General features: G+C 48.5%; 2 protein-coding genes and 2 long non-coding RNA genes across 11 annotated transcripts; 3 read left to right on the forward strand and 1 right to left on the reverse strand.

Moving 5' to 3' along the window:
* Positions 1–4540: 4540 nt before the first annotated feature.
* Positions 4541–16453, forward strand: BCL2A1 (BCL2 related protein A1). Of its 2 annotated transcripts, XR_012019055.1 has the most exons (4): positions 4541–4656; positions 6505–7098; positions 15159–15240; positions 16166–16453. XR_012019055.1 is itself a non-coding variant. In XM_072802035.1 (2 exons), exons 1-2 carry the CDS (start codon positions 6682–6684, stop codon positions 16271–16273), a joined length of 525 nt encoding a protein of 174 aa, XP_072658136.1. In that variant the 5' UTR covers positions 6505–6681; the 3' UTR covers positions 16274–16453. The 2 variants fall into 2 exon arrangements, 1 of the variants encoding a protein (XP_072658136.1); XM_072802035.1 differs by lacking the exons at positions 4541–4656; positions 15159–15240.
* A 4010-nt stretch (positions 16454–20463) lies between these two features.
* Positions 20464–33428, forward strand: LOC140619146 (uncharacterized). The gene is made up of 5 exons (XR_012019081.1): positions 20464–20603; positions 22707–22998; positions 23531–23677; positions 25389–25573; positions 32893–33428. It is a non-coding gene; the product is annotated as an uncharacterized lncRNA (long non-coding RNA).
* Positions 25570–33945, reverse strand: LOC140619132 (uncharacterized). 4 transcript variants are annotated; one of them, XR_012019072.1, is made up of 4 exons: positions 33748–33945; positions 32929–33175; positions 27336–27622; positions 25570–26230 (listed from the first exon to the last, which is right to left on the reverse strand). It is a non-coding gene; the product is annotated as an uncharacterized lncRNA (long non-coding RNA). The 4 variants fall into 4 exon arrangements; XR_012019067.1 differs by having other exon boundaries at positions 33664–33945; XR_012019066.1 differs by lacking the exon at positions 33748–33945 and adding an exon at positions 33544–33641.
* Positions 33591–66002, forward strand: MTHFS (methenyltetrahydrofolate synthetase). Of its 4 annotated transcripts, none has more exons than XR_012019062.1 (4): positions 33591–33882; positions 38066–38327; positions 39212–40134; positions 65211–65338. XR_012019062.1 is itself a non-coding variant. In XM_072802077.1 (4 exons), the coding sequence occupies exons 3-4, from the start codon at positions 38120–38122 to the stop codon at positions 65438–65440; spliced, it is 438 nt and encodes a 145-aa protein (XP_072658178.1). In that variant the 5' UTR covers positions 34377–34952; positions 35163–35267; positions 38066–38119; the 3' UTR covers positions 65441–66002. The 4 variants fall into 4 exon arrangements, 3 of the variants coding, with proteins under 3 accessions (XP_072658157.1, XP_072658178.1, XP_072658163.1); XM_072802077.1 differs by lacking the exons at positions 33591–33882; positions 39212–40134 and adding exons at positions 34377–34952; positions 35163–35267 and having other exon boundaries at positions 65211–66002; XM_072802056.1 differs by lacking the exon at positions 39212–40134 and having other exon boundaries at positions 33638–33882; positions 65211–66002.
* The last annotated feature ends 76547 nt before the right edge of the window (positions 66003–142549 follow it).

The following is a 142549-nucleotide window of genomic DNA, read 5'->3' on the forward strand; positions in this document are numbered from 1 at the left end:
GAATACCCCATCTACTCAGCAGCACGCGTGCATCTCGAAACCACTAAGCTAAGCAAACCAAGGGAGGCTCCGAAGAGCATGCACGGCTGATTTCACGTTCATGAGATTGGAGGAAAAACGAATCCATTGTGACATCCAGCAGAGGGGTGGTGGCCTGTGGCCAGGAGGGCATGAAGGACCGAGTGGATGGGGGCACCAAGAGATGTTCTGCTCCAAACGCTTTGTAGGTTGATGGAACGTTCGGACACTTGTCTGAATGCACTGAGAGTGCACCTGATGCAGATGGATTTTAATTTTTGGAAATTATGTCTCCATAACGTCAGTACAGAGTCTCTGTTACCCCTGTGTCCTTGATGTCAGGTCTGTGGGGGAGTCCTGTCCAGCCCACCTTCCCAGAGTGCGGTGCTGCCCTCATCACACCCCTACTTAAACCTCCCTAGGGTCCCTCCTGTTTTTCAGGCCGTCTCTGCTCTCCAGCTGCTGTGACCAGTCTTCCCTCCATGAGGCTTTGGGTCTGCATTCGTCTTCGTCAGAAAGCATCTCTGTACCCCTGCGTGGGTGTGTTCAGCAGCTGTGGGTGGGGCCGGCGATGTTTCCCTTGTCCCCAGGAGCCAGCCTGAGTCTCCAGGCCGGCCTCCTCCCGGCCTCCTCCCTGTCGTGCTGTGCAGAGGCCCTTAGCATCCGGCAGCAGAGTGCCCAGTGGTTCGTGAGATCCGTTCCACCACGAGGACGATGCTAACGGCACTGGGCACTGGACACAGCACGGGGCCCACCTGGGGCAGGTGTGCAGTGAGCCCTGCGGAGCCGCCAGCCGGTTGTGCTTTGCTCCTCGGGGTGTCCTGAGTCCTCACTCTCCACGGAGAACCACGCTCGGGGGTGGGGGAGGGGAGAGGGGGCCCGTTTCACGTGTCACCGAACACACTTCTGGTTCCTCCATTTCTGTTCTAGATCTGCCATTCCGTTTAGGGCAGGGGAAAGTCCGAGGCCTCCTGCTAAGATCACTGGAAGGGCCCATTCAAATGGGCTTGTGTCTTGTACTTCCCCTGACATTTGGGGAAGAAAGAAGTGAACGTCGTACTTTTGTTTTGCTGAGTAAAACTTTGCAGAATGAATGTAGCTTCAGCCACGATAGCTGCCTGATTGTGAGGTTGGCTGTTTGTCAGGCACTCGGCGGTGCTGGCAGAGGTAGGACTGGCACCCGGGCAGCATCTGTGGTGTGTCCACATGCGCCAGGCACTACACGGGGTCTCTGGGGGAATCCAGGTGAGCGGGCCGCCCTTCTCCTGGGAGAGCCTGGCTCAGGTGCACAGGGCATGGGAGCTGCTGCAGGAGACGTGCCAGCAGACCTGTGCACGGCTTAGATGCTGGGTGGGGGCGGGGGGGGGGCACAAGCTCAGGGATGTTTCCTGGCTGGAGCATAGGGCCCTGAAGATGGGGATGTGGAGACACAGGCACGGAGTCGGGACCTCTCCCCAGGGTCAAGGCCAGGGCTGGAGTGCAGTGGAGTTGGGTTGACCAAGGAGGTCAAGCCAGAGCATGAGGTCCTTTTAGGAAGTTGGGCTCCTCATCTTAGGCCACAGGAAGCCCTTGGTGGACCCTGAGCTGGGGAGCAGAATGGGATCCAGGTAAGATATCCAGGGTATCTGGATAAGGTAAGATAGAGAGATGGTCGGGAGGGGCTGGTTGGAGTGCACACCTCCGCACACATGTATAAATGACAAACTAGCACAGTCTTCCAGGTTTGTCCTCAGGTCTCCTGTCTTCTGTGGGACCACTCATACTTCTGACCTCCCCTTGGTGCTCCCTGCTCTCATTCCTCCTCCACCCCGCACCTCCCCCAGGCCACCTTAGTTACAAATCCAACCCTACTCGCCACATGTGGCCACACCCCCTCCTACCCTCGCTTCTTCAGCACCCCCTTAGGCCTCACTGCCAAGTACAGCAGGAGACTTGGGGGAAATGCCACCTCCTTGTTTTGCTCATAGGATTTCCTGGAAATTAGCTTCCTCAGATGGAAACCAAACTCCCACCAGGAGCCTCATCACACTGGACGCCGGCTTCTCCTGACGAGGAGCAGACTTGCCTACATTCTCTCCTGATTGTTGAGGCAAGGCCCCTGTGGACCGAGGGGATGACAGTGGGACACGCAGGATCTGTCCTCTTGTGCACATCCCACTCACCGTTGTGTCCTGCTGGAGTCACTGTTCAAAGCCACTCCCCTCCGCAGACAATCTGCCCTGGCCATGGCTGTGGGAAGGGGGAAGCCAAGGCTGGGGGTTCCCCTGAGCCTCCTCCTCTGAAGCAGCAAAAATTCCAGCAGCTTCCTTCCCAAGTTCTTTCTTTGGAGAAAACAGAAGTTGACCTCAGCAGCTTTTCCCTGAGGTCACACATCTGGGACCCTTGTCCCGGAGCTGGGATTCGCCGGGCCACTCACAGTTAGGTAGACTCAGGTTTCTTCTCTCCACTCCTTGTTGCACTCTGCCGGTGCAGGAGAGGGAGGAAGGACACACGGTGGTCCCCACAGTCAGGAGGGAGGAGAGAGGACATCCTCTCCAGGTGATCCTGTCTCGGGGTGGGGGGGCGGGGGGGTTCTGACCCAGGGCATTCTCAGCCCCGCCATCACCTGCTGGGCACACAGGTGGGCAGATTGGCTCCCAGGCTCATCTCCGCCATACCAGTCCGCAGGTGCTCTGAGGACCCCACCGACTACATCGTACGAGTGTGCGTGTGAGCTTGCACATGCGTGGTCCACTGTGGCAGCCTTACGATATGGCTACAGGTTCTTTGACACCCTTCTCATCAGTAAAAGTAGTCTGTGCTTCTTCTTCTTGAACTGCTATGGGCTTGTGGCTACCTCTACCAGCACGGGATGATAGAAATGGTGCCCTCAGAGCTCACAATGGTTAGGAAGGGCCATTCATATCCTGCCTTTGTCGCTGGGACACTTGCTCTTGGGACCTGGAGCCACCACGTGAGAAGTATGAACTGAGCTGGGGACCCCACAGAAAATGGTCCTGAGACTGCAGCCCAGGCATCATGGAGCAGAGACCGGTGCCCGCTCCCGAGCCCTGCCCACATTCCACATATATGGGCGAGTATGTCGTTCAGCCCACCAAGATCTGGGGGCTGCTTTGGTGCAAAGCAGTAGATAAGTGGAATGTATGTGGATACACGTGATGACTCATGTAAACACAAGGAGTAGGTGTGAGGTTGTCCACGCACAGTAAGTTGGACTTCATCAAAATTAAAGACATTAGTACATTAAAGGGCACCATCAAGAGAATGAAAAAACAAGCTATAGAATGGGAGGAATATTAACAAATCATGTCTTCATTAGATATTTATCTGGAATTGAATCCAGGATATATAAAAAACTCTTACAACTCAGCAATAAAAAAGGATAATTTGATTTTAAATCGGCAGAAGACTAAAATATAGACATGTCTCCACATAATGCAGCCTAATGCACTTTACAGGTGGAAGGGGCGGGTCATTATTCAGATGACTCACTCTCCCCTGGTCATTATTCTCAAACATGTGTTCTTCCCTCAGCCCTACCCAGACTCCACACTTCTTCAGTAGAAGCTTCTGGACAGATGTGTATAGAGAAAACCTGGGTCAGGCCCCGGGTGTTGGCTCAGTGTGGACAGATTTAAGGAATCATCTGTCATTTCCTACCATCCATCTGCCCCGAGGCCCACAGTAGATGAGCATGATACAGGTGCATTTCCAGAACCTTGGCATTGTGATGTGTCCACACACCTGCCTCTGTGGCCTCAGGACAGGCTCTAGGAGGGACCCCCCATACTGGGAGGGGTGCTGCAGAGACCACCTCTAATTATTCCCCCTCCAGCTCCTCGGCTGCCTCTAACATGGCTTGGCTTCTCCTGGATGGAATATTCTCCAGGGGCAGACATTTCTATCCCGAGCACCTGACAGTCCATGTATGGTTTCCAGACTCTATCCCCCACCCCCATTCTGGATGACACCCTCAGTGTGTGCTGGGAGTAGAGACCTAATTTCTTTCAGAATTCCCCCTGTGGACAGAGCTCAGGAGATAGGAAAATGTGCTGACACTGGCCTCTGGTGAATGTAGACCCGGGCTGTGGTGGCACAAGACAGGACACCTTCCTTTGTGTTCACAGCCAGGCCGTGGGTAGCTGCGTATTCCCGTCCCACATCCCCCTTCAGTCACTGCACTTTCCATAAAAAGGAAATCATTCTTTTTGGTAAAGACTTTATCTTTCTCTCTGCCAGCTATTCTTGAGAAATGATTCTTTGGATACTCTTAAATGAAGTAAATTAGCAGCTACACTATTTTAGAGTTTTTACGGCAACACCTTTGTGAATCCAGAAGGTCAGGACGATAGAGCCCTAAGTGGGGTTGGCCCAAGTTGTGAGAGAAGTGCATCTCCTTTACTCAACAGATCATTGAGCTGCCTTCCCAGCTGCAGGCTTGAGCAGAGCGAAAGAGAAAGTGTGAACCTGACCCCGGAAAGCCTGCAGCTCTGAGACCATGTGCTTATACTGCTTGTGCAGGAATGTGCATCACTGCTGGGGAGAAATAAAATGTCCCATCTCTTTGGTGGTTCTTATGATGCCCAACGATGTTCTGGGGAGAGAAGGCTGCCTGCTGTTGGCTTCATGTTCCTGTGGGTGAGTGGACATAGCACGGGTGGGCACGGGAGGACTGTCCCCAGGGACGTCATGGAGAAAAGGCTCTAGTGCATGTCTGCAGGCTTCTTGGTTCTGTTCAGACCCCATCAGTTCAGGACTCCAGGACCAGGGGGTTGGGTGTTCCAGAGACCCACTGGGGAAATGCCAGAGCCCCAGCCGGGTGAGGCAGGGGGCGAGGCTGAGAGCTCTGAGGACCCCAGTGAGCAGCGGAGGGGAGGCTGAGGGAAGCGCCTTAACCCATAGTCCAGCATCAGAAAGTGTCCCCAGTGCTGCTGGCAAGTCACTGAAACCAAGTTGTGCTCCAGAGGAGGCTGACCCATGGGCTGGTGTCTGTGCAGTCCCTGCCTTGCTCAGTCGTGGACAGGGGGTGGCTTGTGAGAGTGTGGCCTCGCTGGCGGTGGGGGGATTTGGGGTGCAGCCATGGGGCCTCTTTGACTGCATTCCTGAAGCAGGAGGCCTGACAAGTGTGCCTTCACGGCCACCTCAAGCCCTGGGACCCTCCCCTGCCTGTTAGTCCTGGCTTGTGGGTTTAGACACATACCTGGTACATGAGTGATTGTTCTGTGGTCGTTCTGGACACTGGATGTGACATCACCATCACTCCATATGTGGCTGGAGAGTGTCCAGCTCTCTCCTGCTGGCAAGGCTGGCTCTGCAGAGTGGCCGTGGCCATGGCTAGGGACCTGGGCCTCCCTGCACCCCTGTCATTTACCCACCCTTTCCCAATGCTCCTCTCTGCTGCCAGTCCTGCACTGTGTCCATGTCTGGCAGTGGCTCAGGCTTGAACAAAGACTTGTCCTTACATCACACTGTGCTCACCAAGTGACACCCTGACCAGGGAGGTGGCCACTCACGAGGCCTGGAGTAGAGGCAGCCCCAGACCTGTTCCAGGCACCCACTCACCCTCCCTCAGGCCCTGAGCTGTCTTCATGGTCTCCTCACACATGTGGGGCACTCAACAAGTGGGGGCTGAGGGGACCTGAGCGTGAGTCTAGGGCCCTTCCCAGGGCCACTGTGTCTGATTCAGTCGTGGGACAGACTCAAGACCATGAACAAGGGGCTTGTTTTCTGCATGTCAGATGTTCTGGAGTCTGTGGGATATGGAGGCTGGAGGCTGCACTGTTCCCGCCCCCCCCCCCCCCCCCCCCCCCAGCTCAAGGACACAGTGGCTAGATGCTTCCCTGCAGATGCTCAGGTTCAGATCTTCCCCAGGTGGCCGCCTCTGACACTTCTCTGCAGTGACCTTCCAGACTTAAAGGTGGCCATTTCGACATGCACAACTCAGTGGAGCCCTGTCAAACCATGTCCCCGGCACAGCCACAGGCTCTCCCAACCCCTCTCCCCGTCACCGGCTGCAATGGGCTCTGGGAGTGTGGGTTCACCTCCCCACCCAGGAGGAGCGGCAGCATGTGGGACCACTCTGGCCTCTACCCTGGCCTCCAGGCCTGGGGCCCCTGTCCGTAGAGGCCTGGGGCTGTGCCTCGTGCCCTCTGTGGCAGAGGGACCGTTTGTGACTTGGGCAGCCAGAGACCTGCTGCGAACGCTGATGTGTGAGGGTTTGAGAACCTGCTTCCAGGTCTTCAGGGCAGGACTGCAGGTTGGATGGCAATTCTCCACGCGGCATCTTGGGGACCTGCCAGTTTGCACAAAGGCTGCCTTGCTGCCTCCTCACCTCCCCGGGTGTGGACGGGGGCGAGGGGCCCTGGTTTCTCTCCGCCCTGGCTTCAGACCTTAAGTCCCTGAATGAATCACCAACACTTTAAGGAAGTAGCCTCTCATTGAACCGGTTTCCTCTTACACGTTTTCAACTTTCTCTTTCGCACACAGCCCACGCCCGAGAGTGACGAGGAGGAAGGAGCCGGCCCAGTGGTGCACACAGAAATTCCACCAGCTTCCACGTGCCGCCCTGAGTCACATCCCGAGCCCCGCCAGCCCCGGCCTCACAGGGCCTCAGGCAGCTCACGGGGGACCAGGCTCCCATCCCGGCGGGCGGGCGGGCCAAGGATGACGGACTGCGAGTTTGGCTACACGCTGGCGCTGGCCCAGGACTACGTGAGGCACGTCCTGCAGATCCCGCAGCCCGGCCCGGCCCCCAGCAGAGCGTCCAGGGTGCTCCAGGACGTGGCCTTCTCCGTCCAGGGGCAGGTGGAAAAGAACCTGAAGCCGTGCTTGGACAGTTTTGACGTGGTGTCCGTCGACACGGCCAGAACCATATTCAATCAGGTGATGGAGAAGGAATTTGAAGACGGCGTCATTAACTGGGGAAGGATCGTGACCGTTTTTGCCTTTGAAGGAATTCTCACCAAGAAACTCCTCGAGCAGCGAATTTCCTCGGATGTGGATGCCGAGAAGGTTTCCTACTTCGTGGCAGAGTTCATCACGAGAAACATGAGAGACTGGATAAGACAAAACGGAGGCTGGGTACGTACGATGGGCACCTTCTTCGCCATCCTTACCTGTGACGTGGGCATTGAAGGCTTCTCCCTAGTTTTTAAAAATCTACCATTTTCTTTGGGTGGCTTATTTTAAAAGTTTCACATTTTCAAAATGAGAAGGAACTTGGGACTCTATAATTGGAAGGTAACAGGAGCTTGCAGTTTTTATTCCTGGTGTGTGAGCTACGGGGGTAGGACCTGGGGAGCCCCACGTGAGCAGTCCGCATCTGCAGCGAGGTCTTCTGGGGGCGCAGTTCTGGCCAGGCTGTCAGGACCACGCAGCATTATGAGAGCTGCTGTGAGATGCTGTTGTACTGGGTAGCTGTTATGTTGCAAAACACAGGTATATTTTTGCAAGTTCATCATTTACAAATTGATTTTTTCCCGTAGCTTTCTAATAGAACAGATTCTGGCTGTTAAAGCCTACTGATAAAAAAAAAAATATATATCACATGCTGTACCTCTAGCAAGAATCTTTATTTGAGAGTTTTCAAACAACAATTCACTTTATTATCAAAGCCTCCAAAAGCCCAGACTGGGAGGCAGAGAGGGCAGTGTCAAAAGTCACTGATAAGAGGCTTTTCGTAGCTGGATAGTAGCACCTGTCTTTAAACCTGAAATACTTAACACTGACTTTTTCAGCACTCGTGTCTCATGGATCCTCTTTCCATCCCCCAAATCTAGCCCTCTCCTCCTCGTAGAGAGGGGTTCCCCACTGTTATAAGTTATGTTGCATGCAAATCTTGCCTCTTGGTTACATCCAGAGAAAATACACAAAGTTCTTTTTTGGGGCACCTGGGTGGCTCAGTGGGTGAAGCAGCTGACTCTTGATTTCGGCTCAGGCTGTGATCTCAGGGTTGTGGGATGGAGCCCCACGTCCGGATTCTCTCCCTCTTCCTCTGCCCCTCCCCCCCGTCTCTCTTTCTCTTTCTCTTTCCCTCTCTTATTTTTCTTTTAAAGATTTTATTTATTTATTCATGAGAGACACACACAGAGAGGGAGGCAGAGACACAGGCAGAGGGAGAAGCAGGCTCCTTGCAGGGACTCCAATGTGGGACTCGATCCCAGGACTCTGGAATCATGCTCTGGGCTGAAGGCAGATGCTCAACCGCTGAGCCACCCAGCTGTCCCTCTCTTAAAAAGAGAAGAAAAAAGAAAAAGAAAATAAACATAGTATTTTTTTTGTAGAATTTTTTTATGTATATAAATAGTACACGGTACTTATTCTGTTGCTTTTTTTTTTATCCGAGGGTCTTTAAAATATGATTTTATTTTTTATTTTTAAAATGTTATTTAGGGATCCCTGGGTGGCGCAGCGGTTTGGCGCCTGCCTTTGGCCCAGGGCGCGATCCGGGAGACCCTGGATCAAATCCCACGTCGGGCTCCCGGTGCATGGAGCCTGCTTCTCCCTCTGCCTGTGTCTCTGCCAATCTCTCTCTCTCTCTCTCTGTGACTATCATAAATAAAATAAAAAAAATTATTTAAAAAATATTATTTAAAAATAATTATTAAAGATAAAATAATTATTTTAAAGAGTCCTAGATAAAAAAAAGAGTCCTGTGTATGTGCTGTTGAGGGTCTGGCCATCTCTGGCAGGTGGAAAGCTCTATTATGTTCAGTTTGCCACCACAGACAGTACCTCACCAAGCACCCCCATTCATGCACCCCTTTCGTGGGTCATCGCCTTCCAGAGAGGCCTGAATGCCCGCTGACCTGCCCTGCGTTAGGAAAATACATCAAAGTTGTTCTCTCACTTCAGTGCCTGCTCCCTTGGTCGCCAGCGAGACTGAGATCCTTTCCAGACGCTCACTGACCACACCTAACTCTTACTCAGGGAGTTGTTTGCTACATTCTTTGCCCATTTTCCTACTTTTTGTCTTTTCCTCATCGATTTATAGCAATTCTTTCTTGTATGTTTTTATTTTCAAATCTTTTTATATATGAAAAAAATATTTTTATGTATTATTTTTATATATGTGGCAGACAATTCTAATATGTTGTCGTTTAAAACTATAGCTGTCTTCAGTTATTATAAATGTTTTATTTTTATTTTTTGAAGATTTTATTTTTAAAGATTTTACTTATTTATTCATGAGAGACATAGATAGAGAGGCAGAGACACAGAGGGAAAAGCAACCTCCATGCAGGGAGCCTGATATGGGACTGGATCCCAGGACCCGGGATCATGCCCTGAGCCAAAGGCAGATGCTCAACTACCAAGCCACCCAGGTGTCCCAAAGATTTTATTTTTAAGTAAACTCCATACCTAACTTGGGGCTTGAACTCATGACCCTGAACTGAGGTCAAGAGTCGCAGGCTCCTCCCACTGAGCCACCCCGGTGCCCCTGGTTATTGTAAATGTTCTAAAACTTGATGCAGTTGCATTTTATGTGACGTCCCTTGCATCACCCCTTCTTGTGTTCTCCTGACCTGATATACCTGGGGCTGGGTGAAGCCTGAGGGTGGTGGGTCCCGCTCCCATCTGGTTGGCTGTGGGAAGTTCTACTAGCGGTGGGTGGAGGTTCCACTGAAGAAGACACTCGTCTAGGGCAGGGGCCCCCATGTGAGCCTGCAGATTACTGTGCCCAGTGCCTCACGTGGCACCTGGAACACATACACAGTGATAAATGTGACTTAAAAATGTAACACCTCAATGATATATTCTGTGAGGTCATGGACCTCATCTTCAGTGGGGGTGTGGGATGATCTCTGAGAATTTCTAGAAGTGGACCTGCCTTTTGGGGGTAGCCCAGGTGTGAGTGTGAGTGTGGCAGGATGGAGCCGTCTTCAGTAGACACACACGTGTGCCCGTGTGCACGCTCAGTCTTCACAGGGTCCCCCAGTTTGGGTGGACTTGGAGCACCTTTCACACCTATGCTTAGATGTGGGATGTGGCGGAGGCAGTCTTGACCCGAAACGTAGTGATCTGAGTCAGCACACGCTATCACGGCCACATGAATCCATCTTCCCAGAGATGCTGACACATCTGCTCAGGTGCGTGAACTTAACACATGAAGGGTTCATCTCAGGGCACGGGCCACAATCACACACCTGCTCTCTTGGAGTCTAAACATACAGATCGGTGAAAACCGGTCAAAGATGACAGATCCAGAAGCACAGGGTCCACTGTCTTGTCTGCTGTCACCCAGATTTGTGGTCACTGGCTCCAAATTTTGAAATGCTTGTGTATAATGAAAGGTGAGAAGAGCATTTAGCACCGACTGAAGAATATCCACAGTTTAATTCAGTTTCAAGCATGAGAACTCTTGGGTCAAGAAGGCGGAGAATGAGGCAGCACAGATATCACAAGTACCGGCTGAGAATCAGAGGGATCTGAGCGGGATGCTGGCTGCCGGCTCCTGGTGCGGGGGTCCTGATGGGTTAGCCAACTTCTCTGAGCCTCAATGCCTCGTCTGTAAATTGGGGGGAATGGGGCCACCTGCACCCAGGACCTGTCTAAGGGTGAATCAGTCACCACTGTAGGTAAAGCACCTAGAACAGCTTCCCAGATGTATGCAACACAAATTTAGGATTACGGTTTTTCGTAGCAGTTGTACTGCTGACTTCCTGGTTCACCACACCTAGTCTTCCTAAGTTATACACCCAACAATTATGTGGTTGTCACCACCGAAACCAGAGGCCCTGCTGGGAAGAAAGACCAGTGCACCACTCATGCTCTTTCTCACGCTGATCAGTTTGAGTTCCTTTCTTTCCCTCCCTTCTGGTCCCCTCCCTCTGCCCTTTCCCCCTCCCCCTCCCCCCTCCTCCCTCCCTCTCTCTTCCTTCCCTCTCTACCCTCCCTTCCCCTCCCTCTCCCTTATTCCCCCCTTCCTCCTTACTCCCCTGTACCCCCTTCCTCCCTCCTTCTCTCTCTCTCTACCCCCCTCCCCCTTCCCTACACTCCATAACCCCACCCTCCCCCATACCCCCCTCTCTCTTCCCTTCCCTTTACCCCCTCCTCTCTCCCCCCTCCTCTGCCCCATACCCTCTCCCTCCGTCCTTACCTCCCTTCTCTCCTTCTGTTGGCTGTTTCTCATCTCCGCTTCCTCCTTCACATGCACTGTTCACTCCTCTGGCCCCTCTGCCCCTGGGAAGTGCTGAGAGTGGACGAGCTCCCTACCTGAGAGGAGCTCTTATCAGAGAGGAGCCTGTGGCCTCACCCCCACCTCCCTGTCCTGTGGAGCGGGGTGGCTCTTGCTCTTGTCTGCTCCCACAAAGCACTCTCCTGGGCCTGTGCTGGTGGAGCAGCACTTGGCACAGCCCAAGACCGGGATGAATCACGTCTGCTCAGTGCTCCATCGTCCTCCCCATGCTTGGCAGAGGCCTTTTACACAGAGGGCAGCCCACAAATACTGGCCAATGGAACGACTGCATGAAAACATCGAAATTGAGACTTAAATTTTGGTTTTGCTAATCACCAGAGTTGTGATCCTGAGGGAGTCATGAAGCAACCCAAGACTCAGAACCTTCTATAATGAATATAATGTCGCATAGATTATATATGTAGCATATAAGGAAGACAAGAACGCCAGCCTTAGCAGGGAAGTTAAAAGATGAAAGATATTTCTGTCTTTGTCTTAGTAAAATGTCAAATATGATGCGACTATGAAGGTTATAAGGGAAATTTCAAGAGGTTTAAATGCGTAATTCTGAAAACTACCCAAATGCCAAAAGAAAGCCCCTTTGAAAGCAGGGATGTATGGGCAGCGCGGGTGCTTTCCAAATGAGAGTTAGGTCGTTTTGGCTGGTATTGGTGTTTGATGACCCCTGGTGTGTTGGAGCCACACAAAAAGATGCTGGAGACCCAGTGTCCTGTTGGCAGAGGCATTTTCTATGGGCGTAAAGAGATAGTCGTGAGGTGATGGAATTTCTAGGAGTCTCTCACAGCCTTGGATTAGATTTGGGGGCCAGATTCTTCCTATACTTCTCTTGAATTTTAGCTTGAGATTTATGATCATTTCATGCAAAGTGAGGTGAGACAGAGCTCAAGCCTCCCCGTGGGTCTTTCCAGAATACTCTCTGACCTTGGGTCACCCTAAACTCCTCGCTCCCACACCCGATGTCAGGTTCATCAGCAAGTCCTGTTGGTGGCACCTTTGAAACCATATCCCCAGGACATCTAGGCCCCGTCTCCCCCCATGGGTCTGTAGCCTGTCCCGTTTCTCTGCTTCCATCCTTACCCTGCCATGGGCTGCTCCCCACGCAGCAGCCAGTGAGCAGCGTGGATCCCACCATGTCCTGGTCTGGTCAGAACCCTGCTAAGCACCCCTTAACCCTGGGGGCAAGCATAAAATACAAAGTCCTGACTGCTGTACTCAAGTCCGTATTGGATCTCATTTTCTACGAGTCCCTCCTGTGCTCTCATAGCTGCATCCTCCCTGGATAAGCTAAGTACACTTCCCACCACCCCACCCCATCCCCTCGCCTTGCTCTTTCCAAAGCCAGAGGCTTGCATAGGCCCAGTGGAGCCTCTCAGGGTTGCGTGCCAAAGCTGCCCTCCTTGGGGGACTCTTCCTTAGCCATCCTGTCTCTGACGGCACCACCACCACTCTATCCCTGTGCCCTGCTTGATGTCTTGGCAACCGCTTCAGGACTACTTGTCTGTTCTGTCTTTCTCAGTGACAAGCCCAGTGAGGCCAGGAGTCCTGCATGTTTAGTTCACCAGTGTGTTTCCAGTCCTTACAACACTACCTGCATGTGGCCGATGCTCAATAAATATTTGTCAAATGAATAAATGAGTGAATAATCTCTAGAGAAGTGTGAGAATAGCACCACGGTATTTCCCTAGATCTAAACAATACTGAGGGTCTGATTTTCTTTGAGTTATTGATGCAGGATATTATTGTATGCTTCGGGCTTCCTTGAAGCCAAGGTAACCGTATTTAATAAAAGCTATTCACAGAAAGAACCAGATCTGGGCACTCCCTGCATATTACTGCATTTCTGACAGGATATTGAATCCTTAGTTCTGTATCTCTTCTCATATAATTTCTTTTCTTTGATAGAATGAGAGAGCATGAGCTGCGTGGGAAGGGGCAGAGGAAGTGCGAGAGAGACAATCTTGAGTAGGATCCACACTCAGTGTAGGGAGCCCGATGAGTGGCTTTATCTCATGACTCTGAGATCATGACCTGAGCCCAAACTAAGAGTCAGATGCTCAACCTACTGAGCCACTCAGGTGCCCCCATGTAATGGTTTTAAGATACAAATAGTTATCATTGAAAATATATGTTTGAAAGTAGAAAAATCACTCCCCTGCCTTAATGTGTCCCTGCGCACACATCATATGTAATTACGATGAAGGTGCACAAAGAGTTTCTCATGTGATATCACAAATGTTTTCAGCACTGCCTCATAGGCCCCATGTCAACATTCCTAATGTCTGCAGAATATCCCACCAACTTTATGCATCTTAATTACTTGACTGATTCCCAATCGTTAGACATTTGGGTTGCCTTTCTTCTTAGAAATAACACTTCCAGACTGGCCCCATGATCCATCTCTAACAAGAGATGGACTGGTTCATAGGTGTGAGGATTGTCGCGCTGCTCACGCATACTGGACTATCTACTGCTTCCTGAAAGGGCCTTAGCAATGGAATGATGTCCTAGCAGCTCCACCAGCATGGGGCAGGACCATTCAGGATACTCTGGGGGGCTCCATAGACTCAAAATAACAAGGTCAATGTAGTAGGTCTAAAAAAGCATTAAGATTGTGTTAAAACATGGATTTCTTTAACGGCTAGTAATGTTGAATTTTTCCTATACACTTGTTTGTGATTATATTTCTCTTTTCAACAGCCTTTGTCTGTTCCACTCTTTTTTTTTTAAGATTTTATTTATTTATTCACGAGAGACCCATAGAGAGAGGTAGAGACACAGGCAGAGGGAGAAGCAGGCTCCCTGTGGGAAGCCCGATGCGAGACTCAATCCCAGACCCTGGAATCACGCCCTGAGTCAAAGGCAGATGCTCAACCACTGAGTCACCCAGGCATCCCTGTCTGTTTAACTCTTAAGGGCTTGATGATGACTCTCTTACATCTGAATGAAGTATTTCATATAAATGTACATATTCTCCTAGTTGGTTCTTTTTATACTATTATTCTGTTAAAATGCACATAACATAAACCCTACAGCTCAGCCACATGAAAGTGCACACATGAGCAGTGTTCAATACAGTTGTGCCATTGTGCATTATCACCAGCATCCACCCCCAGGATTCTGTGCCCCCAAACACTTGCTCCTCATCCCCTGCACCCCAGATCACACAAACCACCATCCTACCTTGTCTTGATGATGCTGACTATTCTGAATATTTAATATAAATGGGATTATGCAGTATTTGTCTTCTTGTGATGGGCTTAGTTCAATGAGCGTCACATCCTCGAGGCTTGTCCACAATGTGGCAGGTGTCAGAGTGTCTTTCCTTTCAGGCTGACCAGTATTCCACTGTATGCATATGCCATTTTTGGGTAATCTGTTCATCAATGGATGGATGCTTGCATTGCTTTCATGTTTTAGCTACTGTGAATTCTTGCCTTTTAATTTTAGCTTCATATAGTTAAAAAAAAAGCTCTAATCTTCATATAGCTGAATTTGTCAGTTTTTCCCTTTGTTGAGAAGCTGAATGTATGGAAGATGACATGTTAACTGCCCAATCGTAATAGACTGTGATCACTGTTGTAATAAAAGAAGTCATCTGACAGTGCCTCATTACTATGGGGTTCCTGAAATCCTGGAAAGGGAAGCAGCTAGGTACACACATACCTAGAATGAGAAACATGTGCATGTAAGTCTGGAGGGAGGAGGGAGGACAGAGAGGGAGCAGACTGTTCCCTCTGTTAGGCCATGACATCATGTGTCTCAGAGTATGACTACAACCTGACTCGTACGTGGGCAGAAGCTGGCATTCCTGGGCAACCCTTCACATGGACGATCCCCCTGACTCGTGTCAGTGTGCCCTGGCCATGCTCAGGCAGGTGCTGGCAGGGCGCTGGGCCACAAGTCTCTTCTAGCTATCCAGAGATGTGCTTGGTTTACTTTTTAGAGCCACCTGCACTAGGACCTGCTTGAAGGCATTGTCACCTCAGAATCTGGAGCCTGCTGGAGGCAGATCAAACATTTACTAGGTGAACATTTACAAAAATTATTCTAACAATGTCCTAATCCTTTGGGTGGTTGTTTGGAAGCTCATGGAATGGAAAGAACAGTGTTTGCATCCCCTTCCAGGCCCAGGTGCTAAAAAGCTAGGTAAGAGGCCACTGGCTCTCTCCGGGGCCTTGGCATAATGGGCCTATATCACCATTAGGCTGGGGGATCTCAGAGGTACTCTGCAGTAAGGATGCTCTATGATTATAGTCATAAATTACAGTGTACAGTTCACACTCTATTGTTTTAAAACAATGACCAAAAAGAGAATGAATCATAGTAGAAACAACCACCTCCTCATAGGCTCAGAGGCACTGTTTAATTTAGCTTTATCATGAGCCTCACGACCCTGCATGATTCTGTTTACAAACATCAATGAGTATTTCAATGCCAGACAATTGAAAAAGAGCCAGAAAAGGAGGTTTCTGTCCTCTAGAGCTGTGATGTCCAGCACAGTAGTTGGTGGGCACCGGCACCTGCTCAGCACTTGAAATGTGGCGAGTCTGATTTCAGTTGGGCCAGTCAGTGCAGCACATACCTTGGATTGCAAGGATTGGGTACAGAAGAGGTAAAATATCGCAATAATTTTCATGTTGATTATATATTGAAATCATAATATTTTAGATAAATATATTTTTAAAATTAATTTTACCTATTTCCCCTTACTTTTCAAGAATGTGGCTACTGGAAACCTAATGGTCCATCTGTGGCTTACACTGTGTTTCTGTGGGACGGTGCTGCCCCGCAGCCATGGTGTGGATGGATGGACGGACAGTCGGATGGGCGGAGACCAGTGCAGGCACAGATGGGACCAACTGCCAGCAGCAGTGGGGTGGGACTGTTTGCTTTTTGTCCCACAAAACTGTCTCCCCTGATTTTTAAAATGTGAAATTTGTTCTCTAACAGGAAAACGGCTTTGTGAAGAAGTTCGAACCCAAGTCTGGATGGCTGACTTTTCTGGAAGTTCTGGGAACAGTGTGTGAAATGTGGTCACACCTAAAGCAATACTACTGACTGGCCCAGAGGGACTCTCCTGATTGTGAAACCTGCCAACTTCTCTTGACTGTTTTGCAAAAAGTGTTGCCAGCACTTATTTCTATTTCCAAACAAGTGACCGTGCTGCTGTAACTCCATAGTCAGTGTCATGGGATTTTTTTTCCCTGTTTAAACAAATAAATCATATTTGTCTCTGTATGTAATTTGTGTGCTTCCTGGGAGCTGAGCGAAAGGGTGCAGCTCAGACGGGGGACAGGTGTGGAAGTGGAAGGACGCCTTCTCTGCCCTGTGGCTGAGCTTCCTGAGGGTGCGCCCATCCCCCAGAAGTCCGTTTCCATGTCACTCAAGGACACGGCATGGGAGTGAGGTCCTGACTCCCGTGGCCCCCATGACCCTGGAAGGTTAGGGGTTTCTACTGATGCCCGCCCCACGAACCCCGCTCCCCGGCCCACTGTGGGGAGTTGACAAAAGGACAGCGACAGACACCCAGGGATACTATGGGGTAGTCAGAACAAAGACACATATGCCAGTGACTCAGCATTGAGCCATAGTTAAACTTTCCCCTTTAAAAAGTTCATAAATTAGGGGGCTCCTGGGTGGCTCCCTTGGTTGTGTATCTCGCTCTTGGTTTCAGCTCATGATATCGGGGTGATGGGATTGAGACCTGGGTCGGGCTCTGTGCTCAGTGAGGAGTCAGCTTGAGGATTCTCTTGCCCTCTCTCCCTCCCCCTGATCTCAAATAAATACATTTTTAAAAGAGATTTTATTTACTTATTCATGAGAGACACACAGAGAGAAGCAGAGACACAGGCAGAGGGAGAAGCAGGCTCCATGTGGGGAGCCGGATGCAGGACTGGATCCCAGGACCCCAGGATCACGCCCTGAGCCAAAGGTAGACGCTCAACCACTGAGCCACCCAGGCACCCCTAAATAAATTTTTTTAATAGTTCATAAATAGAAAATTGTGTCTTCTGTTACATCCTGAGTTCCAATTTCAGATCAGTAGAATTAACTGCAAGACAGGAGTTAACACCATACATACTCTTTTCCAGACCTTCCCATACTTCCCCACCCTGGAGACACGGTCTCTGCCCCCTGAGGCTTGTGTCACCTTCCTGAGGAAGTAGTTGATCTAAAGAAACTGAGCCCCTTGCTCTCAGACTCTGCATTCTCACAGGGGATTTCAGCTGATTCAAGCTTCACTTCCTCTGTGATTCTTTTTTTAAAAAGTTGCTCTGAAGAAACCTCTTCAGGAATCAGTCTTCCTGAGGCAGTGTCTACGCAGCACAGATCTCCCATGCATGCGCCCTGTGGCCTTCTAGTGCTCCTCACAGAGCAGACCTCGGACAACCAGACAACCAACGGGTTCTGTATCTTATTGTATTTTATTCCACCAGGACAAGTGTGCTCCTAATGCCCACCTCCCTTCGGTGACCACGTGTGGCCTCCGTAGTTAAATGTCCCCCGTGATTCTTGACAGTGTGGATTAGGACTCGGGGGCAAGTCGGTAGGGAAACGTCTTTTGCAGAAGTAACTTTGGCTGATTTATCAAATCATGTCTGAGAGCCGACCACCTGGGGCACCGGGGGCTTGAGTCTGAAACAGGGGACACTCCTACCCCATTGTTCTAGCTCAGTGCTTCCCTGCTAAAGTGTGATGTCCTGCTTCCTGTTCCCACAGATCAGAACTAAGTGTCCAGCACAAAGAGTCATGAATGGACAGAACAGGAAGTGCATGTATGGGTGCTGCTACCTGGAATACGTTTGCATAAGAAACCACAAACCTTGGCTTTTTTTTTTTTTTTTTTTAAGAGAGAGCTAGAGAGTGTGAGTGAGGCGGGGGCAGAGAGATGGGGAGGGAGAGAGAGTCTACAGCAGCTCCCAGCTGAGCACGGAGCCCTACTTCGGGCTCGACCTCTCTCACAACCCTGGGATCATGACCTGAGCTGACATCAAGAGTCAGACTCAGACACTGAACCTACTGAACTATCCAGGCCCCCCCAACCCCCCCCAAACCCTGGCTTCTATGCCACAATGATCTTGTTAACAGAGTAACTCCCAGGAAACCAGTGACACTTCTGGCTTGGTTTGTGACCTGGTCTTTCAAACTGCAGCTCCCATGTGTTTTATTACAGAAAAAGAGGAGGGTTTATGATCCCCAATGCTTAGCTCAAGCCACACACAGAGATGAAGTGAAACAGATCATAGACCTACATGTAAGTTAAAACTATAAAAATCCCACAAGAAACATAGGAGAAAATCTTCACAACTTTGGAGTAGAGATTCTTAGCTATAGCATAAAAACCTGTACCAGAAAAGAAAAAAAAAAACCCTAAAAATTATACTCTTATAAAAACAATTTAGAATTATATCTCAATAAAGTTGTTAAACTCAAAAAAGCCAGTCATGGAATGGCAGGTAACATATGCCACAGTGATATCTGACAAAGGACTTGCATCCAGAATGTATGTAACACTCACAATCCAGTAGCACCACAACCCTCAGCCAAATTGAAAAATGGGCAGAAGTTTGGAACATATGCTTCATGAGAGCAGATGGGAAATTTTCACAGAAGAGATGCTGGACGCCACCAATCACCAGGAAAATGCACATGTGCACCAGCATGAGACCAGCGTATGGCCCTCTTGAAAGGTCTGACGGCACCGAGCTTTGGGGACGACGTGGAGAGCCTAGAACTCTCTCGTGCATGACTGGTGACCGTGTAAAATGGTATGTCTGTGGAAAAGTGTGACAGTTTCTTGTAAAGTGACACACACACTGACCCTAGGGCTTCTAGGTATCCACTCAAAAGAAATAAAACACATCCATGCTCTTCACAGAAGCTTTATTCATAATGGCAGGAAGGCCCAGAAACAACCCAAATGTTTAACAAATTGTAGCCCAACCACAAGACGACTATTACTCAGCAATAATCAGGGGATGGCTTACGAAATCGGATGGACAAACCTCACGCACGCTGAGTGAAGGAGCTGGTGAGCAATGAGTACAGAGTGTGCTGGGTCTTTCCCAGCCAGGGAAGACAAATCTACTGGTTGGTGCAGAAAACCAATGAGTGGTGCCTGGGGTGGGGGCTGGGGCACTGTGGGACAGATCTTTCTGGGCTGTTGACAGTGTTCTGCATCTGCACTGTGGTGGATAAAATCGTTGGAATTCATAGTGGTGCTCACTTGAAACAGGTGCATTTTATTATAGATAACATCTCCACGTAGTGGATTTTTAGAAAGCTCTTGTTTTTGAAGAAAAAAATGATAGATACTCATTATAAACCATGCAAATTAAGGAAAAGTATAAAAGGAAAGAAATAACATCACCCCAAATACTAAGTTATTTTTATTTATTTATTTTTAAAGATTTTATTTATTTATTCATGAGAGAGACACAGAGAGGAGCAGAGACACAGGCAGAGGGAGAAGCAGGCTCCTCACGGGGAACCTGATACAAGACTCGATCCCAGGACTCTGGAATCATGCCCTGAGCCGAAGGCAGATGCTCAACCATTGAGCCACCCAGGTGTCCTCCAAATATTAATTTAAAGTAGAATGTTATTGGGGAGCTTAGGTGGCTCAGTTGGTGAGGTGTGGGGATTCTTGGTTTGGTCTCAGGTCCTGGACAGCTGGGCTCTGTGCTCAGCACAGAGTCAGCTTGTCCCTCTACCTCTACCCCTCCCACCCAGCTCACACACACACATACTCTCTCTCTTTCTAAAATAAATAAATAACTCTTAAAAAAAAATAAAGTGGAGGGGTGTCTGGATGACTCAGTGGTTGAGCATCCACCTTGGGCTCAGGTCATGATTCCAGGGTCCCAGCATCAAGCACCACGTTGGGCTCCCTGATGATCAGGGAGCCAGCTTCTCCCTCTCCCTCCCCACAGCTCATGGGTGCGTGATCTTTCTCTCAGATAAATAAATAAAATTATTTTTAAAAAAAGGATGTGTCGCCCATGAGGCTGGAATGAGGCTGAACATCATATTGGCTGAAACTGCATGGCAGGGTAATGGCTGCTTACTGGTTATTCCCCACACACTAGAAACCCCAGCTAAGTCATCACCTTTAATTTTCATGTACTCTTCTGAAGTAGGTATTATCCCCATCTTAGAAACAGGCTTAGAAGCAGGAAGAAACTTGCCCATGCTCATGGGGTTGGGTAGGTGGGTCACGTTGGCCATGAAGCCACTGGGCACTCACTGCCCTGAGCCTCCTCTCCTTACCACTTCCTCCTGATCCCATGGGCCTCCCAGATTGCCATCCCATTCACACTGGGACTGTGTGTGGGCCAGCTGGCTGGAACTGGTTTCCCCACCAAGGGCATGCATCCTCAACAGCCAGGTGGGTGTCCTCATCTCCCTCGTCTCCACCCTTCACCCATTTATGTGTGTCCTTCTTATAGAACTGCCCTAACTTAAACTGATCATCACTGTCATGGATTTGGGAACTTTCTGCAGAGGGTGCAAAGCTGCTGACAGGGAGATATTGCTTTGAGTACCTCCATGGAGCATGAACATAAACCCTGTCTTTACAGTTAGTTGGTGGCCGTGTGTGGCTATTTGTGCTGGAAGATGCTATTTGGGACACAGCATCAGGGTGGACATGGCTGGATCATTTTTCCATGGTGTTGGTGGGTTTTCTCTGGTTCGTCTGTTTTCGAAATGAAGGCAGGACTTTCGAGACAGCTGACTGAGCCTAGGGCTATGTTTTGCTGCTTTAACGGAGTAGACCTAACTGGCTCCCCGAGAACCAAACCCACACCCAGTGTTTGCTGAAACTGTTCTGAAGCTCCAGGCTGATGACTCTGCTGTTTGAGCAATCGAAAAATGTATATACAGAAAGTGTGTATTACAGACACTTGCAACACAAGTACTCTGACACAATCTAATTCCCACTGACTTAGCTCCTAGTGCCCCGAGAACTCCCACATCCCTACCCACCACAGTCAGCTGCCTACTTGCACTTGTATTGGTATATTTTCTCCCCTCCTATTACGATTGCAGGGCCAGGTGTTAGGAGGCCAAGCCCTATACTTGTGGGTGACACCTTGCTCCTGACTCTGCAGGAACCTCTCTTCAGCCTCCCTTATCATAAAACCAAATAGAACCAGACACACAATCTCTCGGTGACTACCCCACTCCTCTGCTCTCATTCTCAGAAAACCTCCTCATAAGAGAGTCCGTATTTGGTCTCCAGACTCTCTCCTCTTTCATTATCTCTTGGACCCTAATGCCCCCTCTACCGATGTCAAGGATGGATTCCCAGTCTTCAGGTTTCCTGGCATGATGATGTTGGACATAGCAGACGACTCTCTCTATGTGCTGTTAGCTGACTTCAGGGACGCCGGTCTCTCCATTCTCCCATCTCATAGGCCACTCTTCTCATTTCCTGTGATGGGTTTTCCTCATCTCCTCAAGCCAGCTGCCCAGTCCTGAATCCGGGGCACCGCTGGCTGGTCCTTGGCTTCCCTCACTCCCACACCTACACTGAACTTCAGGTGTCTCCTTCAGCGAGGTGGCTTTACAGGGCCACCACATGCTGGCCCCACACCACAGCCCAGACTTCTCCCTTGAACTCCAGACTCAGATCAGGTGTTCAACTACTCATTTGACATCTTTCTACTTGGATGTTTAACAAGTGTATCAAATGCCATCATGTAAAATCTGAGCACCTGACTGTCTCCACTCCCTGAACCTGCCTCCTTCGCCATCTTGGTTAACGGCACCTCCCCCTCTCCATCTGCTAGGGGAAAACCTTTAGATTCGTTGACTCCTTTACTCTCAAACCCCAAGTGCAATCCATCAGGAAATACTATTTGTTTCCATCATCAACACACACCCAGTAGTCAGCAACCTGTTATTATCCTCATCACCACTACCTGGTGCAAGCCATCTCAAATCTCTTGATGGATTTTGCAGTGGCTGCTAACTGGTCGTCTTGCTTCTGTCCTTGCCTGTCCACAGCATATGCCTGACATGCAGCTAGAGGGATCCTTTAAAATGTAAGAGGACTTGAATGAGTATGTCACAGGGATGAAAGCTATGGCTTGGAAAATATAGTCTGTGGTATTGTGACAGCACTGTGTGGCGACGGGTGGGAGCTACACCTGTGGGGAGCACAGCAGAACATATAGGGAAGTTCAATCACTATGTCATGCATCTGAAACTATGTAACACTGTGTGGCAGCTATACTTCAATAAAAAGGGAAAAAAGTAAGATGACATATGGTACCTCTCTACTCAAAACTCTCCAGTACTTTTCACCTCCCTCCAAATAAAAGCCAAAAGCTTCTAACATCCTTACAAGGATTCTCATTCTGCTGTTTCTATAATGAGACTTTCCCTGCCCTGTGAAGAGCCCGAGCTCATCCCTGCTGTGTCAGGCACATGGTGAGCCCTTGGGTGAGTCTTATGTGTTCCTTCCAGCCTCCCCATTTCTTTCCAGCTGGGGATACTGTATGGCTTCTGAGGATAACAGTCCTGGGGAGACTCGGATGGTGATGACTCTATCGTGAGGCCCACCCCCAAGCCCACAGAGCTGTCTGGGAACTCGGACATCAGAGCAACATCACCTCTGGTGTCACGTGGGCATGCCAGGATAGGGCTACTGCTTCCAGAAGCATAGTCCTTGGTGGAGGTGTGGTGTACAGCTGCTGCATTGTTGCCATGTTCTCAAAGACTTGGAGTAAACAAGGAAGACTGTCGTCCCCAAGAGAGGCAAAGCATTACTTAACCAGGTAAGTCTCTTGTTACAGGGTTCTACTCAGCTTACAGAGCCATCCAGAGTAGCCATGGACACCCAGGGAAACAATGCCTCCAAAGTTCAGCAGAGACATTTGACCATTAGCAGGACCCCTGAGCTCTGGGAGTCCCCGGACGGCTCCGCTTACCTACTTATCTGTGTCCTTGCCTTCAATCTTATTGATGGTCAACCAGATGTCAAACCATGAACTAGGTTTCTGGGAGTCATCCTCAAACCTTCCTGTCCTCTATTCCTGTTCTTCAACCATAAATTAACCCAATCCTGGCAACTTTACTTCTTAAATATCTCTTATTCCATCCATATCTCCTCTTCTAGCTCCTTAACCCCTACACTAAACCAAGCTACTGTTACTTCTACCCAGACTACTTCTGGAAGGGATGTGTACCCTGACCCATCGCCAGCCCCCATGGTGTATATTCAGTACAGCTAGCATCCTTGTCTGAAAATGTAAATCCAATGTCACCCCTTTGCTTAAATTCATTCAGTGTTTTTTTCATTCTTCTTAGGAACTCAAATTCTCCCACAAAACTCTGTGTCATTCTCCCTCCCTACTTGAGTGTGGGTTGGACCTAGAGACTTGCTTCCAAAGAAGAGTGTGGAAAGGGGAAACAAAGCTGTGATGGAGAAGCCTGGCGGATACTACTTTTACCCAGGTGATCACAGTTAACAGATGTTGATAGCATGTGTGTGATGAAAAGGCATTTAATCTCTGTGTTATTCTTCTGCAAACCCATAATGCCCAAATCGAGGGACATTTCACAAAATACCTGACTAATACTCCTCAAAACCATCAAGGTCATCAAATAAATAAGGAAACTCTGAGAAACGAGCAGTCTAGATGAGTCTGTGAAGACACAGCAACTAAAAACAACAGGACGTCCAGGATGGGACCCTGGCACAGGACAAGTGTGTCAGTGGGAGAACTAGAAAAATCCCTGTAAAGTCTGAAGTTGAGTTAGCAGCAATGTACCAACTCCTAACTCTGGGAAACGAACTAGGGGTGGTGGAAGGGGAGGAGGGCAGGGGGTGGGGGTGAGTGGGTGACGGGCACTGAGGGGGACACTTGACAGGATGAGCACTGGGTGTTATTCTGTATGTTGGTAAATTGAACACCAATAAAAAATTAATTTATTAAAAAAAAAGAAAAAAAATTGTACCAACGCTGGCTTCTTAGCTTGGTCGTGTGCACCACAGTAACACCAGGTGCCAGTGCTGTGGGCTGGGGGAGGAGCATACAGAAAATGCATATTTCCTATGGAAACTTTATGTAAATTTAGGGTTTAAAAACGTTAATTAAGACGCAAAGAGATGAATCAAATCCACCCCACGTTGTCTGGACCCAGCCCTTCAGCCTTATCTCCTGCCTTTCTGCTGATGAGCATTTCCAGCTATTTTTGATTCCTCCGGAGCATCACACTGTTGTTCCCTTTAGGCCCTTTGCACATACAGCTGTTTTTACATAGAAGACTCTCTCACCTCCCTTCTCTGTTCTCACCCACCCTAACGCCTGGTTAGTGCTTACTCAACCGTGGGGTTTCAGCTGAGATGCCACTTCCTCGTGATGGGGGTGCTGAGGCGGAGGTGTAGTCATCAGACACCTCCAGGCCTGTGTAGACGGTAGGAATGCTCTGTGCAGGCTGACTATATTGAGGGTTTACATGATAGCTCTATTTCCTCCTGCAAGCTGGCACTTGCTTTATTTTTTATTTTATTTTTAAAGATTGTATTTATTTATTTATTCATGAGAGACACACACCCACAGAGGCAGAGACAGAGGCAGAGAGAGAAGCAGGCTCCTTGCGGGGACCCTGATGTGGGACTCGATCCCGGGACTCCAGGATCACAACCTGGGCTGAAGGCAGTCGCTCAACCGCTGAGCCACCCAGGCGTCCCTGGCACTTGGTTTATTAACACCAATCTGTGGTAGTGCTGCCTGAACTTTAATATGAATACAAATCCCTTGGGGGACCTATTAAGATAAAAATACAGATTCTGGGGAGGGCCTGAGACCCTGGCTACCTTACAAGGTGCCAGATGGTGCTGATGGGTCACGGACCAAGGTCAAAGTCAAAGATATTGGTAAGTGGATCACATTTTGGCATGCTAATGAAAATTAAGGCTTGGGCGGAAACATGTAAGAAAGACACCCTGCATATAAATGAATTCAGTGCTTGTTTCACTTTTGAGGATGGAAACTCTGCTCATTTCTGCTGCTCCCTCTTCAAACCTGCGCGTCCCCACCCACATGCTCAATTTCCACACCATTTGTTGAACGGAAGGTGTGCCATCAGCACAGTGTCATGGACGGACGTGAGTCAGTGGGATTCCCTGGTGACATTATTACTTTTCTTTTTACATTTCTAGAATGGGTGCCTACCACTTAGAGCGGAGGGAGCCACCCTTTCCTGAGTGTTACCTCGCTTGTCAAATTATGCTTCCATGTGGTTCAGTACTCCAGCTACCGTTTGACCAGTGAAGAATGATGAAGTTTTGGAATATAAGTGAGGTTTGAAGCCAACAACCAAGAAAGAATCCTTGAGACCTCTTTGGTACAAAATGGTTGTTTTATTAAAACACAGGGACAGGACCCATGGGCAGGAAGAGCAGCTGCCCTGGGCTCATGAGGGCTGGCTGATTCTATACCTGCAGAGTTGGGGGAGGTAAGGAAAAGGGAGATTTTGAAAGAATTTTCATATGCTAAGAAGGACATGTGAGATACCGGAGGCCTTGCCATTGTCAAGGTAAAGATTGCTTTTCCCTGGACTAAGGTATTAAGACTTTTGGAAGTGTCCTGAGGAATGACACACATATCCCGTCCTGGGTGTGGGTTGTTTGCGGGTTATCAGCTGGGTTTTGTCCTCAGCTAGCCCTACTCCTCTGTTAAAGAATATGAGGGGTCTCCTGACCTGGACTTCCTCCGCATCTTGGGATTTTATTAGCTTCAGCCAACTGCTCTCCCACTGAGTTTGCTCATGACCCAGCCTTTACTCGCTGACTTAACAGATATCCACCCAGCACCCACGCCATATGCGGTCCAGTGCTGAGCACGAGGATACAGGCATCTGTCCCACGTGGTCCCAGGCTGAGAGCACACGGCTGGTCACAAGAGCAGGCGGTTGAGATTTGGTTTTGGAGATCCTGATTTCTTTCACGTACTAGCCTTCCACATTCGTGAGCTTGGGCAATCTCTAGGCCTGTTTCCTGTTCTGTGAAGATAACACAGTAATAATATCTATGTCACAATTTCTGTGTTGAGAACTTAGCATGGCATGTGGCAGAGCAAGCTCAAGAAATGCTAGCCCTTGTCAATGGCATTGCTCCAGCTCAGAGGGCAACGCTCCCCTCACACTCCCCTTGCCCATCCCATCGTAAGCAGTCCTATGTTAACAGAGTAAGCAGTCCTATGTTAACAGAGCCCTGCAGTAAGGACCACGGGATAGTCTGTCAGGGAGACAGGTGGGAGGGTTTACGTCAGCCATCCAAGAGCATACAACCAAGAAAACCCTTCCTGGACATTTCCCAAAATTCCTCTTCCTGGCTGTTGCTTCCAGGGACCTTTTCCCCCTTTTCTTCCCTCAAACACAATGGAACTGATTGTGTTAGCTCTGCCACCGCCTTCCTATGTGACTCATCCGCCTCCATCCCCCCTCCTCCCCCTTTGGGAAGTAACTGAAACTCCTCTGACCATTTTAGGCACAACAGGTCAGGGACCAGCTTTCTATCATTTTGGCTTTTGGTCTATCACCCAAGTGCCTTATCAAGGGATTTTTTCAATCAATCAATCAATCAATCAATCAAGTCAGTCATATAGATGGTGCCTTCCTAGGAAGCACTTTAGGATGGCTCTGCAATCAGCCTGCCCAGGGGTCCGGGGAAGCATAGCGCACTGGGCTAGGGAGTGGCGAGCAACCAGGCAGCCCAGGTAGTTGAGAGGAGCGGCGCCAACGACAGGTTTTCACTAGAGGAATTTTGGGGAGACAGTGATAGAGGGAGGATGCTGAGTCTGGCAGTGCTGGGACCAGGCTGTAGGAGAGCTTGATTGCTGGGAGATGAGTTAGGGGCCTGATGTAACAGGTGGTCGGTCTATGTTTATTCATGTACACTTGGGTCAACTTAAACTCCTGTTTTCTCACAGGATCATCTCTCCCATTTCATGTTTCTACAGACTTTATTTACTTAACAGTTTTTTACCTTTTCTTCTGAACTAATTCTAATCTTACAGAAAAGGTTGCAAAAATAGACTTTCCGTACATGCTTCATCTAACTTCCAATAACGTCAGCATCTCACATAATCATAGTGCAGACAGATACCTGAAGAAACTGAGGTCGATACTCCGCCGTGAACTAATGTCCAAGCCTTCTCTAAATCCACCAGTTTTCCCTCTAATGTCCTTCCTCTGGCCATCAAGGATAGTGAAGTGTATTTAACTGTCCTGTTGTGTCTCCTTAGTCTCCAATTCCTGAGTTTCTTGGTCTCTCATTGTCTTTCATGACCTTGAGAATTCTGAAGAATGCTGGTCAGGTGTTTGTAGATGGTCTCTCAATTTGGGTTTGATGTATTGTTCACGATTGAGGTTTTCATGCTATCCTTGATTTCTCTGGCAGGAAGGAATACCACACAAACGAATTTGTGTCCGTTTCCATGCATCATATTAGGGGGCATGTGTGTCTTATCACATGTGAAGACCTATTGTCTTGTGGGGAGACACTTTGAGACCATAAAAACATTCTTTTTGTTCCTTATTCTTTTGCCCGCTGATTTTAGCACCCATCCACGGTCCCTGCCTGCACTGATTATAAGTGCAATATTTGCTTAATGGTGATTCTCGATTTCCATCATTCCTTCCACATTTACTAACTAGAATTATAGGATAAGGAGTTATACCTACTTGTTTTTGTCATTTATTTATTATTACTCATTTATCAATCACTATGGACTTACTGATATTTATTTCATGGGTTATAGAGTAAAATTATTATTTTGCTGCTCAATTTGTCCTAGCTTCAGCCACTAGGAACTCATCTGGGTCCTGGCGCCCCTTTTGCCATGCTCCCTCCCACTGTGATCACCTCCTTAACTTGTTGCACCACAGGATTTCCCAGGCCCATCTTGCTCCTGCCTCAACTCTGGAAACCTATTTTTTTTTTTTTTTTTGTGGGAGAATGACATTTGGAAACCAACATCTGGATGCCAGATATCACTGCTATGGAGGGTCCTTGTTTCTAGATCCTCTGATGAACAGAACTAGGAAACCTAAGTGTATGTAATCTAACACACATACCTCTACTTATTTCTGTATGTATCCATTTGTATATGTATTTAAAATCACAAATTCATATCAATACTTCCAATTCCAAGCCAACACAGTGAGGTCATTCCCACCTGTACTCCTTCCTTATCTGTAACTAATTTTTCCTGACAAGGAGAGGCTGGGATTCTCAGTGTATTCACTTATTTGCTCAATTCTAGAACACAGATAAAAGTAGTTTCACAATTACTAATTTATAACCCTACTAAAAAATATCTTCACTAGAGCATCATATTAGTGTAATGCTACTTCAGCCTTTAATATTACCGTAGTACACAGTCAAAATGCTGGTTTCCAAAGTAACTTAAGTTTTTTTTCTCCACCATTCATGGTGATTGTCAATCATGTAGTTGTGTCCCTGCTTGCTGTGTTATGGTTTCCCTCCACACCCTGGCTATATGTACTTGTGCACCTGTGTATGCAGTTGTCTGCATGGTTCTGAGGGTTAGAGCTACCCAGACAGGTGTCATCAAAGAAACATCATTTTCCTCTCGTCATATGGCTACCCCCTTCCCACTCTCTTACCCTGTCCTCACAGATTCCCTACAGGGACTCAAGGATCATTTCGTTTATTGCATTTTTTTTTAAAGAAATGAGCAGATACATGTATATTTTATTTTTTACTCTTCTTAATTTTATAGAGATGTGGTGGACAATAAATTCACCTTTTAAAAATGTATTAATTTGTAGTTTTTAGTACATTTACAGTGTTTTGCAGCTATCACTTCTAACTTTAGAATGTTTTCATTACCCCAAAAAGAAACCCTGTACTCTATGCCCCTTCCTTCCAGCCCCAGGCAACCACTCATCTACTTGCTGTCTCTATGAATTTGTCTGTTCTGGATATTTCAAATAATGGGATCTTACAATATGTGGCCTTCATGTCTGGCCGGTCACTGAGACCTATCCGCGCTGTATCATCTCATATTCCCACAAGTATGAGAATTCATTTCTTCACACCCTCACCAACTCATCTTCTGTATTTTATTTTTTTAAAGATTTTATTTCTTAATTTGAGAGAGAGAGAGAGAGAGAGGGAGAGGGGGGGAGAGAGAGAGAGAGAGAGAGAATGAGCAGTGGGGAGGGACAGAGGGAGAGAGGGAGAAGCAGGATCTCTGCTGAGTAGGGAGCCTGATGTGAGCCTCGATCCCAGGATCCTGGGATCATGACCTGAGCTGAAGGCAGATGCTTTGACTGAGCCCCGCAGGTACCCCTGTATTTTTAAAAATATTTTATTAATGAGAGGCACAGAGGGAGAGGCAGAGACATAGGCAGAGGGAGAAGCAGGCTCCCTGTGGGGAGCATGATTTGGGACTCCATCCTGGGACCCCAGGATCACGCCCTGAGTCAAAGGCAGATGCTCAACTGCTGAGCCACCCAGGCGTCCCTGTATTTTTTATTATAGCCACGTTAGTGTGTGTGAAGTGGTATTCCTTCATGGTTTTGGTTTGCATTTCTCTAATGACTAATGATGCTGAAATCTCTTCATGTGGTTATTAGCCATTTGTGTATCTTATGTGGAGACATGTCTATATTTAAGTCTTCTGCCATTTAAAATTAGATTATCCTTTTTTATTGCTGAGTTGTTAGAGTTCTTTATATATTCTGGATTCCAAATTCAGATAAATAAATATCTGATGAAGACATATGATTTGTTGATATTCCTCCCATTCTATAGCTTGTCTTTTCATTTTCTTGATGGTGCCCTTTAATGTACTAATGTTTTTAATTCTTTTATTTTTTTAAGATTTTATTTATTTATTCATGAGAGACAGAGAGAGAGAGGCAGAGACACAGGTGGAGGGAGAAGCATAATGTTTTAAATTCTGATAAAATCCAACTCACTTTTGTTACTTGTGTGTTTGGTGTACAGCTAAGAAATCATTGCCTGATCCAAGGTAATAAGGATTTATGCCTGTTTTCTTCTTAGAGTTTTGTTTCAGCACTTGTGTTTAGCCCTTTGATCTATTTTGAGTTACATTTTGAATATGGTGTTAGTTAAGGGTTCAACTTCCTTGTTTGCATATCCCAGGACTGTTTGTTAGAAAAGACTGTTCTTTCCCTATAGAATCATGTTGGCACTTTTTTTTTCAGGAAAATCAATTGACCATGAATGTGAAGGCTTATTTCTGAGCTCTCAATTCTATGCCAAGTACCCATATTTTTATCCTTATGCCAGGACCACACTGTCTTATTGCAGCTCTGTAGTAACTTGTTAGGTTTGGTAGTGTGAGTTTTCCAACTTTGTTCTCTTTTATCAAGACTGTTTTGGTTATTCTGCATTCCTTGCATTTCCATGAGAATTTTAGGATCAGTTTATTGATTTTTGCAAAAAAGCCAAATTTGATAGGTATTATGTTGATTCTACAGAATCAGTTCAGTTCAGGGAGTAGTGCTATCTTAACAATATCAAGTCCTCCAATCCATGAACATGGGACATCCTTTACCTTATACAGATCTTCTTTCTTTCAACAATGCCGTGTAGTTTTTGGAACTCTAACACTTGTTAAATTTATTAAGTACTTTTTTGGATGCTATTGCAAATGAAATTATTTTTTAAATTTGAGACTATTTACTTTATTATAAAAATCTGTGTTAGGGTTCTCTAGAGAAAGTGAATCAACAGGAGATCCATATGTACAGGCTTATTACATATACCTTATATATTATATGTACCTACTATCATATATACTCAATAATATACACATATCAGATATACATGTAAATCTCATTTATAATATATATTTCCTGATATATATCACAAATATATATATAAAATGAAATACCAGTCATGAACTGTGTGGGTCTGCTTACACAGGTCTTTTTTTTATTTTTTAAAAAGACTTTTTTTTTTAAAGATTTTATTTATTTATTCATGAGAGACACACAGAGAAAGAGGCAGAGACACAGGCAGAGGGAGAAGCAGGCTTCATGCAGGGAGCCTGACATGGGACTTGACCCTGGGTCTCCAGGATCAGGCCCTGGGCCAAAGGCGGCACTAAACTGCTGAGCCACCCAGGCTGCCCCAGATCTTTTTTTTTTTTTTTTTTTTTTTTAATAAGGAATCCAGTACTGTATTTGCTCTTATGAGTTTACTAAAATCCTTTTTTTTTCTCTAGCTTACTTTATTGGAAGAATTTAGTCTATACTAACACCTGGGTGGTTCAGTAGTTGAGCGTCTGCCTTCGGCTCAGGTCGTGATCCCAGGGTCCTGGGACTGAGTTCTGCATTGGGCTCCTGCAGGGATCCTGCCTCTCCCTCTGCCTATGTCTGTCTGTCTGTCTGTCTCTCTCTCTCTCATGAATAAAGTCTTAAAAAAAGTCTATAACACATATACAAAATAGCTGTTCATCAACTGTGTGTGTTATCTGTAAAGCTTCTGTTAATGGTAGGCTATTAGTAGCCAACTGTGTGTGTTATCTGTAAACCTTCTGTTAATGGTAGGCTATTAGTTAAATTTTTGGAGAGCTGTGTGGGGGTCAATGTCCCTACTCCCCATGTTGTCTGAGGGCCAGCTGTATATGTTGCACAACAGAGCCAATAGGAGGTGTCTGTTGATAACAAGACTTATGTAAAGAGCTGACTCATATGATTATGGAGGTCAGCAAAATCTTCAGAGCCATGGTCCCAATTTGAATCCAAAGGCCAAGAACTGCTGTAGAACCAGAACCAGAAATATGTTCCATATGTAGAGTGCTGGGCTGGAAGAGGTATATTTGTATACTGGTCTTGTATCCTGCAACTTTGTTGAGTCCCAGCTTATTAATTCTGGAATTTTTTTATTTTTTAAATTTTTTATGGATTTCCCCAGGATGTCCTACATGTAAGATCATGTCATCTGAAGAGATAGTTTTACTTCTTTCTTTCCAGTCTGGATGCCTGTAACCCCATTTTTTAATAGTTTCTTTATTAAAAGGAATTAGCCCTTTGTGGTTTATGTTGCAAGTATCTTGTCTCGGTTTGTCAGTTGTCATTACTTATGCATATGGCTTTTTATACTATGCAAAAATTACAAAAAGCTTTCACTACGTGAAAAAGACAGCTCTTTTAGTCTAATATATCAAGCTTTTTTCTTACCACCTTGCCTTATACTGCGGTTAAAGGGGAACTGCTGTCTCTCCCACTACTGCCTAGTCTCTGCTTTTACACTAGATCCTTAATCCATTTGGAGGTTTTTATGTATGGTGTTAGATATGCACATTTTATTTAAAAAAATGGCTGTCCAGCTCTCCTTGGACCATTTATTAAAAGATGATGCTGGCCCCAGTGATTTGAAATATCATCTCTGTCGTATACTAAATTTCCATAAGGCTTCTGGTCTATTTCTGTGCTTTCTGTGCTATTTAATGCTGTACTGTGTGTTCAAGTGGCAGTGCCAAGGTGTTCTAATACTAGAGGCTTGATAGTTTGTTTCAAGGTTTGGAAGGGCCAGTTCCCGGGGGGGGGGGGCTCTCATTTTCAGTGTTTTTCTATTCTTGAATGCTTGCTTTCCAATAGGAACTTCGGTAAAATCGACGTTAAACTTACAAATTTTCTCCAAACTTCTAATTGTTTTACAGCTCATTCTCTATCTGTGAAATAATGAGCCCTCTCACCTTTGTGTCACTGATGTAAACTGAGTTTAAGAGCCTTTCTCCACATGGAGTTACTCCTTGGAACTATGGTTTCCCCTCCTCCTGGTCCAGGTAAGCTCCGGCAAGCGCGGGAAGCCCGGAGCGTCCACCTCGGAGGCCCTGGAGGCACAGAGCTTGCACAGGAGGCGCACGCAGCCCGCCCTGCACGGCGAGCACACGGCGGGCCCCGAACTGGTCACAGGGCCGGGTGGCCTGCGTCCCGGGTTCTCTGCCGGTGAACAGGAAAGCTCTGTCGGTCCCTTGCTAATAAGCCAGCTCCGTCCTGCCCACGGAAGAGAAGAGTGGGGAAGCGTTTTTGCCAAAACCCCACATCATTTCCCCTTTGACCAGCAGGTCTGCGTCGGCCTGCCTCGGGCTCGCGCAGGCCCAGGCTACGGCTACGGCCCCGGCCCCCCAGGCCCCGAGTCCGGACCGGCCACAGCCGCTCGGAGCGGGGCAGGCGGTCACTAGGTCCCTGCCCGGAAGGGGAGGGAACGCCCCTGGGCCCGCACCAGGCTGGAGCCTCCCTACCTCGCACCGCCCCGGGGCCTCCCCCGGACCCTCCCCCTGGAGCCCCGCCCCAGGGCCCTCCCCTACCTCGGACCCTTGCCCCTGCCCCTGGGGCGCCGCCTCCCCGGCCCTCCCCTTGCCCGAGGCCGCCCTCCCCCCACCCCGTCTCCCTCCGACTCTCCCCCAGTCCCCGCCCCGACCGCGGACCCTCCCCCGACGCCCGCATCGCGGTCCCGCAGGAGGCGAGCCGGGGGCGGGGCGGGGCGGCCGCGAGCCGGAGGCGGGACGGACACGGGCGCCCGAGAGATGGCGGCGGTGGCGGCAGTGAGCAGCGCCAAGCGGAGCCTGAGGGCAGAGCTGAAGCAGCGTCTGCGGGCGATGAGCGCCGAGGAGCGGCTGCGCCAGTCCCGCCTCTTGGCCCAGAAGGTGCGACACCGAGGGGACCCCGCGCTCGGGGACGGCTGGCGACTCTAGGCTGGCAGACTGCGCAGGCGCAGCTCCCGGGCGCGCACGGCGTCCACGGGCGCGCGCACGTCCTTCCGGGGGCGGCCCCGGGGGCGCGCACGTCCCCCCGTCGGGCTCCAGGGCGCGCGCACGTCCCTCCATCGGTGCCCCGGGGGCGCGCACGTCCCTCCATCGGTGCCCCGGGGGCGCGCACGTCCCTCCGTCGGGGGCCCGCGGCTAAGGAGGGCGAGGGTGGCGGGGAAGGCCAGCCGGCGGGGGGCGAGCAGGGTGGGGGCAGGAAGCTCCGGCCGGCTGAGCCGAGGCCCCCGTGAGTTCCCGGGAGCGTGTGGACGCGCTGCCAGAGTCCAGCGGCCTCGGGGACACGAGCCGAGAGCGCGGCCGGGAGGGTGGGACGCCCGAGGGCGGGGCGGGGCGGGGCGAGCCGTCCGGCGGCTTCCCCCGGGCGCCGGGGCCCTGGGTGCGGAGCCTGCGGAGTTCGCTGGAGGCGCTTCAGGGAGCTGAGCCCGCAGAACCCCTTCCTCGCTTTTCCCTGCTCCGTCGTCCCCCCACTTCCCAAGCGCAGGGTCCCCAGGGGTCCCAGCGGCCCGGAGAGCCTCCGTCTCGCCCCACGCAGGGGTGCAGGGCTGCGGTGTGCATTTGCACCGAGTTCCTGGAGCAGCCGCCAGAGGCATGGCCGGGGGCCTCGGGGGTGTAGACGGTACCGGAGCCTGGCCCGGCCCGCAGGTGCTCGGATCCTGGCGGGTTCTCTCCCGCCCTGGGAGCGCCCGTCCCGGTCCACACTGGCTGTGTGCGGGTTGCAGGGACGAAACAGATTTGGCGGTTGCTCTGAAGTAGAGTCTGCAGGAGGAAATGGGCTTGAGAATAAGGAATCGCAGTGCCCAGGTGTACGATGAACACCAAAGCTCCAGAAACCTCCAGTGGAAGATGTTCGAGATGCAGTTTGTAGTCGAAGACGGGATTTGTCAGGTGGAGGCAGGATGGCGTGGGTGAGCCCCTGCAGCCGTGTCCTGGCGAGAGGTGGAAGGACACCGGTGAGCAGGCCCTTTGGAGCCACACAGATCTGCGTTTTAGCGGTGTATGGTGGTGGCCCGGGCTCCTAATCTTTCCCAGTGTCTGATTCCTTATCCATTAAAAGGATCACGTCATCCTTGTAGGCCTACTGTGAGGGTTTAAACACGTGTGTAGATGGATGCATTCAGTGCTTCACCTTGTTTTTTTTTGTTTTTTTTGTTTTTTTACAGATTAAAAAAAAATTTATTTACTCGTGAGAGAGAAAGAGAGAGGCTCCCTGCAGGGAGCCCTATGCAGGACTCAGGACCCCGGGGGGATCATGACCTGAGTCCAAGGTAGATGCTCAACCACTGAGCCACCCAGGTGCCCCTACAGATTTTTTTAAAAGTAATCTCTACACACAAGGTGCGGCTTGAATTCACAACCGCGAGATCAAGAGTTGCATGCTTCACTGACTGAGCCAGTCAGGCGCCCCTACACGTGTTTTTGATATATCTTTTAGGAAAAGCATTTTGGAAAGTAGGAGTCGGTGCAGCGAAAATCAGCAAGACCTGCCAACTGGTTGGATAAAGCTCAGAGAACACAGGAGGGGAGTCCTGTGTGATTTCAGAATTCAGAGCTGGCGATTTAATGTCAATAGGCAGGAGGCCCATAGAAGTCAGAGCAGAAAAAAAAAACAAACAGGAAAAAAAAAAAAAAAAAGAGCAGATTTTGGAATTGCCCAGGGAAAACCAAGATGAAGTCAGTTTGTCCACCTATAGAAGATTAGATTTCATAAATTCCAGGTCGGAATTATAGACAGAACCAGTGACAACACGTTGGCAACTCAGAGCTGGCGGCACATGAGAGAGAAAAGTTGAGAAACAGACCCATGACCCTCAGTAATAAGTACAATTTACCTCCTGCAAATACATCGAAGAAATGTTTCACAACCCGGTGTTTCACAATTCATACTTTATACAGTGAACTTTGAATGTGATTTAATCTGTTCTTATTTCGAATTCTGCATTTGTCACCTACCTCTATATTTTTCAAGGAGTTTCTGATTGCCTTTATTTTTCCTTTTTGGCAGAACAAGACTTTATCTTCTCAGTAGATTCTTCTTCATTTTGTCTATTAAAATAAACCCGTTTTCTTCTTGAGAGCACTCTAGCCCCCCTTTCCCTCTGCCCCAGCCCGGGGCACAACCACTGCCTGGGTTCCCTCCCACCCTGCTTCTAAGCTGGGGCTGCTGCTCAAACCCAGTGTCTTTTTTTTTTTTTTTTTAAAGATTTTATTTATTTATTCATGATAGTCACAGAGAGAGAGAGAGAGAGAGAGAGGCAGAGACATAGGCAGAGGGAGAAGCAGGCTCCTCGCAGGGAGCCCGATGCGGGATTCAATCCCGGGTCTCCAGGATCGCGCCCTGGGCCAAAGGCAGGTGCCAAACCGCTGCACCACCCAGGGATCCCAAACCCAGTGTCTTCTAGGTTAGATTTCTTTCTTTCCATCTTTAATTAGAGTATTTTCTCAAGTAATTATTTTTGTGGGTTTTTTAAAATTATTATTATTATTTTTTAGAAATGTCTATAGGGGAAAACTTTTTAAGACTATATACCTTAGAAAATATCTTTACCCTCATATTTGATTGATAGTTTGAATTTTAAGTTTCAAAATATTTTTCCTTGTTCTGCTCAGCACCCATAACCACCATTCAGGTTGAAGACTGCTATTTTTATCTGTTTTATATTTGGTTATTTCTTTTTTCTTTGTCCCTTTCTGCTTTTCCTGGAAGTCAACTAGGGAAAATCCTGTATTGCCTTTCTGTATTTCGTAAGATTTTTTTTTTTTTTTTACTTCCTCCATTTCTTTGTTTATTTCTCCTATTTTAAGACTTTTTCCTGAATTTTTAAATTTTGGTATTCTTAATTTTAATTTTCAAGTGTTACTTCTTAGTTCTCTGATTGCTTTCTTTCCATAGCAGTCTGTTGTTATTTTATTGATGCAACTATCTTCTTGAACTTGTCTGAGAAAAATAATGAGAATTTCAAAATTCCCTGTTCTCTGAATTATCTCCATTACCTCCTGGATCATCTCTCTCACCCCTTTAGTCCTTCTCTTTTATGTTTTGGCTTTCTGAAATGTTTGCTGAAACTTTATTGTGGGGACTGTTTGTGAATGTAGGTGTGACAGCTCCTGGGGATCTCCTTGCCCTTTGCAGGCACATTGGGAGGAATGGGCTACAGCCACGTCTGCCGAGGGCTGCCTGTGCTGCAGTTTGTCTGGAAGTACAGCCCTGTCTTCTCTCCGTCTCGCAGAAATTCTTCAAGTCTCTCGTTCCCAGCGCTCTAATGGTTTTCCTTTTTTGTGCTTCATTACTGTCCCATAAATGAGATTTTAGGAAGCCAGAAAGATAAATGTGTGCGCACAGCCTTACGCTGAATTTTAACCGATGTCTGTTGCTGTTTGTTCAGCTCTGGTTGTTTTATATTCTCTTTAAAGAGAACACGGCAGATCCTTTACTTTCTCAGCAGATACTTGGGTGCCAGAAGCTCCTGGTCTGCCCAGGATTTGAGTGTCGCATTTTTCTTTGTTTTGCATTATGTCAGGCCTCCTACCAGTGTTCTGAGTTCCCAGGGAGATGGAGTTAACCTCCTTGGCACCTGTCCTGCATCCTCTATCCACTGAATTTCTATGCGCTCCTTCCTGTGAGGGATACCTTGACTTTCTGTACCTGTTTCTTTCTGCTAGTCCTGGTTATGAGCCAGTTGCAGCATCTTTGTCTTTTTAGCTCAGAAGAACAGAAAAGGAAGGGGAGACGACAGATGAGGGTGGCTGGGGTGGGCAGCAGCTGGGGGGCAGGCCTGGGGTTCTCATGGGTTTTCCCACCTGCTGGAGCAGGTATGTGAGACCAAGATGGCAGGGGGTCAAGGAGGTAGATGCCGAGTTTGGAACAAAGCCCTGGCTTCAGGATGCAGCCCTGCCTGGCCCCCTGGCACTCTGCTGTCTGTTGTTTTGTGTTTGAATCATTCAAGAAGCCCCAGCAGGCTGAGAGACCAGGGAGAAAGTGTGACAACAGTGAAGGGGGGGAGCCACTGGTGTTTAAGAGCATAACCTGGGGGCAGCCACGTGACTGCCGTCATTTCCCATGCAGGTGATTGCCCATAGTCAGTATCAAAAGTCCAAGAGGATCTCCATCTTTCTGAGCATGCACGATGAGATCGAGACAGAAGAGATCATAAGGGACATCTTCCAGCAAGGCAAGACCTGCTTTATCCCACGCTACCAGTTCAGGAGCAATCACATGGACATGGTGAAGCTGGCGTCACCCGAGGAAATCTCCTCACTTCCTAAAACGTCCTGGAACATCCACCAGCCTGGAGAGGATGAGGTTCGGGAGGAAGCTTTGTCCACAGGTGAGCGCTGATGGTGTTAGAACTGATCCCCTTGGGTGCCATCAGACAATGACCCAATGGTAACAGGTTGTCAGGCCCCTGACCCACCGGTTACGTTCAGATTGTGGAGGTCACTTTCTTAAGGGGATGAACTGTATGGGGCTTCCATTCCAAGGTACCCCTATTACCCTGCTTAGGATGAGCAGCCCTTGGTAAGCTGTGAGAGTAAGGTATTGAGATGTGGTCACCTTTGTGCAGATTCAGGCCCTTACCTGTCGGTCTAATTAGACATTTTCCCTGAGTAATTTTATCATTTCCCTTGATTTCCCTTGTGCTCTGTATATTAATGAGTACATTATTATTGCTAATAAGCTTTCCTGCCTCCAGATCAGCTGATGCCTTCTGGACATCTCCTGGATGTCCCGTGGGTGTCACCTGCTCCAGGCTGAATTCTGTTGCCCTCAGTCCCTCCTGGTGTGGGTCCCTCCTGGCATGTGATACCGGCAGCCATGCAGCAGACGGTGCCAGGAATGTCAGGGTCCTCCTCGACTCCCTGCCCCCCCCCACACCCCTTGTGTGGCCCATTGCCAAGTCCTTCTGATTTTACAACTGAATGGGTACTGAGTGTGTCCACTGCTGGGACTGTAGCCTGAGCCACCAGGGTGGTCCTGATGGCCTCCTCGCTGCTCCTCCTCACTGCTCTTCTTCAGTACGTCTTGCATCCTCTCCTGCTTGTTGGTCCATTCTCCATGCAGTACATGAAATGAGATTTCCAAAACACCCATCTGATGGTTTCTTTCCCGTTTCAAGTGTCTCTGGGGCCTCCTGTTGCCCTGGGGGGGTGGGGAGATGTGAACACTCCTTACAAGGCTTTTCCTGACTTGGTTCTGTGTGTCTGTTTTCAGGTATTTCCACTCCCCCACTGTGTAACCTGAGTTCCAGCTGCTCTGAGTGTGTTTCCCAGCTCTGCTTTGCTTCCTTTACCACTGGACCTTTGCACACACTCTTCCCTGGACAGCAGCCACTGGGGAGTTTAATTGTTAACGAGCAGTCAAAGAGCTGAAAGCAAAACAAGCCAGGAGCACTATTTTGTCAAATGATGACTCAGACCTGCCTTAAAGATGTATGTTTGACTAAGACTTAAGTAGTGGCAAGGAACCGCAGAGCAGCTTTGTGCGATCGTCTCTCAATTTCTGCTTCCTTCCAAGCTAACTCTGTAGCCTACAAAATTGACATAATGGGGCAGGAGAGGATAAGGTCATGGGGCTCATAGTGAGGGGGGTTGTCATCTGCTTTGTGACCTTTGTTTCCCCTCTATGATCCAGTCCTGCACTCTGCTAGAAGTTAGGCAAAGGTATACACAGATCTACCTCCCTCCTGTCCCACATTTGGTAGATTGGAGGAACGCCAGTATTGGACTAGAGGAACGTCCAACATTGTTGGACCATGGCATGTCTTCAGGGGCAGAGATTGCAAGCGTTTGAAGACAGTGAGACAGGAAGGGGTGTGACACATCTTGGGGAGTCGCCCAGGCTTGTAAGATGAGACTGAGGCCTTGTTCAGACTTAATGTAGCTGCTTCTCCAGACTTGCAGGCCTAGGGCTGGGACCCAGGACCATCCAGTTCTGTCTGAGTCTGAGAGCTGCTCCTCCAGTGCTTGCATCACCTTGGAATGTCCTGCGGAAATTCCTGTCACCAGTTCTTCAGGGACACAGCCCGTGGTCTTTGTACCAGCTCGGCCCACTGTGGAGTGTATTCCTTAGGTTCAGCTAAAGCGTGTCCATTTATGCCTTTGTTCTACTTGTATTTGAGGACAGCAGTGGGAAGAGTAAGGAAGAGACACGATCTTTCCCCTTAATCTAGTTGTGCTTCCTAGTTACGATAAGCTCTGTCCAAGTAAATGAGGATGGTTTTAGCACATGATTTGTCTCTAGAAGCTATTTGGTAAATAGTAACTATTCTTTTTTGTGTGTGGGGGGGAGACAGTGCACAAGCAGAGGGGAGGGGCAGAGGGAGAGGAAGAGGGAGAAGCAGGCTCCCTGCTGAGCAGGGAGACCGACATGAGGCTTGATCCCACCACCCTGAGATCATGACCTGAGCCAAAAACCAGGAGTCAGACACTCAACCACCAGAGCCCCCAGGCACCCCTTTTCTGAAACTCCACAGAATATAGGAAACTATTTGCTCGGATCACTGTGTTAGGGCTGTTTTGTTTCTTCCTGGAGGCTCTCTGGGAACTCATACCTTTGTGTGGGCACCTGAGACATAACTTGAATGAATGATCCTAATGAAGGCTGTCTCGTCCTCAACCAGAACATTTTAAAGTAATTGAATGGGATGTTGTCCATAACAAGTGTCACGTCCTTCTCGGTTGCTTGTGATCGCTGCTTCTGGGAGGGTGAGGGTTGGTTCACTCAAAGTAATTCCCATTAAATTGACCTCATTTGTTTCTTTAATAGGATTGCATGGCCTCAGAAAGAAAATAATGAGGGTGGGTGTGAAATTCATCCAGGTATTTGACAGAGTCATGATATCCTTGAGGATAAGCTGAATACATTTAGATTGGGTCATAAGACTTCATCCAGAAAATATTTATGGAGCACCTGGTCAGCGTGGGGTGTGATGGGGGCAGGGCGGGAGGCAGGCCTGGTCCCCGTCGCCGCGAAGCTGATGACCCGTGCGTGGTCCCTGCTGACATGGATTTGTGATTTGAGAGGGCTCTCTCCTCTCTGCTGTCCCGTTCAGTGCTTTGCTGCCATTTCGATGTCCCACTGACCCCAGATTTCAGTATGTCTGGCTTCACCCTTCTTATTCTCTGTGTCTTTCCCCTTCCTATGGGTAGACAGTTTGCGAGACTGTGATTATCATATAATATCACATATCACATATTATATATCATGTGTTTCCACCACCCATCCAGTTTTCAGATATCGCCAGATTTTTCCTTGTAATGTTTTTATCACCTGCCTCTAATCCCAGTTATGGGGGGAATCTTTTGTCTACAGTTTTGATTCTTCAGATTAGTTCCATTGGAATAAACTCCAGATCGGTTTCTTGGACATAATGACTTTCCTGAAATTCATTTTGTGGCAGGTCCGCCACCCTGTTTGGGCCTCTCCCTGGGCAGACCCCAGCTCCCACTAGGTGATTTTTGCCAGCCGGAGGGACACTGAATACAGTTTACGTATGGAGGTCACTCTCTGGTCCTCCTGTCCTTCCCTGTAGACTCTCACTTCTCTCTGGTGCTGTCCTTCTTCTTCAGCCATAGGGGTCAGCTGGACTACCATGTCTGGAGCCCAGAACACAGATGGGAATCACATAGGCCTGGGCCTGAGTTCTAATTTTGCTCCTTTCTACTGTATGGCTAGAAAGGTCACATGTAGCCTTGAAACCTCAGACGTCTTGAGACCCTGGGGATGGATGTCACGGCTACCTTGTAGTGCAATGGGGAAGCTGGCAGGGGACCATGGTGGTGGCCTGCTCCGTGTGGGCATCTGTCTGGCTACTTTGTATTGTGTACTGCTGTGTACCTGTCTCCCGAGAGTGTGCTGTGTGCCCCACGGTGACCCTGTGCCCGCTGTCTCTCCGGGCTGGGGTGTCTCATGGAAGTGTCTGTTAGTCCAGTGCTTGAGAGTGTTGCCTTTGACTCAGGCCGACCTGAGTTTGAATCTAGGCTTTACTGTTTGGACAAGTTACGTAACATCTTAAAGTACGAATTTCTTTCATGTGAAAATTGCAGATAATGGCAGTGCCTGTGTTGAGAGGATGGAGTGGAATGTGTGTGAAGTGCCTAGCATGCTCCTTTGTGTAGTTGGGGCTCAATGTGTGGCAGTTGGCCATTTGTGAGCTCAGCTGCCTTTTCTTTTTCTTTCTTTTTTTTTTTTCCAGCTGCCTTTTCTAAACCTTCCTTGGCTGCACCCAAAACCTCACTCCCCTCCTGCTCTAATGCCCACTCACCTGGCATCTAACATATACCTTGTATTATTTCTCCTTGGGGATACATTTCTTTTATTGCTGTTAGACTTTTTTGTAAAGATTTATTTATTTATTTGAGAGAGAGAGAGAGTGTGCGCATGCGTACGCATGCAAACAGGGGGAGGTGCAGAGGGAGAAGGAGAAGCAGACTTCCTGCTGAGCATGGAGCCCAACATGGGTCTCGATCCCACAACCTCAAGATCAAGACCTGAGCCAAAATCAAGAGTCAGATGCTTAAAGTGACCAAGCCACCTAGGTGCCTCTTATTGCTGATAGATCCTATGATATTGTGACTTACAATAAGAAATATACCTATTTGGTCTTTGGCTCTGGTTTCTGGCACGGAGGCTTCTAAAACCCCTGTAATTTCCTTAGTGATAAGAGTGATAAACATGTCTCGATTTTAATAAAAACATCTTTCAATGCCACCCGGGTTTGTGTCAATGAGATGACAGTTGGAAGGCACTGAAGGGTGGGGGCTGTTAGTGGGAGGAGCGAGTTGTGTCAGCAAGGTCTGGGATTCCCAGTTTAGGGATGCCAGTGATCAGTTATGTAATCCATTCTGTCTATGCAGCGAAGCCTCAGCATGACCTGACAAGGACCGGTTAGCTCCCTGCTTGGGGAACACCTGGCCCTGGTCACAGAAGCTCCGCCCCCTCCCCACACCTGCCCTCTGTGCCCCTTCCATCTGGATATTCCCGAGTGACCACTTTCATGATCATCCAGTACTCTAGTGAGGGAAATGTCTCTCTAAGGTCGGTGAGCAACTCACAGGCCCAGGGAGGGGCCATGGGTCAGAGGCACAGATGACCACTAGGACTTGTGATTGGTGTCTGAGAGGGGACAGTCTTGGGGGACCGAGTCCTCCCCCTGTGGATTCTGATGCTGTCTCCAGGTGGGCAGTGTCAGAATCGATTTAACTGTAGGACGTTGGCCGGTGTCAGTGAGTTGCTTGGTGGAAAGAACACACACCAGAGACTGGGATTCTGGAAGACCAGCCCTCCTGATTCCTCGTGCTCTGAAGGCATCATGTGGTGCTCATTGTAGACTTGAGTCGAAGTTTGTAGAGGTGGGGCCAGTACTGAGATTATCATGAATCTCGAGAACACTTATGTAAATTGACAGATGAGCAGTGTTTTATATCCCTTCAAGGAAAGTCAGGTTTTAAAAATAATTAGAAGACATACACAGGGGCACTTAGACAAGTTTGTCAGAAATAGCTGTTGTATAAGACACTAGGAGTTTTTATTTGGTGTTTGTGACTGAGGGGTTCACATCAGTCTTGGGCTGCAGGGACCTTGGAACTGGTCTTGTCCTGGTGCTGGTTTGGGGATGCTGCAGAGCTAAGGTCGACGTGGAGTGTGACAGCCACCTGTCTGCTCTTGGTGCTGCACCTGGTCGGGCGCTGAGTCTGCACGCCGACCTCGGGTCTGTGGGTCTCGGCTTATGTAAAAGATGGTGGTACCTGGCAGGTGTACCAGGGAGTCTGCACGTACCAGGCTCTCAGTGCTCTCTGTGTCAGGGAGGGGGAGAGAGGAGCCGTGGATGGACTGCTGCTGGGCCAGGTGAGTGGGTGTGTGGCTTGTGCTCTGGAAACCCGTGTCCACGTCATAATTCAGAACTGGATTGTGTCTCTCAGATCACAGGGCCGAGTGAACCCTGGAAAGGCATCTGGGATTATCCAGCAGCACCGTGAGGACTCCCAACACGAGTCTCTGGAGGCAACTGGCACAATGTGAATTTTTTTGTGTGTTTAATTTTCCTAAGCCAAGAAATAAGTAGTTCTAACATCTTTCGTGGTTTGATGTTCTGGTGGGATGTATGGCAACAGCTTGTGCTCTTACTGGAAGTGGTGTTTCTAGACCTTTAATGTGTCTCTTCTTCTTCACAGAAATCCCCTTCACTCATTTTACATGGACTTTCACAATAAGTTGTCAGGACTAAACATCAAGTAGCTGTAGTTGGGAGGGCATCCCCTGTGGTGGTGTGGGGGTTTGGGGTGACCTGTGTGTGGGCTAACAGCTGCCCCCAGAGGTCGGCTCCGCAGGATGGGGAGGAAGCCCCACAGTCTTCATGCATCTTCATGGTGTTCACATAGGTGGCCGGGACTGCCTGAGGGCACATGGGCAGTTGATGAGGTTGGTCATCTGTTCTCCTGCTTCCCCTCCAGTTCCTGTGGGAGGGCCAGTTCTCTTCCCAGTGCCTCACTCTTGAAGATGCTGGACCAACAGGCGGGCTTTCTCTGCTTCGGCTACATTCTGCATGAGCGACCTTCATGGAGTGGGCACCCTGGGGACTGGGTTCCTGGGCACACTGTCCTGCTTTCCCATGGAGGAACCTGTGCTCAGTCACTGTATCTGAAAGCACACTGGTCTTCAAGTTCAGATACCTTTTTTTTTTTCCTTAAAGATTTTGTTTACTCATGAGAGAGACAGGCAGAGGGAGAAGGAGGCTCCCTGTGGAGAGCCCAATGTGGGACTTGATCCCAGGACCCCAGGATCACACCCTGAGTCAAAGGCAGACACTCGGGATCCCTGGGTGGCTCAGCGGTTTAGCACCTGCCTTTGGCCCAGGGCGCGATCCTGGAGACCCGGGTTCGAATCCCACGTCGGGCTCCTGGTGCATGGAGCCTGCTTCTCCCTCTGCCTGTGTCTCTGCCTCTCTCTCTCTCTCTCTCTCTCTCTCTCTCTCTCTGTGACTATCATAAATAAATAAAAATTAAAAAAAAAAAAAGGCAGACGCTCAACCACTGAGCCACCCAAGTGCCCCAGACACTTTTTTCCAGTCACTGTCAGGTAAACACACAGGAAGAACCTCCAAGGCATTTGTTTGAGTGACAGGTGTGTGCTCTGTAGGCTTCTGGGTTCTGTCCCAGGACTGTCTGCTTTATCTTTTGCAGGACAACTTCAGAGCATATTCTCGGTTCACAGCGTGGTGCTGTTCCCTTGTTAACTCCCAGCCCGTTCAGATTAAAAGATCATTTTATAGAGGTCATGGCCTGTTCTTGCCTTGACACATGATTGGGTTTAGCACTCTACGCTCTTGTGATGATGCATCTGGCATCCTGGCCCCCGCCTTGGCGTCACTTCCACGACTGGCCCAGGTCACTTGCAGCTCCTCATCCCATATCTTCAGGGGCTCAAACTCTTTCTCTTATTCAGTTTTTATTTTCTGGCCTTTAATAAAAACATTAGAGTGTTTATCAGGCTTATGGCTGTTTCTGTAGACGTTCAGCTCAGAGTAGATGCAGACTTTTTCATAGGGATTTGAATTAGGAAAAAGGAAATTGTTTTTAGTTTAGCCTTGCGATCCTTCAAGGGAAGCCTGCGTGCAAACAGGTGCCACTGTGGGTCCATGTGCCTGCAGACAGCGCCTTATCTTGCCGAGGTGCTTTCCTCGTCTGTCCGTCTGTCGCCCCCAGGGGTTAATGGACAGTCGCAGGCACACACCCAGGTACTCCGTCACCTCCCTCTGGGTCACCTGTCCTGCGGGCAGGAGCCAACACTGTCTGTTTCTGTGAGTGCCGTCAGCAGCGAATGCAGCCTGTCTATATTCTTCATGATAATGTCTCAGAAGGTAACAACATTGGATGTTCCTTTATGATACGTTATGATGTGTTCTTTCTTGAAAAAGGGCTTAGAGAATTTCTCCCTTGAGACACAAGGGTAAGAGGTACATGAAATGAAATCTCCCCTTTGCCTGTCATGACCATATGTGCCAGGCTGCCGTTCTGCAGACACAGGGACTCAAGCTCTCATCTCGACTGTATTCCTCTTGTGCCTGAAACAGAAGTCCACCTTCTGTAGTGGGATAGTAGAAAGAGGACAGAGGTGTGTCTGTCACTGTGCTTCCTCATTTTGAGGTCTCTTTGCTGTCATCCTGACGTGCCCCTGGTCTCTGTCAGCCCTTTGGGATCTTAATTGTCCATTTTTAAGGCTAAGCTGAAATGCTTCTCCTCCCAAATATAGTGACTTGGCTGCTGAATGGCTCCACATATGGTGCTGTCAATATCAGATAAATGGTACCTGTATGCACTTACTGTAAATACAACATAAGCGTGGCTTCAAAAACCATATGCTGTAAATCTGTCTGTCACCCCGAAAGTTTACTCCCACTCTCCTTATTATTAACTATTATCATTATGAGAATAATGCTGGCAACTGTCCCAGCTGACAGGCCATGCTGCTAGCTACAGGTGCACTGCCGTGTGGCCCGCTCCACCTCCAGAGTGTCGCCCACCTGGCTTTGCTGCATCTTTCCTCCTGCTCCCATTTAATTAACTTCTATTTTTTATCTTTTTTGATTATCACATCCCTACTCTCCTGTGGTTTCTTTTCTTTCTGACTCTTCTTCATTTATTTTCATTCTTTCCTGTTTGTTAATAAAAAACATTTAAACCTTCTAATTCTTTCTTCTGAGCGTAGCTTTAATGACATTCCATGGATTTTGACATGTCATGTACTTGGCCCCATTATCTTCTGTTTTATAACAATAGTACTGGATGCTTCACTGGCTCAGGAGGCAGCTAACGTAATTTTAAAAATTTCTAAACTGTTTTGACCACTTTGGAATTTCATTGCTCTGTATTAAGGGAGTATTGACACATAGAATTTATCATTTTCAAGTTGATTAGTGCTTTTTTTCTGGGTTACACGTTTTGCTTACTGCACTTGAGTTGAGAACTGCATTTGGCTCTAAGAAACAAACCCTGTGGGATGGGCTTTACACAAGGAAAGGAGTTACTTTTATTTTCATGCCATGAGGACTTTAGCAGCAGTGGTGGTTGGTATCGGCCCCCTCAGGATAAGGATGCCAGGTGTGCATTGGTCTTCCTGGCCTTCTTCCTGTGGTTACAGAACAGCTGCACAGATCCAGCCATCACGTCTGTATTGGGCTCGAAGATGGAGGAATGAAGCAAGGGGCATTGGTTGAGTCTGCTTTAAGGAGCTTCTCTGAAAACCCATACATCTCATGGACTTAAACTCTGATGACTCCTGTCCATAAAGGAGGAGTAGGAATATACTTAAAAAAAAAAAAAAAAAAAAAGTCCTTTTTTAAGAAGTCATGGTTCTGGTAATAGGGAAGTACAGGCAGGGTGGGTACCAGGTCGGTAGCACTTGCTGCCCATGAGTGTTGCGTAGGCTTGGAAAGTCCTGTCTGGGTGTGGGGACGGGGCGGGGTCTGTAGCAATACGTGCACACACAGATTGCCACACTTGTGAAGTGTGTTTCTGTGTGAAGGTAGGAGCCCAAGAGGGTTACCGTTCTGTCCTAGTGCAGTGAAGGTTTTGTTCATTTCTTTAATTGTTAACATGCTCTGTGTCTGTGTTTCTTAGCACTAGAGAGTTATCATCTGTTATGGTCAATTGTGCATTTTTTAAATGGAGGGAAACCAACCCTCTTTTTCCATGAAAAGGCTAATGTCCTGAATTTTTCCTTATTACCGATTTTGCTCCGTGCGTTTGAGTGTGCGTTTGGTTCCCCCTTACCGTGATCTTCAGCGCCCTGGTCTGTGGGCTGTGTCCCCTGTGAACAGCACGTGGCTGGGTTTCTGGATTGCTCTTGACTGGGAGTCGTTTCTTCCTTCCGGAGGGGAGTCGGCCTGCCCTCTGTTTCATGCTAACTGGTGCACTTGGCCTTCCTTCTGGTTACTTCTGCCATCTTGGATTCTATTTTGGGGGGAAAATGTGTTTTTCCACTTGCGTTCCTTTGTGTCCTTCCCCTCTAGAGCTTGGAGCTGCCCCCTTATGCCTGTTGGTTACTGTGAAACACCTCTCGAACCTTAGATTCTCATGAGCTTTATCCAGAGGACGTCTGTTAACTTTACTGCTTGTAAGAGATAAGAAAGTGAATGTGTTTATTCTTCCCAGCATTTATCAAAACAAACTGGGATTTTAAAATCATTAATAACTCGAAGATGTGTATCTATTCCTTAAAGTGTAATGTTTTTGACGTTTGGTTATTTTCTTAGTACGTTAATAAAGGACAATCTTTTAAACTCAACTCTAAATTCTCCTGGGTCCATGGTTCGCTACTTCTGCTTTTAAAGCATCCCTTCCTCATTCTTGATTTCTATATTTTTATTGTTTTTCTGGTCAGATGGAGTATGCCTTTACATGAATTTTTCCAGTGTGGTATTTTCACAAGGCTTTTATTCTTGAAGCTGGCCCTCTGTGTACACTGGTGAATTCTTGCACCCAGATAGAATTCTTGGGTCGCCCTGGTTTTTCCACTCATCATTCTAGACCAGGGAGCTGCACACATTTTCTGGCCGGTGCCGTGTAGTAAATGTGAGAGGCTTGCAAAAGTCTTGCCATGGGGTTTGTGGACTCCTGAGTGAGGTTGTGGTTCCATGACTCAGGAGGAAGGGCAGAGTGGATGCAGGAGGGGAAGGGGTGTTTGGATGGACAGCCCCAGGCCGGCTGTGACCTGGCGGGTGGTTTCGGGCTGACTCCGTGTCGGGGACTCACAGGCCTGGTGAAGAATCATGCATGTGCTACATTTGGGGTTGAACCTCATTCCGGAAGTTTTGGGGAAATCCCGAAATACTTTAATTGGGGGAGTGATGTGGACAGTCTGTGTTTTGCAAAGATCATTCTGCCAGCTGTAAGGGGGGTGGGCTGGGGAGACAAAGACCAAGGAGACTGGGAACCTGAGGGAGTAGGAGGGAAGAGAACTGACTGTCCCTGGAAGGATAGAGAGGACACACGAGTTCTGATCACAGCGTAGTTGCAGGCCCTGGTGACTGAGCACTCCAGGCCGCGGGGGCACAGCCTGGCTCTGCCTTCAGGGTATGGTCCTATTAACTGAGCCGGGGGTCAGGAGGTCTGGGGGCAGGGGCTGAACCCTGTTGAAGTGGCTCTGGGGCCTCCAGGAGATGCTGTAGGTAGCTAGTGGGATGCATAGGTCAGGAGGTTAGGAAATAGTTACTGATGCAGGAGTCACTTCAGCATGTCTCCACTGCACCATGGTAAAACCCGAGGCTATAAACGGGAGCCAACGGTAGATGAGGCTGTGACAAACATGGGCCAGACGTAGTCGTTTCCCTCTCTAGATGAGGTTTTCTCAGATTGCGTGTTTTTGATGTTATTTCTTAGGTTACTATAGTTTGTGAAAGTGGAGAGAAAAACATAGATATACATTTGGAAAGGGTTAGCTGCAAGGAGAAGAGAGAACCCTGAAGTCCATGGAAATGGGCGTTAGCAATGTGCTAGGCGTCAGAGGCCACAGATAGAGTCTTTTTTCACATGCCTGCTTTTGCCACCGAAAAGGCAAGAGGGAAGGGTTCTGGAGTAAGGAGCCGTGTCTCTGGGCGAGACAATCTTTCGTTAGGACTGATGCGATGGATGGACGCGGCTAGTGAGATGCACAAGAACCGCCCTGCCACTTACCCGGATGCTTGCGGTTCCTCTGTCCCCGAGTCATCGTTAGCTGTGCGTTAGCTGCACATTCAGTTGGCAAAAAAGTACAAGGAAAAGCCACCCCTGGGCAAGACTGGCATCTCTTGTGTACCCTGTAGGCTTGACAAGTAAAATTAAAAAATGCTGAAGGCAAGGATGATTTTATATATGTTACTTGTTTGTTTTTTGCTGGTGGGAAGGTGGCTTATGTGCGTGCATGCCACCAATCCTGACGTAAGGATATGGTCTTGGAGTGAAAGAAGACCTGGAATGTATGGAGACTGATTCTCAGCAGGTGTCCTGGTCTATCCATGCTAACCATACCCTGTTTCCATGTGGTTTGTTGTGTACGAGACAGATGAGAAAGGACAACCCCAAGTGGTAGAGCAACGGTTCCTTCATACCTTCGTGAGTAATTACACGCTCAGGGTAAATCATCCCAGTGGTTTTTTTTTTTTTTTTTTTTTTTTTTTGTGATGGTCACAGAGAGAGAGAGAATGAGGCAGAGACACAGGCAGATGGAGAAGCAGGCTCCATGCACCGGGAGCCCGACGTGGGATTCGATCCCGGGTCTCCAGGATCGCGCCCTGGGCCAAAGGCAGGCGCCAAACCGCTGCGCCACCCAGGGATCCCATCCCAGTGGTTTTGTAAGGGAGATGCAGAGGAGTCAAAGTCTACCCTCCGTCAACCCCACCCCCCAGACCCGAGCACCAGGAACATATTTGGGTACCCTTCTCTCTCCGTACATGTGCATTCTTTTTAAAAACTGTATGCACATCGGATGATGCTCTATATTCTGTTTTATGTTTTGGTTTTTCACTTGTTAGTAAACCTTAGAATTACTTGCATACCTACACATGGTGATCTGCCTTAGTGTTTTAAATGGTTATGTAGCATTGAGGTACTCTAATTCTTTTAACCAATCCTCCATTAGTGGACATTTAGATTGCTTCCATTTTTAAAAATATTACCAACAACAGCAGAAAGAGCACCCTGATATATTTTAGCATACCTACACAAATAACTCCAGATGGTCAGCTCTCAGCAGTGCCATGGGGACAGAGTCTAAATTTTTTTTTTAATTTTTTATTTATTTATGATAGGCACACAGTGAGAGAGAGAGAGAGAGAGAGAGAGAGAGAGAGAGGCAGAGCACAGGCAGTGGGAGAAGCAGGCTCCATGCACCGGGAGCCCGACGTGGGATTCGATCCCGGGTCTCCAGGATCGCGCCCTGGGCCAAAGGCAGGCGCTAAACCGCTGCGCCACCCAGGGATCCCCAGAGTCTAAATTTTTATAGATGTTTTGATATTGCTTTCAGAATAGGCTGTGCAACTTTGCACAGCCACCACCATCCTGGAAGAGGATTGTTTCCCTTCACTGGATGGATGGACAAGTGAAGGCAATAATGAATGTCCATGCACTCATGGTCAGTCCCCTGTGGTATGGCAGTCACAGGCGATGCCCTAAAAAGGCCGCACGGGAGGCGGGGACCTGTGGCCACTGGAGTTCAGTTTACTGAGGAAGAGAGGGTGAGCAGTGATTAAGTGGGGCGGGGCGGGGGGGTTGGCCTCCGAGGGAGCTGGGTTTAGTCTCTTGTTCTGTCGCAGACTGGTTGAGTGGACTTTGAGAGTCCTCTCATCCCTCTGAATCAAGGCTCCTCGTTTGGAGATGCAGATAATGGTGCTTGCTCTACTGACATGATGTGAATAAGAAAATTTGGATAAGGTGTGTACAGTGCCCGTGATGTAGTAAGCACTTGGTGGCAGCAGTGATACCCATCGCACGTGGGACGGTGGTTTCAGGCCTGGCGACAGTGACCTCCATGGGGAGCATTGTAGGGGCCCAGGGCGGAGGAGGGCACTCTTTGTCTGACATGTCTGGGGAGACGTAGCTGAGCCAGGTCTTCAAGTGTGAGTCATGGCTCACCATGAGATGGTGTTGCAGGAAATACAGCAGTAAGATTCCCAGGACAGGTGCGTGACAGGTGCGTGACCAGCAGGAAATCCACTCTAGTAGAAATTGGTTAGCAGTCTCAGAAGAAACCCATTGGGGCATCTAATGACCCATGCTGCTTGAATTCTCAGCCTTCGAAAGGGACTTGGTGTTGTTGACTCATCATTGTTTCTGGTTTTGTGCTGAAGAATGAATGAAAAGAGGAATTCCCCAATCTTGTTTTATTTTATTTTTTTTAAGATTTCATTTATTCATAAGAGACACACACACACACAGAGGCAGAGACACACAGGCAGAGGGAGAAGCAGGCTCCATGCAGGGAGCCCAACGTGGAACTTGATCCCAGGTCTCCAAGATCACGCTCTGGGCTGAAGGCAGATGCTTAACCGCTGAGCCACCCAGGCTGCCCCCAATCTTGTTTTAATCTCCTTCTTCCTTCTTTAAAGAATTGCAGTGATTAACATGCGTGCCTTATGGAAAATGTGAAAATACATAATGGCTATATGTTTTTTAATCTGCCTTTCATAAAGTACTGTTCGTTGCCCTATTTATTTTGGGGAATAAATATATATATATTTTTCATCATTTTCTTTCCAGTTGGTAACAGTTCTTTATTAAATTTAGCCATTAGTCTACCATACATACTGTAAATATTCTTTTCATTTTCTTTTTAATTTTGTGTATATATCTGTTTTGAGGAATATAAATGTATTAAAATCTTATTAGTGAAATCAGTCTTTTCCTTTATGATTTTCTGCCTTTGGCTTCATTTTTAGGGAAATTTTCTTCATTCTGGAGAATATATAAATTTATGTTTTATCCTAGTACTTTATTTTTTTCAATGTTAAAATATGAATTCCTTTTGAATATGTGTTGAGGTATAGGAAAGGAACCTAAGTTCTTATTTAAAAAAATAGCCATGTGTCACAACAGCATTTAATAAATAATCTACTCTCTTTCCTCTACTTTGAAGTGCCACTGTTTTCATGGCCTGCATTCTTGCCTATTTTTGGGTCTGTTCCTGGGCATGTTGGTCTTCTCCACGGTTCTCTGCCTTCCTGGCGCTGGCTCATGATGTGTGCAGCCGTGTGTGCTCCCCCGGTGCACTGTGATGCCTCGGAGAGGGGGTCTGGGTCTCTGCAGTACCTAGTTTAAAAAACTTAGCCGACTGTTCTGAACCATTGATTTTTGAGATTCACTTTAAAATTATCTTGGCAGTGTCCCTTTAAAATTATCTTCTGTTACACGTTATGAGAAATCCAAATCTTGTAGGATTTTGGTTGGAATTGTGTTAGATTTTTTTATTAGTTTGTGGGAAATAAACTTCTTTATGACATCGAGCTGTCTGTAGGAGCATGGCCTCTTCCGTTGTCCCAGGCTCCTTCTCTGATCCTCTGTTGATGTGTTTGCTCTGCATCATATTGTTTCTTCACATTGCCTGTTAAGTGCATTCCTAGGTGGTTAATAGTCATTGTTACCGTGAACAGAACATTTTTCCATTGTATCATCACGTTCTTTTGTAGGAAAACAGGAACATGGTTTCAGATTTCCAGATGGAAACAGAAGTCCTTTTTTCTTTTTTTTTTTAGATTTTATTTATTTATTCATGAGAGACACAGAAGGCAGAGAGACACAGGCAGAGGGAGAAGCTGGCTCCTCGCAGGGGGCCTGATGCAGGACTTGATCCCAAAACCTCGGGATCATGCCCCAAGCCAAAGGCAGATGCTCAACCACTGAGCCACCTAGGTGTCCTCAGAAGTCCTTGAAATCATGCTAAAGTTATTTTCTTCAACATTTTCTTAAGTCCTAGGAAATCAAGTCCTAGGAAATCAAGTCAATTTCATAAGAAGCCTGCATCGCTGATGACATGTTTTCAAAGTGAAGTGTGCAATGCTGGGTTTCTAAAGGCTGCTAGATTTCAGGGCGCTGAGCGGTTCCCCAGTTTATAGGAGATATCAGCGAGGGTCTGCGGTGGTGGCTTTATCTGCAGAATCCCGTGTTTCACCTCCTCATTTGGTGAACTGGCACAATGGGGGCACAACAGGGGACTTTGGAGACCCTCTGAGTCGGTGTGTCTGTCCTGCAGCCAACGGAGCAGAAACAGGCTGGAAATGACCAGTCCAAGGGCACACAGGCACGTTGGGGGGAGGCCAAAACCCAGATTCTTCTTGTCCCCAATTGACGGTAAAAATCAGCCACCAAAGTCACAGAGGAGAGGAGAGGTTCAGGCCCAACAGAGAAGTTATGCAACAGAGAAGCATGCAGTTCAATTTGGGGAGATATATATTTAGAGATTCTTAACAAATAGGATGTTAGGTTCTTGAGTTTTAATAGTTGGGTGAAACAAACTGAAACCAGCTAACTTTTGTTACCCTAATGTAGAATTACTGGATGTGATCTATTATCGTCCCATCCTTCCTCCTGACTGGGTAACACTTGTGTGTGGCCACTAGAATAACTCCGCACAGCCTCACTTGCCACGTCAGCAGGAGTGCCTGTGAACCATTCTGTTGCACCTGTGTCAGAACCTACCATCAAGGAGTCTGTGATCTTTTCCAGGAAAGACAATGAGCAATAGAAAAGTGTTTTGTGTTACACGTTATGAGAAATCAGGGCAAGGAAGCTAGATATACATTTACGGGCAGCATTAGACCACGTTAGGAAGTGGGCAAGATACGCGTTTCAGAGAAATCCCCTTCCTGTAGCCCGCGGCTCCACCTTCTCTAGGTCTGCTTGCAGAGAGTGTAGGGGGTGTTTAATCTGTAGGGCGGAGGCGGTACTGCTTCCTTGACACCAATGCCCCCTGGGCTTGGTGGGGTGTGGGCGAGAGCTCCTTGTGTTGGTCGGAAGGTGAAGGAGGTCAGAGAAGCTTGAGTCTTAGAGGAATGGTAGGAATCACCAGGGCGCAGACGCTTGGCAGGCAGGACGTGTGGGGAAGTCTGGAAAGCATGTTTGTCAAGGCAGGTAGTGAATAGGTTATATAGATCCCCCTCTCCTGAGGGAGTGTGTCCCACGTCCCTTGGGGACCCCTGCCTACACCCCCTCTCAGCACCCCAAATATATGATGTTCATTCATATATGTACATACATAGGATGAAGTCTAGTTAATACATGAGGCATAGAGATGAACAACAGGAACCCACAATGAAATACACAATTATAACAATATACTGTAATAAAAGTTACATGGATGTGTGGTGTCTCTCGCTCTCAGGATACCTGTGATTCTGTACTCAGCCCTCCGGCGACGGGAGAGTATGCAGAGCCTATGTGAGGAGCGGTGAGGGGAGGGCGCAGTTGCTGTGAGCGCTAGGCTGCTGCCACCATCTGGTACTGCATCTTGGGGGAAAATCACCTGCTCATGGCCTATGGTTGACCATGCAAGTGAAGGGGCAATCACTCTATTATCTTTAGAACTTAAGGTCAATCAGAGGAAGGCAAGATTGAGAGTAGATTGGGGCTGATTTGGTTTTAGATTCTTTGAGTTGGAGGTCCCAGCAGGAGATAATTTTTTCTAAACATTTTTGATACTTTTAATTTTGAAATAATTTATAAAAATAGTAGCGAGAGGTCCTGTGTTCTCTTCACCCAGCCTCCCTCCATGGTAACATCTCACAAAACTGCAGTAGAGTAGCAGCACCAGGGCATGGAGTCTTGCAGTAGCCTTCCAGCCTGACTCAGTGTCAGCCGTCTACATGTGTACTTCCCGATGTGCAGGATGCGTATGCGCATCTCAGTGCGCTTGTGCAATTGGACAGATTTATGTAACTACCACACAAATGCAGGACTTTCACTGCTATAAAGTCCTTTGTGCCACCCCTTCTAAAGATTTAAGAAGCTTTAGAGGAAATCCAGTTTTCTTGCTGGTTAAGTGGGGATATGTCGCTGATGTCCAGGGTCAGGGATAGGTTTGTGGCCTAGAGACCTGGCTGCCCAGGGTGCTCCCAGAAGACCTTCTTAGGTGTTGTTGATAGCACATGGGAAAGGCTGGCTGGGTTTTTATTTTGTGTGTGTTTGTTTTTGTTTTTAATGAGAGAGAGAAAATGAGCAGGTGAAGCAGCAAAGGGAGAGGGAGAAGCAGGCTTCCACTGAACAGGGAGCCCGATGCGGGACTTGATCCCAGAACCCCAGGATCATGACCTGAGCCAAAGGCAGATGCTCAGCTACTGAGCCACCCAGGTGCCCTAAATAAAGCCCTATTAAAAAAAAGAGAGACTTGGTGCAAAAGCAGGTGACAGGCCAGATTTGACCCTAGGCCAACCCCTGTACTTGGGTGGGGGGAACCCCCCGCTTCTTCCTCTTTGGTCCTTAGCACCTTGCTTGCTGTCCTTCACACAGGAGGCAGTTTTGTTGTTGTTTAGGGTGATGGTAATGATGATTTAAAAAATGCAAATCCAATTATCACTTCCGACTTTTAATAATTTAGTAAGACTTGGGCTTATTTTCTATATACCATGCTAACTAGCTTTGTGATATAATAAAAGATAGATCTAAGAAAAGAGCTAACATGTTGGCAGTACATCTTTGAACGGAGACTCAACATTTTTCTGAGTGTTCATAAAAATATTTTTCTAAAGGAAAATAGCTTTGCTCTGATTATAAGGATAGGATATACTTGAGCAGAGCAGAGAAATATAAAGAAATAACAAACAAGCTGAATTCCCCAAACCTGGAGGTAAGCACAATTGCAGGCATGTGTAAAGCTTTGCTGAACCGTCAGCGTGGCCCCTTCCCGACCCCTCCAGTGTCCGTCACCTGCATGGTGCTGGGGAGGGTCCCCCTGCATGCACCCCATAACAGGTGCCCTGGCTCCTGGCTCTTCAGCCAGCAGGAGGCACCCATGGAGACCAAAGGGTGCGGGAGGGTGAGGTGGATGTTTGCTCCCTCCTGCTCCCCTCTCACCCCAGTGCATCTTCTACTAAGAGCCTCTGCCCTGACAGCAGCCCCTCCCCCTGCAGCTCCCAGGGCCCAGGCTCCTGTACTCTTGTTCCCACCCCTCAGCCTTCAGGCCTGGAGCTGCCCTAGCTTCCCTTGCAGCACTGCCTGTGTGTTTGAGGGCGCAGGGGGTATACGCTGCCTACCCCCCTCTCAGCCCTCCCTGCCCCCTGCCCTCTCCCTTACTCTGCTCTCACTTTCCTAGTTGGACTGTGCTGTGTGTCCCTCCCTGTGGCCCTAACCTGATGATACAGGGTGGTGTCCATGGACCCCCCCTACCCCCACCCCCCGACACCCAGCTGAGGCCACTAAGGAGCACGTTCCTTGTCTGTTTTACCTCCCCAGGTGAGGAACAAAGGGCTTCCACCCACTGCAGGTGCTGGGAAATCAGAGCTCACATGCCAGCCCTGGCATCTACTGGCTGTGTGGCTTTGGGCAGGTCACATGCTCTCTTGAGCCTTGGTTTTCCCATCCGAGAAACAGGGAGAGTAACACCCCCCTCTTTGGGGCTCTTGGGGAGACTCCATGAGATTCTGCCCATTGAGGGCGCAGCACAGCGTCTGGCACATGGGAGATTTTTAAATGATGAAAGGGGTGCTTACAGAGTGACCCCACCTTCCCTGGTGTGCAGCAGATTCCCCTCCAGGTGGCTTTGGTGACAGGAAAGGCCCTGTGGAACAGGGAAAATGTCCCCGCAAAGCCGGGTTCAGGGACAGCGTGTGTCACAGTCCCCCTGGCTTCCTGCTTGGTACCGCCAGTACATTTCTAGCTGTGACAGCAGGTGGCTGTAGAGAGTCATAGCTGTCCTTGCAGGGGCCTTGTGCCACTAGGAGATCTGTGCAATCACCCCATCGTAGTCTTACTGTACAAGTTTTTGCATTAACTTGAGAAGAAATGACTTTCAGAGTCATTGTAAAGAGAACAGGTGTTATTTGTACCCAGAGTTTAGGAATGGCAGTGCTTACTGAGCACATGCTAGAGTCTTCACATGCTGTTTGTAGGTGGTAGTATTGTTTCCATCTCACAGAGAAGACACTGAGTTTTAGGAGGAGGTAAGTAATTTGATGAACATTTTTCTTCACCAGTAAGTGATAGTTAAGGGGCTCATGCACTGGCATCCTCTCTAGAAGTACGCTCACCTGCAGCATCATACCACTGCCAAGGCCCTTGTCCTACAAATGCTAGAATGTCGATACTTCAAAAGGGTTTTAAAGAAATTTAGGGGGGCGCCTGGGTGATTCAGTTGGTTAAGTGTCTGACTTTTGATTTTGGCCCAGGTTGTGATCTCAGGATTGTGAGCTCAAGCCCCATGTGTTGGGCTCCATGGTCAGCTGAGAGTCTGCTCGAGATTCTCTCTTCCTCTCCCTCTCTCTCTGCTCTTCCTTCTGCTCACAAGCTCTCTATGAGTAAATAAATACCTTAAAATAAAAAAGATGATTATTACTACAGTGTATTTGATTGTACATGGAGATCCCCAAATGGCCCAGCTGCATTGTGACCAAACACAGCAGAATGAATGAAGGTACATTTACAATGTAATAAAAAACCCAAACAGCTCTCTGCCTTAGGTGGTTTAGTTGCTTACTCCTTAAGAGCAGTATGCAACTGCAGGGAAATAAATGTTTGAAAATCCCGGTGGTTATATACAATGAGAAGCAGAGAATATTTGATGCTGTGAGCGCATAAACACTTTATCCCCTTGCATGCTCTGTACAGTGAAACCATGAAGAGGGAGTCAGGTGTGGGGGGGGTGGTTCCTGCTTCCATCTGTCCTTTCAGAGGCAACTATGGTGAGCTTCAAGCATCAGGTATTGATCTCTGGGAGTTCTGCTGCAAGAGCTGTCATGGATTATTGGTTTTGTATTTTATTTTAGGATTTCAGCTCGTTTGTGTTCCGGAGGCATGTTTCTAATCAGCTGTGGGGCCTGAGGAGTATCATGCAGCAGTTGGTTGACACTTGGTATTAAGAGTGTAGGGACTCTCCACTTCCTAATATGCTTGTCCATCATAGGTTTCAGGTCAAGGCAATTTTGACTGATGTCTCCTAGCTACTAAGTGCCGGCACTGAGGTGCAGGCCCCACAGTGTGTTGAGAATCCTGTACACTCGGCCTCTCCGCTCTGCTACCTGTAAGGTACAGGTGCTTCTGGTGCTTTCTCCGTCCCTTTGCCTGGTTCCATGTGCATCTCTTAGCATCAGGAGCCGTGTGTGTTGAATCTTCATCAGCCCGGGCGGCAAGGCCTCAGCTTTCTCTCCGAGAAGCTGATTGCCCTTCTGGAGGGATTTGACATGCTGCTCTCTTCTTCCTGAAACTCTTTCCTTATCTTCCAGGACAGGGTCAGTGCCCTGCAGCCCGCGGACCACACCTGGCCTGCCACCTGTGTCTGTGATAAAACTTCCTCAGAGCACAGCCATGCCTGTTTGTGGGCAGAGTACATGGTTGTGACACAGACCCCGTGGCCTGCAAAGCCTGAATTCCGTGTTCTCTGGCCCGTTACAGGAAGTTTCCTCGCCCTGTTCTACCACCTTGTCTTCCCCTGCCCTCCTTCTACACCCAGAGCTGAGAGGACGAGTGATAGCCTGTTCTAAGGGGAGGCTGGAAAAGCTCTGGCTGAAAAATCACTGAGTACTGAGGCATCTCCAGCCCTTTCCCTGCTGCCTGACTCAAGAAAGAGTGTGACATTTCTTAGTTAAAAGAGGGAAGCTCTTAGAGGGAAGCTCTTATCCTCAGCATAGCCTGGGTCTGGGCTGAGGCAGTCACAGGCACAACCTCGTCTAATTGTTGTGCCCAGCCTGCAGCGGTGGACACAGGTTCCAGCTGCATCGCCAGCTCAGGAGACGGAAGCCTGAAGCGTAGGAGCACAACCAGCCAAGAGCTGTGGGACCAGGGCCCAGGCCTCCACGGTGGGCTGCCTCCAGAGGGCACTGGTGCTTCAGAGCCAGCACGAACCCTAAGGCAGCCCATGTCTGAGTAGATGTACCATGGAGCTGGGCGACCGTCCTGAATCTTGGCCTGTAGTTCTGGAGTGCAGAATCACATTTGAAATCTAGCAAAACCGGGAGAGAGACACCCTCCAAGCCGTGACCCTGCAGAGGAGTCCTGTGACTCCCAGAGAGTACTTACTGAGCAGTGGGGTGCAGTCCAGGGGCCATGGGGGTGCTCTGAGGACTGCACAGGAGTGAACACATCAGGTGGGGTCTCCCCGTGTGTTGTACTGTGTCCCTGTCCTTTCTCACCGAGCATCTGGTGAAAGTAGAGCCATGCCAGCGGCTCATAGAGAATCTGGGCACAGACTGAGCGTTTTCACCTGTTCTCCTTGGTGAGTTTTGACTTTGCAGTGCGTGAGGGTAGGTCTGGGGTCCACCCTGTTAGCAGGTCGGCCCAGGGTAGGAGCAGCACATGCCAGGGGCACTTGTAAGCCTGTGTGTGACCATCAAGCCCAATCAGTGCCGTGCCTCTGGGGGACGGAAAGCCTCCAGTACTGTGTTGTGAAAGTGTGAGGAGACCAGGGAGTGCGTGGGGGAGGGGGAGGCATGCGTGTGACCGGTGGGGAGGACACAGCAGGACCTTCTAGTGACAGCAAGTAGATTTCCTTCCATAGCAAGGAAACTGTGTTTCGGGAAAACACTTGGATTCATCAGGTGGATACAGGCCAGATGGGGATTCCAAGGACCTGAGCTGGGACTGCAGGTGACCCTGTGGTTGAAGGGTGTGGCGATGCCCATCCTGTGGGCTGGGGGGTCCAGCAGCAACACCCCACACAGGATGTCTGGACCTGCTCTTACCACATCCTGTCACCCGAGAACACCAGAGCCATTCTCCTTGCTCACTCATAGAGCTCACGTTGAACAACCGGGCGAGGTAACACTTACACCATCTCATCCCATGATGTTGCCTCCTTGATCGAAACCCAGACTTTGGAGTTGCTACATCAGGGGTTGCCATGCTCAGGTTGGCCCGTTCTGTAGAGGATAGACGTGTCTCTCAGGCCTCCTTTGGCCTAGAAGTCTTATTCAGACTTCATGCATGAAGGGTACCTTGGACAGCGTTGTGGCGGTCTCGGAGATTCTGGGGCGGGGTGGGGTGGGGTGGGCGGGCAGAGACATGTCCTGTGAGGGACTAGAAATGGGTATTTTCTTGTCTGTCTCCTTCCTTCCTTCTCTTCCTCTGGCGGCCTGGAGGTGTGTCCTCTGAAATTCTACCATCTATTTTTTGTGTATTGACTGGTAGAAATCCCAGTTTCCTCCTGGCTTTCCTTTAGTATCTTTGCCTTTTTTTATGGAAAAAAATGTGGTAGATATAACATGAGATCCACCCTGTTAACAAAATGTAGGTGTGCGGTGCATGCTGCCCGTGGGTGTGGTGTTGGACAGCAGACCTTTGCTGTATCTCCTCATCCTGCCCTGCTGACGCTGGTGCCCACAGCAGCCCCCATCTCTCCTCCCAGCCTCCCGCAGCCACTGCAGTACGTTCTGCTCCTGGGGGTTTGGCTGCTTCAGGTGCCTCCTGTGAGTGACTCATGCAGCATTTGTTCTCCTGCACCTGATTTTTTTCCCTTCACCTGATGTACTCAGAGCTCCTCTAGGCTGTTGCAGGTGACTGACCGGAGTCCCTTCTTTCTCATGGCCGAGTCGTATTCCAGTGGATGTGCCACATTGTGTTTATCCATTCATCCATCAGTGGACATCGAGGTGTTTCTTCCTCTGAACTACTGTGAGTAGGGCTGCTCTGAACATGGGTGTACAAATACCTCTTCAAGATGGCAGATTTCAGGGGTGTTTTGGCTAAATACCCCGGAAATGGGACTACTAGTTGTTCTACTTTTAATTTTTTTAAGGAACTTTATACTGTCTTTCATAGTGGCTGTACCTTTTTATATTCCCAGCATCAACATACAAGGGTTCCAGTCTCTCCGTAGGCCTCACCAACATTTATTACTTATTTATTACTTACTTATTTATTACTTACGTATTTATTATTATTGTTTTTTTAATGGACATCCTAACAGGTGTGAGGTGGTATCTCATTGAGGTGTTGATTTGCATTTCCTGGATGATGAGTGATGCTGAACATCCTTTTATGTGCCTCTTGGCTCCTACACTGAATCGGGGAGACAGGAAATCTGAACAGGCCAATTACTAGTAACAAAGTTGGATTGGTAATCAGGAAACTCCCAACAGGGGGGCCTGCCTGGTGGCTTAATCAGTTGAGCGTCTGACTCATGATCTCAGCTCAGGTCTTGAGCTCAAGGTTGGGCTCCACTCTAGGCATGGAACCTACTTCAAAAACAAAACAACAACAACAAAAAACAACCAAAAACCAAAGCCAAAAAACTCCCAAAGCAGTCCAGGGCCAGATGGCTTACAAGGGAACACTACCAAACATTTAAAGAAGAGTTAATCCTTAGTCTCCTCAAACTATTCCAAAAAAAAAGGTTTCCAAATTCATTCCATGAGGGCAACATTTACCCTCACAACAAAACCAGATAAGGACACTACAAGCAGAAAATTACAGGCCAGTGCCCCTGATGAACACAGAGCAAAAATCCTCAGCAAAGTGCTAGCAAACCACATTTAACAACATGTTTAAAGGGTCACTCACCACAGTCAAGTGGGATATATCCCAGGGAGGCAAGGATGGCTCAATATTCACACATCTGTCACCACGGCACACACGTTCACAAAATGCAGAATAAAAGTCATGATCATTATAATAGTTGCAGAAAAAGCATTTGACAAAATTCAACATCTGTTTATGATGAAAGCTCTCAATGAAGTGGGTCCAGAGGGAACATAAGTCTGCATAGTAAAGGCATATAGGAGAGACCCACAGCCAACATCACAGTTGAAGGGGAAGACCAGAGCTTGCCCCAAAGTCAGGAACAAGACAGGATGTCCATGTTCACCACTTTTATTCAGCATAGTCCTGAGTTTTTTAGCCACTACAGTTAGAGAAGAAAAAGAAAAAGCATCCAGATTGGTATGGAAGAAGTAAAACTTCCTCTATTTGCAGACGACCTGATACTGTATATAGATAGTCCTACAGACTCCCACCAGAAAGCTGCTAGAATCGATAATGGATTTCAGTAAGGTCACAGGATACAAGGAATCCGCAGGAATCCTATGCCTGTTGGCCGTTGCTGGTCTTCTCTGGAGAATTGTCAGTTCAGGTTGTTGAATCTGGTGTTGTCATTTTGCTATTGAGCAGTGGGGATCACTTGGCCTGTACCTTCCATATCTTCATGCCCTGCCTGACCTGGCTGCCTTGCATGTTCTCTGATCCTCAGCGGGGTCCTTACACCCTGACTGTTCCCTCCTTGTCACTCTGCTCCTGCCACCTTTTCCTTACTCTCTGAAACGTACTCAAACCCAGTTTTGGCACCTCCATGCAAGCCTTGGTCCCACCAGGTTCCAACAAGCCCTTCCCTGACCAGCCAGCCAGGCGGGCTCTCCCTCTGTTGAAGCCTTCTAGAGCTTTCTGTCCTGTTGCTTTGGGGGCAGTTGGCAGAGCATGCCATGCATTGGAATAGGTGTTACACATGTGCTTGCTTTATTTTAGCTGAGCCCCATTCCCTAGAGGGGGAGGAAGCATGCCCCCGGAGGACTTTACAGAAAGTGCCCTGATGGACTCTAAAGAGGCAGGAGCCTCAGAAAAAAACGTGTGTGCGTATGCTGTACAGATGACAGAGCTGAGCTTCCAGCCCACGTCTGCTCGGCAACAAAAAGGACCCGGAGCCAGCAAAGTCTCTATGCACAAGCCGCTGTTAATCCCATGAGAGAAAAAGGAGCAGGACAGGGTCAGGGAGGGGAAAGGTCAGTGACCAGGGTTTGGGTTGGAAGAGACCAGCAGGTTTCACAGAAGGTCAGGACTGTGGTCTGAGGCGGGCTCTGCTGGGTTCTGGCAGGCACGGGTCAGCAGGTGTGTCCCGGGTTCAGCTTGCACTTCTGCAGGGACTCAGAGCAGCTATTGATGGCGGGGGGCCGGCCTAGCTGGCAGTATGAACACCGCTACCCTGAACACCCCGTTCCCAGCCCTGGTATGTCCTTGGCAGCAGTGCTGTGTGAGAGCTTCATCCATGCTAAGCTTCGGGTCCCCCAGAAGCCCCCAGGTGGCTTTCCAGAGGCCAAGGACCGGCAGAGGAAGGCTGCTGGGCACAGCCCTGAGTTGGACATGTGGTGTGGCTCATGATTAGTGCTGGTCTGTCATGCTCCCTGCTAGAGCCTAGAAGGGCTGTTCTGTGGGCCTCACAAAATCCATGCAGGTTCTCCACCTTGTGATCTTTGCCGCCTTCTTCATGAGGCTCCCCACACCTTCCACTGCCGTCAGATCTCTGCAGCCTCCAAGACCCTGCCTCATGCCCTGAGCCTTAGCAACCTGCTCTGTCTTGATGATGCCACAGAGCATCATCTGATGGTCCCTGTGTCCCTGGGAGGGTTCCAGCCAGAGGACAGCTAGGGGGCCCCGTGTGTACCTCTGGAATATCCCTGGCTGGCTCAGCCTGCTCTCATGTGAATCCAGGGAAGCTGGCAACCTGGCAGGCCTTGGCTCTCCAGTGGGAGGGGAAATGAAGTGGGTACCTTGGTGCTGGTAGCAGCTAACCTGCTTTGCTCACTGCCTCTCAGAACAGCTCTGTCCTTCCTGGCTTCTTTCTGACCCTTTCTCCCTCCTCCGTTTGTCATTATGCTGGGACATTGGCTCTCTAACCCGGCAGATAGGTAGGATCTCCTGGATTCTTTTTTTTTTTTTAAGATTTTATTTATTTATTTATTTATTTATTTATTTATTTATTTATTTATTCATTCATTCATTCATTCATTCATTCATTCATTCATGAGAGACACACATACAGAGAGAGAGAGAGGCAGAGACAGAGGTAGAGGGAGAAGCAAGCTCCCTGCAGGGAGCCCGATGTAGGACTCGATCCCGGATCGCGGGATCACGCCCTGAGCCAAAGGCAGACGCGCAACCACTGAGCCACCTGGGTGCCCCAGATCACCTGGATTCTTGAAAGAAAGATTAAAAGTTCCTAGTCTCTGTCCTTGGAGATTCTGTTTAGGTGTGGACGGGCTCTGGGAACCTGATGATTTTATACATATAGATGACCCTTGAACTACCTGGGGGATAGAGGTGCCAACCCTATATGCAGTCGAAAATCCATGTGCAACCTTTGATTCCTGCAGACCTAACCTGCTGATGGGCTCCTGGTGACCAGAAGCCTTGCCAATGATGTGAACAGTTGATGCTCACGTATTCTGTATGCTATTTGTGTCACGTACTGTGTTCTTAGAATAAAATAAGCTCTAGGAAGAGAAACATTAGGAAAGTCTCAGGAAGAGGGGGGTACGTGTATGGCACTGTTCTGTAGTGAAAACATTTCTGTATAATGACTTCCACAGGACAGACCCATGTTGTTCAAGGTACACACAGAACATCGGGAGGGTTGGATGATGGGCATGCGGGGTGCTGGGTGTTACGTCCTTCTCTGTTTGGCTCTGTACGTGTTGGATTTTCTAGAGTGCTCACACATTTCTTTAGCAATCAGAGAGGGGATCGATGTCATTCCAGAGTGGAACCCAGACTCCCGAGGGGTCGTCTCTTTCAGGGACCATTCACCCTCTTCACTGTGTCCTTGTCTCCCACAGGCGGATTGGATCTCATCTTCATGCCGGGTCTCGGCTTTGACAAGCACGGCAACCGCTTGGGCCGGGGCAGAGGCTACTACGATGCATACCTGAGGCGCTGTTTGCAGCAGCAGGACGTGCCGCCCTACACCATGGCCTTGGCCTTCCGAGAGCAGATCTGCCCCCAGGTCCCTGTGGACGAGAATGACATGAAGGTTGATGAAGTCCTATACGAAGAGTCCTCGACATAAAGCCTGATGCCTGCAGCTGACATCAGGGTTTTGCCCCAGAGAAAAGCTAGTCTGTCCCTTCTCCCTGGTCGGGACATCAGCGTGAATATGGACTGCTGGCTGCTTGCGTACCTGCAAAACACCTGATGTTAAATCACCCTCCAAAATCAGCGGTAGATTGTGAATGAACATGGGGGTGGGGACCACATGACCTGCAGCCATCTCTCTGGTCACCGTGACAGGCGTGTTCCTCCAGCACATGCCCCTTGTTTGTGAGGGGCTGTGGTCTGCCCTGAGTGTGAGAGCAAGGTGAACCCAGCTGCTTGGACATGGTCTCGGCAAGTCCCGTCGTGGGCCTGGTCAGCTTTTGGCAGACGGCTGAGGATCTGTCCATGTGTTTGTGTACAGGGTTCCCCCAGAATATTCTAGGGCTTCATCATGACTTTATCTGCTCACCCTGAGATTCTGTGTCCGATGCTTTGTAGGTTTGGATGGTTAGTGGACTGGACCCTCAGATGATTTAAATGCTCTGCTTCTGTCTCTGCTGTGCCGTGTGTCAGTCAATTATGAGTTGACGATCTGATATTCTGTCTGTTAGTGATTCTTTGTTTGCTTGTGGTGTCTGCTTTGGAAATGAAATGTGCCGTGGGCTGCACGCTGGCAGATGGCATCACAGCGAGGGAGTGGTGATTTTGTGCGGCAGGTTTGCTCGTGACCAGAAGCCCATGAGATTTCCTGAACACGGTGCTCCCCCCCACCCCCCGCCCCGCACTGCCTGCACCCGGTCCTGTGGCATTTGCCATCCGAGTGCTGCTGACATCCATCCCTTACCAGGTCCCATCCCATCCTGTCCGTCTGTCCTTGTGTCCAGGCTCTGGCGTCTCTGGGCCAAGTGAGCAGGCGACTCTCATCTGGCCTCTGCTGCCTGCAGTCTGGCGCTTTGCACTCTGTTCCCCAAATGATCTAAGTGACCTTCTGGAGCGTGAATCCGACGGGGCAGCAGCCCTGCTTGGAGGCTTTCAGGGGGCATTGGGGGCCTCCCGGGGAGTGGGGAGTGGCTGGATGCTTCTCCTGTAGGAGGTCCTTCCCCCTCGCTGATGGAGATCTCCCCCCTGAGCAGCATGGGTGTCTCTTGCCCCTTGCGCCTTGTGGGCATGCCTATGCCGCCAGCCATGGTGCCCTTTTTCCTCTCTAGCTGAAGCTCCCATCTCTCCTTTAAGACTCAGCTTAGGGTTACCTCTTCCGTGAGGTTCTCCTAGAGGCTCCTGGGCAGAGTTAGTGTCATTGCACTTATACAAACAGCCCTGGTCCACATCCTCCTGTCCTCCTGCCGTATGCATCCACTGTGAGCTCCAAAGAGGAGGGATGATGCTAGCATTTCTCATTCTTAACAAACACCTGCACATATGGCCGGTGTCTGAGGATCTGTGTGAATGAGTTCATTGAACATGCAGAAGTGTTCCATTTAAGGCATGGATCCATGTTCTCTGGATAATAGCATATGATTTGGTGTTCTGTGTGTAAAAGTAAAAAATATTTTAAAATGTGTGATTCTGAGATTCAGGAAGGCCAGAGGGGTACAGGCCTCCCACCTGGCAACAGTGAACACGGTGATTAGGAATGAGCAGTGACCCATTGTGCAGAGGGTATCGGGAAGGAAAAAATCCCTGACGATGCAGGTAATGTCCATCAGGGCATCGGCAGAGGCTGAATACAAGGCCTCCAGGCCCAGAAGCGAGCCAGCATGGTCTGGGGCCTGGACAAGGGGACAGTCCAGGTAGTAGGTCTGAACAGAGACGGTTCTTTGAACTGGGGAGTTGGGAGATAGAGCAGAGCCCCAAAGTCTCTCTTCGATTCCTGCCCTGCCCTAGCACTGAGTGTAATTTGACAAGGTAAACCGTGGAGTCTAGTCCACCCAGCAGATGGTAACCAAGAATGTTTAGTCACCATTCCCACTAACATGGGAGCAATGTGTGTTTCCAGGTGTGGACGGCTCCATGCAGAAGCCGAGGTCCTGGTCACGGTTCTCCGTTTTTTTCTTCCAGAGATCATTGAAATTCAGTTTGTCACACTGCATTTTAATCATGTGCTTGCACGCTCATCTCCTCCTCACGGGCACATGCGCTGCCAGGTGTGGGGCTCACTGAAAGCCCCCAGCACAAAATAAATAGTAAATTCTCGTGTGCAGGCTGCCCTGGCTGTGTTGTGCCCTCACTGCTGTTTTTGCTGGCCGCTATCTGCTGCCCTTTCAGCTTTGTCTCTGGACTGGGTCATTCTAGAGCACAGTGTCACTGTGGCTGCGTGGCCCTCCCCCTCGGTCCATGCTCGGCCTTGTGCACACCCCGCTTCACGCATCTCACAGTCATTGTCCCTCCTGGCCTCCTGCCCTCAGAGGGGTGAGCTCTCATGCCTGGGAGCCCCTTCCCCAAATGTAGGTTTCTATGCCTAAAAATAAACAACAAATTCTTTTCTGGATAACATTTTATGCACAAGTGAAAGAAGAGGAGACGGTTAAGACGGTCTGTTACCTGTAATCTGGATGTACTTAATTTCTAAAAGGGAAAGCAGTGATGGAAAGTTTTTGGAAATGTACTGTTTTTGAAAACCTTATTTTAATTCCCTTGGAATGATTGAAACGTCTGGTTCTAATTTCACTTTATTCCAGTGTTGGTTTTTAAGGGCTTTTATAGCTGAAAATGATACCTTCCAGAGATAAGCAGATCCAAAGGGAAGCACGACTGCACTTGTTAAAATTTCTGATGCTGTTTAGTAATTTTGCAGAGGTCTTTTTTTTTTTTTAATTGAAATCAGTCTAGTAAATACCCATGTTCTTCTCCTTTTTTTTTTTTTTAAATAAATTTACTTTTTTATTGGTGTTCAATTTGCCAACATATAGAATAACACCCAGTGCTCATCCCGTCAAGTGCCCACCTCAGTGCCCATCACCCAGGCACCCCCACCCCCCGCCCACCTCCCCTTCCACCACCCCTAGTTTGTTTCCCAGAGTTAGGAGTCTTTCATGTTCTGTCTCCCTTTCTGATATTTCCCACTCATTTTTCCTCCTTTCCCCTTTATTCCCTTTCACCATTTTTTATATTCCCCAAATGAATGAGACCATATAATGTTTGTCCTTCTCCGATTGACTTATTTCACTCAGCATAATACCCTCCAGTTCCATCCACGTCAAAGCAAATGGTGGATACCCATGTTCTTGATGTGGATCATTCCTGCCTATTAATCAGAAGACGCTGCACATTTATTTTGTTAGTAGATGGGTTCAAAACCTATTGGAAGTCTTGAAAGGTTTTAAACCAAGCTAGAAAAATTTTGCTTCCAGGTTTTTCGGTTGCACAGATGTGGAAGTGTTTATAGGTGCCATGCATCGTCTGTGACAGCAGGGTGATCACATAATGATGAGAATTTTCCAAATCACCATTTCTACTGTGCGCTGTGTGTATCACAAGACATTCCGTCCTGTCTCATCGATGGAGCATGCCTTCTACCCACAAGATTCAGATAAGGTGTATTTATTCCGTGGCGGCACATGCCTGGGGAGTGGGCCACAGAAAGGTCAGAAAATGTGGAACAGTCACCTTTGTATAAGAAATACACGCAAACTCATCTTGAAGCTTCCTGGCTCTTTTAGAGAAGTATTTTACCCTGAAATAGAAAAATGTAGGTGAACCAAAATACTTTTCATGAGTCTCTCCTACCATACAGTATTGTAAATACTCTGTTCATTTCAAGAGCTCAATGTGATGGAATCATGATACCGTCCATCACATGGTGCATTTCTTATCTGTGAACTACGGGGTGATGCTGTGGCTGAGCCTTTCATGGTGGTCCACCCTGCCCTCTGTCACAAACAGGTGCCAGCCAGAGGAATCCCATCCCAGCTAGGCATACGTCATTTGTCCTAAAACACTGTTAATGTGTTGACAGATTTTGAGGCACCTGTCCTCATGACTTTAATGCCTTTAATATCTCAACTTTTCATTCATGCTTCTTGTGACGATTCTCTAAGCTGGGATGTGCCAGAAACTTCTGTCCCCTTACCCAACTGTCCACCTTGAGAAATGTATCCCTGAACTTACTTCTTTGGGTTGTGTTTTTTCCCCTGTTACCCAGTAAAAGATGTTTTTTTTCAGGGTTTTATCCTGTCAACTGTTTGATGAGTATGTCACCCATAGTCCTGCGGCAGGAAGAACAAGTATTTTGTAGATGGTGTGTACCTGTTTGTGTTTTGCTCTTAAAAGACTTATAAACATTTATGATTATGTTTAGTGAACATTGTTGAAAATGTGTTGGAGTTAGTATTTTATAATGGTAACTTACTGGAAACATTGTGGAGGCTTGCCATCTTCTGGGTCTGTAGCCTCTGCTAACCATGGTGGCTTCACAGTTTTCATTAAATAGGAAGAGGCTCATTGTTAACTGTGATGAGCACATATTCCTACTACGGAGTATCTTCATGAAAGTTTCTGATTTGGAAGCTCGCTTCTTGGCAGATGTTACTGTTTTTCCTTGTTGTAAGGCTGGTGAGTAGCTTTTATTGGGAGTAGAAGTATCAGCTCCTGTTGCTCATTCCCGCTTGCCTCCTATGAATCATCTTCAGTCTGCTGTTTCTTTGCAAGAGTCTTTTAAAGCCACTTAGGCCATTGAAGAGGGTTGGCTCAATGAGAGCTATGTAGTAGGTAAATCCACATGCCCGGGAATAGAGGAGTTGCAGTACACTCGCTACACTGAAAAAGCAGCATGGGACTTCTGATGGTAGGTGCAGCGAGGGTCGATCTGTATTTGAACTTTCAGCTAAAGTTAACTTATTGTCTTGTCAAGATAAAAAAGTAAATACAAATAGAGATTCTAGTTTCTTCTTCCTAAACCCCAGCAGTCCCCTGGCCTGCTCCTGGGGTGTGTTCTTCGTGTGGAGACCACTGCTGTAAGGCCTGGGCACCTGGCCAGGTGGGCTAGAGGGCTGGCTTTGCTGGTCCTGCACAAGGAGGTCCTGCCTAAGCTCCTCCTGACCCTGGGCTTGCGTCTTGTCTTCAGCTCACGTTAGTCTGTGACCCCTTCATCCTGTCTTCGTCTGGGTGCTCTGCTTGGGCTGTTCTCTTGCAATATTTGTGTTGAAGCACTAACTTGAGTTGGGCCTTTAAAAACAGCCACCTGGGTGGCTCAGTGGTTCAGCATCTGCCTTTGGCTCAGGTCGTGATCCTGGGGTCCTGGGATCAAGTCCTGTATCACTGCCCCCCCCCTTCCCTGTGGGGAGCCTGCTTCTCCCTCTGCCCATGTCTCTGCCTCTCTCTGTATCTTTCATGAATAAATAAATACAATCTTTAAAAATAAAAATAAAAAAATACACAGCATGTTACGGAACACTGTCACCTAGGAAACAATAGACCCCTCCTGGCTCTTCCCCTTCAGTCTTCCCCACCCACCTACTGGGATCTGCCCTGTGGGTGTAGTGAGGGATTTCTGGGACTGGATAAAAGACCAGAAACATTTTCTCAATCTCACACTTCTCTTTGCATTTTCTCCCTCTTCCCACCACCAGTGGTAGCTCTTCCGTCTTCATATTTGTGGTTTGTTGTGACAATAGATCACGTGAACACCAATGGACAAGATACCTGCAGGAGAATCCACTGTTTCATGGTTTTGATTATTATGTGTCCTGCGAATATCTTCTTTATACTTTGAATCTTAAACATGGTACATTTACAGACTGTGCTTTCATAGCAGACAGTTGTCTCAATCAATGGTGAGTCAGATCCCAAAGAGTTCACTCTGCTATAAATGGCCAACATTTATTTGGTTTATCACTGAAAATAATCTCTTCAGGACTGAAATGGAAGGAGTGTTTATTTCCTCCTCAGTTTAGAGATAAAGGATACTGTGTTATTCTGGAGATCTGGGTTGGGATACTTGTGGACGTTGATAGCATGGAAGAGACACCTTGTTGTAAGTCCTAAATTTTTCCTGTGTCTCAACTCTAGGGATGTGATAAGATAGCAGGTGTTACTCCCTGAAATGATGCTGAATACAAGAAGCAGTGGACAGTGGAGATTAGTGTGGTCACCTCCTCCAGCCTGTCCACCACACTGCCCCACATTGTTGTCATGAACCATTACTTGTGTCACTTGCCTTCTTAGCAGCGTTGGTGGTTTTGCTGTTGCTCAGCAAGTAAAGTGCAAATCCTTGACATGCACGCAGGACCCTATCCATCTCGGCCCCGACTTCCCTTCATCTCTGTCATCACAGTCACACACACACACACACACACACACACACGCCTCTTGCCCCTCAGATCAGTAATGCTCGTTATGTCAGGACCTGGTATTTCAGGTAAGAGCTAGATTATACAACTGGATGTTAGAGTTAGTCTGTCACAAGGGAAGTGTGTTAGCAGTGGATGGTTCAGTGATGGGAGATTTCAGGCACCAGGATGTCCCAGAAAGTATCAGCCTATGGACAGATTGCTTGAGAATTTGGTTAAAATGCAGGTTTCTGATTCGGTAGGTCCTGAGCACACCTGAAATTCTGCATTTCTTACCACCTTCCCGGTGATGCCACTGCGGCTGCAGGTGAGCTGGGCGCTTTGAGAAGCAAGGGTCTGAGCTGTGCTATCCACCGTGGTAGCCCACGGTCACATATGCTTCTAAAATTTAAATCGATTCAAAGTAAATGAAATTTAAATTCATTTCCATAATCATATTAGCCACATTTCATGTGCCTACCGTACTGAGTAGTGCAGAGGTTAAACATGTCCACCATCACGGTTCCATTGGAGAGCATGGCTCACCTGCTTAATCACCTGCTAGATTAGGCCATCAGAATCCCTAGGGGCAGGAAACTGGAAGTTTGCATTTAAAACGAGCACTGTGTGTGTGTGTGTGTGGCAGGAGGGGGGGGTCTTATGCATGCTAGAGCTATAGGAACAGATTCTACAGAAATCTGGACTCTGAAATCCAGAGAGAACTAGAACGTGGGAATAGGCAGATCTATCACAGGCAGATAGGAAGGAGGCAGCTCAGCTTAATTGGGAATGTCCTGGCCAGCCACCAAAACCCTATGCAGCTGTCTGCAGGGACCGAAGGTTCACCTGGTGGGGCTGACCTGCGACATCAGAGCTGCATTGGGTTGCTCAACCCAGCGATATTGTCACGTGTGCAGCTGGGCGCAGGTTAGGACAGTCTCTGGTCCCCTCTGCCTTCTGGTCTACCAGGTGCTAGCATCTGCTGAGGACCTGGGGCTGCATTGTTTCAGGGATGACTCCAGCTGGCGAGCACAATCAGGACTTCATCGCTGTCTCCTCCTCTCCTTCTTCCTCTTCCTCCCCTTCCTCTCCCTTCTTCCCCTCCTGCCTCCTCCTCTTCCCCCTACTACTCCCCCTTTCCCTCCTTCTCCTCCACCCATCCTCTTTGTTCCTGGCCTCCTCCTCCTCCTCCTCTTTCTCACAGAACCCTGGAAGGATGGGGGCATCCACACCTCAAGGGGCAGCTGTGAGCAGCACAGGGTGAGGGGCAGTGGATAATTTCTCTCTCAATCTTGGGGCAGATGGCTCCACGGTGGGTTCTGCGTGGCTCCCCAGGGGTATCCAGGCTGGCAGCACCGAACCTCTGCCCGTGGTGTGATGGGCTGCTGTGACCGTGGGTGAGTGACTGAGCTTCCTCATGTCTCTGTAAGGCCATTGCCTCTCAGGTGTGTGGTGTGAGGTTGAAGGAGACCGTGGATAAATGGGTGAGCGCTCACCAGAGCACCTGGCACCCACAAAGCCGGACAGACCCACTTGGAATTGGAGGAAGTCTGTGAAAGCCTCATATGCATGATCAGGAATTCTCAGTCCCTTCCTGCCATCCTTCCTCTAGTCATGAGTCTCTGCAGGCCCTTGAGGTGCCCGTCCACTCTCCAGCACACTGGGGTCCCGTGGCTGCTGGGTCCTAAGAGCTGCTTCCCAAACTTCCCCCGCTGCAGAATGCACAGCTGTGAGCTCACTGTGAGCTCAGCTATGTGCCCTGAAGCTGTCATCTGAGGGGCGGGGACAGGCTGGTTTGTGAACCTCTATAGGATCACCTCTGTGGCTGGTTGGAAATGCTGATTCACAGGCCTTGCCCAAGTTGACCAAATCAGTCTCCAGTGGAGAGGCCCTAGGACCTGCATTTGCAAAAAGCACACATCCCTGCCCCCTGGACTCATGTTCTGGCCCAATTCTCAGAGATTCTGATGTCATTGGTCATTAACAAATAATACAAGTAAATAATAAATAAAATTTAATGTTTAACTTTATTTTAAAAAGATTTTAATGTTTGTTTTTGGTTCTTAGCAGTTTTGCTACATGTTCTTAGATCTGGTATTCTCTGTATGTTTCTTGTTGGGGATGCACTTCTTGCATTTTTGGTTTGATGTCTTCTGTCAGTTTTGGAAAATTGTGATGTAATACAAATCAATTGTGTCCTGCTTGCCCTTTCTCCTCCATGGCCCAGCATACCCTGTCCTGTCCTGTGCACTCCCCTGCCTCCAGGATTTCCCATTTGTTGTTTCTTCTTCTCTCTGGTCTTCCAGCCTGGGTGTTCCCTACTGACCTATCTTCACAGTCACCGATCCTTCCTTCAGCTGCACCTGATTTGCAACCAAACCTACCCACAGAGTTCTTGGTTCTAGTTATTAGATACTTCAGTTCTAGAGTTTGTATTTGATCTTTTAAAATACATTCTCTTTGCTAAAATTCTCCATCTAGCTTTTCATTGTCTCAGACATCTCAGTCAGTTTTTCTGAAGGCATCTGATAATTCGAAAAGGGGGGTGTCCCTGGGTCTATTTCTATGTCTGTTTTTTTCTCTTGGTTCTGAGCCTTCCGCATCTCCTGTTGTGTGGTTTGCTTATTGAATGTCAGGTACAATATGTGAAAACCCAGAGGTGACTCGAGGGTTTGGATGATGCCATCTTTTTCCTGAAAGGATGCACTTTCGCTTTTGGAAATGAGGGAGGGGAAGAACATCATAACGAGTCTGGGATTGAGCAGATTGGAAGCCAGGCTTTGGTCTTTGTGCAAACTGGTATGTTTCTGCTAGGCTTTGGATCCTGTCTAAAAGCTTGGGTTGCACGCCAGGCTCCCCCTGCCCACCCTGAGCCCGGCTTTGCTCTCTCAGGGGTCAGACTATAATGGCTGTGCTTGGCCTCACCACCTCTTGGCTGCTGGCTCTGTTTTTGTCCCTCTTTCCCTTGGCTCCTTCGCTGACCAGCTCCGACAAAGTACAGCTTCTCAGCTTTTAGGCATTTTCTCAGAATCAGCAGATGCTTCAAGGTGAATAGCTGTGCCGAATTATCAGGTTCACCTTTGTGATTTCCTTCTGAGATCTCTCTCTCAGCTGCCTTAAGAACTCCCACATTTTATTGCTCTAGGATATTTTTAAACAGATTTTTTTTGAAACTCAACATTTTTTCATAGTTTCTGTTTGTTCTTCAGAGAAGAGCTGATCTGTGTACATTATTGGCCATAGGCAGAAGTGGAACTCCTTGGTATTTTTTTTTATCTCGTTTTAATTTTAAATTAACAAAATTTTAATGTGAGAAATGCTAGACAAAAGTCAGGTCTTTTTAAAAAATATTTTATTTATTTATTCATTCATGAGAGACAGAGAGAGGCTGAGACACAGGCAGAGGGAGAAGCAGGCTCCCTGTGGGGAGCCTGATGTACGACTCGACCCGAGAATCATGCCCTGAGCTGAAGGCACATGCTCAACCACTGAGCCACCCAGGCATCCCCCAAAATCAGGTCTTTGCCCAGTCGTAAGAAGCACCTGAGGCCCTTGTTTAAAAATGCTGATTTCCTGGTCCTACCCTAGGCATATTGAGTTTGAATCCAGGAGAAACACCTGATGATTTGTAGTTCTAACAAGTGCATCCAACAAAGGTGTCCTTGAGAAAAGTTGAACAGGTGGCTTGTGAGTTTCCTAAGCAGGAATGTTGTACTCTGGTGGCCTAAGCATTCCTGTTCCCCTGGGAGCCCACCTACCCGGTGAACCTTCACAATTGGTGGGAGGGAGCCCGGTTGTGCTGATAGGCTTCCTGCATCCAAAATTACTGTGTATCCTGCACCTCCAAGAGCTGGAGCTTCCTTTGCTGAATTATTTCCAATTTCTTCCTGAGACAGTTTAATCAGAGATGAAAAATGATTGGCCTTTGGCCAGCATTTCAGTCTGAGAGGAAGTGATGTGCCTCTGAGAGGTACAGTGATTGCAGTGGCTTTGGTGCAGAAGGCAGAGTGATGTAGCCACAAGAGACCCAGATTCCAGGCATTGGGGTGTGTCTCGGGCACATGGGTCCAGGAGTTGTAGAGGTCCCTCCCCACCTCCCGCCCTCCCTCCGTGAGTGTAAGCTCTGTTTGCCTCTGTGACATCCTCCAGATGACTGGCCACAGGCCTGCAGTGTGGCTCTGAACCTCTCTGCAGACACCCTCTCTAGCCCTTGCTGGCACCTCCGCTGTCCCATGTATTCCCCACCTTCATGCTGAGTCCCCTGAATCTTTCCTGCATGAACCTCATTCCCTCCCTCCCTCCCTCCCTCCCTCCCTCCCTCCCTCCCCTCCCCTCCCGTCCCCTCCCTCCCTCCCTCCCTCCCTCCCTCCCTCCCTCCCTCCCTCCCTCCTTCCTTCCTTCCTTCCTTCCTTCCTTCCTTCCTTCCTTCCTTCCTTCCTTCCTTCCTTCCTTCCTTCCTTCCTTCCTTCTCCCTGTTCTGAAATTGGAGCAGGGGCTGTGGTACCCTCTCCCTTCCCTCCCTGCGACTGGCTCACACAGATTAACTTGCTCAGGGCCACATGTTGCTCAGCCAGGAGGGCCGAGTTGTCACACGCCCTCTCTGGCCCACGTGGTGGGACCTCAGGTCTCTCTGGCTGTGGAGGGCGAGTCCAATGGGAGGTCTCTCATCGTCCCGCTCCACCTGCTCCCCAGGTCGGGAAGAAAACAGTGAGGCGTGCCCAGGAGAAACGGAAAAGACACACAAAGGTAATTCATAAATGAAGAGACACAAATAGTGCCAACTAGACGAGAAATGTTCAGTCATGCATATCATTGAAGAAACGCAGATTGGAGTGTGCGAGGGGTGAAAGCTAATGGGAGCAGTAATGTTGGGTTTGGCTGCGATGCAGGGAGATCGCACTCTCACATGCTGCTGTGCGAGTATGAACTTTTCAGTCTTTCTGGAAAGTATTTTGGCAAAACGTAGCAAAAATCTTCTAGTTTAACATGACTTTTGACGCTGCATTTTCACTTTCTGTGAAATAGCATAAGCTGTTTGTAGAGTGTTGTGCTCAAGGACCTTCAGCCTGGGGCTGTTTGCACAGTGGTGACTGTGGTGTGAGTGTGGAATGCAGCCACATGGCAATGGTGGGCTGGTCATTTATACCACTGGACGCTAGGAGGTTGTTAAAAGTACTGTTGACAAATGTTTAAGGAGGAGGAATGTTCAAGTTCTAGAATTAAAAAAAAAAAAGCAGGTTACAAAGTGGTATGTCACAGTGTAATTCCATTTTGTGAGGAAAAAACCTTATCAATTGCATTTTGTAGAAAAAAAATCAATGGAAAAAGACATAGGATCCTGTTAGTGTGACTGTGTCTCCGTTTGCTTCATCGTACACAGAGATCTGGGAAACATGACTTATTAAAACAAGACAGAGAGAAAGCAGGCCGTCTGCTTACCGGCGTGTAGAAGGAGGGTCTGCATCCTGGGCCCGGGGTGTCCCTGGCGTCGCGTGAGGACTGGCTTCCTCGCCTGCAGAGCCAGTGGCCCTGGTCCCGTGCAGGTGCAGTCGCATGTGCTCGAGGACTTCCCGATCACAGACCCTCTTCTGTCTTCACAACCGCATTGCAGCCCTGGGCAGAGGACATCAGCCTTTAGGAGGCCGCTGGCGATTCTGTTGTCAGCTCATGATCGACAAACCCATTGTGTATTTCTATGCTCCGCTGCAATGAAAAGCTCCCCGTGGGTCACAGAGGCAGGGGTTTGAGGGAGCCAGAATGGCCAGGTGAGTTGAAGCTGGCTGGGACCTGGGCGCAGAGGGTCCATGCGGTGCATCTGGGTCATCACCAGGTGAGGGCGCAGAGGTTGCTAGCAGCCCGGGCAAGATTAAGGAGGCCGGGCAAGAGCTGGAAAGCCAACAGGTGGCCCTGAATTCAGGGGCCATCCCAGGAGTGGTGGCCTTGCCACAGGAACTGCATAGGGTCCTGGTGGCCAGACGCCGGGGGGTGGAGGCTGTGTTAGAGAGTGGAGGCTGGCTGGGCCGGGGAGAGACTTGGGTTCTGTTTCTCAGGCCGGGAGCAGGCGCGGGAGGAGTGACCGGGGAGCCCAGAAACAGAGACTGGGCACGGGACTCGTGTGCCGGATGCAGGGCCACACTCGTGCGGATAGGAGGCGGTGGAGGAGGGGTAGCAGATGGGCGTAGAAGGGTGAACTCGCCCAAGTGAAAAGCAGGCACTCAACTCCTGCCCATTACTAGCTCCAAGCGTGACCTTTAATGCTAATGTACACCACGAGGCCATCACTGGCGTGGGGTCTCTTGTTTGCACAAACACTTACATCTAACAAACGAACGACCGCACAGCCTTTCTGCCGTGGGGCCTCTTCTGGTTCCAAGTGTGCCCTGAACTGAACCCCTCGGTTCTGGCGGAGGTGCCACGTGAACCTGCATGCTGACTCTTTCATCACTGTCCTTTTAATTACTGCATGTACCCGATTTTATTATCCAATTATGGGCAAGATTAAAGTTCGTCAGACTACTTGTTTTATGTGAAATTCCTTCATTTCCGAAAGATCAGAGGAACATTACAGAACAAATGAAACCGTCGGTTGCAAATTATACAGCTTGATTTATCACCTATCCTCCATAAACAGCAGCACCGGCTCCGAGCGTCTCCCCAGCATAATGGGCCCGTGTATACAGTGTACTGTATATCTTTTCATTTCAGCCCTGGAAAAAAACACGATATATCCCCGGAGGGAGTCATAATTTCACGGAATGTATAGGCTGCAGGCTCCAGGGCGCCCAGCCAGTTTGTTACAGCAGATGGATGAGAGCCCACTGTTTCATGAAATTGCTTTTGAATATTTGCAGAATGACCTTTCCCCACTCCATCTCACCAAAAATGCATTAACTCCTGCTACACACGATGGAAAAACGCGACGTGGAACGCCTCTCCCGTGAGGCCCGCCTGGAACACCACATCCTCTTCTGCAGCAGCTTTCTGGACATGGTCCCCACCATCAGAGATGCCGTCCCCTGGCATTCCGTCCCAGAAAGGAGAGGGGAGGGCACACAGGCACCCGCGGGGTGACACACCCTGCAGCATGCAGCCAGCAGGTGCATTTCCATGTCCCTGGAGCTCGTGGTGTATGTCCTGTTATGGTCTGTGTACCCTTTCCCTTGGATTTGAGCAATCTGATCCCTATTTCCTGCTGTTCATTTGGGATCTCCTGATGGAGCTCCATGCCCACTCCTCTTCCACGTCTTCAAGGGCATCTTGCCCTTGGTAGGGGGCCCATGTGTCGGGGGAGGGGGCAGTCAGGAAGGCAGAACTGCTAGGAGGCTGTCCACATATGTATTTGGTTCTGTTATAGGGTCAGGACTTTGGTTTCTCCTCTGGTGTGGGAGCGTGAAGTTCGGAGGCTGGCCCTAGGGGAGGTGACCAAGAATGGGCTGGGGACTGCAAGGATGAGCTGGAGCCAGCTCCATTCTTTGCCTCTGACTGTGGTGCCGTTGCTCTGCAGAAGTCAGGACCCTGGTCTACAGTGAACTAACCATGCCTGGCCCAGGAGCTGGGGAAGTTCAAGAGGGATTTGGGGAGGATGGGTGGCGGCCAGCCTGCTGCCACATTGCACCAACAAGCTGGGTCTGCAGGTCAGTGAGGTGCATGTGGGCAGAATGCCTGCTGTTTCCACCGGCTGCATAGACCTGGCACCGTGCGCTCGCCTGGCCTGGCCCAGTGCAGCCTAAAACATGGTTCCGCTCTAGAAAGTCACCTTGCCCACCCTGTCTACTTGGTGCCTCACATGTCTCGTGGTACCACTTACTCTCCAGATACCAACAATGTATCTGTGTTATGTGAGACAGCCAAGCCCAGATGCAACCAAACTGTCACTAATGCATCCCAAGTCCCTCTTTTTGTCTTGGGATAATGTTTAGTTTTCTCTTAGCTGATTAAAACTCTCCCTCTGGTGTTTGAAGGACATGTGAGGTTAGGTGGTATTAACACATCTTATGTAGATGATAGAGGGTTGATGGAGGGAGAAAAATATATTTGGTTTGTCTACCCACACGTTTGTATCAAAATAGGAAGGAAGCATCTATATGCATTGTAGTTTCACTTCTACAAGTCGCTAGTGGTTGTAGCTGGCCTTGGTCATTATTTTCCACTAGATCTGCTACTCACTCCATGTTCCCTTTGCCTTCCGTGGGCACCCCAGGTGGTGGGCCGAGGCTGGGATTTGGTGAACCTATTTTGTAAAGGCTCAGGGAGTAAACATTTGGGCTTCAAGGGCCATATAGTCACTGTCCTGGCTGCTCAGCTCTGCCGTGCAAAAGCAGCTATAGACAACGTACACACCAATGGCTGTTGCTGTGTTACAATAAAGCTTTATTGACACAAGTAGGTGCAGGGCCAGATTTGGCCTGTGGGCTGTTGTTTGTTGACAGCTGCCCATGGCCATTAGAATTGTATTGGTATCATTTTCCAAATAACTGATCGCACGACATAGGAGACCCGGGAGGCAGTCCAGAGAACATCCTGCGTTGCACACGCTTGTCCTTCGTGGCACAGAACCAACCCATTGTACCCTTGATAGTTGGTACCAGTCATCTCAGTTGGGACAGGAAGCCCCTGGGCTGTCGATTCAGTGGGAAGAGGAGCCCAGGGTGCTGATTGACAGTGTTACCTTCTAGGTCAGCAGAGTCACTGTCATGTACCCTGGTGGAAGCATTCTTCCCTTGGGAATGAACGCCTATAAACCTGGTTCCTAGTGGATTTACCACAGATTACAGGGAGAAGCCCCTTTCCTCCTGGAGAATACAGCTCCCCAGAGGGAGCTGCTCAGCCCTGACCAGATCGGGAGAGCTTAGCATGCCTGCATCTTCATTCGGTACACAAGCATTTACTGAATACCTACTGTGTGCCAGGCAGGCATTTTCTCATCATGCCCTCCCTGGAGCTCCCGTTCTGGCCGTGGATGCACATCAAACAACTCAATAGATGCATAATTGCAAATGGATGTTATGTCAGAGATAGCCGAGAGGCTCCCGTGCTTGGGGGCCAGGGGATGCCTCTCTGAGGAGGTGACTTTCAGGGAGTTGCCTGAAGGATGAGAAAGATGCACTTGTGCTGCAAGCAGCCCAGGAAAGGGCTTTGACAAAGGCCCTGGTGTGTTTGGTACAGTCTGGCTGGAGTCCGTGCCCCATGGGGAATGCGGCACAGAAGCTGAAGAGCGAGTCGGGAACGGGATTATGCAGGACTGGGTGCCAGGAGGCATGGATGCGGCTGCAGGTGCGTTGGGCAGCTGTGGAGAGGTGGTAGGCAGGGAGGCGGCCTGCCCTGGCGAGGAGATCAGGGAGGTCAGGCAGGGCCCTCCCGTCTGCACAGGGAGACATGAGGGTGCTCTGGATCACTGTGGTGGCCACGAGAAGACCTGGGTTGAAACATGGGGCCATATTAGAAGGTGGCGTGGACAGCACTTGCAGATGGTTTGTTGGTGGGATGCTGGGAGGTGGCGTGAAGGATGCCTCCCTGGGTTTTGGGAAGGTGGTGCTTCTGTGACAAGTGCACATACAGGGAAGGTTGGCAGACGAGAGGGAGGGCAAAACATTTAACAAATTGTGGTAAAATAAACACAACACAAAATGCATTCTCTTCACAGTGTGGAAGTGTGCAGTCCAGGAGCAGGACGCACGCGGACACTGCTGTGCAGTCGTCCCCACCTTCCATCTCCAGAACTTTCTCATTTTCCCACACGGAGCTTGGTCTCCATCCAGCACCAATCCCCCATTTCTGCGCCCCCGGCTCCTGCCATCTGCTCAGTCTCTGTGAGTGTGACTGTGGCAGGGACCCTCCCTCCCGTAGGTGGAATCATGCCACCTTCATTCTCTCGAGATTGCCATGTTTCCCTCAGCGTGATGTCCTCAGGGCTCTCCTGTGTGGTGGCAGGTGCCAGGCTGTCCGCTCTCTTCGGGGCTGAATAACATTCCACGGGGTGGGGGCCATCGTTGCTTCTCTGTTCATCCACCAGTGGACACTTGGTTGCTTCCATGAACGTGGGTGCACAGGGATCTGCTTGAGACCCTGCCTTCCCTTCTTTGGGTGCCCCGGAGGAGACTGCTGGATCATATGCTAATTCTTTATTTCATTTTTGGAAGAGTCTCTAGACTGTTTTCACAGCGGCTGCACCATTTTACATTCCCACCAGCAATTTCTTCACACCCTTGTCAACATTTGTTATTTCCATTTTTTTTTTTAAATAACAGCCATTCTCATGACGTGCTTCTCGCAGTGGTTTCGATTTACATGAGATGAACCTCTAAGTGTGGACATTGAGGCTTGAGATCCTTCTGAGCCGTCCCCGTGGCAGTATCAGGCACACGGCATGTATCTGGGGCCACGTTGCAGAGGAGAGAAGGGTTAGCATCCTTGGCACGCAGGTGATCGTGTGGCCCAGCCTGGAGGAGGGCCCAGGGAGGAAGGACACCAGATCGGGTCTCAGTGGAAATCCACCAAACACAAGTGGGCGAAGTGGGGGAGAGACAGTAGCCCCTGGGGAGGAAGAGCCAGTGCTGCCAAGGAAAGGCAGGAGGAGAGGGTGCTGTAGGCCAGAGATGGAGGCGACCCCCTGTGAAAGATTTGCTGTGAGGCCAGTGACCGTGGGCAGCAGGGGCACCAGACAGCGTGCCACCACAGAGGGGTCTGTGGGGCCTGGGCTCCAGCCGGGGCGCTCCAGCCCCCAGAGGTAGTGGTCCTGAGAGATCACATTACTCATTTCTGCATTCCCAGCCTGCAGGCAGAAGAGCCTGTTTCAGGTGCATGGAGGATGGCCTTCGGTGGTGCCCACGTCTCCTCTGAGCATGGAGAGTGGGTGAGATGCCGGGTCCAGCAGAGTAGAGCTCCTGCAGATGTGTTGGTTTAGCTGGCTCTGCAAATCCTGTTATCTAGAAATGTATGTCATTTGGGGCTTGCATTGGCTGATCTAACAGTGACTAAAACACATAGGAATTAGTTTTTCACAGATCACAAGACTCCTAAAGAAGCTGATTCAGGACCCGTGCAGCTGAGCCTAGGGTTTTGTTTGTTTTTTTGGCTCTCTGCTCTGGCGTTCTTAACGTGAGGCTTTATCCTCATGGTTGCAGAATGACTGCTCCTCCTCCAGCCATCACTCTCACATTCCAGGCAGGAGGAAGACAGAAAGGCAAGGGTACGGGCATATGTTAGCTGAGTCAGCTTCATTTTCCCTGAGGCTACACACGGTAGATTTCTGTTTGCCTCTCTCTGACCGGACATGTTCACCCGAGAAGTATTTTAAATTGGACACCTTGCCATGTTGCACAAAATCAATGTTCTGTTACTAAAATAGAGCATTGAGGGAAGGAGAGAATGGGTTTTGGTGGGGCCACTAGCATTGGCTCCTGCAGCCAGGAAGACAGAGTTGGCGGGTGGGGCCAGCAGAGAAGGGACACCCAGAGGTGCTCATTACAGAACCAAAATGTCACATCAGGAATCTTTAAACGGGGCTTGAACTATTTTCACCTGTTTTGACTCAGCAACTACTCCAAATGTCTCTTTCTTTACAAATTCCCAACTCATGAGACCATAGCATTTCCCTTTATTCATAAACAATTCTTTCTGGCTGCTAAGGAAAAAAAAATAAGATAATTTGAAAATACATAATTATCCGAAGACGATATTAATTCTACTTCCATGTCCCAGCAGGGAACTCCATCCTGGAGAATTCATGAATGCCTGACCCATAGAATTGTAATGAAAAAAAAAAAGTCACAGGAGACCAACATTTTGAATTATTAATTAGATGAGGGTTTCCTGGGCTCTTTGGGTTTAATTACCCAGAAGACGAAGAGCAGACAGAGAGAGAGAGAGAAGACACAGATTTAAAGGAGCTGCGGTCTTGGGCACTGCTACACTTGCACCCTTTCTGGAAGGCGGTAGCTGTGGGCTCCGGGGCAGAGACTCCCAAGAAGGGGTCTTGGGAGCAGGAGTGAAGGAGTGAGTGAGAAGGACCCCGCTGTGACAAGGAGAGCGCCAGCTACGAGCACTGCGCTCCATCCCGGTGCGTGAGTGACCTGGGCGCCCGGCAGGTGGCAGGTGCGGGGCTTCCCTCCGCGCGCACACACACACACACACACACACACACACACACACACACGTCTGGAGATGCCCGGGATCTCAGCCCGGCTCCGGTGCGTGAGTGACCTGGGCGCCCGGCAGGTGGCAGGTGCGGGGCTTCCCTCCGCGCACACACACACACACACACACACACACACACACACACACGTCTGGAGATGCCCGGGATCTCAGCCCGGCTCCCGGAGCCCCGCTGTCCTGAGGATTCGCTGGGCTTCCCGAGAGAGAAATCGCGGAGGAGCCTCTTGGAACTAAGGTCCTATTTGGATGTAAGGGGATGGAGATTTTGCAGCGAAGCCACCCTATTCCGTGGGGGGATGTCTACTAAATGAGGACCCACCCCAGGAGGGTGCCCTGCACCCCGCGATGGTGCGCTGCTGTGTGGTGTGGGGCCGCCGATCTGACCGAGGCACATAGGCCCTGGGAGCCTGCCGCGGCCTCCTGTGGGGATGGGCAGTGCCCTCTGACCCCTGCCCTGGCCAGCTGCTTTCTGCCTCGCCCTCTGTGACTTCCTCTCATGCCCGGCAAGCGCCAGCTCCTTCCCACCTGTGTGCTGCCCCGCCCGTCTCTCTCCCTTCTGGAATGTGCTTCTTCTGGGCTGACCCCGTGGCCCCTTGAGCACTGTGGACAGTCCCTGCTCAGCTGGGAGGGCTCCAGGAGGACCTGTACCTCCTCCAGGTCAAGGCCTCCTGTTACCCTGTCTCCAGCCTCTCATACTGCTTTTGCGGTTTTTAAAATTTCATGTGATGAGGCTCCAAGCAGACCTCGTTCAGTGCCCAGGCAGTGGCCTGGAGGATGAGTGTCCTAGGCCTGGAGCAGAGTGTGAGGTCCTGATGCCAGAGAGAGAATGTCCGGGAAAGTCAGGGCGGCAGATGCAGCAGCTTCCATTGACTTCTGAGATAAATGCAGGGTGGGCAGGGGCCCAGGGGCTTGTTCAGCTGTGGGCCAGGGGATGCCTGTCTTCAGGCCCAGACGGTGGTGGTGGCCGTGGTCCCGGTGCTCGTGGTGTGCTGGCCGGGCTCCATGGGCTCTGAGCGCTATTCCCAGGAAAGAAGGGGCCGGGGCCCCAGTGTGGACTCCTAGCAGGTGGCTGGGTCCGTTTGGAGTTGGCACAGAGGGGAGACCCACAGCGTGACATGCACCAGATCCCCACGTGCATTAACACCATCATGTTCCCATCAGTTTGGACCATCCGAGGCTGGACGCGAAGCTCAAGTGAGTTGGTGGATTGGAAACCACATAACGTGGATGCTTTGCCTTCTACCTGCAGTGTTTTTTCTTCTTGTGCCAGAAACCTAAAAACGTTTGTTATGAGCAAATTAAATTTTACTTGTTTGTTTTGTAAAGAGCTGGCGAGTCAGAGGGTGGCCGCAGAGCACATGCTGTCAGAGATGAGACTTTGTCACACGTGTCCTGAGTGCAGAGAAGCCACAACCCCGACCTGTGAGCGCTGGACCCTACCAGGCCATGTCCTTTGTCCAGGCAGGACCGCAGGCATTTCCCTGGTAAACTGTCAGAATTCTGAGACCACGTGAAAATGGCATACTTACATTTCAGAGCCAACTTGTGTGGAGTGTTTTGAAAGGCTTTTGATAAAGAAGCATATGTTGTCTGGGACGCCCAACCCTGACGCCAGATGAGAATTTCATTCCTTCCAGGAGCCGAAGGGTGACCTGGACTCTAGGAGCCAGCGAACCTTCTGCGCACGGAGAGGTGTCTGCTCATGTTTTTCCTACCTTCCTGGGTCTGCGAGGTGGGGATGGTGAGGTTACACCCAGGGCCGGGGAATTTCTGTGGGGGTTAAATCAGGTGCTTCCTGCAGGAGCACAGAGCACATGCTTGGGGTGCTTGGGGAGCTCGGGCTGTTCATTCCTTGCACACCGACAGGGAGGTGTGTTCGTGGATGCTTGCAGAGATGTATTCACACTGACACATGTGCACACACACACACATGCAGGTCTCCTGAAATGCCCAAGAGAAAACTGGTTTTAAGTGGTTATTCCTGTGTGTTAGGTTTGAACGGAGCCAGGGCGAGTTTGACTAGAGGGTGGGAAGCCCACCCAACAGCCCAGCCAGCAGGTGCTCGTGGGTGGCTTCCTGTTGCCTCCCAGGTGAATTTGCCCTCCAGCCCAGGCTGTGCCATCATTGCCCCCCGATGGGATCAGGACCGCCACTCCCGATGTGTGAGCCACCACCACGACCTGCGCTGGCAGCTGGGATGCAGAGAGTGGTAGCCTGATGAGCAGAGGAGCTGGGCCCCCACCAGGCCACCTCCCACACAGACACCGAGGCCAGCTACCTGGTCTTGCCCCTCGGCCACGGACACCCTCTCCATGCCAACCACAGCCCACTGTCACCCACGCTGTGGGGCCTGGCTCCAGGGCAATCCCCCCAGGAAGGCCTTTGGACCCTCCTGCACCTCCTTTGAACCTTTTCATTTGGACCGCACTTGTAGGACTTGGCGTTTCTGTTGTGCGCTGGCCCCAGCAGAGCTCCTCGGAGAACGGCCACCCCAGGCTGGGCCCAGGGGTCTTTAATGGCTGGAGCCTCCGCAGCTGCCCATCCCCACATGGCCGCTCTCCCAAATCCCAGTCTGATCAGGACACTCCCAGGCGGCAAAGCCATCATCGGCCTCCCGTTGCTCCCAGGCTAAGGTCTGGAACCTTCCTCATCCCTGTCTCCAGCCTCATTTCGGGTCACACTCCCTTTCCCCGGCCACAAACACGTTTGCCAGCACACAGTGGCAGGCTCTTCCCTGCCTCGGGGCCCTTGCACACGCTCTGCCATCTGCTCGGACTTTCCCTCCCCTACTTGGCCTTCAGGTCTGAGCTTGGATGTCACTGACTCAGAGAAGTCTCCCCTGGGGTGTCCTTGCCCCCCTCCGTTTGCCCCAGATGGCGCGTGCCCGCTCACCACCGCAGGTAACTGCACACCTGTCCTTGCCCTGGGTTGAGTCAGGTGTCCCCACCGGGCGTCCTGGAAGGCAGAGCCCCGTCTGCCGTCTTCGCCACCGTGTCTGCAGCTGTCAGCACAGGGTCTGCACGGGGCATCTGCTCAAAAGTAGTTGTGTTTGTGACTCCGTGGAAGGCCTGCACGAGCTCCCTCTCTGGCTCACCCGTCCCCGAAATGGCCTCTCCTACACTTCGGGTTGTGGAATCCAGGCCTGCCCGAATGAGGTGTTTGCAATGAGACCTGGCTTTGTGGGGTTGCTGCTCTATCCTGGAACCAGACACTAGCTGCTCTCTGCTCGCGGCCCTCGGGCCCTGTGCTTGGGGTGAGCGGCCACACTTCCAGGGCAGGGTGTGCAGATGGCAGGCGGCCCACCCCCAGCACCCCGCCTGCGAGCATCAGAGCTGGCATGGGACCCGTAGCCCCCCGCCTGGCAGGGTGGGCTCACATCTGGGGAGGTGTTTGCACAGTTCTCCAGGGTGGCCCTGTTGGGGGAAGCCATCCCCACAGTAGTGGTGGGTTTGGTGATGTGCCCTTTCCCGCCAGATCCTGCTGGATCCCCTCCCAGGGACCTGGGAACTAGGGAGTTTTTCTTCGTTTTGCAGATGAGGAATGGAAATGCAGAGAGGAAAGAGGTTTGCCTCATGCTGAACAGCTGGCCAGTTGCAGCCCCAGCCTGTGGCTCAGGGCACTTTTCTTTCTGTCCCTGGGCCCCTGAGGCTGTGTGTGACTGGTGGGTCCATGCCACGTGGGCGACCTGGCGGGGACCGGCCCAGGCTGTGAAGGGTGAACTGACATCCAAGACCACCGGCACTCGGAAAGACGTATTCAGATAATGGGGTGTAGATGTTCACACACAAGTCCCCTGAGACTCGTGCAGACCTCCCAATGCCAGCATGTGCACACCCAGACTGACACAGGCAGAAATGTGTGCACCTGTTAGTGGCAACTGCAGTTTCCTGGTTCAGAACGTTCAAGTCGGACACATTCTGTCTAGTGTCTCAGACCCCAGGTGAGAGGATCTCGGGGCGTCCTTGGGCCCAGCCTCCTACTTCTAAAGTGTTCAGACACCCAAAGCAGCACGGAATAAGGCCCTGTCTGCAAAAAGGGCACTTCCCCAGCCACCCAGTGAGCATTGGGGTCCCTGCAAAAATGACAGGCTTCTTTTTGGCAGTTTGAGGTTTAAAATTGCACAGTAGAACCAATAGGTCCATCTGTCTCATTATGATGTTTGTCATGATACAAATACTGAAATGTTTGGTTGTGGGTGCCCCTGGATGAAACTTAGGGTGTCCAGTGGAATTGTAATGCCGTGGCGAGCCGTCCCACCGTGGCAGGGGACAGCTCCCGTGCAGTGCTCGCCGTCCAGCAGTGCTGTGGTTCTGAGCCACTGCGTGGGAGCCAGTGCCCAGGAGGAGCACCGTGATTTCCATGGGGTGTCCCAGGGGCCCCAGGACCAGGAGGCGGGAGCCCCTGCCCTGGAGTCCCAGGGCTCAGATGGGCCTTAGCGCTCCAAGTTCCCCATCTGGAAGCACAGAGCTGCCCGGATGCCACGGTCCCGACCAGGGCAGCGCTGGAGAGACGGCATGTTCGTGTGTTGGTGCCATTGCTGCGACCGAGTCATCGCAGAGAATTGAACTTTAAATTGTGTGATATGCAGGAAGAATGAACACGGAAACCGTTCTGCCCGGAACATCTTAATTTCTGGAATCATTATAGTCTGATGAGTTTAGTTCTCAAATGGACTCGGTGCCAGTTGGATGGTGAATCGCTCTGATTACGCGCAGAGTGATATGAGGAGGACGGCAAGCTGAAATTAGCACTCCAGAAGGGAGAAAGCCGTCTGAATACAATATTAGAAGATTCTATGAGATTCTATTTCTAGGTAATTTGGACTTCCTGAGTTACTGGAGAAACTTAATTTTTTTCCCATCAAGCAATATCTTAGTCTGAACTCTTCTGGTTACAAAAGTGATAAATCAGTGTAAGGCAAAGGGAGATGTTTTATAAGTGAGGATTACCTGCCAGGGAAGTGAGGTGTGTTCTCCATCCTTCTCTCAAGGGGCAGCTCTGCAGGATGCTTGGGTGGCTCAACAGTTGAGCATCTGCCTTTGGCTCAAGCCATGACCCCAGCGTCCTGAGATCGAGTTTCGCATCGGGCTCCCCCCGGGGAGCCTGCTTCTCCCTCTGCCTGTGTCTCTGCCTCTCTCTCTCTCTGTATCTCTCATGAATAAATAAATAAAATATTTTAAAAAACAAAACAAAAACCCAAAAGGGTAGCTCTGCTGTGCTGGAGGCCTGCTGGGTCCTCTCCTCTAGGAGAGGAGAGGATTTTTTAAGTTAGTTTTTTTTTTTAAGTTTAAAAAAATCAGTTTCATTGAAATCATTTACATATAGTGCAATACATCAGTGTAAAAATACAATTTTTGTACTTGATGACTGTTGAGGAAGATACACAATAATGTAACCGCTGCCATAGCAGTGACGGAGAATACCTCCATGCCCCAGAAAGTTCCCCTGTGCCTCTGGGGGCCAGTCCCAGCCGCACGTGGGTCCCGGCATCTTTGCTTCTGATCATGGTTTCTCTTTGCGCCCAGTGTCTCACACACGGATTTGCAGCATGTGTGCTTGCATCTGACGTCTCTTACTTAGCGTAACACGCTTTTGCTGCCCGTCCACAGTCTCGCTGAGTGCTGGGCTGCTGCACGGCTCTGTGGTGGTTTGCTTGCCTTTCACCAGTCAGTAGATATTTAGGTTGTTTCTAGCTTGGAGTACAGGACACGCCTTGTGTGGACTTAGGTTTTCTTATTGCGTCGTAAACACCCAGGAGTGAGATCACTGGGTCACAGAACAGGTGTGTGTCTGATTTTGTAAGAAACTGCCAGGCTCCCCCAAAGAGGGTGTGTCCTGGCCCAGCAACATGTGGGCCTCTGGGTTTCTCTGCATCCTCGCCCACCTTGGTACCATCGGTCTACTTTCAGCCGTTCCGGTGAGCGTGGTTTTAGTTTCCACTTCCCTGACGATTAACAATGTTGACCAACTTTTCTTTTATTTCCACTTGTTCCTCTTCTTTGGTGAACTAACTGTTCAAATGGCTCATCCTTTTAAGAAAATTGAGTTGTCTTCTCATTATTTAGATGACAGAGTTCTTTGTAAATTTGGGTATAAGCCAGTCCTTTGTGAAATAAATGTTTTGAAAAATTTATCTTCTAGTCTACCCTGTCCTGTCATTTTCTTAACAATGTCTTTTATTTAAGATTTTACTTATTTGTTCATGAGAGAATTGTTTTTTTTTTTTTTTACTTTAGCTCACTTTACAATTTATTCAATGGTGGGTTATGAAAATTATCAACAGCCCAATTTGTAGGTGAAGAAATACTTGGTGGGGGGGGGCAAAGTCCTGCAGAAGCTGATGAGTGGCCAAGGCAAGTTTCAGATGCAGCAGTGCTCTCGGCCCCATACTTTCCTGCTCCATGGTGGAGGCGCGGGCTATAGGGTAGGCAGAGAGAGAGGCAGAGGGAGAAGCAGGCTCCCTGCGGGGAGCCCTATGAGGGACTTGATTCCAGGACTCTGAGATCACATCCTGAGCCAAAGGCAGAGGCTTCACTGACTGAGCCCCCCCAGCCCCCCCACCAACATTTGGATTTCTAACCTGCAGAACTGAGAGAGTAAATTTATGTGTTCCTGAGCCAGCCAGCTTGTTGGAATGTGTCATAACAGCTGAAAGGAATGAACACACAATCCAAAGGGAAGGAGGCCATTTGTTCCCACATCAATTCACTAAACCACACAGAGGATGTCTGGTTCCATGTGTCCACTTCTTGGACCAAACACAGGGCACAGGAGGGTGAGGCTGCCCAAGTGGCTGGGGGTCAGGACACAGGGGCAGGCCATCCCTCCACAGACAGAGGGCTGCTGGCCAGCTCGAGAGCCCCGGTGCCCTGTGTCCTGCCCCCCCGCCTCCCCCCCACCTGGCCTTTGCTCCAAATGACCTTGGAAAGCCTGCTCCATCCTTCAGTGATGGAGCCTGACTGCAGGCTGGGTTGGGCTCCCAAATCTGTGTCTCTGGAGGGCTGTGCTGTCATCCCTCCAGGCATCCCTGGGCATAGGGAAGGGCTGGTGCTTCCGTTGTCAGCACCTCCGTGGTCACAAGAGGGATCCCAGCCTGTGCTCAGAGTCTCCATCTGCCTGCCAGCTGCCCTGTGTTCCCGTCTGTGACATGGATGTACTTATGCTGCCTGAGTCTTGTGGAAAGGATGAAAAAGATGCTCGTGTAAAACCGAGCACTGTCTCGAGAGTGGATTCAAAGCTCAGTGTGCCAGTCCACAGGAAGGTGGCCATGCAGGCCATATCACGGGTGTCCTGGCGGGTGACGGCGTGGTGTTTTGGCAGATGCATTGCCAAAACCAGCCAACAGGCTGCTCACAGCGACCCGTACACACATGTACACATGGGCTGACTGCTTTAAAAGCTAAAAATTGGGCAGCCCGGGTGGCTCAGCAGTTTAGCGCCGCCTTCAGTCCAGGGCATGATCCTGGAGACCTAGGATCAAGTCCCACGTCAGGCTCCCTACATGGAGCCTGCTTCTGCCTTTAAAAAAGAAAAAAAAAATCCTAACATTCTTCTTCTTCTTTCTTCTTTCTTCTTTCTTCCTCTTCTTTTTTCTTCTTCTTTCTCTCGCTCTTCTGGTTTCTTCTGCTGGCTGCGTTCCTTGCTGACTTTGAGTTTTCAGTGTTTAGCCTGTTCCACAGGATAGGAGGGATGACTGGGTGGGATTCCTGTGGGAAGCCGGAAGGGAGGAAGAAGAGCTCCCAGTTGCCCAGCAGTGGCCCCATGAGGTGAGGGAGGGAGCCCGAGTGCCCCCGAAGACCCCCGGTCCCCCAGCAGCCTCCTGGGGGACATCTTCTCCGCATGTATCCCCAGGTCCAGGCCTCTGCCCCAGCTCTGACACCCTGCTATCCTACTGGTGTCTGGGCCCCTTGCCCTCAGATCTATGTGTTGGGCAGTGTACCTGACTTGTCCTGCGGTTCTTCTGCTGCAGGGGATGTGGATGCTGGTAGCAGACCTCTAGGGATGCACATCCGCGGGGCTGACTGTGTCTTGGAATAGGCTCCATGGAGCCCGGAATCCAAGAGGTGGAAACCAGCCGTGTTTTGTGTATGGGCCAGAGAGGCACTTGATTTTATGGGAAGGAAGCCTTAGAGCAAGAGAGGGAGGAGGACATAGCGGAGGGCCAGGGCTGGGGAGAGCCATGTTCTGCTCAGGACCTGGCCATGTGGATCTGCAGTAGAGCTATCCGTGTCTTGCTCGGATACCCCTTGTGGGGCTGGGGCACCCCTGCTCCAGCCATGGGGCATACTCTTGGCTACTGGCTCTGCCTCTGGTCAGTGGGGCTGCTTCCTTGGCAGGCAGGCCGCATGGCCCCATCCCCCCGTGCAGTCTGCAGCTACATCTAGCTCCCGCTGCCCTTCTCAAGGGGACCTGAGCCTGGTATGACTCCTGTCCTTACCCTACTCCCCATCCTGCTTCCTTTAGGACACTGACAGACCCCCTCACTAAATCACACGCCCCCAGATCCCCGCTGTAGGCTCTGGGAAACATGATGGAGGACACCCTTCAGCCTGGCCCATCACATTTCCTCCAGCCAAATGGCCTTCCACGAGCTCTTCCCTCTGCCTTGCATGGTCTTCCTGCGCCTGCTTATCTTGTGAGCCCTGCTCTGCCCTCCAGCGCTTCGCAGGCCTCACTTCCTCTGGGAAGGCTTTCTTGGCTTCCCTAACTGGATCCACGTCCCTGATAGGAGACCTCTGCTCCCCCCACTCCCCTGTGCCGGGTCCCTCTCCCATGAATCGGGTGTTACAGTTACTATCTGACATTTATTTGTACACTTGTTTGCTGAATGTATGACTTTCCTATTAGAGTGTAGCTTCCATAAGGATAGGAATCGATCACTGCCATATTCCCAGTCCCCCGGCCTGGGGGACACTGGTAGAAGGAATATTTGTAGGAGGGATTGTAAACACAGCTGGAGAAAAAGCCAAGGAGGAGAGGTTGCAGTGGCCAACGCTGGCAGTTGCTCCGGAAGGGCATGTGTGACAAGGCCTGGGAACTGGCCCCTGGATTGGGCAAGCTGGAGGTCCCAGTGGGCTTGAGGACAGCAAGGTCATGCAGTGACAGAAGTCACAGTGGGCCAGTCAGTGTGGTGGGGACCTGGGGGAGGGGTGGCGGTGATGCCTCCTAGGATGGCAGGGTGCCAGGAAAGAGCCACCCAGGGTGAGCCTGACTCTTCTTCTGTGACACTGATTTTCACTCTAGGCATGGATCCCCTCCTATATGTCCACAATTTCCCCTGCAGCACATCCCTGGGGAGCTAGTGGAACTGCCAAATTCCTGGGGGAGGCAGAGAGGCCAGCCTTTTGTGGCCTCCCCAGGGCTGTATGTGCCTGGAGCCTCCACACTGAAGCCTGAGTACCTAGTGCTCCTGCCAGTGCTCCCATCAGGGTGGCTGGTGTCCAGTCCACAGCCAGCAGGAGTGCCCATGTCTCCAGCGGTGGTGAGATTGGAGTCCAGCTGGTCACTGGGGCTTCCTTCAAGGTCTAGAACAGGAGGAAGCCATGTAAGAGTTGATGGACAGTGGTCATTTCCATGGAGAACTAAATTGGGCGTTCGGGGTGGGGGGGACTCTCTATTGTCCCAGTGCTAAGATATTGGAAGTGGACAGACTCACCTTTGTGTTTACCTCACTGGTTCAGCACCCCACTCCCCACCCCCATGTCATGTACCCAAATCCCTGCAAAGTAGCCAAAGTCCTGTGACCACACACCTCCAGTGACAGGGGCTGCCCTGCTTCCAAGCCAATGCTACCTTGGGGCAGCTCCTAAGGTATGGTTTTATAAAGCTCTACTATTTTTTCCTAAAAATAGGTCTCCCTTCACATGAAAAAAAAAAGCCTGTCTCCTCCTCTGCTAACCCTTTCTTTCCTGTTGCCTCTCCCTGGCCCATCCCTCCATATGGGCAAGTGCAAACAGAGCTACAGAGTATATTGGCTGTTTCCTTTGGGGCTGACCCCATCCTCTCTGAGCTGGTCTCTTTGCACATGCCGTGTCTGCCCTGTGCGATGGACACAGGGAGGTAGAGGTGGATGGAAGCTCCTAGGCTGCCATGCTGTCTAAGGAAGGTCTGGCAAAGCCACCGGAGTTCCCTGAGCCAACATCAGCCATGGGAGGAGTCCTCTGTTCCCCCAACAGACCTGGTGTTGTAGCCCTACTGCTCTCTGTCACTGGAGGAGGCCACATCGGGGAAGTTTCTCCTTCGTACAGATATGAGGGTGGATTTCAGAGGCAGCTGGATTAGTAGGTCCGTGACAACGTACCTCTTGGCCAGGACACCAGCCTGGAATAGGATGAAAAGATGGCCCGTGATTCCTGAAAAGGGCTGTTGGTGACCACGGATATGCCCACGTTTGGATCTACGGTTCCCCTTTACCTGTCCCTGGGCTCACCTCCCAGAGAGGTCTGCATGCCCCACGTTGGCCCTGCTGCAGGGAAAACCGCTATGTGCAGTGATTTTGTCTGTGGGCTAACACTGATGTGCTCACTAGCTCGCCACAGTGGTGGGGGCCCAGGAGACTCTCCATGGACTCAGCATAGTTTGGTTCAAAGGGTTTCCCCAGCCATTATCTCATTGGACCCTCACCAAAACCTTGTCAGGTTGGTAGCTCACGGATCTCCCTCTTACAGATGAAGAGACCAAGACTTAAAAAAGTTAAACAAGAGTGGCCAGGGTCCCATGGCTGATTGGGGGAGGGGAGAGCTGGGACCCAAATCTGTGATGTCTCACTCCAGATCCTGGATCACTTCCAGTACAGCATGCCATGGAAGTAGAGTCCTAGGGACCAAGGAGCCAGGATGAGACTCCTGTTTTTCTGCCTCTGGTGGGATTTGTCAGAGGTCCCTTAACCCCTTAGTCTTCCATGCTCCTACTGAGTCCAGCTGATGACACTTATGACAGCTTCAGGGTGGCCGGAGAAGGAGCACACCTGTTTCACCATCTTTGCAGCAACCACACAGAGACAGCAGTGTCTAGCTGCCTGGGGAACAGGATGTGGTGGTCCGTCTGTATACCTGGGTCCATATGGCATTCTTCCTCGACTCCAAACCAGGGCCGTTTAGCAATGTTTGCTCATCATCTTACCACATGTCTTGGGTCGCCATTTCTAGCTTGCTGAGTAGGATAGGAGAGATGGTGCCTCCTCGAATCCTGTGGGTTTGCACACATCTGTCACCGAGGAGCTGTATTTTCAAGGCTCAGCTTTCCTGGTAGTGATGGCAGGTGGTAGGTGGAGGCAGAAGGATTGGGAGGAGAAAGAGTAGGAAAAATGGAGAGTCCAGGAGCTTGGAATCAGGCTCTATGGGTTAACCTCAAAGCCAGAGGTCTATTGCCTTCAACTCAGGAAAGAAGACAGCCTCTCTCTTCCCTTCCCTGTGGCATGGAAATCCTGCTCTGCCCATTTGGTACCATGATGGGAAAGGTCAGTGTCTGTTGTAATGGGTCAAGGATGCCCCAGAGCATCAGAAAGCAAAAAAAAAAAAAAAAAAGAAAGTATATGTAGCCAGGGAATAGAATCAAAATCAAAGCCTCCTGGTTCCTGCTCTGATAATAATTATCATGATAGTAATATAGTTATAAACAACTAACATTTTAAAAATCATACGATTTTTAAAGCACCATTTGTATAAATTAACTTACTTCATTTACTTTCTTTCCTACATGTGGGTTGTCCACACTCCAGAAATACAAGTGACCCTGTAGATATGATGAGAGCCAGAGGGTCGGGTGTTACTAAATTCACCTGATTCCTACAGACAGAGTGTACAAAGTGTAGGTCTGGTCCCTGAAGAGTAAATCCACGAAGAATGCATTTAGTACATGGTCAAACCTGAATTTCAACTATGTATACTTATTCATAGAGTCAGCCTCCACTCCACATTCATTATGAGTTAAAAATAAATGTACTTAAAGCAAAGTTAGTTCATTTTTAGGGCACAGATGTGAGAATGATTTTCTATCCGATGCAATTTGATATCCTGGCTATTAACTTACCAAAAGATGGCTGAGGTCTAGGTGAATATTTAAATTTTGTCAGACTAAGGCATCCCCTACCATATTTTTGCTAGGGAAGAGAAGTTAGGGATACTGGCCTAATTTGCATATGCAAATCTGACCAACAAACTATGCGTTCCTTGCTTGTTATCACGTATGTGCTGTCAGAAGCCTCACGGCTGAGCATCAGCTTTTGCCAGGACCATCTTGAAACTACAATTGAATAAAGGGAAAAGCACTTCTCTGTTCATAATCAAGCTTCTCTAGAAGTTAAGTCTTTGTAGGGTGAATGGGGGCTGAGTGTGCATGCACACGTGCGTGTGTGTGTGTGTGTGTTGGGTATGGATTTACATTGATGCAAGTTAGTGGAAGGTCTGATTTATATTCCCTCCTGGCTTAAGAACATTAATTACAGTAACTGGATAGGGTTTCTAGTTTGGAAGAGTGTTTGTTAGGGGGTCAGGGAGGACTTTCTGTCTCCTCTATCAGGCCTCCTGCCTGACCTCTTGCTGTGGTCCATGGACTCATGGTGACACAGGGGAGGATAGACTGGTTTGGCTCAGTGGCTTTCAGGGCACATTGTAGATATTAGTACATCTGCCGGCGTCACAGGGGCAAACTACACCATGTCTCCTGCTTCATGGAGTACACTTCAATCAATGTCCATGAACCAAAATTCCATCATTCAGACCAAATGAAGCAAAATAAGGACAGGTAAGAAGTACAATGGGACAATTCTTACCAAAATTCCAGCTGCCATTTAGGATCAGGACAAGCTGATCCTAAAATTCATATGAAATGCAAAGGCCCTGAGGTGTGTGGGTGGCTATCTTGGTTGAGTGTCTGAATCTTGGTTTTGGGTTAGGTCCCCGTCTCAGGGTCCTGGGATTGAGCCCCATGTGGGACTTCACGTCAGCAGGAAGTCTGCTCAGGATTCTTTCTCCTTCTGTCCCTCCCCCACAGAATAAAGAAATAAATCTTAAAAAAATAAAAAGAAATGCAAAGAATCCAAAATGGCCAAGAAAAATTCATTGAAGAACTCACACTTCCCAGGCTCAAACTTACTACAAAGCTACAGTAATCCAGAGTGTGACACTAACATGGGGATAAATATGTAAGTTAATGGGATATAGTAGACAGGAATAAACCTTCACCTCTATGGTCAGTTGAGATTTGACAGAGATGCTAATACAATTCAGTGGGGAAAGAACAGTGTTTTCAAGGCATGCTGCTGGGACCTCAGGATAGCCACTTACAAAAGGGTGAGGTTGGACCCTTGCCTCAAAGCATGGGCAAAAATTAACTCAAAAGGAATAAGAAGATTTAAATTATCAAACTCTTAAAAGAACATATAGGAATAAATATTTGTGGCATTGGATTAGGAATTGGTTTTTTTAGACATGATGCCAAAAGCAAATGTGACAAAAGAAAATATAGGTATATTAGACTGTATTCAAACTAGACATGTTTGTGTCCCAGAGATGCTATCAAGAAAGCAAAGAGACGAACCAGGGGATGGAAGAAATACTTGCAAGTCATGTGCAGAGGTCCTGGTTGTCAGAACTCTTAGAACCTAATAACAAAAAGTTAGCGATGGGCAAAGAGTCCGAGGAGACAGTCCTCCAAGGAAGTTATGCTAATGACCGATAGACATAAGAGAAAATGTTCACCTCGCTTATTATTAGGGAAATGAGAGTCAAAACCACAATGAAATACTGTTTCACAGCCTCTAGTCCATGTAAAATGAAACACGCAGGTGATCACAAGTGTTGGTGAGCATGCACAGAAATTGGCACCAGGGCCTGCTCTGCTTCATTCTTCTCCGCCTTCCTGTCTGGCCTTAGTAGGATCCTTTCACTTACTCATCCATTAGTGATCAGTGATGACGTGGTATGTGATTGTCTCTAGCATTCTGACAAGACTACATGGTGGTTTCATCCTTAGAAACATCAAGGAGCCCAGTGACAACACGATTTGGTGATTGTGCATCAGCCAGAAAGGATTAAGGATCTCTTGCTTTCTCAAAATCATCTCATCAGCTTGATGCTCAGTGGTTTTTGTTTTTGAACCAATTGGCTTTTGCTTCGCTCGCTCCAGAGATCTTAGCAAAGATCTCAGAGTGTCAGATGGGGGGAAGGTGGGGAGGCAGAGGGTAAGGTAAGCTGTAAGTAGGGGCAGGTGGACTCTGGCTGTGGCTTCTCATTGGTCAGGAGACGCACAGGAATTTGGGGCCAACCAAGGTGACTCGGAGGGGCCTCCTCACATGGCCTGCTTTGGAGGAACAAATACTGGTCCATGAACCAAAATTCCATCATTCAGACCAAATGAAGCAAAATAAGGAAGGGTAAGAAGTACAATGGGACAATTCTTACCAAAATTCCAGCTGCCATTTAGGATCAGGACAAGCTGATCCTAAAATTCATATGAAATGCAAAGGCCCTGAGGTATGTGGGTGGCTCTCTTGGTTGAGTGTCTGACTCTTGGTTTTGGGTTAGGTCCCCGTCTCAGGGTCATATTACATACATAATATGTAATATGTAATATGTCAATCCTGGGGGCTGTTCTCTACAGACCCAACCGATTAGATTGCTGTCTGGAGCAGGACCACATCCAGGGAGTTGGATGTTCGGATCGTGCATCCTGCTGGGGGGGACCAGAGCAGCCTGGAGTCAGAAGAATAGCTTGGCCTCCAGCCGAGGAGACCCCCAGCACCTTTCCCACTGTTGCAGTAGAAGTCTACCTCAGTTCTTCACCTCGCCCCCAAGGAGTGACGTGGCAGGTGGTTGGAACGAAGCCTGAGCGCCGTGGCCCTCTGTGCAGCCCGGGAGTGTGGCGGGAGCCGGCTGCCTGGTCTCACGGTGCTGGGCGCTGCCGGCAGGCTCATTCTGGAAATTGAAGCGTCCGGCTGTGAATACAAATGTAAGGAAGCGCTTCAGACCCTGAGACAAAGGAAATGATAAACGGGTCCACTTCGTTCATCTGATTTCTTTTTTTCTTTTTCATCGAATTTCAAATTACCGCATGGAGGCACATTTTATTAATAAATCACTACTTTGGAAGTAACAGAAGATGAATTCGATAACGGGATTGTGCCCCGTGGAAAGTAGTGGCAGATAGCCAGGGGTCCCTCCTCGCCTGTGAGTGCTTTCAGGGGGCGCCTGCGTCTCACCCACCTCTGCAGCGCCCTTTCCTCCTAGTCCTGTCCAGGCGCTCTGTGTGGCGCCTTCCACAGTGAATGTCAGAAGGAGGAAGGCTGAGAGCGCTGGGATCCCTGTGCCGTCAGCTGCTTGTCGTGGCTGATCCCGTATGGTCTGCCCCCCACCGAGAGCTGCTCTGAGCATTCCGGTGTGTGGAGGCAACTTACAGGATACAGTAGATCTTTCTTCCCATCATGTGTTACCAGGCTGGGACAGGGTGAGACGAGTGACCCTGAGAGTGAGCTCCTCCTTGAATTTTGGCCCTAGGTTCCTTATTGTTTCACCCTGATCCTGGCCATGGGTATTACACAAATGTAGTGCATGCAGGAAACCTCCCTCCAGGAGCTCAGGGAGGAGCGGGCCAGACGACTCAATACCAAAGTGGGCAACGACAGAGTCCATAAGAGTGATTCACGTCCCATGCTGTTCAGAGGAAGGGGGCATCCTGGAAGACTTCACAGAGTAGGTGAGGTCTGCTTGGCAGTCCTGAAGGATGGATAGGACGATGCAGCTCAATGATACACATAGTGACACAGCCATGGGACTGAGAACATGTTCAAAATTTAACTTTCATGTTAATTAGATATGTGGCCTTAAGCAAGTCACATAGCCGATGAGAGATCCAGTTTCTTGATGATTTTTAGGGTGCCCTAGTGAGCTGCTCCTGTAGATAGTGGTATAGGAGCACCAGGGCCCTCTAGTGCTTCTGAAAATCATGCAAAAATAGACAGTGAGCCTCCTGCGGCTCTGCAGCAGCCTGGAGAAGATGCTGGAGGGGGTGTTGGGAGGAGTTGAGGCAAGCCGAGCCAGGAGGGGACTAATTTAGAGGAGGTAAGTTCCTTAACATTTTCCTACCAAAGATTTCTGATTTATTTTTTTTAAGATTTTATTTATTTATTCATGAGAGACAGAGAGAGAGAGAGAGAGAGAGAGAGAGGCAGAGACACAGGCAGAGGGAGAAGCAGGCTCCCTGCAGGGAGCCTGACGTGGGACTCAATCCCGGGTCTCCAGGATCACGCCCTGGGCTGAAGGCGGCGCTAAACCGCTGAGCCACCTGGGCTGCCTGATTTCTGATTTCTTTACAAGCTTGCAGCTAATATGTAATGTCATAATATGTAATATGTAATAGGTAAGGTAATGCATTCCTATATGCATACACAACTTTTAAAAAGATGTGGGGTTATATTATTCGTATGGCTCTAAAACATGTTTTTCCACCTCATAATATATCCCAGATAGCTCTCCAAGTCCACATGTGCAGATCTACCCGATTTCTTCTCATGCCTGGTGCAGGGTCATATTGCCTGGTGGTAATACAGTTTCCTAGCCAGTCCCTCATCGATGGGCATTTTGATCATTTTCTCCAGGGATAAGTCCGCAGTGAGCATCCATGGGCAGGTATGACCGAGTGCACGGGCTCATACATTTGTAGGTTAAATTCCAAGAAGGGGGAATTTGAAGAAGTGGCATCTTTATTTTGTTTTGAAGATGACTTTGTCTTACTAATCTCTTGTAATTTATACTGACACCGAGTGTGGAAGATGAAGGAGATCACACAGGCGGGAAGGGGAGGAGGCCGCCTTGGGGGATAGCATCGCTGGGATGAGCCTGCAAAGCCCGCTCTCAGAGCATCCCCTTGTGCGGCCAGGCCTGCACATTCCCTGAGTGCTGGGAAACATGGATACACACCAGTCACACACGGGAGGTGGACACTCAGTACTTTTATCAGAGGAGAACTGCAGGAATAATCTTCCACGGTGACACAGTTTTGCTCCATGTGATTAAGATAAACCGTTTCCTGGATGACACTTTCATATCCATGTTTTCCCTTGTTCCCTAATTCCCATGTGCAGCCTTGGTGACCTTGCTTCCTCCTTCCTTGAGAAGCGGAGGCAGTTGGAAGACACAGTCCAGGTTTCTGCCGTGACTGCCGTGACCTTGCACTGCTGGAGGTGTTGATGTAATTTGTCTCCTCGTTTCTCTCATTCCGGGGAGGTATGTTGACAGACTTCTTATCAAACTGCCCTTGCATTTCTGGAATGCATCTCTCAATCATATGTATTTTATTTTTGGTGTTGAATTCTATTTGCTGATTTTTCAAAAATTTTTATTTATTTATTTGCACATGCGAGAGAACGCAAATGATGGGAAGGGGTGCGGGGAGAGAGAGAGAGAGAAAAGCAGGCTCCCCAACTGAGCAGAGAGCTGAATGTGGGACTCGATCCCAGGACCCCAAGATCATGACCCAAGCTGAAGGCAGATGCCCAACTGACTGAGACACCTAGGCGCCCCTATTTGCTGATATTTTATCAGGAGTTTTTGTAGTGATATTGTTAAGTGAGATGGGGCTGTACTGTGTGTGTTTATGAAACCTTGTCAGCATTTGATTTAAGGGATTTTACATCTTTGTCCTTTATCTGTGTTCCAGAACATGAACGTTGCAAATTATCAAATCTTTAAAACTTTGGATTAGAACTTTCCAGTGAAATCCAGTGACTATCTTTTGAGGCTGGGGGAGGTGCACTTTGGTAACCCTTCTTTATGTCTTCAGTGAAAAATATTCTGTTGGCATTTTCTATCTTTACGGAGTCAATTTTTGTACATTATATCTTCTGAGGAAGTTATTCATTTTACCCTTAAAATTTTTCTTGATTTGTACTTTCTGAAGACCCTCCACACTGTTTTCCAGAGGGGCTGCACCAGCTTGCATTCCCACCAACAGTGCACAAAGGTTCCCCTTTCTCCACACCCTCGCCAACACCTGTTGTTTCCTGTGGTGTTTATTTTAGCCACTCTGGTATGTACAGAGTGGAATATTGCTCAGCTGTAAAGAAGGATGTGATCTCACCATTTGTGACCATGCAGATGGAGTTAGCAGGTAATATACTATGCGAAATAAGTCTGACAGAGAAAGCCAAGTACCATGTGATTTCACTCATAAATAGAATCTTAAAAAAAAAAGAAAAACAAAAAGCAGAATCGGAACTAAAATACAGAGAACATGGTGCTGGTTGCCAGAGGGGAGGGCGGTAGAGGTTTGGGCAGAATGGTGAAGAGGAGATGGACAGAGAGGCCTCCAGTTATGGGATGAGTAAGTCAGGGGAATAGAAAGCAGGGCAGGAGGAATCAGTCAGTGTGACGTTGTAGAAACAGGGGTGGGGCAGGTGGTGAGCGCAGCATCACCTGCAGACCTGTCAAATCACTACTGTAACCCGAAACTAATGTCGCATTGTGTTCTCCATGTTATTGCATTCAAATAAAATAAAATTCTTCATTTATACATATTTATAGAAAGTAATCTCTTAGTATTTAAAATTTTCATCTGTCACAAAGGCTGTTTTCTTCCTTTAAATTTCTATGTTGCAATTCATGGGCACCCTTTCCCCTTTTTAAATTGCTGAATTAAAAAAATATGTGTAAGTTCTGCAGTTTTCTGTTTAAAAATTATTTCTGTTTTGTCCTTTTATTTATTTTTAAAATTAACTTATTTACTGAGAGTAGGCTGCACACTCACTGTGGGGCTTGAACTCATGATGCTGAAATCAAGAGCCATGCACTCTATCGACTGAGCCGGCCAGGCTGCCCCTCCGCTTTTATTGTTTTAAATTTCTTTCTTATGCCTTCTTTTGGCTTGTTTTGTTTTTGTTCTTCCTAGTTTGTTGAGGTGAATATTTAATTAATTTATTTTCATTTTTATCCCTATGGTTCTGATTATTCAAGGATATGTGGATTGTTCTTATGAGTGCTACTTTGGTTGTATTTCTAGATGTGCTTTCATTTTCATGTTTTCTAGAAATTTTGTGGTTTCATTTTTCATTTCTCCCTTGACCCAAGAGCATATTTTAAAATTTTTGTTAGTAATTTGTCATTTTATTTATTCTGGTTGGCATGCTCTTAATAATGTTTCTGTCTTAGTATTTATTTATCTTATTTATGAGTCAGAATATGATGTATTTCCACAATTGATCTAAATGCACTTGACAGGAAGAAATATGCTATATCATCAGGGTGCTGGATTGGACACAGCACTCTAAGACTGATGATTTATTTAGGTTCTCTCTATCATTGCTAGATCTTTCCTCCTTAATTTGTCTAGATCAAAACGTGGGGTTTTACATTCTCATATTATTAGCATGGGTTTGTCCAGGCTTTTCTTTATCTTCTGTCATTTCTGCTTTGAAAAGTTGATGCTGTGCTATTTTGTACATAGACATCACTAACACTGGGAAATTCATTATGTGCTGGCCTTTAGTGTATAAAATCATCTCCTTTATCTTGTTTCACACTTTCAGACTCCAATTACAGGTTGGCACCAAGATCAGGATGCCTGCTTCCAATATTTTTGGATAAATAGCCAGAAGTGGAGTTGCTGGATCCTATGGTAATTCTGTGTCTCATATTCTGAGGAACCAATATACTTGTGTGCACATGTAGGTTGTTGGCTCGACTGGCCTTCCCAGGACCCAGACCTTCCACAGGTACCATGTATATTGATACCGACCATGACACCTCTCTCAGCCTCCAGACCCAATACTTCACCATTGGTTTCACCTCCCAGCTAGTTCTCTCCCCAACGGATCTGCTTCCTCTGGTCTCCACCCTCCGCATGGTGGTGTGACTGGTCTTCCTCGCTCCCCAGCTTCAGCTCATCACTCCTATCTCTCCATGATCTCTTGTGTATGCAGCAGCCTGGTGAGAAACAGTATCTGCCATGGGGTCCCAGACTCAAGGCTTCTGAGAGTAGTGTCTGTACTGCGGTGTCAGAGCTGTGGTAGTTGAGGGTGAGGGAAGTAGTTGACAGGGGGCTGGGGGAGCCCTGGGGAGGTCGACTGTCTTGTCTACATCCCCGTCAGCAGGCCTCCACCACACTGCTGAGTCTCCAGTCCTCTCCCTGTAACGCCACCCATGACTGCCTCATGTGGGAAGCTTCCTTGCCACCTGTAGTTGTGCTACATCTGGCTTCCTATCAGACACTGTTAGCTGGGCTGCACTTCCCTCTTAATACTTGAGTCACAACAGAATAAATGGTGGGCTTTGAGGCTGGTTGGGGGTCTCCTTGTACCACTCGTATAGGCTGAGAGGGGTCCTTGCCATCACCCGTCTCAGAGCACAGAATGGATGTGTGCAAGTCCCTCTCTCCTGTCAGGCCCTTGAGCTCACATTTACCCTGGGAAAGAGACAGGGCTCCACACACACTTTTTATTTATTTATTTATTTATTTATTTATTTATTTATTTATTTATATTTTTAATTAATTAATTTATTTGTTTGTTTTTATTTTTATTTTTTGTTTGTTTATTTATTTATTTATATTTTTAATTAATTTATTTATTTGTTTGTTTTTATTTTTATTTTTTTGTTTGTTTATTTATTTATTTATTTATTTATTTTCCACACACACTTTGATTGTCTACACTGAAGGTGTCACCTTGGGGCATCAGATGCTCTACACTGGAGCTGTCACCTCAGGGCATCAGACAGTCTACAGTGGAGGTGTCACCTTGAGGCACTGATACCCCTAGAGAACATCTGATGATGTTTGCAGGTATTTGGGGTTGCCAAAACTTGAGAATGGTGACCCTGGCAGCAGGTGGGAGAGGCCAAGGATGCTGGTAGACATCCTACAGGGCACAGGACTGTGCCCTTCATAATTTATACAGCCCCAAATAGGAAATATGCCACTGTTGAGAAACCCTGCTCTGAGCCTTGGGGTGTGTGTGTGTGTGTGTATGTGTGTGTGTGTGGACGTGGATGTGTGTATATGGATATATATGTGTGTGTATGGGTGTGTATGGATGTGTGTGTTTGTGTGTAGATGTGTGTGTATGGGTGTATAGATGTGTGTTTTGTGTGTATATGTATAGATGTGTATATAGGTGTGTATGGGTGTGTCTGTGTGTTATGTGTGTGTGCTCACAAGTGACCAAGACCAGCAGTCCTGGCTAGTCTAGTTTTTAGGACTTTGATGTGAGTGAGCACATAGTACCTGTAAATACCGACTTTGCAATAAGACAGATGAAGATACGAAAGAGGGAATATGAACCTCTCAGGTCAATGTGAAGGAACTTTCTATTCTTAGTGGAAAACAAAACACCGAAGCTGCAAACCACTGCTGTGGGCTTCAAGGCAAGTCCATACAGAGTACCAGCACCGACACGATGGTCTTCCCAGCCCCACCCCCACCTCGCCTTTAAAGAAGAATTCTTTTGTTTAAAAGGATGTCTAGACAACTATGTGTGCAGTTATTTTTCCCACTACGTGGGACATTTTGGTTCTAAAGTAATGATGTTTAATTACTCTCAAGACACTATGCTAATTTCTAAGTGGGGCGTATTGGAAATCCGGCTGTTTACTCCCAGCAAACATGATTTGCAAGCATTCTCGGTGATGTTATTTCAGACAGGGCTCATTAAATTCTGGCTGAATAACAGAAGCGTCAGTTCTACAGAACTACCTTTCCAATGCTTGATGTACTCGGGTACCAGGTTTAATTAAAAATAAATTCATTCAGCTTCAAAAGTTTATACCTGACTTTCCCTTCAAGACTCTAGCCAGGACCCTAGATTTGGCGATCCCCGCGTGGCGAGGATAGTTACCGGCACCTGATCGAGAATGCCCGTGCAGGCACGGGGCAGGCCCTCATGTTGACTCATGCATCTGGATGGGTGGGTGGCAAGGGCACGGGCAGAGAACCCGCAGTGCCAGGCCCACCCTCTCCCATACAACCCTGCTGAGATTTGCCACTGCCTCGATGCCAGGAAGGCAGCCTCTCTCAACGTAGCCACAGCCCTCCAATCACACTCAATGGCTTGACTTTGGTGAGCTCATTTTGTTATGGGGCTCCAACTCCCGGCTTGCCCAGGATGGCAGCGTGTCCTTAATTGATACAGTCTGGTGGCATCTCATGCCAGCTGGGGGCTCTGCCTTTTTCAGAATTAATCCTAGCAAAGCTCTTTGATGCACACTCCTTCCCGTAGGCACCGTGGTCTCTAGGCAGCTCCCTTGGACCATGGGCTGAGTCCATCAGCCTGCCTGCTCTCCTTCCCAGGTGAGGACGTGCATCTCTTCCCCTCCTTGTCCCCTGGTCCAGCCCTCTTGGGATGCATCCACGGACCACAATAATACTCTCGGTCTGGCTTCAAACTATATTTTCAGCAAGACCCATCCTCTGTATCTTCTACCTCCACCAAGCGTTCTACAGAATGCATGATTTTATGTCAACATGTAGCCCACATAAGAGCTGGAGCTTCAAGCAGCTCAAGGTAAGTAAAAATGGTGCTAAGTAAAATACATCTAGCATCCAAGAGCAATTAAAAAAATTGTTGGGGTGCCTGGGGGTCAGTTGAGTATCTGACTTTTGGTTTTGGCTCAGGTCATGGTCTCGGGGTCATGAGATGGAGCCTCACATCAGGCTCCCTGCTCGGTGCAGAGTCTGCTTGGGATTTTTTCTCCCTCTGCTTCTCCCCACCATGCTTGTTCTTTCTCTCTCTTGATAAATAAATAAAATCTTTAAAAAAAGAAAAATAAAGAAAAATTGCCATTGTGCTTCTCTCCATGGATATTAACAGGTATCCAGTGAGCAGTCCCACAGAAATGGTTCTTAACAATTCACCTTTGGGTGCCTGGGTGGCTCAGTGGTTGAGCATCTGCCTTTGGCTCAGGTTGTGATCCTGGGGTCCTGGGGTCGAGTCCTGCATGAGCTCCCCACAGGAAGCCTACTTCTCCCTCTGCCTATGTCTCTGTCTCTCTCTCTGTGTGTCTCTCATGGATAAATAAATAAAATCTTTAAAAAAATTTACTTTCTCTGGAGGTGCCACGTATGTGCTGGACTCTGGAAAGGAGAGACGTGTCTAGAGGCTGCCCAACTGGACTGAGGTCAGGAGGATGATGGCTCTGAGTCAGTCCCGGGCCTCACAGCTAATCTCCGCCTTCCCCTCTGTGCACAGTCCCTTTCTCCATCTCTCTTCAAATGTCCCCATCTGCACGTGTCCCATGTGTCCTGCCAGGACTCTACTGATCTAGGTTTACAGACTGACTTCATGGTTTTACTAGTTGTGTGATCTCAGGTAAGGCTGTGACGTTTCTGTGAGCAGTTCTCTATAATATGGTCACAATGTGGTTCCCACCCCATAGGATTCGTGTATAGATCAATGTGATGCCCTGTGCTTGGCCTATGGCGAGTGCTCAGGAGGGGTGAGCTTAAAAATACCATAAATAAGCATACGAGATCCCTGGGTAAAGCATGCCCCGGGGCATGGAGAAGCTTGGGGTTTCAGGTTGCTTGTGTTGTGGGATCTTGAATGAGTCACTTAGCTTTCCGGGTCTAAGAGCCCTTCTGGGGCCAACTGGCTTTTACCTGCTGGCTGGATACTGGCATCTGAGCTAGTTGTTCGGTATTTTTCCAGGTGGATTTCCTCACCCCACTAGACTGCCTGAACCCCGGGAGCGCTGGGAGTGGCTGTGCCCATGGGGTCGGTGTGGCCTGTCCCTCTGCATCGCCACCTCTGTTTTGGACTCTGGCGACCACCTGCTTTCTCTTCTCTGCCCCCCACATGTGATGAGCAACAGGAGCAGGCATGGCCCCTGGGGGGCAGGGTGGAGCTGGGCCTGGGGGCCTCAGGCCTCCACTTATTCAGAGGTTCTGCTTGGGGCTGGGTGGGAAAAAAACCCTCTTTGCCTTTGGGCCCACGTGGGATTTTCTGATCTCATCCAACCTCACCAGCAGTAAAGCAGATACTCTGATACCTGTGAGAGTCCCATGTCCATTTCTTACACACAGAATGAGGAGAAGTGCCATTAGGCAACTTACTGAATCTTCCGCGTGTGCTGGGCAGCCTGGGATACCCTATAAATGGTCACAGGAATGGAGGCCAAAATCCTGCATGGTGAGGTCCCCCTGGCATAGCTGGGTGGGGGTTAGTTAGACTGTCTCTTGTTTGTGGTCTGCAGCAGCTCGGATCCTGGCTGACGTCCCTAGGTGTGCAGCAGGTTCAAGTAGATGCTCACTGGACAGGTTTCTTTAGTACGAGGACACCTTGTGGTCAGTTACCCCAGCAAGGCTCTGCCTTGTGCTCACCTTGGAGCCCGATTGGCTAGCCTGGGGCCTGATGGGCCACCTTGGGGTCCGATGGGCTAGCCTGGGGCCTGACAGACTAGCCTGGGGCCTGATGGGCTAGCCTGGAGCCTGATGGGCTACTTTGGGGCCCGATGGGCTAGCCTGGGGCCCGACCTCAGCCTGCAGGTGTGTATTCTTGGCTTCAGGAGGGTGTCCCTCACTAGGTGTCAGGGAGAGTTCCCTCTAAGGAAGCCGCTACTGTCTCTGGGGTTCCCTGGGGTCCCTGCCCTGGAGTCTGAGTGAGGAGGCACCTGCAAACCCAGCATTCCCTGGGTCCCCACCCTGGGTCTGAGCATGCTGGTTGTTGAGGGCTGCTGCTACAGGAGGGCAGTCCCTTTCTTCTTCCTGGATGACAGAGGAGGGCAAGAAGGTCTCCGGGGCACAGGGCTGGGGCCCACACACCAAACCCCGGGGTTTACTGTGTCTGTGCTGCTGGTGCAGAGGCACAAGGTCAGTGCATTTCTTGGTCATTTTCTACCATCATCCTCTTTCTTAGTTCTGGTTAAGGGACTGGCGTCCAGAGAAATCCAACTGCAGTGAAACAAGAACCAGATTGGTGGGTTTTCTCACTCCCATTGGAGCTTAAGCAAGGCAGGGGACATTCCAAGCTGAAAGGCAGGCATGTGGCAGAAGGCCTGGCCTCTCCTCAGGGAGCCTGGGGCTGAGAGGCCACTGGCTTCCTGCCTGGTTGGGGAGGAGGAGGACTTGGGAGCACGCTGCACGCTGGATGCCGGCTTTCCTCCACTTGGGCGCGTGCTCACTGGCCGGGACCTCGAGACAAGCAGCACAAACCAGCCCACATCCACAGGACAGAACAGGGTTTCTCTTCCAGCTTGAGGACGGAAGGCCACAGGGTCTCTCCTAGATCGTCTGCTGACACAGCAGTGTCTCTGGAGAATTCAAAACTAGAAATAGAGCAGTGTGTGCCTTTTGGCCTAAAGTTCAGAATGGCCTTTAGCTAATATATGTTGGGTGGGTCCACTTCTAGGTATTTTTAGGGCAAAAGCTCAGCAGCCTGCCACTGGTCCCAAAGCAGAGGCTGGTGTCTGCAGAGTGGGGTCTGCCCAGGGAGAGGGAGCAGGCCGTCCCATTTCACGGGGGACCTCACACTCCTGCCTCGCCATGTGCTTCAGGGCCACGGCCTGAGAAGTAGACGCGGTGGGGTGCAAGAGGAGCCAGCACGCCGTCTGCCGGGGCTCCTGGCCAGCCCGTGACCTGGGAACCTGGGACCCTGGACTTGCAGAGGGGTCGGGGAGGTAGAACAGGTGCTGCCTCTGCAGAGCCAAGTCCCTGTCCCTGGCCCCGGGCTAGCTTCCCCTGGCAGGCTGTAAGAGTACTTGCACGGGGCCTGCTCCATGTCACACGCCCACAGGGAGGTGTCCAGCCGTGGAGGCCATGACCAGGAGGACACCTAAGTCCTGGGGAAGGAGCAGACAACCTGTTTCGTCCTTGGGCCTAGCTAGCAACCGTCAGACTGACACAGCGATGCCCATCAGATTTCCGTGTGTCTCCCAATCGGGTCAGACACTGGAGGAGGAAGGATGACCCTGTTCCCTTTCATGCGGCCACCGGCTTCCCGGAGCAGTGTGACAGCCACAGGGCCGCATGTGGTGCCCTCCACGCCCAGCCTTGGCTGTGCGCCCCACACAGTCCACTCCTCTGTCGAGGGGTGGGAGCTGCGAGGCCGGGTCGAGCCTGTCTCCCCAGAGGCCAGTTGGGTACCCGGCTCGTGGTTGGCACTCCCAGGCCGTTTGTGGAGTCGGGTTGTTCCTTAAAATCCCAGAGAGAGGGATGCACTCCTCTTTGCTGGAAACCTTTCCACATGCCTAAGCTAAAGATTTGATTTCTAAATATTTGATTGATTTTTCCCACTGTGCCAACTCTTAAAGATGTTTTGAGAACTGATTGGCTAATCAGAGGAGGAACTTTCCAGATGGAACAGTAAAACAGCTGCAACACCGCCTTGCATGGTCGCCACTAGCACGTGCGGCCGCTCCTGCCTGAGATGTGCTGTAAACCAAAGCCCCAGGCCGGAGTGTGAAGGAAGAGTTGTGCACCCTCTTACACATGGACGTGGTAATATTCTGGACATATTGAGTTAGACAAAATATATATTAGTACTAGGTTCACCTGTTCTTTTACTTTTTTAAAAAAACATGTGGCTACTGGAAAATTAAATTATATCTATGGCTTGTGTTCTGTTTGCATTGGATGGAGCGGTCCTGGGGCCTGCTCATCCTAATAGGTCAGATGCCTCCACCTCTCGGGCCAGCAGAGGAGGCAGGAAGGCCTGGCTTTGCCATGTGTCCTTACGTCTCTCTGGCCTCGTTTCTCTCCCGTGAGATGGGAATGGGCCCTACACTCCACGAGGACACTTCCAAGTTCTGTGTGAGCCTCATGACTCCGCTGAAGAAGGGCCAGCTGCCCCAGCGTCTCCACCGGAGGAATCAAATCCTGAGGGTCCATAGGGCTGAGCTTCCTGCCAGTCCTTGTAGATGCCGCCACATGCGGGGGGACGGCCGTGACTGTGCGTGGCCGGTGTGAACATCTCATAAATGATTCATGCCGATGGCTCCTAACGGGAGGGACTGCTAGGGAAGAAACACAAATGCTTATTTCTCTGCTGATTTAAATGTTTTGTTGTGTTACCTACACGACTGAACTGCGCCTTGACAGTAATTATGGGATGAATCAGGGCTGTGTTTTGAGGCAAACAGCCAGAGGAGGTATTTCCTACCCACAGGAGAGGGACGCTGTGTTCCAGACGGTGACCCCCTGCGCCCTCGCCGCTGTCCTACGCGGCTCAATAGGACGCATGGCTCTGCTCACGGAAACAGCGATGTAAATGGCTCGTTTTTCTCCATCAGACTTTACTGAACACGGACTCATTGAAGTGGAAACCGAGTTTGTACAGAATTATTTACAGTTTGTTGGTTTTTTAAAAAAGGATCTGTTTATGAGAAGACACATAATGGGCTCAACCGAGCTGGCCTCTGAAACCAGAGTCTTTTATGTGAGTCTCATCTCCGCAACATGCTGCTAATGTGCGCTGGCGTCTGTACCCCGTTCCTCTTGCCTGCCCTGCCACTGGCCTGGTTTCTGGTTTCTGTCCTCATGCTGGACACCCTTTTACTGTTCCCGCTGGGCATCTTGTGTGGTGTCCGAGGGGGACAGGGCACTTACTTCCTACTACAGATGACCAAATGGCCAGATGCTTGCTGTCCTGTGTCCTGGGTGCTGGGGTGCGGTGGGTCATGTGACCCAGGCTTATCTAAGCACCTACTCCTGCCAGAGATTATGAGGCTGGAGCTATGCAGGCAGAGAAGGAGGAAACATAGATTCATTCCCCTGACCTCGACCTCCAGCATCTCTGGGTGGCAGTGACCTGAGTGGCCCTGTGGGCAGTGACCTGGGTGGGATGGTCAGGGCTTGGCTGGACTCTTAGTTTTGGAGGCCCGGCTGGCAAACTCACTCCCAGCACCTCTTGCCCCTGTAACTTGCTCTGCATTTTCAAAAGGCTATGTTTACCATCGTTTAACATACTGTGTTATTTGCTTATCTTTTTATATTTACTGCTTATTCGCACCTAGAGTGCGGGCATGAGTACTTCTGACTGTTTTGTTTGCTGAGGTGTCCCGAGTACCCGGCATGCACCAGGCACTCAGTCCGGAGCTGTTGAGTTAAATATTTGTGGAAGGAATGAATGAAGTTTTCCCATGATGCGATTTTGGCAGCCTGGCCTCCCCGGTCCATCTCCTTTTTTCTGAACCTCGATTCAGAATCCCTGCGACTCTGTGCTGTCCAGGATCCTTCCCACATGCCCCCCTTTCTCTCCCATAAGCTAACCAGACTCAGCTGTAGTTGTTTGCAAGGAACAGCTGTGACTGGGAAGGGTCCCATCCTCAGACTTGCAAATACCTGGGGTGATTGTGTCCCCAGGGATGAGTGGGCCATTTCTAGAGTCACGTTCTTGCCACATATCGAGGAGGTGCCACTGGTGTCTAGCAGATGGAGGCCAGTGATGCTGCTGAGCATCCTCCAGTGGCCCAGGACAGTGTCTGGCCACTGGGGTCGGTGGTGCGGAGTTGAGAAGCCCCCATCGGACTCCTAGGGTGTGCCCTCGGTGACATCAGGTAGCACCAGGTGATGGGGACCTGGTCTTGGACCCTTGCTCTGTCTCTGATTAGCTGTGTGATGTGGGACAAGTCCTGTGTTCCCCCTGCTTCTGGTTCTTCATTTGTGAAATAAGGACAGTAATGTTATATTCAAGAGTGGCTGAGAAGCTCGAAGGAGGGTGTGAGCCTGGCCCACAGGTAGGGGGTGTCAGCCCCACTCTCCACTCTTGAGGGTCTCTGGGCCCCAGTCCAGGTCAGAGTACATCCGGGGATTGTGAGCCTCACAATCAGATGTTTCCCAGACTGGAGTGGATGGGTGGCAGGAGCCCAGGGAATAGGCCAGTAGGCCAGCATGGGAGGGCCTGGCTGGGACCTCAGACATGGGACCAGGATGGCTGCAGCCTGCCAGTTGGCCACTGGGCTGGCCTTCAAGCCAGCCCCCGAGCTCACCCTTGAGCTGGCCCCTGAGCTGGTCCCCAAGCTAGCCACTGAGCTGGCCCCCTAGCCGGCCCCCGAGCTGGCTCCTAAGCTGACTGCTGAGCTGATCCCCAAGTCCCCAAGCTGACCGCTGAGCTTGCCACTGAACTGGTCCCCGAGCTGGCCTCTGTGCTGGCCCCCGAGCTGCATCTGAGCTGGCCGCTGAGCTGACCCTCAAGCTGGCCCCCGAGCTGGCCCCCAAGCTGACCCCTGAGCTGGCTGCTGAGCTGGTCCCCAAGCTGACTGCTGAGCTGGCCCCTGAGCTGGCCCTCGAGCCGGCCTCTGATCTGGACCCCTGGGCCAGCCTCTGAGCTGGCCCCCGAGCTGATCCCTGAGCTGGCCCCCAAGCTGGCCCCTGAGATGGCCCCTGAGCTGGCTGCTGAGCTGGCCACCTAGCCAGCCCCCAAGTTGCTTCCCGAGCTGGCTGCTGAGCTGGCCCCCGGGCTGGTCCCCAAGCTGGCTCCCAAACTGGTTCCTGAGCTGGTCCCTGAGCTGGCCCTCAAGCTGGCCCCCGAGCTGGCTCCTAAGCTGACTGCTGAGCTGGTCCCCAAGCTGGCCGCTGTGCTGGCCCCTGAGCTGGTCCTCAAGCTGGCCCTTGAGCCAACCCCTGAGCCAGCCCCTGAGCTGGCCCCTGAGCCGCCCCTGAGCTGGCCCCCGAGCTGGCCCCTGAGCTGGCTGCTGAGCTGGCCCCTGAGCTGGCTGCTGAGCTGGCTCCTGAGCTGGCTGCTGAGCTGGCCCCTGAGCCGGCCCCTGAGCTGGCTGCTGAGCTGGCCCCTGAGCTGGTTGCTGAGCTGGCCCCTGAGCTGGCCGCTGAGCTGGCCCCTGAGTTGGCTGCTGAGCTGGCCCCTGAGCCGGCCCCTGAGCTGGCACCTGAGCTGGCCCCTGAGCTGGCTGCTGAGCTGGCCCTGAGCTGGCCCCTGAGCTGGCCCCTGAGCTGGCCGCTGAGCTGGCCCCTGAGCTGGCCCCTGAGCTGGCCTCTGAGTTGGCCCCTGAGCCGGCCCCTGAATTGGCCCCTGAGCTGGCCCCTGAGCTGGCCCCTGAGCCGGCCCCTGAGCTGGCCCCTGAGCTGGCCCTTGGAGGGGGTGAGTCTGCAAGGCTAGCCTTCTCCTGCAGCTACTTTGCTGTTCTCTGTATGTCAGGACCAAACTCTGGATGGCAGTCACCTGGTCAGTGAAGGAACCCGGATGTGACCCATGCAGTTTTGAGCTCAAGCTGACATGTGCGCAAATGGCCGAATCAGAGAACAAGTAGGCAAGCTTCCTTGCCCAGTGGTAGCTTTTATTCATATGACAGCAGAACATATGAATTTAACAACTACACCCGAGGTCCTGCTACCTCTCATGGATGGCATCCTGCGATGGAGAATACGGAGGAGAAGGCCCACCTGTGTCCTCACGGGGCTCAGATTCTCAAAGGAAAGGTATAACAATGACCATACAGGTAGCTCCAGGTAATGACAGCGGCAGATTTGTGCACAACGGGTCTGAGAGGTGAAGCAGCCCAAATGGTGCCAAAGGCTCTTGGGAAAGACCACAGAAGAGGTGACCCCGGGCTGAGTCATATGGGAGGGGCAGACAGAGAAGTCACTAATCAGCAAGTGCAAAGGCCCTGTGGTGTGAGCAGACACACTCTGTGTGGAAGAGCTACCCACGTTTCAGTGGGGTTAGAGTAGAGTGGGGGGTGAGGAGGCAGAGAGAGGTGGCAGATGGGCTCTAGAGCAGCGGTTCTCAGTCTCAGCTGCACATTCACCTGAAAGCAATGGCCATCGCTGGTCCCCTCTCCCCTGCATCTGTGCAGAGCTTCCCGGGTGACTCCAGGGTGCAGCCCTGCTGGGGAGCTCCAGCTCACAGCAGAGGAAGGCTCGCCCCAGGAGCAGGTACCAGCTAGGCCTTGGGATCCGATGCAGACCTAGGATCCACCCTTGGATCTAGAATCACGTTTGGATCCCAGAGCTGCACGTCTGGCTATGTGCTGCTGGGTCTTTATCGTGCTCTGTGCACCTGCCTTTCCACAGTTGAAAAAATGGGATAATAATACTTGCCTCTCAAGGAAGTCATGGGGTTTAAGTAAAAGAACTCATGCAGAGTGGCTGGCACAGGAACTTTCCCGTGGGTGTGAGCTCCTGTCCCCCGTCCCCATTGCGCCCCCTCTAAGGAATGTGGGCACTGTCCTGGTGGTGGGGAGCTGCTGGGGCGTCAGGGGATGGTGCCGGCTATGGTTTCCATCTCTGAAGTTACTCCAGAGACGGGGAAGTGACGGGAGTGGATGGACAGGCTAAGCTGCGTGTTGCTCTAGAACTCCTGCTCATGGCTGTCGGTGTCCCCGTGTCGCCCCATGTGCCAGCCCTGAGCAGCAGGACCCACCCCGGCCCCACGCTGCGGCCACCGTGGGCCGTCACCTGAAGTGTCTGCTTTTTGCTGTCCTCACGCACTGTGCATTGGGAAGTATCCGCGACCAAAGCGTCCTGCTCAGATCCGTTGTCTCCGTCGGAACGGGGCAGGAACTGAGTCTATCCGTGTGTGTGCACTTGGCCTTCTCCCGACACACTGTTCCACCTGGAAGCGGCCGAGCCCTCACCCAGCTCGGCACACGCGTTCTTCTGGATGGTGAGTTCCAACAGATCTGGGTCGTCGGAGCCCGTTTCGGGGACAGCTGGTGTCTGTACCCCTGCTCTCTGCAGATCTGTGCTTGCACGGCGACTCGAAAGACAGATCCACGACAGCACGGCGACATCCACTCCCGGGTTCCCGAGGGCCAGGACAGGGGGCCAGACCTCTGGTGCAGCCCCAGGGCCAGTGCTTCACCACAGAGCGTGCAGTCGTTCTGAGTGGCAGACGGCGTCGCATCAGTGTTGGTCACTCTGAGCCATTGTCTTGGGTCAGGCAGCAGCGGCAGAACTGCGGTGTTTACCAAACACAACAGACCTTTACATGGAGATTTTTGGTGAAGCTATTTTCATGAAAAATCTTCTAATGAAGTTCTCAATTTGAGCACCTCTAGAGTTGGTCCCGAAGAAACAAAAATATGGACATGATTTTGATTTTTGGAACTTACTGGGTTTTTAAAAATGAATTTGGCACATGTAGACTTAAGATTTTCTACTCACATATCTGTTGCTTCATGTGAAACAGACTTTTTGAAATTAGAATTTATAAAAAGTTCTTTTATCACCTACTAGCAAAATTATATGAAAAATCTGGCTGCACTGTTTGTTAAATGTGAACATGCAAAGAAGGTTAATCTTTAGAAGTCATTGACAAATTTGCAGAAATTAAGCCTTAAAAGTAGGAACTGTGATGTTACTATTCATGGCTGAGAGAGTCCAATATATAGGTATTAAGTTTCCTTTTTAAAAATGGACTAATTGGGGATCCCTGAGTGGCTCAATAGTTTGGCTCCTGCCTTTGGCCCAGGGCGTGATCCTGGAGTTCCGGGATGGAGTCCCATGTTGAGCTTCCAGCAGGGAGCCTGCTTCTCCCTCCTCCTGTGTCTCTGCCTCTCTCTCTCTCTCTCTCTTATGAATAAATAAATAAATAAAAATTAAAAAAAAGAAAATTCTACTGTTTCTTTAAAAAAATGGACTACTTTCATTAAAAAGTATTAACCAAGTGCTTTTGAACTTTTTTATGCTTTAATATTTATTTTATTTTTTATGGCATGATTATAAATATGAACTCAGTGAACATTTTTCTTGCCAGCATTTATTTTCTGGCTATTGTTATTTGTTTTATTGCATGTTTATTCACTTACTTATTTTTATAAATTTATTTACTTGCTTATTATTAATTAATTGTTTATTACTGTGAAAGTGATTTTGTCATGTAGAAGATGGGAGATGCCTCCCCTTGTCAGACACACCACGGAGCAGAAACCTGGGAATGCAAGGATGCGTCGGCCTCGTGCCTTTATGCCAAGGGAGGAGGCTCGACACAAGTGTCTTCAGAAATAGGCGTCCCCCGGGAGTAGGAGGCACTAGGATGTCATCCCTGGGTGGACAGCCGCTATACTGGAGGCTGGCTGACTTCCCCTCCACGCACTTCAGAGCAGGGAGGAGGGGGTCATGGCTCCATCCAGGATGACTCTGTTCCTTGTGGGCAGGACACTGGGGAAGCAGTTGGACTTGGACTTGTTACCGGTTCCTTGCTCAAGAGGGCTACTTGCTGGGTAAAGGGACCCAGCAGGAAGAAGCATTGGGGGGCTAGCATATGGGAGAAGCTGAGTATGGATCAGAAGACGGCAGGCTGGAGTTCATCTCCCATATCAGGCGATGGTGCAGTGGGGAGCACCCTTCTGCAGAATTCACGGTGGGTTCCCCTGAGATCTAGCACTGAGTGCCTGCACATGGGAGGTCCGTCAGCACAGCCAACAGGAAGACGGGATAGAATACCAAGAACTTGAAGTTTCAAATAAGACTGAACTTTTCTTTTTTAATTACCTAAAAAGTGACCAAAATCTATGGATTTCGCCCTGGATGTCACGTCGATGATGTCAACAAGGCAAAAGTGAAGACCACTGTGGTCCGAGAGAAAGAATTCGCATTTGTATCCCACTGAGAGTGGTCACCTATCTCCAGTACTTGATAATAACAGCAAAATGTTTCTTATGATTTTAAGTTGAAAATAAGATTTAAAGAAATTCATACTTTCCAGTGAGATTTTGAAATGTATTGTTGTGGAATTGAATACAGTATATTATCATTTTAAAATAATTCAGACTTGGGACTTTTGGCTTCTGTCTGTGATGTAGAAAGCTGGAAAGAGAATAATTTCCACCCTTATAATCGACACAGTATTTAAAAACCTACAAATACACACCTTTCTCTGAATCCGTCAGGGAACAGGTGCAGGTCAAGTGACTAACTTGGAATCTAAGGAAAGATAGACATCACTGAGGAGACATCAGCTTATCCTTACTTACAGCAAGTGCTTCTGGATGTCTGTAAGGATTCAGCTAAAATTTTCAACAAGATGTGAAAATAGAGTACAAGTTAGTGAGAGAATATGGAACTCCTGGGAGCCAAAGACACAGAGGAATTCACACCCACTCAAAGCTCTTCTCCAAGGACTTTAGCAGGTGCTCTCAAAAAGGATGGGGGCAGAGGGAGAGTCCTGAGAAAGTGTCCTTTGTGGTGCAGTCCCAGAGGAGGGAGAAACATATTTCCTCTGTGGGGTAAAAGCCTCAAAGCTTGCAGGACAAGCAAAGGGCACTGGATGCAATGGGTAAAGACCCACTACAGCTCTGGAAAGGGACAGAAAGAGCCTATTGCATCCAAGGGAGAAATAGGAAGATATGCTGAGTCTACAGCTCAGTTCAAAGTTGGGTGATATCACTGTCCTACCTTTGAGACCCAGGGATGCTGATACTGTGCCTGCCACCAGTGAAGCTTACTTGGGACACTGACAACCCTGCCCTCCCCTATCAGGCTAAGAGGGGTCGAGTAGCATGGTGATTGCTGGGAGAGGTCATGCAAAGAGAATGTCTCTCAGATTCAGTGCAAAGGGAAGACTTCAAGGATGAAGTATACATTAAGAAAAACCCTCTGGCATGCCAGCCCTTACTCTAAACAAAAAAAAGCCACATTGAAGAATTCTGAAGGCTGTAGTGTACTGAGAATAACCACAGCCATAAATTCCAAAAGCTATTTCACCCCTGGCCATATTGATCCAAACCCCACGTTAAACGCCTAGCAGAAAGAAAGGAGTTTCCAGGCACAGCAATTATTCTTTTTATTTTCTACTGTCCTACACAAGATGACCAGCTTTCAATGGAAATCTGAGGCATTCAAAGAAACAAGAAAAAAATGCTGTCAAGAGACAAGTCAAACAAACCAGACTTGTATGACAGAGAAGCTGGTACTGTCACACAGGAGACTTACGATAACAACAATTAATGTGTTAAAGGTTTAATGGAAAAGATGGGCAACATGCATGAGCTGATGAGTGATTTAATCTGAGAAATTCATCAGTAGGAGATATGTAGTGAAAATGGGAGAAATGAAAAACATCGTAACAAGGATGAAGAATGCCTTGGGCTCATACATAGACCCAACCTAGCCAAGAAAATAATCACTGAACCTGAAGATAGGCTAAAAGAAATTACCCAAATGAATAAAAAAGGAAAGAATACTATGAAGGGCAAAACAGAGCATCCAAGACCTGTGCAACAGCATCAGTGGTGTACTACAGCTGCCTTGCATTAGCTAATGAAAGCCAATTATACACATCTCTTTCCTACTCTTTGTTCAGTGACCAAGAACTGGGTTGAGATTCACGTGAATGCAGTTATTTATACCAATGAATTCAGCAAATGCCACAAATTAGGACTTTTTCTCCCATAGAGAGCGCATTGTTACACATTGACCAGCATACCACTGGACAATATTAGTCCAACATACATGCAATTTGATTCCCAGACTGGGAGGAAAAACACAATGGGGTAGAAAAAATGATGACAAGAAATTTTCAAATTTAACAATAGATACGTCATTTGCAAATATTTCTCCCATTCTGTAGGTTGTCTTTTAGTTTTGTTGACTGTATCCTTTGCTGTGCAAAAGCTTCTTATCTTGATGAAGTCCCAATAGTTCATTTTTGCTTTTGTTTCTTTTGCCTTCGTGGATGTATCTTGCAAGAAGTTACTGTGGCCGAGTTCAAAAAGGGTGTTGCCTGTGTTCTCCTCTAGGATTTTGATGGAATCTTGTCTCACATTTAGATATTTTATCCATTTTGAGTTTATCTTTGTGTCTGGTGAAAGAGAGTGGTCTAGTTTCATTCTTCTGCATGTGGATGTCCAACTTTCCCAGCACCATTTATTGAAGAGACTGTCTTTCTTCCAGTGGATAGTCTTTTCTCCTTTATCGAATATTAGTTGACCATAAAGTTGAGGGTCCACTTCTGGATTCTCTATTCTGTTCCATTGATCTATGTGTCTGTTTTTGTGCCAGTACCACACCATCTTGATGACCACAGCTTTGTAGTACAACCTGAAATCTGGCATTGTGATGCCCCCAGCTATGGTTTTCTTTTTTAAAATTCCCCTGGCTATTCGGGGTCTTTTCTGATTCCACACAAATCTTAAAATAATTTGTTCTAACTCTCTGAAGAAAATCCATGGTATTTTGATAGGGATTGCATTAAACGTGTAAATTGCCCTGGGTAACATTGACATTTTCACAATATTAATTCTGACAAATACCCACCATTTGCTTTGACGTGGATGGAACTGGAGGGTATTATGTTGAGTGAAATAAGTCAATCGAAGAAGGACAAACATTATATGGTCTCATTCATTTGGGGAATATAAATAATAGTGAAAGGGAATAGAGGGGAAGGGAGAAGAAATGGGTAGGAAATATCAGAAGGGGAGACAGAACATGGAAGACTCCTAACTCTGGGAAACGAACTAGGGGTGGTGGAAGGGGAGGAGGGCAAGGGGTGGGGGTGAATGGGTGGCAGGCACTGAGGGGGGCACCTGATGGGATGAGCACTGGGTGTTATTCTGTATGTTGGCAAATTGAACACCAATAAAAAATAAATTTATTATTAAAAAAAAACAATAGATAAAAATACCAGATCTGGAAAGTTCAGAGACCACCAAGTAAAAGAAAACAAAACCATTTGGTATATTATGTTCAAACTCTGAAACTGAAGGCCAGGACAAAATCTTCAAGGCAGTCAGAGGGAAAAGACACATTACATAAAGAAGATATTTGTACAAAGATAATCATTAAAGCTAATTTCTTATCAGAAAATATGTAAGTCAGAGAACAGTGGAGTGGTGTCTTTTAGTGCTGAAAGGAAAAAAAATATTGTCAATGCAGAATGCTATACCTAGCAAAATATCTTTTAAAAATGAAAGGAAAATAAAGATTTTCTCATAGAAGAAAACCAAGAAGATTCATTTTCAGGATACTTGAACTACAAGAAATACCAAGAAATTTCTTCACCGAGGAATATGATATCAGTATCGGACAGAAACTTAAATCTATCCAAAGAAATGAAGAGCATTAGAAATGGATTAAATGAGAGAAAATATATAATTCATTTTCTCTAAGAGATAATTGATATCTAAAGCAAAAAATAAAATATAAATAAAAAGGAGATTAAGTATACAATTCAATTTACAACAGCATAAAAAGAATAAACTTAGAAATAAATTCATAATTTAGGATTATATAATTTATAATTTATAATTATATATCTATTAAGTAATATGTATATAGTATAACATATCATTATATGTGATATAATAGGAATATAATAAAAGAAGTGCAAGATTTGTATACTAAAATGACAAAATACAGCTGAGAAAGAAATAAAATCTACATCAGTGAAAAGACATTCCATGTCTATGAATTGAAACACTTAATACGTTAGATGACACTTATCTCCCTCAGTATAATCCACATCAAAATTCCAGTAAATGAGTGTTTTTTTCAGAAGTTCATAAGAAGATCCTAAAATTGATATGGAAATGCAAAAACACTTAGAATAACCAAAACAATTTTGAAAAAGAACAAAGTTGGAGAGTTTTTTATTTCCTGATTTCAAAACTTCCTGTAAAGTGATTGTTACGAAGATAGTGTGATACTAGAATCAGGATAGACATATAGGTCAACTGAACAGGACTAAGGGTCCAGAAGTTAATCTTTATATATGTAGTATATTTATTTTTTTTTTTACAAAGGTGCAAAAGCATTTGTTGTGGGAAGGGATAGTCTATTGGACACCTGGTGCTGGGGCAATTAGATATTCTTAAGCTAATCACCCACAATCTGTAGTTTATCTTAGGGTTTACTCTTGGTGTTGTACATTCTATGGGTTTAGACAAATGTATAATGACATATATCTGTCATTATATAGTACAGAGTATTGTCATCACCCTAAAAATCCTCTATGTTCTGCCTTCACCTCCACCTCTGGCAATCACTGATCTGTTCATTGTCTACATAGTTTTGCTTTTTCCAGAATGTCAATTTTATTGGAATCACAGAATATTGGTCTTTTCTGTATGATTTCTTTTACTTAGTAATATGCATGTAAGGATCCTCCATGTCTTTTCATCCTGCTAGCTCATCTGTTTTTAGTGCTGAATGATATCCCATTGTCCAGACGTAGACAGTTTATTAATCCATTCACTTACTGAAGGACATCTTTGTTGCTTTCAAGTTTTGGCGATTATGAACAAAGCTTCTGTAGACATCCATGTGCAGAAGCCTGGGTGGCTCAGCAGTTTAGCGCCGCCTTCAGCCCAGGGTGTGATCCTGGGGAGCCGGGATCAAGTCCCGTGTCAGGCCCCCTGCATGGAGCCTGCTTCTCCCTCTGCCTGTGTCTCTGTGTCCCTCATGAGTAAATAAATAAAATCTAAAAAAAAAAAAAAGACTAGACATCCACATGCAGGTTTTTGTATGGATATAAGGGTCTTAACTCCTTTGTGTAAATGCCAAGGAGTATGACTGTCTGGGATTGTATGTAAGAGCATGTTCACTTTCGTTTTTTTTTTTTTTTAAGCATGTTCACTTTTGTAAGAAGCTTCCAAACTGTCTCAAAGTGGCCACACTGTGCAACATTCCCACCATCAGTGAATGAGAGTGCCTGCTGACCCACATCCTCCCAGCATTTGGTGGTGTTGGGGTTCCAGATTTTGGCCATTCTAGATGTGTGGTGGTAGCTCACTGATGTTTTAATTTGCATTTCCCTGATGATGTATGACATGGAGCATCTTTTGGTATGCTTAGTTGACATTGTATATCTTCTTTGGTGGGGTGTCTATTAAAGTCTTTGGGCCACTTTTTAACTGGTTTGTTTTCTTGTTTTTGAGTTTTGAGAGTTTTTTGTATATTTTGGATAGCAGTCCTCTATCAGATGTGTCTTCTTCTAATATTTTCTCCCAGTCTGTGGCTTGTCTTCTAATTCTCTTGATATTGTCTTTCCAGAGCAGAAGTTTTTACTTGAAAGCAAGTCCAGTTAATCATTATTTCTTCCATGAATCGTGTCTTTGGTGTTGTATCTAAAAAGGCATCAGGACATCCAAGGTCATCTAGATTTTCTCCTATGTTATCTTCTGAGAGTTTTAGATGTTTCGCATATTACATTTTGATGTATGCCTCATTTTGAATTGATTGTTATGAACAGTGTAAGGCCTGTGTCTAGATTCATCATTTTGCATGTGGATGTCCAGTTGCTGCAGCACCTTTTGTTAAAGAGACTGTCTTTGCTCTGTTGTACTGCCTTTGCTCCTTTGTCAGAGATCAGGGGCCTGTGTTGATAGGGTTTTCTTCTGGACTCTTGATTCTGTTCTGTTGATCTATGTGTCTATTCTTTTGCCAATACCACAGTGTTTTTGTTACTGTCACTTTGTAGTGAGTCTTGAAGTCAGGCAGCATCAAGTTCTCCAACTTTGTTCTACTCATTCAGTGTTGTGTTGGCTATTTTGAGTCTTTTGCCTCTTCATATAAATTTGAGAATCAGCTTGTTTATATCCATAAAATAACTTGCTAGAATTTTCATTGGGATTGCATTGAATCTATAGATTAATTTTGGAAGAACTGACGTCTGGACAATATTGAGTCTTCCTATCCATGAACGTGGAATATCTTTCCATTTGTTTAGTTCTTTCATTTCACTCATCAGAGTTTTATAGTTTTCCTTATATAGATCTTTTATGTATTTTGTTAGATTTATACTTAATTATTTCATTTTGTCATTATTAATGTAAATAGCATTGTGTTTTTATTATTTATTTATTTATTTTGAGCAGAGAACATGCTTTATTGAGGAGTAGATATAGAACAGCACATTCTACCACATGTGGGGAAGGGTTAGCTTCGGTAAAAGACCTTTACCCCTTAAGAAAACCCTCAGTTGCTTTTGGATAAACTTTAACAGTGACACTGAAACTGGCAGGGAGCTGCCACTGAACATGCTTAAAATTAGCTCCCCCCAACCCACAGTGAGTATAAGTAGTGTACAGGGATGACAAGAGAAAGGCACAAATGACCAGAGTCGGGATTGTGGGAAGGGCTCCACACAAAGACAGTGGTGTTGGAGAAGACCAAGTTAGGAAGGGTGGCATGTCATACATCAAAAGCTGCCCCAAGATAGCAGGTTATAGTGGGCTGGAGAGAAATTAGAGGGAGCATTTCTTCCTTTGCTTGAAACCAAAAATAGGAGAGCAGAGAACAGGGGGAATTGTGGCAAATCTCAAAAAGGAAATGGAGGAGGAATTCTTGGAAGGGCAGGAGCACTTCAGTTCAAGAGGGAGGGCGAGGCACTGTCAGAGAAGCAAACACTGGGAGGGGGCGGGGACAGGACCTGGGGCTCATAAGCTATCGCAGTTACTGGAAAGAAATGCTTCTCCGTTACCTAATTTCCAAGGCAAAGAGATTTCTATCAAAGAAATTAGCCAGGAGACAGCTGTGAATCCTGTTTTTATTATTTTTTAAAGAATTATTTATTATCAGACATAGACATGGCCAACACGCACATGAGAAAATGTTCTGCATCACTTGCCATCAGGGAAATACAAATCAAAACCACAATGAGATACCACCTCACACCAGTGAGAATGGGGAAAATTAACAAGGCAGGAAACCACAAATGTTGGAGAGGATGCGGAGAAAAGGGAACCCTCCTGCACTGTTGGTGGGAATGTGAACTGGTGCAGCCACTCTGGAAAACTGTGTGAAGGTTCCTCAAAGAGTTAAAAATAAACCTGCCCTACGACCCAGCAATTGCACTGTTTGTTGGGGATTTACCCCAAAGATACAGATGCAATGAAACGCCGGGACACCTGCACCCCGATGTTTCTAGCAGCAATGTCCACAATAGCCAAACTGTGGAAGGAGCCTCGGTGTCCAACGAAAGACGAATGGATAAAGAAGATGTGGTTTATGTATACAATGGAATATTTCTCAGCCATTAGAAATGACAAATACCCACCATTTGCTTCAACGTGGTTGGAACTGGAGGGTATTATGCTGAGTGAAATAAGTCAATTGGAAAAAAAAATAAGTCAATTGGAGAAGGACAAACATTATATGGTCTCATTCATTTGGGGAATATAAATAATAGTGAAAGGGAATAGAAGGGAAGGGAGAAGAAATGGGTAGGAAATATCAGAAAGGGAGACAGAACATGAGAGACTCCTGACTCTGGGAAATGAACTAGGGGTGGTGGAAGGGGAGGAGGGCGGGGGGTGGAGGTGAATGGGTGACGAGCACTGAGGGGGGCACTTGACGGGATGAGCACTGGGTTTTATTCTGGATGTTGGCAAATTGAACACCAATAAAAAATAAATTTATTATTAAAAAAAGAATTATTTATTATTTTAGAAAAATAAAGTGAACGGGAGGGGGCATAGGGAGAGAATCTCCAGCAAACTCCTCATTGAGCTTGAAGCCCAATGCAAGGCTCAGTCTCATGACTCCAAGATTACGACCTGAGCCAAAATTGAGAGTCAGATGCTCAACCAACTGATCCACCCAGGTGCCCCCCATCCATTTACTTTTAACTGATATGTGTCTTTATACTTATTTTTTTGTATATTTTTTATTGGAGTACGATTTGCCAACATATAGGATAATACCCAGTGCTCATCCCGTTAAGTGTCCCCGCTCAGTGCCCGTCACTTAAAGTGGGTTTTTTTGTAGAGATCAAATAGCTGGGTCTTGTCTTTTGATTCACTTGTGACAGTCTTTTTAATTAGTGCACTTAGACCATTGACATTCAAAGTGATAAGTATTGATATATTCCTTTCTCTTAATACCTTAATCTTTTCATATGTTCAGGGACAGGTATGTTTTCTCATTTGGGCAGAGAGAGGTAACTTGGTTTGCATTATTGAGTTTTAAGCTGTTGAAAATTGTGTAGATCCTTTTCAGATATTTTACCTTCAGAAAATGGGGACAAAAAATTGTTTTATAGTATTTTGTGTTGTTAGACTAGATGTCCATTTACCTGTGAAGAATTGGGGGAGTGGGCAGGAAGTTACAGCCACAGGCAGATTTTCAGTAAGATTTACCCTGGTGTGCTGAACAATTGCTTTTCCTTACCTCTGGTAGGGTCTCAGTGCTAACTGGGGCACCCCCAGCCACATATGGACAGCACCACTGCCATTGTTGGGTGTTAGCTGGTAACAAATGCCCTTGCTTTACTCACCACCTCCTCACCCACTGAGCACAGGCTGTGAAAGAATGCAAAGGCCTTTCTTTCTGAGCTCTGAGACCTTGGACTTTTCTGAGAGTGCACAGATTTCTCCCTTCTAACTGTTCGTGGTGGTTCTATTTCAGTTCTTGCTGCTACAAGTTGAGAGATGCTGTTTTTCTTTTCTTTTAAAAGATTTTATTTATTTATCTATAAGACACACACACACACACACACACACACACACACATGCACACACACAGAGGGAGGGAGGGACAGAGAGAGAGAGAGAGGCAGAGACACAGGCAGAGGGAGAAGCAAGTTCCATGCAAGGAACTTGATGTGGGACTTGATCTGGTACCCCAGGATCATGCCCTGAGCCAAAGGAAGGTACTCAACTGTTGAGCCACCCAGGCATCCCAAGGGATGCTGTTTTTCAAGCTAGGGCCTACTTGGAAGAAGAGAGGCAACCAGAGTCATGCTGTGGGGAACACTGGGGCAAAATGGTTTCTGTGCTGGCTGAGGCAACTAATTGATTGGCAGACTACCATCCCTTGATGCAGGCATTAATGTCTACAGAAGCTATACCTCAGCTTTCCTTAATAGCCAATTAGCTCCAGGGAAAGGCTAGAGATGAGACATATAGACAACCACTTTGTGCCCAACACAGGGGCATGTCCATAAACGATTCATGGGGACAAGTGTGCATCTCTTCCAACCCCACTTGTCTTTAAACCCTACCACTACAGGTTAGGTGTTTGTAGTTCTATTAGGGACACTTCTCACTTGCTTCTTGAGTGAACCTTCTCTTCAGATGCTATCTGCCAATTAGGGGTGATTAGAACCTTCCCCTAAACCATTTGCATTCTACATAACTCACATACATTTCCTAGCATTTGATGGCACCTTCCTCATGTCTTTACACAGTATATTAGAAAATCAAGAGAATGGGAAGATGCATGCGTGAACTTTAGTTTCCATCTGGAACCAGGCTAACAGTTCTTGAATAGGAGAGTGACATTATTCAAATGGCATATTTGGAGCTGCCTTTCTGTGCCCTGCCTCCATATACAGACAGACTTTCTACTACTACTTCAGCAAACCTAGGACTAACTGTGCTTGCAACTGGTTTGTATCCCCCACAGTTCCCAGGCTAAAGCAAAGCACCATCTCCTTTTCAGAATCTTCTTGTGGTGCACAGTCAGATCACCTTTAAACTCTGATCTTTATGGCCCGGATCCATTATTTGTGTCTCCTTTGTCAAAATTTCTTCTTTGTTGGACTTTTTATGGTATCAGAGACCACTCATGCACAGTACCTTTTGGCCAGTACTTGCTTACTTTGACTGTGTTCCGGATATCCCAATTAAGGATCCCGATTGCCTTTGTTTCAATGGGAAGTCAGCCCTGAATGTTACAGAGTGATGAAGCAGAAAATGCTGTGTTTCTATGCAATGGCCATTCTCTCTTTCTTATTAATGAAACCCCAGTGTTGTTGAGCATGGCATTGTGCTTGGATCAAAGCATTACCTTGAAGCCAGTTGTTGTAAAAGCAAAAAGTTTCTAGGATTTTATTTTCCTGGTATAGATACCACACCCTCCTCCTTCTGGCCCTCCCTAATTCTTGGAACTCAGGTATGATGGCTGGAGTTGAAAGTGTTCATCTTGTAAATATGAGGGAAAAGCCAAGATAATTTCAGAGCTCCTGGCCCTGACATCCTTGAGCCACCAAACCAGTGTCAGAGATCCTCTACCTCAGACTTACTGTTATAGAAGAGAAATGGTTTCCTATCTTCTTCAAGCTTCTCTTAATTTAGTTTTCTGTTACATTCAACCAGACTTAGTTCCTAACCAACACTGGCAGTGGGTTGTTTTGAATGTGCTTGGATGCAAGTAAATATAACATCCACCCAAGAAGGCTTAATGTGTTACTAGGTTGCTTGGTTCTTGTCCCAGATGCACCAAAGAATTGGAGACCCTGAGACCAGAATGGAGAGATAGAATTTATTGAGTAGATAAGTATAGTACATGTTCAAGAGAGAAAGTGGGCCATTACCAGGGCAAGAGTGGCAATGGTCCCAAGAAGCTCTAGCTGCATCTTTTTAAGCCTGCTCTCTGTGTATGTAAATTTGGCTTTGACTGACATTTTTGATTGACACCTGGTGGTTATATAACATTTTGACTTCTGTGTATGTGCCTGGCTGTGTTGCATTCTGTGATAATTATATTTATTTATGTATTTTATATTTATGAGTTTGTGCTATGACCTTAATGGTAAATTGCACCTTTTGTGTTCATGTTCAGCTCTTGGAAGTCCCCTTGTGACTTTTGAGCCATTTCTGTAACAAGGCCTTTCCAGTCCTGTTAGTGCAGGGAGGTGGCTCTGAAGATTTGGCTGTTAACGCTCCAGGGTGGTTCTGAGAGTGTGGCAACATCTGCTTTCTCCCTTCTTGCTCATGCTTGACTAATAGCCTGATATTCCCCCCTCAAGTGACTGGACCCTGAATCATTGAGAATTGAGGTGATGACTGCCCTGACTTCTTCAAGCTGTTAGGGGGTGTTGTGAAAAATTTCGGAGTCCATCAGTTGCTGACTATTGAGGAGAGATGGTGGTGGTGGCTGGTGGTGTCTGTTCAAAGACTTCTGAAAGAGGAAAGAGTTGTAGGCATCTAAAAGTTGATATCCTTGGTTGAGAACCAGTTGGAAATTGATGGCCTGTAGCCTGAAGGAGACAAAGAATACCAACATATTGATTAGTTGTGGTCCAAAGAGTAACATCAAGAGAGCTCCTAGAATGAGGGGAATAAAGGGAGTAAGGGTGTAATTCTAACAAACGGACCAGAGGATTTTTATCTTACACAACAGGAAGCCCATCAATAGGACAGACTTGAGGGGTGGCACTTGGGGGCTCCAGCTGTCCTCCTCTGTGTGTCTTTGGCTCTGCTCTTCTCTGCCCAGCACCTTCATTTTTAAGTCAGATTCAGCTGTTCTAGTGTCACAGCCAAAGCTGGCCACATTCTCTGGAAAAAAAGAAGGGCCACGCTCTCCTGTGTCTCATTTTCTCTCTTATAGAACATTCCCAACAGATGCCCCCTCACATCTCACTGGGCAGCACTAAATCATGTGCCCAGTCCTAAAACAGGAGCACATGGCTGTGCGGGGAGGTATAAGAGGTGAATGCCCATGGAATAGGCAGACAATAACCTGTTACAGTGATGGTGCCAGTGTAGGGCTGCTGCTCCTTGGGATTTAGTATTGCATTTTAATTTTCTGGACTTAAATTCTCTCATTGATTCCAGAGCAAGTGCTGCTGCACTACACCCAGCAGACAGGAAACCAGGCAGTAGCTCTCGTGCTATTCTGTCTACAATTTACACAATTTCTCAGGTTTCTGAGATAGCATTTGCTCAGGCTGGGCTGAAGCAGGCCTGAGGATGACAGAACCAACATCCCTCTCACGCCCCATCAGGCAGTGAAATCTCTTAATAATTTCTCAAAGAACAAAAAGCAGAAAACATTGCTACATTAGAAGGCAAGTCATTAACTAGGGCGCTTTGACCACATACACCTAAGTGGGAATCAGTTAGAGATTATTGTTCCTGACCACCAGACCATGTGGGCCTTGGTGTCTGTACTCAGTCAGGCCACCCTGACAATTTAGATTCTCAGAACCTCAAAGGTTTTTGTTTTTGTTTTGTCTTTTGGTGAAAGCAGGATAATAAGAATTGCATTACCATAGTCTCTCCACTCAGAGGGCAAAATAATTTTGTGCAAATATATGTTGAATAAATAGGGATATAACCAGAAATTAAATAAGGGGAAAGCACTTGGCAAACTGGTAAACATGATAGAATTTAACCTACTAATCTAAAAGTTAATTCTGCAAACACTAATGATGAGCCACTCTGTTCCAGTGGCTGGAGATGCAGAATCAGGAAATACCCTGTACCTTCCCCTGACGAGGTATAAGCTGGTAGGAAAGATGGACATGAGTAACTGTGCCATATTACAATGTGACAAGAGCAGCCATGGAATCTCGTTGTAGTGCAGCTTCTTAATAAAGCTAGCAAGGCTGAAAGAAAAGAATGTTAAACAACACTGAAGGGATTTGAAGGCTATATATTAGTTATGATGTCAGCTGTAACAGCAGCAATGACAACAACAAAATCCAAGCTTTCAGTGTCTTGGCATTATAATAGATAGTCCTTGCTCATGTAATAGCTGATTGCAGGTGCTCTTGGTTGGTAGGAAGTGGAGTTGGAGGTGAGGCAGCGAGGAGATGGAGAAATTCTTCACGTTTGGAGGCTGGGTCCAATAGAAGCCCTGTGTCTTCAACACACTGTGGCTGCTAGGGCCTCTATGAGTGTTATCTCTAGCCACCTGATGGAAGAATAGGGAGATGTGGGAAGATGCACTCAGTACTTGGCCTGGAAGTGGCACTCATCCCTATCCCTTATATTTCACTGGTTAGGACCAGTCCCATGGCCCCATCTAGACTTTAGAGAATTGGAAATGCAGTCACTGGCCAGGCAGACTTTCCCCAAAACCAGCTGAAACCTATCAAAAGGAAGCATGAGTTTTGATGGGAAGCAAGCCAGTTCTACTCCAGAGGGCTTCCTGGAGGAGGCAGACTTAGTGCAGGGTTTTGAAGGATGAATTGCAGTTAGAGAGAAACTCCAGATACTAACATGCATTCATGCCAACTGAAGGGAAAATATTTGCAACAATAATCATGAGAAGATTCGTGAAAGATTTAGAATCATCTTTGTCCATTAAAAAGCTTTCAGAAGTTTCATATTTGACAGAGTGTTACGATCCATCTGTGTGGGACAAAGATCTATAAGCCAATTTCTGGGTTAAGAGTGATGATTTCAATTTTCTTGCCGGAAAGTTGTTTGGGTGTGGGATTTGATTGTGAGTTCATCTCAGGTCAGGACAGAGCCGGCTGGATACCAGGCATGCGCTCTATTCAGGGGCCATAAACCCAGCAAGTTGACCATGACCTTGGGGCCAGGAATGAACTGGCCAAGTTGCAGGGACAGCAGATGGGGAGGGTCTAACCAAAAGGACAACATGACAGTTGGTCTTTCTGAATCTTGGTTTCTTCATCTGTAGACTATGTAACTTGTCACTGCCCAGTCCTGCCCCTGCATAATTTACATAGTTGTTGGGAGACAATAAATAGCATATGAGGGAAGATCCAAACAAATAAATAATGTAGATGGAGGCATTTGTAAATGATTAAATGTTATGCATATTAATAAATTAATTAACTTCCATTTCTATTCCATGACATTGGACAAGTGGTTGCTGTGGAGAAGATTTAGAGCTAGAAGCTAATGCAGAGCTGTGAACACCAGGTAGTGAACTGTAGGATGTTTTCTACAGGCAGTTAGAAACCACTGAAGATTGTGCTCAGCCATACGGCCCAGTAGAAATGTTCTTTTAAGAAGACAAGCTGGTGGCCATGTGAGGATTGTGACCCTATCAATTCTGTTTTCTGAATTGCTTTGAATTTGTTTCCTTTTCCACAGTCCTATAGCCACTGTCATAGTTTATAGCTGGACATGTCTCTCGTGGAATAGATATGGCAGTAACTTCCTAAATGGTCTTTTTGCCTCTGACTTTGTCTATTCTGATTCATTCTCCATAGGTACCTAGAGAACTCTATCCAATTAGTTCTCACTTTATTCATTCATTCATCCAACATTTATTGAGCTCTAGCATGCGTGAGGCCTTGGGAGCATGGCAGCGATTTTAGCTGAAGTGCAGGTCTTCACTGCTGCCCTCTGTTACCAACAAAATAGAGTCAGAACCCCTAGCATGGCACACATGGCACACATGGCACACATCACCATCCACAACCTGGTCTGAACACCTCTCATCTGCCTCATGGCATGGCATCCCTTTCTCTGTCACAATATCCTTTTATTCTGTACACTATTTGTTCTGGAAATGATGAAGTGGGCTCCAGGGTAAAGGTTGGGTATGAATTCTGGTTTGGAGATTTAACAGTGAGATGATCATGTGTAAGGCAGCAGGCTCACTAACTTGTCTGTAAGTGGGAAATACAAAACATACCTTAAACCTCTATGGTAAAAACCCAATGACATAGGAATAGAAATTGACTAGTACAGCATCCTAGATAAGTTGGTGTGTGTTTGGTTACAAGTAATAGGAAATGTGACCACAGAGGTTTTTGTTGCTGTTGTTGTTTTTTAAGATTTTATTTATTCATCCATGAGAGGCATAGAGAGAGAGGCAGAGACATACACAGAGGGAGAAGGAGGCCCCTTGCAGAGAGCTCGATGTGGGACTCAATTCTCAGACCAGGATCATGCCCTGAGCCAAAGGCAGACACTCAACTGCTGAGCCACCCAGCAGCAATCCCGTGAACACAGATTTTTAAACAAATCAAAGTACTTTTTGAAGTTGGTTCAAGTGGCTCAAAAAGACAGGGCTGAATTTCTTGACCCTTCCCTCATGCTCACAATATAGCTGCAGTAGTCCTGCACTTCACATTTACATCTAAGGTGGAAAGAAAGGGGAAGGGGAAGTGCCTGCCGAATTACTACTCCAATTTTTATCAGGAAAGCAAGGCTTGTCTGGATTCCACATAGCAGACTTCCCGTGAGATCATTTTCCCCCCCAAAAGTATCACATGAACTTCTCTGGCTGCAAGGGAGGTTAGTAACTTGGAGAAAAGGATTTCCAGATTAGTTGACAAATGATGATGGGGGCAGGGTGTGGGCATATTGCACATATTCCACCGAATGACTTTGACGGTCTGCTAACAAAAAAGAAGAGTGGCTAGTGCTGCTTAGCATTACTCACTAGTGTTTTCAGACCTTGAGAACATTGATTGGCTTCAAATCAGGTCACCCCTTGGCTCCCACCACGGATGAGTGTCTCTGTGTCTCTGAGTCAGACTGTCCTTCCTCATTACAGAGCCAGGAGTGGAGCTTCTTAGCTCCCACCTTCTTAGTCCTACCAGTCGTGACTTATAGAGAAGGCTGTAGGCAGAAAGGTATGTGACCAAAGTTGGTTCAGTATTAATGTATGAGAAAATGTAATCTATGCTGAAAAGGGATTTTAACCATTTGGGTGCATGGGAAAGATAACTTAGGCACACAGCCTTTAAGAGTGTGCTGGCCCCTGGTAATTGCTCTAATTACCTGTGAGCTAATTAGGGACAATTATGTATTCAGAAGTGAGATTTTCATCCTTCAAAATTTGCATTTCCAGCGAGAAGCTCATTCTCTATGCATCATAAGGTGAGTGTTCCCTGCTGATTTCCTCTCCTCACGTAGAAGCTGGGCTCACTCTGGGACTGTTATAATCAGGAGTCCATTAGGCAGAGCCCAAGGAAACCAGGAAGAGGGAGCAAGCTTCCGGAGCACACAGATGGGTCTGGAATCTACCTCGCCCCAGAAATGAGTCTTTGACAGAATTTGGACAGTCTTTGCAGGAGCTGCTTTTCAGTTTGTTCAATCACAACCACAGGCTTTCCAGAAGAAACCAAACAGCAGACACCTCCCTGAGTAGGAAACAGCTATTGTCTGGACTGTGATAAGACCTGCCCAGGTGGAGCCCACCAACACTGAGTATAACAATAAACATGGTGGCTCGAGGAGATCCCCAGGGTCCGCAGGCTGCTTGCTCCCTCTCTGCTTCTCTGCTGACTTTCACCTTGTGTCTCTAAGGCTTCTCTGCTGTCCCCAATGGACAGAAGTCTTCATTCTCAGCCTTGCCACTTCATTCCAGGGCTGCAGCTTGTTTCTACCGTCCTGAGATAAGTGAGGGAGAAGAGAAGAAGAGATGTCTTTATTCCCCTGGCCGGCTCTGGCCACAGACACTGCGTTGATGCAGTGTGGTAGGTGCCTGGGGATGGGTTCTGGCCCTAGATGGACATGAGTGCTCACAGTGTGAGCCATTGGTTGCTTCCAGTCTGGGGAGTTGTGACATGTGAATTAGAATCACATCGATATTGTAGCTCAGCAGAGGTAAGTAAGCTGTGTAACGTTAAGAAAATTAGATTTGGGTGCTAGGAGTCTTGAGATCCTAGTTCTACTGTTACTGCCTGTGTGATCTTGTCCTTTCCCTGGATCTTCAGTCCCCAAATTGGAAGGTTAAGATTAGAGTAGGAATAGGAGCTATTTGTCACTACCATGTTTGTGGCTCCAGGCAGGCATGCCTACTTAACTTCAGATTTATTTTACCCTGAACCCAGGCTTGGCCTCATACCAGGGCACACCTAGTAGCCATGCCAGGTGAGACTGGAATTGGCTTGAGATACATCCTATTTCTTCAGATGACCCCTTCCTGAGTCTCTTCTACTAACTGCCTGGAAACCGGTTGTATCTAAGTAGGTTGACATCAGGATTGAAATCTGGTTTCCTCTAATCATGTGCTTAGCAACACTCCTCCCTGCTTACCTCCCCACACCAAATGACCCTCTGTATTAGTCTTCCATTGCTGTGTAACAAATGAGCACAAACATGAACATGGGGGTACAGATATCTTTTTGAGTTAGTATTTTTCTTTCTTCAGGTAAATACACAACAATGGAATTACTGGATCACAGCACAGCTCTATTTTTCATTTTTGGAGGAACCCCTGTACTATTCTCCACAGTGGCTGCACCAGTTTGCATTCCCACCAACAGGGCACAAGGGTCCCTTTCTCTCCACATCCCTGCCAACACTTCCTATTTCTTGTCTTTTTGATAATAGCCATTCTGACAGGTGTGAGGTGGTATCTCATTGTAGTTTTGATTTGCATTTCCCTGAGGTTGAGTGGTGTTGAGCATCTTCTCATGTACCTATTGTGCATCCATGTGTCTTCTTTGGAATGTGTCTATTCAGATACTGTGCCCATTTTCTAGTTGGGTTGTTAGGATTGTTTTTGTGATTTAGCTCTATGAGCTCTTTATATATTTTGGATATTAAATATCCTTATCAAATCTATGGTTTGCAAATACTTTCTCCCCTACCATAGGTTGCCTTTTCGTTTTATTGATGGTTTCCTTTGCTGTTCAGAAGCTTTTTTAGATTGGTGTAGTCTACTTGTTTAATTTTTGTTGCCTTTGCTTTTGGTGTCAAATAAAAAAAATCATCACCAAGATTAGTATCAAGGAGCTTCTCACTCATGTTTTCTTTTATGAGTTTTATGGCTTCAGGTCTTACATTGAAGTCTTTGATCCATTTTTAGCTTATTTTTGCATATGGTGTATGCATGGTGTTTTCTCTTCCTGTGGTCTCCTGGCCTGGTTTTGGGACAGACAAAAGATGCTGGCTTGGGAAATTAGTTTGGAAGAATTCCCTCCTCTTCTATTTTTTTGGAAAAGATTGAGAAGGACTGGCATGGATTCTTCTTGGAATGTTTGGTAGAATTCACCAGTGAAGCCGTCTGGTCCTGGATTTCTGTTTGTTGGGTAACACTGTATACTTTCTGAAGGGCAGAGATTACTGTTTCCCGGCATCTGGTACTAGAAGATGCTTCGCCGTTGAACAGGACAAGATCTTCTCCAGGAGAGCCTCATCATATCAAACCCATTAAGTCCAACTTTGTTCCCATGGGATCTTTGATATTTCTGAATGGGGCTACGGTAGCAGAATCTCTAAAATGACCTCCAAAGGATGTGTCACCCTAATCCTTCAGAGCCTGTCAATATAAGAAAATGTCACTCCTGTGATTATAGTATATCAGAGGGTACATTTGGCCTTTAAAAGGAGAGATTAACCAGAGGGACCTAAGATGGTTACAGGAGCCACTAAAAGTAAGGAACTTTCTCAGTCTGGGTGCAGGGGAGGAAGGAAGAAGAAACGAGATTTGAAGCATGAGAAAGATTTAAGGCATCCCTGCAGCCTTTCTAGACAAAGAGGGCCACACATCAGGGAACACAGGCAGCCTCTAGAAGCTGAGAATCCCCTGCTTGCAGTCAGCAAGCAAATGGGGACCTCAGTCCTACAACCACTCAGGACTGGATTCTGCCAATAACCTGAAGAGCCTGCAAGTGGACTTATTTCCAGAACCTCCAGATAAGAGTGCAGGACACAGACACCATTATCTCAGCCTGACAATACTCCATACAGGGAAGCCGCTGAGCCTGCCTGGGCTTCCAGACTATGAAGTTGTAAGATAATGAATGGAGAGGAAATGCTGCTTTAAGCTAAAGATGTTTAATATCCAAAATATATAAAGAGCTCATAGAGCTAAATCACAAAAACAATCCTAACAACCCAACTAGAAAATGGGCACAGTATCTGAATAGACACATTCCAAAGAAGACACACAGATTCACAACAGGTACGTGAGAAGATGCTCAACACCACTCAACCTCAGGGAAATGCAAATCAAAACTACAATGAGATACCACCTCACACCTGTCAGAATGGCTATTATCAAAAAGACAAGAAATAGGAAGTGTTGGTGAGGATGTGGAGAGAAAGGGACCCTTGTGCCCTGTTGGTGGGAATGCAAACTGGTGCAGCCACTGTGGAGAATAGTACAGGGGTTCCTCCAAAAATGAAAAATAGAGCTGTGCTGTGATCCAGTAATTCCATTGTTGTGTATTTACCTGAAGAAAGAAAAATACTAACTCAAAAAGATATCTGCACCCCCATATTCACTGAAACACTTACAATACACAAGACATGGAAAAACCTGACTATCCCTGGACAGATGAGTGGATGAGGTGTGGTATACATACATAGTATGGGATACTATTCCACCAGCAATCCTGCTGGCTCCACTTTGCTCCAGCTGACACAGACCTCACGTGTGGGTGCGGCAACATTCGAAGAGAAACACCCCAGCAGCCCCTCCCCTCGGGACATGGGGCACTTTGCTTGGGAAGCAGCAGTGAATCCAGCTGTGCCGGGCCCTGGTGATGGGGCTGTCAATGTTACTTGGCCCCTGCAGGTACCAGCATGGTCCAGCCAAAGGGCCGGTGGAGAGGCGCAGTCTGCCCTGGGGCAGCGATGATGGTAACACTTGGGGCAGGGAGGCAGTAGGTCAGCATCTCACAAAGCTACGCAGCAGTGAGCACATGCGCTAAGGAAGCCCAGAGGCCATTGGAGCCATCCTTTTAAACAGAACATGTTCTTAGAATGAAACATAGGTAAATGACCCTCAGATAAAAATACCTTTTCTCTTTAAATCAGGCTTTCCTTTTATTCAGGCAAGAAAAAAAAAAAAAAAAAGAAAAAGAAAAAAAAAAAGAAACCCCGAGTATAGAGGCTCTGCTTCTCCATGCTGTTGGCTCTGCACCACTGGCTCAGGCTCATTTCAGAGATGCAGGAATTTATAATTGGTTTTCCAGTTGTCACCAAGGCACCTTAATGGCATTTTACAAATTATTTGTCGTGTGAACAACATTGACGGAAACCAAACTGAAAAAAAAATTAACCCCTGCTTCGACTGCTACAATAGATCAGCTGCTCATATTTATTCATGTTTTGCTCCTGCTTTTGCCCATGTGCACACAAAATTTAATCACAGGACGTCATCATTTATGTTGGCATATTGTGAGCATATTCTGTGTTTATTGCACCATCGTCGTAATTATGCTTTTGAACAGCTTTGGGATTTCTGAAAATGAAGATCAGTGACCCGTCGCTGGCACAACCATGCTCTCATGTTCCCCTCCATCCCACCTGGTTTTGGAATTGATTTGAGGTGAAGTCTCCCCCTTCCCGTTTTTCTTTGTGTAAGGGAGCTGCTGCTCAGGGCAGAGGAAGGCGGGCTGTCCAGATGTGTCATGAACTGTTCATCTCCAGAGGAAGGCCATCTACTGCCGCAGAATTTCCGCCCCTCTGATCTCATTGGGTTCATTGCCCACATGTTTTCCCTGACTCTATTACCTGAGAGTTATGCCCTGTACACTTCCCAAAGGAATCAGGTGGTTTGGAGACTGAGGCAGCATGGAGTCTAATTAGAAATTTGTCTTAAAATTTGAGACCCTGGGTTGTGAGTCTCAGACGGCACAGGGGTCCAGCTTTGCCTACCCTCCTGGGGAAGCCATCAGTGCTCGGTCATGATACTCCTCCACCCCGAGCTCAGACAGACCTTCTGGGTCAGTGGCAAGGCTCTCCTTCCTGCCCTGTGACCAGTCAGTGACAGGTGATATCCACCTGCTGTCCCGGGTGCAGGGATGGGTGTGGGGACAAGTACAGGGTATGAGGAAGGGAGAGTATGTAACCAAGGATCCAGAGGCTGAACTGCTGGGAGGTTTGGGGGGAAGCTCTGAATGCCAGTGGGTGTTGAGACAACCCCATTAGGACGTCCCCGTGAGTGTCCTACGGCAGCATGGCATTGGAGAATTTACACCAACAATATCACCTTGAACGCTGGGCATAAGGAGGGGCCGAGACCTGATGAATGAGACCTTCAGGGTGGGAGGCAGGGGGGTCCTCTGTGAAACCCCCTTATTTCCTTAGCTTTGCCTCCATGGTCCCCTTCCTGTCACTCCCGCAGCCCCCTTCAAAGGACTGTGTCTTCTGAAGGCCGTGTGGCTCTGCCCAGCACAGCGTTCCTACAGGTCCGGGGATGAGGGGCGCAGGTATGTGCTGTCCGCGGCTGCCCAGACACTGAGAACACCCAGGCCGTCCTCACTCTTTTTGTCAGAGTGAAGGATAGATGAGCAGGGTTGCAACGGTGATGATTTTTGAAGCTTACATTTTACAAACGAGCACGTCCCACACGAATACATCCTATGCCCAGTCTGTTCAGAAGAGTTGATTACAAAAAAAAAAAAAAAAAAAGAAGAGTTGATTACTTGGCTGGACCTGTGGGTTTGCCGATGGGCTGCAGGTGGAATACTCCTGGAGTTGGGCCCAGCGGTCCCTCTGGCTCCTCCTGAGCTGGGCCCCTGTGGACGCACAATCCGGGCTCCCATCTTTAGGGATCAGAGCATCCGGTTCCTTCTTGAAATACCCCAGATGAAGTACTTCATCAAACCAGGCATTCCTTTTCCCCATAGGCTGTTTGTCTGGTCTCTTGTCAGGAATTTGCATTTCTCATAAGCATCAATCTGGGTGTCACTTCTCCTCTTATTTCAGGGAACACCGGTATTACGGGAGAAAGTCTCGTCTAAAGCATCCGGGCTGGATGGTGCCATCAAAGAAGGGTCTCGATGTGGCCTCACATTCTTCCCCAAGAGCAGAGGGACAGTTCCATCACCTCACCATCACCTCAATATATTATTATTATTATTATAATGCTGCCTTTTACATTCTTCAGAAAGTATCCATTCCCATTGACTTGCCACCAAATCAACACCAGCGGCTGCAGCACATCCAAAATTCCCACTTCCCCCATCCGTGTTCCGCTGTCCTCATAACCACACACGCTGTAGATGATGTCTCCCTGGTTTCTGTCTTCAGGGAAACTTGATTATTACTCCATGACTGGAACACATAGTGGTCTGATTTGTGCTTCACAAATTCTATGGGATATCTTATATACTGTAGAGTTCCACCCTCTCCCATAATTGGGACCACCAACTCCCTATCTCGGTGAGACTGTGGACTGGAGGCTGGGTTTGGGGGTTGTCATTGGTCAGGTGGATCATGTTATGCTGCCATAATAAATAACCCCAACAGCTTGTGTCTTATGTGTTCCTCCCACACAGAGACTCTGGACCTTTCCTGGGTGTCCTCCAGGAATTGAGGCTTTACTGCCATTGGTCATCACTGGTCACTATGGAAGGAGGGAAATGGGAACGTGGTGAATCTCACACTTGAGTTTGTTTGTGCTGTTCTGCCTTTATTCAGTTTGGGGGTGGATACTAGGGAAGTATCATAAACCGTGTGCATCTGAAGTGCCCACCTTGGTGTACTTTGGCACCTGCGTGTGTCTGACGCCATCACCACAACAAAGATACTGAACGGTTCCATCTCCCCAGACAGGCTTCCCATTCCCTTTGCTGCCTTCGACCTTGATCTCAGGCCACACCTTTCTCTTACTACCCATTGCTTTGCACGAGGGGAATCACACAGCGCTCTTTTTCAACTGGCTTCTTCTATACAGATCATGAGTTGTAGAAATGCCCTGGATTCTTGTGGATTGGTAGCTCATTCTGTGCCATTTCTGGGTCCTCATCCACTGCACAGGGGTGCTGTTCATTGATTCACCTGTTGATGAAAGCTTGGGTTCTTTCTAGCTTTGGGCTATTACAAATGAAGACCGCAAGAGCATCTGGGTAAAAATCTCTGTGTAGTCCTGCCTTTGCTTTATGTTGAACACATACTGGGAGTGAAGGTTTTCCAAAGTGGTTGCACCAGTTCATACCCGCCGGCCTGCACCAGCACTTTGTGAGAGTTCTGTTTGTTCCACATCCTCACCAATGCTTACTATGGTCCATCATAAAAATTTTAGCCATCCTGGGATACCTGGTGGGTCAGTGGTTGGGCATCTGCCTTCAGCTCAGGGTGTGATCTCGGGGTCCTGGGATTGAGTCCCACATCGGGCTCCCTGTATGGAGCCTGATTCTCCCTCTGCCCGTGTCTCTGCCTCTCTCTGTGTCTCTCATGAATAAATAAATAAAATCTCTAAAAAAATTTTTTTAAGCCATCCTAATGAGTGGGTAGTGATTTCTCCTGTAGTTTTAATTTGCATTTTGCTAGTGAGTAATGATGTTGAGCATTTCCATGTGCTTATTGTGTCGTGTGGTGCCCTGTGGTGTCACACTCCTGACTCAGGCTGCCACGTCCGCTTGGTGCACTGACCTATATATGATCCTTTCCCAATAAGATCATTGGTCCAGGATCTATTATCTGGAGCACCAGCTCACATCCCCGTCCTGCTTTGTTGGGCAGAACCAGCTTTGCCCTCCCGCTTCACCCCTGCCCTGGCAGGTGTATGGGCTCTCGATTAATCGGTCTCCCCTCCCACTGCCTCAGGACCTGCCCTTCCAGGGTCCCTCTAGACTCCTGCGTCTGTCCTGGCTGCCTGATTTCAGATACTTTATGTTACACCTGACATACGATTCTTTCTCTGCCTCCCTTTACTCTTTGACATTTTGGAGCTATGACTCCACAGCCACCTTAATCCCAGTGCTCTTTGGCTCTAATTTGCAGCACCCCCGGGCGGTGGGTGTGAGCACCTCCCCATGCCGGCGCAGTCCGCGGCTCCCAGCGACGCTGTCCCCGCCAGAACCCCGGGGAAGTCCACCAGCTCAGCGGTACCCAGACAGCCTTGCGAGGAAAGAGATACAAAGTAGGGGCCGTTTGCAGGGTGTAAAGAATTCGTGTGAAAACTGGGCTGACACAAAATCCATCCTCTTCATCTCAAACAACAACAACAACAAAAAAATGCAAGTGGCCAGTGTCCTGTCGAAATTCCTCCCAGACCTCCTGCCAAGACCTTCTCTCCCCTCCCATCCGTCAGCCCGAGACATAAGTCAGAGGGGGCCCTCGGTGGTTACAGCAGACTGGGTGACGCCTGCAAACAAGTGGCAAGATGAGTGGCAGGTGTCCCCGCCGGCGAGGAAGCCGGGCCATTACGCGTCTGGCAGACGGAGCCGCAAGAGGAGCAGGTCCCGGAGGGTGGGGCTCTGGGAACGCAACGCGTCAGAGGCTCAGGACGGGAGCCTCAAACCAGAAGCATAAGTTGGGGCAGGTCGACGGGGGTCAGGGTGCCAGCAAGAGCCCTCTGTGAGGGCAGGCCCACGAGCCCGGGGGCGACACGGTCCCATGAGCTGGGGAGGGCGGGGGCGCCTAGGAGTGAACGAAGAGCCGCTGGGCAGAGTGCGACGAAGGACATCGTGCGGGGCTTATTTATAGAAGGCTAAAAATGAAAATCCTTCCAGATGCAGACACGTCCTAGGACGGAACTCAGGAGGAGAGCCTGCAGTCCAGCTTACGGAGAGAGGTTCTCCCCGCCGGTCTGCGGCGGGGCTCTGCCTGGCACACAGCCACCCTGCAGTGTGCGCCGGGCGAACTGCGGCCCGTGGGCCTGGGAGGAGACCTGCCCCCCCCCCCGGGGTGGGGCGGGTAGCAGGGGGCAGCCCCGGTGGTGGAGGAAGCTGGAGACCAGGGAAAATACAGCAGCACTGGGGATCCTGTAAAAATGCGGGATCTGGGGTGGGCCCCACCTTCTGTGTTTCCGACAGGCTCCAGGTGACGTCTGCTGCTGCTGGTCCGTGGACCACCATGGGGCATTCAGGTACGAGGGCGTCGTCCAAGAGTAAAAGGGTGAGCAGCGTGCGTGCACAGGTGCTGAAGGACAGTCAGCAGGGCCAGGAGCAGGTGGCCTCCCGGGGCAGACATGCAGCTGGGGTGCGCCTGTGCGGGACTCCGTCAGTGGGGGCTGCTGGGGCTGCTGGGGCGAGGCGCCCGGGGACACAGGGCACGGCTGGGGCGCCCGGGTCAGCTCACTCCCACCACCTTGGCCTTCATCATTCTGCTGGTGTGTCCGGGCACCAACACTTATTGGATTATTGTGAGTTGAGTTGAGTAGCCACCGGGTGCACAGGGTCTCAGGAGGGCCTGCCTCGTGGGAGGAGGTCTCTGTGGTCGGAGGGGTCCAGCCGCGGGGCGGGGAGCGGGAGGAGCAGGACCCCTGAGGATAGGCGGATCTCCCAATACCAGCAGGAAGGGGCAGGTGTTTGCCATAAACAGAGGGAGTGAGGCACAGCCCCTACCGCC

The sequence above is a fragment of the Canis lupus genome, chromosome 2 (genome assembly GCF_048164855.1).
Source record: "Canis lupus baileyi chromosome 2, mCanLup2.hap1, whole genome shotgun sequence".
Lineage (NCBI taxonomy): Eukaryota > Metazoa > Chordata > Mammalia > Carnivora > Canidae > Canis > Canis lupus.

Bases quoted from the DNA above. Each gene is read 5' to 3' on its own strand.
- MTHFS (XM_072802056.1), top strand. From the start codon at position 33,763: ATGGCGGCGGTGGCGGCAGTGAGCAGCGCCAAGCGGAGCCTGAGGGCA. The intron at 33,883-38,065 runs GTGCGACACCGA...TTTCCCATGCAG, and splicing joins CCCGCCTCTTGGCCCAGAAG to GTGATTGCCCATAGTCAGTA. The intron at 38,328-65,210 runs GTGAGCGCTGAT...TGTCTCCCACAG, and splicing joins GGAGGAAGCTTTGTCCACAG to GCGGATTGGATCTCATCTTC.
- BCL2A1 (XM_072802035.1), top strand. From the start codon at position 6,682: ATGACGGACTGCGAGTTTGGCTACACGCTGGCGCTGGCCCAGGACTAC. The intron at 7,099-16,165 runs GTACGTACGATG...GTTCTCTAACAG, and splicing joins TAAGACAAAACGGAGGCTGG to GAAAACGGCTTTGTGAAGAA.